The sequence below is a fragment of the Sceloporus occidentalis genome, unplaced genomic scaffold, assembly GCF_023333645.1.
Source record: "Sceloporus occidentalis isolate IW3139 unplaced genomic scaffold, rSceOcc1.0.p SCAF_20, whole genome shotgun sequence".
In the NCBI taxonomy this organism is placed as follows: domain Eukaryota; kingdom Metazoa; phylum Chordata; class Lepidosauria; order Squamata; family Phrynosomatidae; genus Sceloporus; species Sceloporus occidentalis.
In genome coordinates, this window is record NW_028317000.1 from 10804007 (window position 1) to 10919520 (window position 115514).

Consider the following 115514-nt stretch of genomic DNA (forward strand, 5'->3'; position numbering starts at 1 on the left):
CCCTGAAGGCAGAGCAATGGCACTCTTTCAATGCCAAGCACGTTTCCAAAGAGAAGGATGGCAGGGGAGAATCCCAGCTAATTAGTTTTCAAAACACTGATGGAATCTGTTCCAGGATTCCAAAGGCTTCCAGCCTCATTAGCATCCAACATGTTCCAATGAATATATCTGAAACCAAAAAATGGGATGAAAACAATGCCAAGGAGTAAACTCTTCTTAATTATGGGCACACATAATTGGTTTAACACAAAAGAAGGTACCCATCAAGGAAAGCCTCTTTTTGATCATCAAAGTGACAGGCTTTTAAAGGAACCTTCAAAAGCTGCAAGGATGATCAGGGGATCATCTGTTTTGATAGACTGTATTGCGGTGGGAAGAAAGAAACAGGTTAGATCAGATTTCTCCTCCCCCTGCCTTCCTATTTTTAGCATCACAAACTGATGCGGTATTTCGGCTGGCGAATTCTACATGTATATGCTCAGCTCTTCCTTTTACTCCACTTCAGTGTGAAATGTTACAGACTGGGCCTCTGTCAGCACAATGCAACACTATTAACACTGGAGAATTCAGCAGGGAGAGGAAAGGAACATAAAATGGCTGACCTAGACCCCCAGCCACTGAAAGTGAAGCATGGCTAAAAAGTGTACCAGTTCAATGCTGGGGAAGAAGAGAGCTGTAGTCTGACACAAATGGACAGCAACAGGTTGGGAAAGTTTGCTGTACACTAGTAGAAAATTCATTCTATACATTTAATGTAGCTGAAATCATGACACATACGTATAAGGGAAGTAGCAGCAGATTTTGCTGGACAGGCACCCTAAGGGTTGCAGAAACACAGAGGCACAAAAGAAATGGGGGCAAAAGAAAGACAAAAGTGAGGAGAGAGGGAGCAACATAGTCCAGTGAATAAGGAAAATGTTCCCAGATCACAGAATACTGTTCTGGAAAGGAAAGATAGAAAATCTGGTGGTGGAGAATGGAGTCTCCTGCAAGCAGCTATGATTCGTTGACTGGTCCCCAGAATGGAGCAGTTTCCATTGCAACATTGCTTTTGCAGGTCACTATGTTCTATAAATGAGATATTGTCCTTTACTTATATAAATAAATATTCCAGTCTTTATAATTTTGTTATCAAAAAATAATTTCCCCTAGCTCTTGCTACAGATGCCAAAGCTAGACTTTATGCACAGAGAACATGTTCTTTACTACTGAGCCACAGTAGTGGATGAGTGGTGCATTTGGCCTTAAAGTATGCCAACATTTTAAAGGCTGGGCAAGTCTGCATCAAGAACCAAGTAAGGGACCTGTGGCAACTGGTTTTCTACAGCATACCATCCCTTCCTAACCAGAAACATGTAAAATAACTTTGAACCAGTACTGTTATTTGACCAACAAAAGGCTGAGGCTTATTTATTAACAGAAAGGGCAAGTCCTTTATAAAACCAAAGCAACAGTTGTGACAATTGAGAGGGAAGATGCTTCGACCCTAAGAAAGAAGGCCATTCAACTTCAGCACACAACAGATCATATTTACAGAGGGGATGCTGTCCATAGACTTGGCTGATGATAGCTCTTGAAAAAGAGGAAGACAAGCCAATTCTTAAATATTTGAATTAAACAGGTCCAGTTCTCTGCAAAAGAGGCAATGTCCTAACATCCTAACACACGAATATGTCATTTCCTTTCTATGTCTGGTGTGTCTTGCATGGGGCTAAAGTAACACAACATTTAAGCAGGTTATCATAAACTTTTCAATAGAGAGAGCCTTAGGCTGCAGTCCCTAAAACAACCTCATGTCAGTATTCCAGAGATAAAGGGACAAGAATAGGACAGCAGCTGGAGGTGGCCAAAGCTGAATGTGCTGGTCTTGCCACAGTTCAGCCATCAATGGGGATTGTTGTCCATTTAAAAATATACCCACATGTTCGCTCACACACTGCACTGCTGGAGCTCCCTTCTCCCTCAGCTGTGTACAAAGGCTGGTATTGTCTCTAGCCTTTGGAAACGGAGGGTGAGGAAAAAGAAAAGACAGCATACAGCTGAGAAAAGCAAAGGCTTGTGGTAGATTGTATGAGAACTTCTTAGACAGTCAGTACTCTGCTCTTCTCGGCCTTCTAGAATCGTGTACATCCAAGTCTTCGGCTTCGGCCGGAGAAGATCCCTTAAGTCCTTAAGAATGTTGGACATCACAAACACACAGCAATATATAGGAATTTCTATGGTAATTTCGGCCAATCTGAGAGACAGCAAAATAACTGCCTCTTTTCAATTTACAATTAATCATGTACTGATCTGTGAACTGTTCACTCACTCTGCATCGCCAACCTGACTGTATCTAGACCAAGAATTGGCAGGCACACTCCCAAAGCTTTGATTTAGTAAATCATGTATGAAATGGAGTAGAGCCATAATGGTGGGAGGAGAGCTGCTCCTAGCTCAGGTTCACATGGCTGCAATCCCAACAGAGGACAAAACTGTCAAGATGAGGACAAGGACTCCAGACTGGTAGACTTGAGGTATCTTGAATCCTTTGCCCATGTCCCATGCCTGTAAAATAAAAATGATAAAAAAAAGAGAGAAAGAAGATCAAGATATTTCAGGAAACCAGAAAGCAACCAGCAGGAACCATTCCCTGCACCAAGCATTTCCCAGGACAGTTTTTGAGAGGGGAGACGCAAGAAAGACAACTGAATAATGAAATTAGAGATAGAGGAGATGCCACGTGTTCAATCCATTTACACCAAATCACACTCTACTACAAAGAGTGACATATAGTAAGTTAAATTATATCAATAGAAAGATACAATACGATTTGTGGGTATATCAACGACTACTGAAAATTCTATGTTAAGAGGCAGTATAGCTGTAATGGAGACAAACAATAAAGAAACATTATCATCTCTATGCCCTGCTTCTGGGCCTTCTTAGAGCACTGAGATGTCCACTGGTGGGGAAAAAACAATGTTGGACCAGGGGAGGAGATGGAAGATGGGAGCTGCAGTTCAACAACGTCTGTAGGGCCACAGGTTGCCCACCGATAGTCCCTAGAGGGACTCAATTCATGTGTTTAAGCAAGGCAGCTCTTCTTTTTAGAAAGTTAACATACTTCAGTCCAGTGCAACACACTAGAAAGAGACCCAAATGACCTTTACAGACTGCATGGAAAAGTTAACCATCAAATACACACAAACACAGGGGCAGATTTGCCCTGTTGCATTTACAATGGGGGAGCCGGTGTGGTGTACTGGTTTGAACATTGGCCTATGACTCTGGAGAGCAGGGTTCAAATGCTGACTTGGCTCCAGAGAACAGGACCTGGAACAAGGGATGCAAGCTACAGGAAAAGAGATTCCACCTCAACATTAGAAGGAACTTCCTGACAGTAAGGGCTGTTCAACAGTGGAAGACGCTTCCTGGGAGAGTGGTGGAGTCTCCTTCCTTGAAGGTCTTTAAACAGAGCTGGATGGCCATTTGTTAGGATGCTTTGATTTTTGAGTTCCTGCATGGCAGGATGGCCCTTGTGGTCTCTTCCAACTCTACAATTCTATGATTCTAGTCATGGCCCCTTCAAATAGCTGTATGTATGTAGTGACAGTAGCGTCTACACCTCCCCAATAATGTAAAATGGCACAGAAAGTTAATCTCTATTTCAAGTCCAGCAAGCATAAACATGCCTTTCCCTGAGCAAAAGCCCATTTCGTTTCCTTCTAATCCAGAATACCCTCCAGATTTTATTTTCTGAATTCTCTCCCCCCGCAAGCCCCCAAAAAAGTGAAGGCTGGGAGGGAGGAATCCATAATCACTGTTTGGAGGAGGGTCATTTGGAGTGGCATAAGATGCCCACAAGCCTGGCGGTGGAGTCAGTCCTTGGCCTTTATAGTCTTCTTTCTAAAATGGAAATCACACATGCAGGGCTCACACTTCTTCAGGGGGAGAATGTCTGCACCAAAGTCTCAGCCCTGGGCAAGTACTGACCTCAGTTGCTTTCAAGGGAATGCTGCAGAGCTCCAGAAGTGAGCATTCAGAACCATTAAAAAATAGAATAAAAAGGGGAAAACATAAAAGGCTGACAGATCTAATCGTTTTCAAAAGTGTCAGCCAGCTCACAACATAGAGAATGACAACAAAGGATACTGATACAAGATGCAACTTCTGGTTGCTTCAAGCAAGCTTAACCCTTCCCTTTGCTTTCAAAATCCTATGGTTTAAGACATGCTTTTAAACTAACTGGACACAGAATGATCAATATAATCTGATGTTGCTCCTGTTTCAAAAATTTCTTTCCTTAGGGCAGCCTTCCACAATATAGAATATGGTGGATGCTCTTCAAGATGAATCCTATCATCTCCACCATCCCAGGCCAACATAGCCATATTGTGCAGGTCAGGGGATGACAGCAGTCATAGTATTATGCATCTGGAGGGGCCAGGTTGAGGAATTTAATTTAGGGGTTATTCAGAGGGTGAAAATAATCCTGGTAGAATGTGGGATGAATCTTTGTTGTTCACATGCATTTTGAATGCACCGGAGCACATTTTGTGGGGGCTGCCAATAAACTCACTTAACCCATGATAATCTATTTGTCCCCCCCCCCCCCCCCAAATTTCCTAAAAGATTCGCATTGTCAGGTGTGTGAGTAACAGATGTGAATAGATCTGGGATAACCCAGGATAAAACTCTGCATGCCATGAATGTGTTTTGAATACATCCGCATCATCAACTCCATCTTTATTCACAGTGATGATCTGTGTGAATAAGAGACATTGCAGAGATGAGGTTCCAATATATAAATAGTGTGAACAACTAAACCGTAATAAGTGAGTGAGGTTATTCACACTGACACACTAACAAAAACATCTGAATAAACCCTCTGTTGTTTCTCCTGCTATGCTCATATGCTACCCTGAGATGTAAGCATGGCTGGCTCAAGCGAGAGAATGAGATGAGGCTTAAAACATGATCCTCTGGTTTCCTATCCCACACTCTTAACCATCATGGTAGAATTCAAAGATATAGCTGTGTTAGTCTGCAGAATCAGTATGTAGGGAGATCTTGTAGCACCTTTGAAAGAAAGAAGTTGGCAGCATGAGCTTTCATAGACTTAAGGAAGATGAATCTGAGGAAGTAGGTTTAAGTCTACGAAAGCTCATGCTGCCAAACTCTTTCTTTAGTTCATTCCAAAGGTGCTACAAGATCTTCCTACATCTTAACCAGGATGCCACACTGGCTACTTTGAAGGAAAGTAGTAGTAAACACACTGAAGCAAAAAACACAAAACAACCAGAGCCTTAAAGTACTCTTTTCCTTTTCATCCTGTCTAGTTGGAAACTTTTTAGCTACACTAGAATTGGGAGGATAGAATTAGCAGAGTTTCTCCATCTTCTGCTATGTAGTCACGTAGAAACCATGACCCTGTGCTTGCAAGACCTGAGCAGGGCTATTGTTGACCAGATGTCAAATTGTCACTTGCTATTTGATGTTCTTTTGTTGCCTGTTTTATTGAATCGTGTCCTGTATTGCTATGTATTTTACATGTATTATCCTACTAGTAAGGCAGGCTAGCTCCAACAGGCCTCCCTGGAAGATGATTAACCATCCATTAAGAAGCCAAGCCCTCCCTCCAGTCCATCTGCCTTGATCCAGGCCTCGGAGGTAGAGAAGAACTGCTGGCCCTCATCCTCTTCCCCTCCACCACTCCCTTCTCCTTTTGTGTCGTGTCTTTTTAGATTGTAAGCCTGAGGGCAGGGAACCATCCAATTAAAAAGATTGTATGTACAGTGCTGTGTAAATTTACTGCGCTTTATAAATAAAGGTTAATAATAATAATAATAATAATAATAATAGATGACTTGGAGATCTCTCATTCATAAGGTCACCATAAAATGAAGTCAGTTTGATGGAGGCTAACAACAAAGACAAATATTGTTTTTATATTTTGACATCTTCTGGCTGAAGCAATGTTTAACTACAGGTTAAGCATTCTTTATCCAGAAATCCAAAAAAACCTCCAAAAAGTGAAACTGTTTGAGTAGAGTGCCGGCATAATGCTTTGAAGCTTCCATTTTCCAAGTGAAGTTGACCAAAGAGTTTCCCTGGAGGACCCTGATATGCCTAGAGAGACCCCCCCCCCCCGCCAAGCTGAGGGTAAGTGAAATCATGGTTGCCAATCTTGTGGGTTCAGACTGTAATGTATTTCATTATCTGAGTGATAGGACCAAAAGTGATTTTTTTGGGTGGAAAAACTATTATTATTTTCAGTCTTCACAAAAGATAATGAAAGCTGAAAAAGATTTATGTATTAATAAATTGTTGTGTGCTTTCAAGTCATTTCTGACTTGTGGCGACCCTAACACGAACCTACAGTGTGGTTTCCTTGGCAAGTTTCTTCAGACGGGGTTTGCCATTGCCATCCTCTGAGTTAAGAGAGTGTGAATTGCCCAAAGTCACCCGGTGAGCTTACATGTCCCAGCCGGGGTTTGAATTCTGGCCCCTAAAATCATAGTCCAACATTCAACACACTACACCAATGGAGGCAGGTGTCACACATACCTTTAACCTGGCCTTTTAACTTGTCTTCTCAGTAGAATCATTTTTCACCATTTTATTATACCTGTTTTTAAAGTGTTTTTGTTTATGTTTCTAATGTTTCACTGTGGTTTTTTTTTATTTGTTGTAAAAGTAAAACAGCTGTGATAGAAATGCAGCATAAAACATTTCTTTTTGGAAGCATCCAATTGGCCACTTTGTGAAAAAGGATGCTGGAGGGAAATAGAAATTTGGTAGAACAGGATCCGACAGAGCTCCATCAGCTGCAAAAACAAAGAAAGACTGAACCCCAATTCAACCTTCCCAAAGTTACACAAAAAGGTTACTTACCAAATGTCTGATTCCATTCCAAGTGTGGAAGGTCAAGGGGAAAGCCAAGGCAAACTTTGCTGAGTAGATGAGAGCAGGGCCCAGACTGAGGGACCTGATGAGCTCCAGATAGTCAGCAAAATGCCCTGGAAGTACCAGAGCACTTAAGCCAAAGAGCGACACTCCTGGAAAAACACATTTAAGGAAGAATAGGAATGCTGAAGAGCTATATAAATCAAACAAAATTAATTATAATTAATTGCCAGCTCCCCAAATGCTATCACGCTGCTTATATCAAACGAGAAACAACAACTGGGGGGTACACAGCAACTAGAAGCATTCAAAAAGATAAGCCCCTGCCTCTGCAAAAGCTTCTGGAAAATTCACATCCCAGGCAATGACATGTCACCAAGCCTTCACTTGCAAATGGGCAAGAGAAAAGCCCTAAAGCCAAAGTCTAGAAACAAGTCTAGAAACAGCCAAACTGATAGGTAGCGGAGAAGAGAAGAGGAGAGAAAGCTGGCAAGGATCAAGACAACTTGGCCAGAGTGCACATGCCATCTGGGCATTGGAAGATGGGAGCAGGGTTTCTCTCTGCCACCCCTGGGCTTTCACTCTTTTCCTCCTGTTTTCCCTGACCTCTTCCAGGTGGCACTACCAAGAAGGTTGGTAGGGAAGGGCAAGCAAATGAAGTAAGAGTGGCGCCTAACTGTTGTTAGCTATTCTCCCATCCAACCAACCACTAACATTTGGCCAGGTGCTTACAAATGGTATGTCTGGCACCTTTGTTCTCTCTCTCTCTCTCTCCCCGGCCATCCAAATGTTTCTGGTAAATTTAATCAGGGCATGAAAGCAACATGCATAATGCTGTTTACCCTCTATGTCTGATATTTATAAGTATAGAAAATGTACTCTATTGTCCTCTGACAATAGAGGTTCCACTTATTTATCCCCATTTACATAGGAGCAAATAGCATTGAACTTAGGGGCTTAAACTTCAAATATACAGTTAGAAACAGGCTTTGAAGACTCCAATTGTGTGCATGCTTACAGTTGACCTTCTGCATCCATAGATTCAAACTTGAATCTATGGATCCGTGTCTTGAAAATATATATTTTTTTAAATCCAAAAAGCAAACATTAATTTTGCCATTTTACATAAGGGAGACAATTTTATTACCCCTGTTTTATATAATGGGACTTCAGCATCCACAGATTTTGGTATCTAGGGGAAAGCGAGTCCTGGAACCAAGCCCCAGTGGATACCAAGGAACCACTGTATTTTGAAGCCTGAGATGACAGAAAGAACTATACCACTTGAACATGCAGGTGGAAGGTCTTACTTCCTGATGTTGTTCTGTGTTATTATGATAGAACAACATGCCCTTCAAGAAAAAGCTAGCAGATATTGAGGAAAGGGCTTTGAGAAGGTTCTACTTGTAGGGATTTTTTCCAGAGGGGCCACACACACCCATACTTACAGACCAACACTTGCAGTTTGACAGAGGCTGGATGGCCATCTGTCGGGGATGCTTTGATTTAAATTTCCTGCATGGCAGGGGTTGGACTGGATGGCCCTAGAGGTCTCTTCCAACTCTACGATTCTATGATTCTAAGTGGTACATTCTGTTCTATCATTGATGATAACATCACTGGTGAACAAACAGAGAAAAAGGTAAAGTACCTAAACTCATTGCAACTCCTGTACCACGGTGGGAAATGGACATCATCATGGGGAGAGACCATCTGAAAGAGAAAAGACATAGTGATGGACTTGAGAATTGACATAAAGAGAAGACAGGGCTAGTCACGATGGTTATATATGCTCTCATTAGTATCAACAGGCACAAAGCTTCTCAGTATCAGCTGCTAGGACAATAGGTGCCCCAGCAAGCTATAATAGTCACAAAAAGACTAAATCCATGGCTAAATGAAGTCCCATGCCTGAATTATTTTACCAGCCTCAGAAGTCTCACACTAGACACATTGTAGAAGTTTAGCAGCGGAGTACTGTTAATGTTATGCCAATGTTCATGGATGATGACACTTCTGTCTACAGATGTCTTCATAACAAATATGGATTTTCTGGAATAATGTTTTATCATCTGCAACACAGATTTGTTTGCTGAACTCCCCGGGGGAAAGGCCAGTTCTTGACACCATGAAGCGAAATGACAACCAACATAGGCACCAACAATACAATGGATGCAATTGTAACGTTAATGAACTGGCCAGTCCAACAGGGGGCTGGGAGGAAAGGGGCATGTATGGTGGGGCCTTCATGACTGGGCAATGCCAATGTGTCACTGGGTGCATTAATACACAGTACAGGTGGTCAATCATTTATGTGATTGAATGGCCAGTCGCACGGTTGGTTGCACAAGGCATCAAAAAGACTGGCAGGTGGATGAGACAAGGGTGATGACTAGTGACCACTGGCAGTGCATCTGTGAGCTTATACACGTGGGTTTGCAGTGGAACAGCAAAAATGTGACCTATAGCAATAACAATAGCATTAACATTTCTATACCACTTATCTGTGCACTTAAGCACTCCCTAAGCAGTTTACAAAGTGTAAGCTAATTGCCCCCAACAATCTGGGTACTCATTTTAGCAACCGCAGAAGGATGAAGGCTTGAGCCCTTTCATTAGGATTGAACTCGCAACCTTATGGTTTTGAGTGAGTGGCTGCAGTACAGACATTTAACCACTGCACCACCTGGGCTCCTTGCACAGCTTGTACCTGAAAATGCCCCACTTTGGCAGGTCTGTCCTTCCAGATGAAGCAGGGTGGGGTGGACTGCCCATGTGTGTTCAGTCCATTGTGAAAGGTGTCTGTTTGGTTAGCGGGTTTTCCCTGAGAATCAGGAAACCCTGGAGGTAAGCCAGCTTTTCCATTCTGTCCAATCCCCTAGATCCCAATTCAGGGAAAGGCAGGTTATAAGTAATATATATATATATATATATATAGCCGGACTGCAAGTGATATTCCCAGAATCTCATGACAAGAGGTAACTTTAAGCTCCATGTGCATGTATATGACTTCAAGTCATCTGTCGACTTATGGCACCCTCATGAATTTCATAATTTCCCTAGGCTATACATGGCTTTAAATGAGTGATGCAAATTATTCTGGGTTTGTCCTCACAAAGTCAATGGGAGGATACAAAAAGGCTGGGGTGTGCACTGCCCTCTGATATCAAGGCTTTGTTGCTGCTGTTAAGTCTTGGAGAGGTTCACCACATTCAGGGAGGGTTTTTACACCTTTATGCAAAATGTACAATTTATTTTATTGTGTGCTTCAATTTTATTTTGAGTCAAAATGGCAAAATCTATTAATGAGGAGGAACACACATGCTAGGATAAGACGGTGCTGTTGAAATTATATCCTGCTTCTGATCAACTTTCTGGCTGGCTGCTGAACTCTCCTTAGAAGCCAAGGAAACTTGGCCCCTGAGCAGATGGGCCAAGCCAATGCTATCCTTGTGATGGGAGGATGTTTACATGGCCGCCCTCCACCGTGCTATGGAACTACTACTGCTGTGCATCCTGAATCTGCCACCGACATTGCATCTGGGAAGAAGACCCACCACGGACTGTAAGGGGCAGAAGTGGGGCACTTGGCAACACAAATTGGGTCATGTGCTCCCTTCTAATGCCACAGGCCATAATGGGGGTTTTCTCAGCAGACACGACGGCGGAGGCAAGTATGGGGTGTATTGGGCTGTCTAGTCAGCTGGCTGTTGATGCAGAATTTCCTAGCAACTTTGTGGCAAAGCCCCTATTTTTAGACTGGGTTAAGGCCCCTTTGGGCCGGGATCTGGCTGGATCCATTGGATTTCCATCCAGTCTGTCTGATCTCGGCTTGAGGCTAATGGCTCGCATTGTCTGGACAGGACAACACAAAGCCTGTTGGCCCATGCTTATAGGCCTTAAATTGAGATTGTCATACTTTGGAGATAACATGAGTGACACATTTAAAAAGACAACACTGCTTGGCAAGGTAGTTGTTGGTGTTCCTTTCTTTTTCTTGCCATTTAAATCTGCGAATTTAATTCACAATGTAAGGAAGGTAGGAAGAAAACTAGCACTCCGTAATGAACTATAGGAACTGCAAAATGGCTTAGGAGGAGCAAACCATTACAGCTAGCTCCATGTCTGCACTCAGAATTATGCAAAGAATCTAGCTAGAGGGAAAAAAAGGATGGAGGAATCTGTGGAGGTGGCTGAGAAATGACATTACTCCAATGGTAGGAATCTTGGGAGGGCAGTGGAAGAAAGAAAGAGCAAAGGGGTATAAAGGAACACATAAATGTAAAATTCAAGGCTGTCACAGTTGAAACTGGGCTGCAGATTCTACAAAGAAACCCCAAAGCTAGTGCTCAGAATGCAATGTGTAAATCAAGGTTGCAATTTTGTCCCCAAAGAGCCAGTGTGGTGCCATGTTAGAGTAAAATACTTGGGCCAGAGAGAACTCAATTTAAATCCCATCTCAACCATATAGCTTCTTGGGAGACCTTGGGCAAGTTACAACCACATAGTCTAATCTAATCATCATTCTGCTTTGTTCACTGAATTTTATAGCAGTTGCTTATGTCATTAGCCGCCACTTGGGCCTAAGAGCAAATCATGCCTGAATTCTCCCTAGAAGCCAAGACGACTAAATTGAGACTGTCATACTTTGTACATATATGAGTGACTCATTAAAAAAGACAATGATGATTGGAAAGGCAGAAGGCAGCAGGAAAAGAAGACAACTGTATTACAGGTAAGCAGACTCAAGCAAGCTACAGCCCTGCGTCTGGAAGACCCGAGCAGAGCAATTGATAACAGAGTCACCTGGAGCCTCTCATTTATAGGGTTGTCATAAATTAACACAATGGCAGTTAATAACGATAAATCTTGTGAGTTTCCAGAAAGAGGGCTTCTCACACTAGGGACTAGAAGACATGGTTTATCTCTTCTGTCTTCCCCTCTTTACCTGATAAATGCAACAACATTTTCTAGTTAAGAACATAGAGTTCTGACTCCTGGTCAATTAGTCTTAATAGTGCAAATCTGTTTTTGACATGGCCTTTAAATTCTGCAGGGACCTCATAGGGACAGAGTGACAAGTATGAAGACTGACCTCCACTAGATACGACTCTGTGCTTCTTGGGCAGAAAGGAAGGAAATAAATGCACCTCACCACTTTCCTAAGAAAGTGTAACACTCGATTAAATCACCCCAACCAACACTTCTCTGCCTCTTATCTAAGATAGCTCTTACTGGTAGATGGTGATATGAGGGGATAAAGGGCGGCTGGACTGAGTGTTCTTGTCCCAAAATTGGGCCATTTCTTCTTTTGCAGTTGTTGCCATGGAGACCAGACTGGAATAAAAAACAGTGTAGATGTTATTTATGGCATTTATTAAGTGTACTTTCATCCAAAAATGGGTCTCAAATATACACAGGAGTTTGAAACATCTATTTCAAACAGAAAACAACATACAACATTAAAGAGTAATACGTTAAAATAGAGAGGAATGATTATGACTAGTTCATGAGCGAAAAAACACCTGACGTTTAGTATGGATAAACAAAGAGAAAGGTTTTAACTAGGTGCTGAAATGCAAAGGCTGGCTGATATGGGAAGAGATTCTCCAGATGCTTTGCGTGCATTTTTGTTCCTCTGGAAGAACATCAAGAGAGCCCCACTAGATCCACTGTAGCTCAATATCTTATTTTCCATAGCAGATAGCCCAATTTTTGATGGGTTGCTGACATGTGATTTTGCCCCCCTTCACTCCCTGTTTGTCTTGAGAGCTGCATACTCAAAGGTACACTGCTCCTGGGTTACTCCAGATTTTGTTTTACTAGAATTTGGGCTAGCTGTTTCATTAGCCAACACATGATCTAAATTACAATTTTGTGTGCCAAATGACAACTTTACTCTCACATATTTCAAGTTGTTTCCAATTTATGATGACCCTTAGGTGACCCCCTCACAGGGTTTTCTTGGCAAGAGTTGTTCAGGGAAGTTTGCCTTTGTCTTTGAGTCCAAGAGAGTGTGACATGTCCAAGGTTCCCATGGCCAAGCAGGGATTTGAACCCTGTTCTCCAGAGTCCAATGTTCTCCAGTTCTCCAATCTTCAAACCACTACACCATGTTGGCCCTCACTCTCATATGCATTCATACACATAAATAATAGCATAATATCCAAAGCCAACCCCTAACTGCCAAAATGTTGTTAGCTGAGTGATCCCTGCTTGGTCACGGAGGTCTTCCATATATATCATGGCTAGAAGTCACTGACACAGCTCACAATTATGGATCCAACCCTTTCATTCTGGCATTTCATTTATTCATTGCACCTTTAAACTGCTCATTAACCAGAGTTGGCCAGGCAGTGTACATTCTGTTAAAATATAAAATACAATGAAAGATTGACAAAGAAGCAAGATGAAGGTTAAAATCTAGCAAGGCAAATAAAGTATTTCACCATGCAAAAGAAGCAACAGATTAAAAATATACAGATTTGAAAGCCTCAGTACAAATCCCTTTCACAGGAGGCTAGGGGTGGCTCCTGAATTATCCTTTAGCTGGCTATCAAACTAACGCTGCAGTTAAGAGTTCTTCTGTTCTGTCGAATTCAGAGGTCTTCTGTTTTATGAACTTTTCTATTTTATGTGCCTCGTTTTAGCCAAACCATTAGGTAACACAGCTTAATAGTGTCTACATCCTCTGGAGATGCCAACCACAGATCCTGGCGAAATGTTAGGAATAAACTCTTGCAGAACAATGCCACATAGCCTGAAAAACTATGCATGTTGGCTGTGAAAGCCTTTGACGTCACACTGTCTATCTACATTGTCTGGCAGCATTTAACATTTTCAGACATGACTCTCTTCCCTAGTCAGAGATGCTAAGGACTGACATATGCAAAACACATGTTCAACCACTAGGTTCATCCATGTGGTTTGGGCAAATTATTTTAATGAAATTCAATACCACAAGATATGGTGATGGCCATCAACATAAGTCTGCTTTAAAAAGAGATTTGACAAGTGCATGGAGAATAAGGCTATCAAGGGCAGACTAGTCACAAAGACTTTATGTCACATCCAGGACCAGAAGTAGCATGATTCTCAACATCAGTTGCTACATTAAAATAGCAGGAAAGGCCCTCGGGTCAGTCAGCCAGTGAACACTGTTGGATGCATCATACTGCAATTTCTTAAATGACCCGCAGGTTATCGAAGGCACCAATTGTAGGATTAACACCCTGCCAGTATTTTTAATAGCAAGTGAACTGTGGAATATATGGAGATGAGATTTGACAAGAAGAGGGAATCTTGTGAAGATCCTGAGAAGATCCTAACAGGAGAAGGAGGAGGGGAATTAACAAAGCTCTTTTACTGTTAAAAACATACGGTTGTCTGGAGAGTCCTGGACCAAGACGAACGCAGAGGCAGCGCCGGCCAGCTAATCTGAAAGGAAAGACAAATTTTGTGTTATGTTTACAAATGGAAGCTCATTCTTCCTGGTAGCCAAGAATGCAATATGTAACCTTATGTATGTATGTATGTATGTATGTATGTATGTATGTATGTATGTATATCCTGCCCTTCAGCCCTAATGGCTCTCAGGGCGGCTTACAATATTATTTTTAATCAGACAGTTCCCTGCCCTCAGGCTTACAATCTAAAAGACACGAAACAAAAGGAGAAGGGAATGACGGGAGGGAAAGGGGATGAGGTCCAGTGGTTCTTCTCTTCCTTTAAGGCCTGGATCAAGGCAGATGGATTGGAGGAAGGGCTCTTCCTTATGCAGGCATCTCTCAGCCTCAGCCTAAAGTGATTTTGAAACAAACGGCTTCAAGAAATGGGAAGGATACCAAGGAAACACTGTGATATCCTGCTCCCAGTTTCCCAGCCCAGCGCAGAACCTGGCATTCATATACCCACCCACTGCATGCCACACATCTGCCACATACCCCTTGCCTGTCGCTGTCATCGTATCCTCTCTGAATGCCCCTGCTGCAACTCACAAGGGCAGAAATGGGACTCCTGGCTACACCCACAGGGCCAGGTGCCCCTTTCCAACATCTCTAGCTGAGTCGGAGGCCTTCAGGGAGGAAGTGACAGCGGCAACAGGTAAGGGGCACATGAGTACATACAGTCTGCTGGCTCTCACGGGAGAGTTCCTCAGAAACTCTGCTGCAAACAGAAGAGAGTGATCAAAATGGAGAAAGGTCTGGAAAGCATGCCCTATGAGGAGAGACCTAGAGAGCTGGGTATGTTTAGCCTGGAGGAGAGAAGGTTAAGATGTGACATGATAGCCCTGTTTAAATATTTGAAGGGGGTGTCTTACTGAGGATGCAGCAAGCTTGTTTTCTGCTGTTCCAGAGAATAGGACCCAGAACAATGGATGCAAGTTACAACTTCCTGGCAGCAAGAGCTGTTTGATAGTGGCACACACTCCCTTGGAGTATGGTGGAGTCTCCTTCTTTGGAGGTTTTTAAACAGATGCAGGTTGGCTATCTGTCCAGGGTGCTTTGATTGTGAGTTTCTGCATGGCAGGGGGGTTGGACTGGATGGCCCCTGGGGTGTTTTTACACAAGATATAGGACCTTTGGGGTTGGGACTGGGCCAGATCCACAGGATCCGCATCTAGTCTGCCCAATCCTAGCCTAGGGCCAGCCTTCGTCATCTAGAAAGGATAACATCAGGCCAGGGGAACATAGATCTTTTGGTCCACATGGATGGGGACAAAGAGTCCCATTTTAAAAACTATAGCATTCAAAACATATAAAGGCAACAAACTTGTACTCATATTCTCTCACGCACTCTCTCAATATCTAGCCTTTGCCTCAGAGCTAGAACTCAAGATGACTCGTAATATATTTTAAAACAGATGCAACCAAATACACCTTACGTTTCACTATTAAAACACTTTTAAAGCAATTTGTTGTTGTGTGCCTTGAAGTTGTTTCCAATGTATGGCGATCCTAAGGCCTATCATGGAGTTTTCTTAGCACGTTCCTTTGGAGGAGATTTCCCATGGTCATTCTGTGAGGCTGAGAGAGTGTGACTTGCCCAAGGTCATCCAGTGGGTTTCCATGGCTGAGCCAGGAGTCCTGGAGACCTGCTCTAATCAATATTCAATTAAAACTGGATCTTTTCCTCTTGGGATTGAGGGATGCAGAGTTGGAACAGAATCAAGGAAGATTATTTTGATATATGGCCATGGCAGCAAGATTGTTCTATGCTCAAAGATGGAAGAACCCAACACTACCTACTAAGAAGGAATGGGTGTTGAAACTGACAGAGGTGGTAAAAATGGATAAACTGTCTGGTTTGATTGGAGGAAGACCATTAGGGACATTTCTTAAAAATGGGGAACTCCTTCGGAAATTGACTTGATAACTTTTGGTTTTGGTGATAGAAGAGCCTATGTTCTAAATCTGGAGAGAGATGTATGAATACTATATATATGCATAACTGGCAAAAGGAAGATCAGAAGTCACCTTTTTCTTTTCTTTTTTAAAATACTTTTTAATGATACTATATTTTAGTTTTTTACCTTTTTTAATCTTAATGTATTTCAGATATTTTTTAAAAAAATTGACAAGGACCTTAGTTACTACTACTTAGTTACTACTCTGAGTCCGATGGATTGTTGGAAAGATTCAACTGAACTCTAAAACACATGCTTAAGATGTTGGTAGAAGAAGGTCCAGGGGATGGCATAAATTATCACCATCCTCCTTGTTTGCAATTAAGGAGGTCTCCCAAGTATCAACCCTGTTTTCTCCTTTCAAGCTTGCATTTGGGCAACAGCCCTGGGGAATATCAGATCTTTTTAGGGAAGACTGGCAAGAGACTCGTCCTGGCTATTCAATCTAGGCATCAGTATGTATTGGACATGAAGTAACCTCTTAAACTGGTCTCCCATATCGCCCAGGAATATTTAGGAGAAGCACAGTCAGTGCAGAAATCATACTATGAAAGGAAGGCACACATCCATGTCTTCAGACAGTCCAATGAGTCTTCCTTTTGTTGACCTCCTTAGGGGCTAAACTTTTTGCGCCAAGGAAAGGACCCTTTGAGGTGGTATGCCAAGAAGGACCTGTACGTTATGAGACCAGATTGGGGAACAGAAGATGCATTACTCAAATCCTCCGTCTATTACAAGACTGGAAAGAATGGGAAGCCATGTTTACTGATCTGAAGGAAAGGAACTTTGGGCCTGAGGTAAGAGACCTAAAGAAAACATCCCTACTTACTTCATAGGAGCATTTGACTCAGACGGCCCAAATAAGAGCCTTGGAAAAGGCCTACCCTGATGTTTTTCCCACCTCTCCAGGCAGGACACGCTTCGCACACCATTGCATTACTACCATCTCAGGAATAGTATAGGAAGCCCCCTGTTGCTATCAATAGTGGGACCCAAGGAGGCTTGCAAAAGTTAAAACAAAGATAATTAAAAGCAGTTACAGAAAGAGAGATTAAAAATGTAAGAGAAGTAGTTATAAGATATAATTAAAAGCATACCTAGAATTAAAACCTTTAATTTAAACAGATCCCCTTGTTTAAAAAATGAGCAGGACCCTGTTTATCCTGTCCTTCCTCCAAGGAGACCAGGGCAGCTTACATGTCCTTGCCTCCAGCAAAGCTTTCTGAGGATAAATCAGGGTTAAAGATAGGTATTGGCCTGAGGTTACCCAGAGAGCTTTGTGGCTAACTGGGGACTTAAGCCTGAGCCTCCTTAGTACTAGCCTCATCTACTAATATCTACTATGTTATCTACTGCTCCAGAAAGGTTGCATTAGACTACAACCATCATTATGCAACATTGTGCAGGACATCTAATCTGGGAAGACTGCTCTGGAGTTGTGGACAAAACTGCCCTGAGTATTGCCCCCTATCTAAGCATTGTCCCCCTGAAGCAGGTCTGTTCAGATGGAATAAGATGGCCTTTGAAAGTAAGCTGAGATTGTGTCCCAGGTGGTAGTTTGGTGGCAGATTCACTGAGAATATCAATGCTGATGGTACAGTTCATCTTTCTTTGCCCACTAAACATAAACTGTTGAAAGCAGGTGATAAAATAGGTCCTGCAAACAGAACCATCCAAGGACTGAAGAACTAAGCATTGCTGGCTTGTTTCCATTGTGTCATTCGACAAGCAGAGGAATCTGTGACATGGTAGGTCACTATCATGGCTCAGTGAGCATCACATTTCTATTTCAAACTGACACGTTGGGCAAGAGGCAAATTAAAGGTTTAAGGGTTTTTATTGCAAAGACACACCAGGGCCCAGGGGCCACAGAAGCTATTTCGGACAGATCCAGTCAAACTGTTGTCCGGCTGTCACTGAAAGGTGACCCAACAGTAAGATATGGATAGGGGAGAGGAGAGAGGCTCACAATCCATCTGTCATAGCTCAAAGATTTTGGAAATGTGGGCTGAAATCTACTTCATCCGAAGAATAGGTTACAAAGAAAGCACACCACGTTTTTAACTGCCCCCTCCTCACTTGCTTGTCTTGCCAGATCTCCCTCCTTCCAAGTCAGGAGAAAGTTTTAGGAAACAGGGACAGCTGAGTATGAAAGACAGTAGGGGAGCAAATTTATGGTCAATAGCCAGAATTAGGACCAAATGCCCCCGGCAGCCTGAGTCTAAGAAGTGTGAACTGGAAGACAGCTGCCATGTGTGATGGGAAAATGGCTATTCCTGTGTCTTTCGGTGGGAGAGACCATGTTTTTCATAAAACAGATGAATAATATAATAAAGACCGTCATTTCTGTCCTTGCTTTTGTCCAGCATGTTACTCAAAGTACTAGGTCTGCAAGGTCCTTTGGGGAGCAGTAACTGACTTTTTTTCTTAAGAAGTGTGTAAACACAGACATATATATGGGAACATGCACACGCCACGACATCCTCATGGGATATGAACTAGGATTACAGTAATGATCATCATGATCATATTTGTGCATTTCTCTTCAGTCCACCCAGGCTTCCAAAAACCAACAACCTCCAGCTCTACTACACTAAAGGACTGGCCTGAGAGATAAGAGGTGAACCAGTTTAGGACTGATTCTCCAGAACTCTGGCCTGCTCCATAGGATTATTTATTTGTTACCTAAAACAGGGGCAAAGTGCTGTAAGGCACAATTTAGACCAAAATAAAGCGACGGAGTCTTCAGAGTAGCTGCAAAATCAAGACTAGAGTTACAAAACGTTGTATGGCACCCCAAAGACTTCTATTGGCATAAATGTCCAAGGATTAAATCAACTCCAGCAGATGCATGGAGTGGTGCCTCATCCTAGTATTAGATTTGTACTTGTGGATGGGTCAAGGAATTGAAATATAAAAAGCACCACTGCAATGACCATTAACAAACAGCAGTTGCTTTATCAAAGCAAAAAAAAGCCTGTATTGTCACTCAACTACTGTTTGTTAATAGCCATAGTTTAAGGCCATGCTTGCATCAGGATACAAACTACAGCACTGCTTCATACTTCTGCATTTCAGTTACTTTTAATTTCACTATTATAATCACACATCTATTCATTCATCCCTCTTCACACACTGCAGCTGACAAAATGGACATTAGCCCACAAAAGACTGTGCAAAATAAAGTAATTTGGTCGTTAAAGGGCCAAAGGCGGTATGCTGTATGTGCTGCAAGATTAACATGGGTACCTTACCTTAAAAGACTTAATTTATGACAACAAGAAATCACATTAAGCCTGTAATCCTAAATACTTTAAGTGAGGTTGTAAATCCCACTGAAGTCAGTACAACATCTATATGGAGGAGGATGGTCCAGGGGACAACTACGAATCCACTAAGGACCCACTAGAGACCACTTCCCTGCAAATGTGCATTTTGAATTCACCCTCTGAGAAAATAAGACTCATAGAAGCCTAGAGTTGGAAGAGACCGCAAGGAGGGCCATTCAGTCCAACCCCATTCTGCCATGCAGGAACTCTCATTCAAAGCACCCACAACAGATGGCCATCCAGCCTCTGCTTAAAGACCTCCAAAGGAGGAGACGCCTTCCTCCACTGTCTCCAAGGGAGTGTGCTCCACTGTCAAACAGTTCTTGCTGTCAGGAAGTTCCTCCTAATGGTTTAGTGGACTCTCTTTTCTTGTAGCTTGCATCCATTGTTCTGCATTCTAGTCTCTGGAGCATCAGAAAACAAGCTTGCTCCATCCTCAATGTGACACCCCTTCAGATACTTAAACAGGGCTGTCATATCACCTCTTCACCGTCTCTTCTCCAGGCCAAACATCCCCAGCTCATAGGGAATGGTTTCCAAATGACGGAGTTAAGCCAGTCGCACATGGAGAAATGCCGCAAACTGACATCCATCTCCACATTTAAGCTTATGTTGTTATTGATGTTTGCCTTGAAGTTGTTTCTGACTTATGGCGACTCTCACGGGGCTTTCCTGACAGAATTTGTTCAGAGTAATGGTCCCCAAACGTTTTCAGGCTCCCATCCCCTTTTCTCTTGTGCGAAACCCTAGTCCCTTCCCTCAGCATGTCTTTCTTGATAGGAGGTCTAGTATTTGACTGTCCCCAAATGGCGCTGCTCCAAGCCACCAAAGAGATGCCCTGTGTCCAGGCTTTGTGAGTTTCCCAATCGACTTCTGGCAAAAGATGTGGCTAAAGAAAAGAGCGGGAAACACTGCCACACGAAGCTGTCAGCGAGGCTTCATGGTGGTTTTAAGGGACCCTGAAAAGAAGTTTCATGCAGCCCTCATCCCCACCATGGTCCTATAGCAGGGTTCTCCACCTTCCTAATGCTGCAGTCTTTTAATACAGTTCCTCATGTTGTAGTGACCCCTATCCATAACATTATTTTCGTCTCGGTTCCTAAGACCATTGGAAACATGTGTTATCCGATGATCTTAGGCGACACCTGTGAAAGGGTCATTTGACCCCCAAAGTTGTCATGACCCACAGATTGAGAACCGCTGTCCTAAAGGCGAATGGTTCCTCTTGTTGTTTCTGCACATCAATACTTTGAGGGAATATATTACGCATGCCTTTCAGCCTATGCACATTTGGACACTTTGGTAGCATGCGCTCAGGCATATACAGCATCTGTGGCTTTGATGAATATGTCCTCTCTAGGAATGGCTAGGTCCTCCAGAGAGGTTCTGCTGGAAAGTGACCATAGAGGAGGTGCGCTGGAGGATCCAGACGCTGCTAGAGAAGACACTTCCCTGGGCATCTGGAGGCCCTCCAGTGTGATTCTATGGCCCACTTTGGGCAGATGTTGGCCATCGATCAGGGTTTTGCCTAGAGCTTTTTAGTGAAGTGGCCTCTCATGTCAAAAAGCAGCTTTGTCTTTGTGTTTCCCCACTTTCACAGGGGTCTTGTGCCCCTAAACCCAGCGAATGCGGAGGGTCCAGCGTCCATACAATGCTCACTTGCCCTATACCTTCATATAGGCGGGTTATAGACCGCTGCTTTGAGGTGGTCTGCCGCCGCCGCCGCCGCCTGCTCCGTAAGGGAGCCGCCGCAGCCACACCGCGCGGCTCCCTTGCGGAGCAAAAAAGAAGCTCCAAAATGGAGCTTCTTTAAGCGGCGCCTCTATGACGTCGCGAGGTGCCAGGGGCGGACTTGTGACATCATAGACGCCGCGACATATGCGGACGCACAGTGTCCGATACGTAAACATGGCGGCCCCCATGTGGAAGGGGCACCGCCATGTTGTACGTATGGAATACATACTAGGGTTAGGGGGGTGCGGAAGCACCACCCCTTCCTAACCCTAATACGCATTCCATACGTATTTTTGGCGGTCTGTAACCCGCGATAAGGCCTATACTTGTGCAGACTGAGTCCTGCCTTTGCGATGTCGCACTTCTAAACATGTTGCCTTCTTTCTAATTTTATTAGGGGTGCATCTGAGCCAATATGCCATGTTTCCACAAGGCCCAGTGGCTTCAGTGTTGGAGGCTATGGCTCTGGAGACCCGGGTTCGAGCCCCACCTCGGACTTGGTAAACCCTCTGGGTGACCTTGGGCGAGTCCCACTCTCTCAGCCTCAGAGGAAGGCCATGGCAAACCCCTCTGAAGAAACGTGCCACGAAAACCCTGATAGGGTCCCATGAGGCACACAAGACACACGTCACACAACACAGGAAAGGTCAGGCAGCTGTAAAGAAACCCCATGAGTTTATATTTACACGCCCGCCTCTCTCCCCTCAGAAGGCCTCCCTTCCGCCCCAAAGCCTTCCCCAGGAGGCTCCACAGGGCCTCCCCGCGCTGCCCGCCTCCTTCCCGGCCTCCCAAGGGCCTCCATCCGCCCTCAGACCTCCTCCTCCTCCTTCCCTTCACCTCAACAGAGACGCCGCCATCTTGACTCAAAACCGCTCTTTCCGCCCACCGGAAGTACCCGCGGAGCTCCCTCGCGACGTCATTGCCCTACTTCCGGCGCCAGAGGCGGAGAAGGGCGGAAGTGAAGCCCCGCTGAAACAATCCCGTCTGAGGAGGCTGCTTAAGCTGCCCTGGCTCAAGGCGAGGGGATGATGGGAAGTGTAGTTTTGGCAGACATTCCGCCTTCTCTCTGTCAAAGAGCTCTGGCGCCACAACGAACTACAATTCCCACTGAGCTCAATTTTACATTATCATTATTTACAACAGATATAGATATAATTGTAATTAATTGTTACAATAAACTACAATTCCCACTGAACTGAATTGTACAGAATTTTATATTAATTATAATTACAATGAACTACAATCCCCACTGAGCTGAGTTATACATTGTTATTATAATTATTTACAATAGAGATAGAGAGATATAATTGTAATTAATTATTACAATAAACTACAATACCCACTAACTGAATTGTACATAATTATATATATATATATATGTAATTAATTATAATTATAATAAACTACAATCCCCACTAAGATGAGTTATACATTATTGTGATTATTTTTAATCACACACACACATAATTGTAATTAATTGTAATTACAATAAACCACAATTCCCAGTCAGGGAAGTTAAAGGGATCTCAAACTGGATTATTTCTGCAGTGTGTTCTGGACCGCTGTGGGCTTTTTCCCCTCGGTTGGTTGTAAAGCGTCACTGCAGAAATAATCCGGTTTGGCGCTGCTTGAGCTGGAAATCTCAAGATGGAAGACTGGCGGAGAAGGATCCGATGATGGACAAACTCTCACACGACATTCAGTCCTGTATTATAAGAAAAAAACACCACCTTCTAAGAGAATTGGACTGTCTTTATGGACTATATAAGCACTAATATACATCAGCTGAAACCTCCAGTTTCTCATGCTGACTGTTGGAAAGATGGGTCAAATCTTGACCATCTGATCTCCTTGGTTTCAAGTCCAGAGACACTCACCTGTTTATAAGGTTTTTTACATGTAACTGTCATAATACAAATATAATGGTCCATTCTCTTTTCTGGGGTAAACTTCTGCACCCACAAGCTTTGCATTATTTGGCCCCAGTGCTATTCAACATCTTTATCGATGATTTGGATGAAAGAATAGCGGGCATACTTATTAAATGTGCAGATGACACCAAATTAGGAGGAGTAGTTAACACCCCAGAGGACAGGGTCAGAATTCAAGATGGCCTTAATAGAATAGAAAGCTGGGCCAAAACTAACAAAATAAACTTCAACACAATGTAAGGTACCACACCTGGGGTGGAAAAATGACATGCACAGATATAGGATGGAGGACACCTGGCTGAACAAAACTACATGTGAAAGGGATCTGGGAGTCCAAGTAGACCACGAACATGAGTCAACAGTGTGATGCGGCAGCTAAAAAGGCCAATGCAATTTTAGGCTGTGTCAATAGAAGCATAGTGTCTAGATCAAGGGAAGTAATAGCTCTGGTCAGGCCCCACCTGGAATCCTGTGTCCAGTTCTGGGCACCACAATTCAAAAAGGATTTTGAAAAACTGGAGCATGTCCAGAGGAGGGCGACTAAAATGGTGAAGGTAAAACATGTCCTATGAGGAGAGACTTAGGGAGCTGGGTATGTTTAGCTGCCCTGGAGAAGAGACGGTTAAGGGGTGATATGATAGCCCTGTTTAAATATTTGAAAGGATGTCATATTCAGGAGGGAGCAAGCTTGTTTTCCGCTGCTCCAGAGAACAGGACTGGGAACAATGGAAAAGATATTCCACCTAAACATTAGGAGGACCTTCCTGACAGTAAGGGCTGTTCAACAGTGGACAAACTCCCTCGGAGTGTGGTGGAGTCTCCTTCTTTGGAGGTCTTTAAACAGAGGCTGGATGGCCATCTGTCGGGGTGCTTTGCTTGAGAGTTCCTGCATGGCAGAATGGCGTTGGACTGGATGGCCCTTGCGGTCTCTTCCAGTCTTACAATTCTATGATTCCACATTTGTACTGGGTTTTTTGTTGTTGTTATGGGTTTTGTTTTGTTTTTCAATAAAATAATTTTTAAAAAAGGCATCCCAGCACCCAGAAGCATACGGTCATTCTCCCTTCTTCCAAATCCCTTGATGTTTTCCCCCTGGGCCACATTTCCTCCTCTATCCATGTCCCAGGCTGCCTTCTCTCTGTGGACGCAGGATTCCACAAAGCTTGGCTTGAGAAAAGTTAGCATTGGGGCTGATAAAAGAGACCTTTTGTTTTCTAACTGAGTCGAACAGTCAAAGGTGGGTGGCTTAGAGAGGCTAGACTACTGCTGAGTTCAGCATAGAAATTGTAAAAAGGCAAGGGCAGGCAGAGGGAATGAAATAGCTTCCATCCCAACCTTCAGGGACTTCTGATGAACCCTCAATATTTGGCTTCCATAAAATCGATATATTGGTTTGTGACAGCAGGCGTGTGACAGGTCCAAAGCACACTGCAGAAATAATCCAGTTTGAAGCCACTTTAATTGCCCTGGGAATTCTGGGAACTGTAGTTTTGTGAGACATTTTGCACTTTCTGTCAGAGAGCTCTGGTGCTACAAGAGACAGTTAAGAGGTGATATGATAGTCCTGTTTAAATATTGAGGAAGGAGCAAGCTTGTTTTCTGCTGCTCCAGAGAATAGGAAATGGAGCAATGGATGCAAGCTCCAGGAAAAGAGATTCCAGTTCAACATTAGGAGGAACTTCCTGACAGTAAGGGCAAGGTATAAAGTAGATCAGAAAAGAGGAGAGAAAAGGGAGAAAGATTTGAACGTCAAGTAGTGCCGTCTGTATATTGTCATGTGTATTGAAAAGGAAAGGCCACAGACTCTCAAAGCGCTTATCGGGTGGTGTGATTGTGTTATGTTTAATTGAGATGAGCTACTATGTTTTCTGGGGTCTTGTTTAAAACTACAGGGTCACTAGTCCCAGCTTCTGCCAACCTAGGAATTCGAAAGCATGTAAAAGTGCAAGCAGATAAATAGGTACCGCTTTGGTGGGAAGGTAACAGCGTTCCATGTATTCATGATGGCCATATGATCACAGAGGTGTCTTTGACAAGGCTGGCCCCCTCGGCTTAGCAATGGAAATGATCACCGCACCCTACAATCAGACACGACTAGACAGTCTTGTCAATGCGAAACCCCTATCTATCTATCTATCTATCTATCTATCTATCTATCTATCTATCTATCATCTATCTATCCCCAGATAGGTGTGGATGTCATTGATTAATTGAGGAAAAACTCAAAAACGTAAAACACTCCAGTTAGTAGGCTGCAGTCCTATTAAGATTCACTCAAGTGGAGGACAAAGGAGTTTATCACACTAGCAAGATCCTACGGGAAAACAGGAGTTAAAAGTGATATAACGTGAAGATAACCTGGAAATGCCCAAAGTTTATTACACAGCGTCGCATTTAACGTGAAATAATGCCAAATTAATCCGCAGTTAAAGTAGAGGAGAGCAGCAGCTTTTTAGACTTGGAGCAAACCGAATTTTAAAAGCTGCTGGTTTCCTCCACTTTAACTGCGGATTAACTTTGTGTTATTTTGTTTTAGCAGCAATTAGTGTGATAAACTTCCCAAATTTGCAAGTTGTGTTTAAATTCAAATTTAACTTAACTTTCGTTTAACTCTTGTTTTCTCGCAGGATCTCGCTAGTGTGATAAAGCTCAAAGAGACAGAGGCTTTTGACCAAGTCCCCCTTGCATCTTTTGAGAGCATCCTCCATGGATCGGTTTGCATTCCTTCTGGGGGTTGTGGCATCGCCTACACAACATCCAAGAATGTGGCTGGACAATGAGTGCTGTTTGCCCAGCTATGTCGCCAGAGTGTGTTTACCAACACTTAGAAAGCCGCAAAAATAAATGCCCCCTTTTCACTTTTGTTTGACTGGGTGGCTTTCTCCCCCTGCTTGGTCCTGAAGGCCCCCACAAAGCTGGATGCCAAGCGCTCATTGGCTCTGGGTTTCTGCAGAGATGGCATCCTTGCAAGGCCAGCCAGGTTCTTAAATGAAGACTGCCATCCTTTGTGGCATTCTTCAGAAAGGAACTGCCGTGTCTGCGGCCCGATCTTCCCCTCCATGCAGCTAGGAATTGTACAGTAACCACAACAACAACCACAAAAGATGAGGTCCCCAGGCAACTTGGGGAGGGAGAGAGTCCTTCTACTCACAGTGCTGCTTTCAACAATGGGTAAGTTGGCTTCTCAAATTGTGGTTTTGGAGTGCTGAAAGACCCCTTAGAGGTGATCTAGTCCAACCACTTGATCAATGCAACCATCTACAGAGAAATGAAGACCCCAGCAACTCCCAAGGCAGTCTCTCATTCTACTGAACCGCTTCTTTTTAGGAAGTTTCCATTAATGTCCCAGGCGCATTGTAGTCGGTCATTCGCTGACTGTGGAAATTTCACCTTTAACTATCATTTCTGACGTCCTATTATTTTATAAACCCATTAGGCTCTTTACACAGATTCAGTCAAGTTGTTTGGATTTGAGAGAGAGAGAGAATGTGGTGTGGCCAGTTCCTTCCTCTGAAGCACTTGGTATTTGTTGGTAGTCTTTACAAACTTTGCAAACTTTACAGCTCTCTATATATCAATGTTAGTAAATAATAATAGCCTCCCGTCGAGTACTGATAAGGGCTAACCCTGCTTGGCATCCATGATCAGACACGACCTGGTATTAATCCTCTTTATTTTACTCCATATTAAATACTACTAATAATAAAATTTATTTATATTTTCCCGCCTCTCCCAGGTGGATCGAGGCGGGATTACAACCCAACAATAACAATAAGATACAAGAATAAAACATATAATTTTCAAGCATTACAACAGTTAAAAAAAGTAGTCAAACAATTATAAGTTATAATATTCTGATCCTGAATAGAAGAGTGAATTATGTCTTTACAGAAGATTGGGTAGATCTTTACAGGAAGCAGCAAAAAGCGGTGGCAATTTTGTCCGTTGGATGTTAAGATCCCACATGCACCAATGCGCACTGCTCATTGAGGTGGATTGTGCACTGACATTAACATGCATTGATGTGCATATTACACACCTTAGCAAATTCAGTAAAGGGGTTTCTTAGTGCCTCTGATTCATAGCTAGGTGTCTGCTCCAATGCTCAGTGAAACTTCACTAGTAATGATCAGATGTGTGGACAAATTTTTTCAGTCTTCTAATCCATGGGATGTATTGAAGGCATGGAGGATTGGTCGGTTGGTCGGTTGATTAATTTATACCCTGCCCTTCTCCTAAAATGGATTACTTTTGAAAAGGACCGTAATCCGTGTAATTTGCAGTACTGTTTGAAAAGTTATTTGTTATTTATTGTTGTTGTGTGCCTTCAAGTCATTCCCAACATGGTGAGTCTAAGGTGACAATATCATGCGGTTCTGTAGGTTTGATGTCCAGTGGTTTTCCAAGGCTGAGCAGGGAATCAAACCCTTATCTTGCCACACTGACTAATTTGTTACTACTCGTTGCAATAACATTTGCTATTTATTTCTTAATTGTTATTTTGGCCAATTATTTTTAAAAAACCCTTCAGGATTCATAAGCAAATGGCATGCAGTTTGAAATATTCCACCCAATACAAAACATATACAAGTAAATTGGAAAATATTGCCCCTTACACCAATAACGTGACTTTCTTCTCATCTGCTGCCTTGCGTTTGAAATATAACTTCATTACACTCTTGTTTAACACCAGCGTTTAAGCTCTGTGAATATTTCATCTGGGCATCATGTTATTGACTTAACGGATTAATATCCCGTTCCTTCAGGCATTAGTGTCCTAGGGAGAAAACAAGACAAATAATGCAACAGCCAAACTACAAATACAAAATACAAACAACAATTCATTACTCTGTCCTACTGGCTGCTGCAGGCTATATTTCAGAGGAAAGCAATGGCAAACTGCCCCAGAGTTTTCCTTGCCTAAGAAAACCCCATGAAATCCATGGGGATGCTGCATGTTGACAGGTGACTTGAAAGTGTCCGTACACACATACGCTCATAGAGTGTGCAAATCATATACTTATGCACTAAAAATGGATATTGCTGTGGCATGCCCAATAGTGACAGATAATAATAATAATACATGCCAGAATAAAGCTGCTTCAGGTCACTTTGGAGGTATGCTGTTTAAATGATGCCTGCATCCTAAGAGGCCAGAAGTTGTGCCAAAGCTGTGCTCCAGCCCTTAGGACTGGAGCATGGCTTCTGGCTTCTTAGGACGCATGCATCCTTTAAACAGCATACCTCCAAAGTGACCCCAAGCAGCATTATTTTGGCCTATCTGTATGTGCCCAATAATAATAATAATAATAATAATAATAATAATAATAATAATAATAATAATTTTATTTCTTATCCGCCTCTCCTCATGGCTTGAGTTGGGTTATAACATAGTTAATGAATTATTCATAGAGCTTAAACGTTGTGTTAAACAAGAGCATAATGAAGTTATATACAATCGTTACATAAAATCCACATATTAAGTGGCATTTCTACGCAATATTTATATTACAATGCACAAGGCAATAATTAAATATAATTAAGTGACTGATCTTGAGGGAAAGCCTTAAGGGTTGTAGAAGGACAATAACTTTGCAAGGTGAGAAGAATTGGAAGGAAAATTGACTCCAAAAGAACCCACTGAGGAAGTTCATCCTTTGTGGGCATGAAATGATAATTGACGATACGGAAAACCAAGATGAAAAAAATTGAATGGAGACTTGGAACGGGAATAGCTGTCTGTCTGGATGGACCTTGAGTAGAACCATGTTGTTATTGTTGTTGTGTGCCTTCAAGTCATTTCCGGCTTAAGTCAGTTCCCTAAGGCAAGCCTATTCTGGGGTTTTCTTGGCAAGATTTGTTTAGAGGAGGTTTGCCATTGCCTTCCCCCGAGGCTGAGAGAGTGTGACATGCCCAAGATCACCCAGTTTCATGGCCAAGCTGGGAATTGTACCCAGATTTCCCAGTGTCTGACGCTGAAACCATTATGCCACACTGGCTCATGCTACACTGCAGTATTTTATTACAGTTCCAATTCATGAAAACAAGAGAATATGAGCAGCAGCTGATAAATCTGAACAGCATCTGTATCTCCCATCCAACTGCCCAAACAGTGAAAATAATAAAAATAGGAAAACAAATGGAATTGTTTAAAAAATATTCTTATGGTGCACAAAAGACATCAGACTTGGGCATCAAGTATTCCTTGAAAAGGTGGCGCAGAAGCATTGATTTTTCAGAATACATTCTGTCATGGGACAGCAAGCTGTGGTCCCTGCCAAAACTTGTGAGACTCAATTTCTATCAGTTCTGGCCAATTTACTTGATGGGAAAAGGATGGTAGGAGCTGCAGTCCATCTGGAGAGGAACAAATATCTGGAGAGTAACCTTTCATTCCAATATCTGGTATTTCAGACATTATAATGCTGTGGAATGTGCCCATCAGTTCCCACTCTGCAAATCTACATTATTTTCTCCATATATCCAAAATCAGAGTTTGAATTGTATTTCATTGTACTTGGTTTTTATGGTGAAATTTATTGTACATATTAAAACAATCATATTGGTAAGAATAAATGATGATCCAAACACTCTGGCACCAAAATTCTAGTAGCTGACATTAGCTGAATATATATTTTAATATGACTTTAAATCAGTATTTTGAATATACAGTTTTATTTTAGGACATCAAGAACATATCTCAGGAAGCAATAGATTTGTGACAGAATAAACTGTAATTATTCTGACACTACAAAACCATTGACTTGGTACCATATTAGCTGCCATGGAAGCATCCTATTCAATTTATAGTTTCCCGAAGTACTTAATATTCTCTGGCTGAGAGCTCATGTGCCACATAAAACTTTGCTATGTGCATGCCAACTCCAGTTTATGGCAACCTCTTATCTTAGGGTTTTCTTGGCAAGATTTAGTCCAAAGTTTGCATCACTTTCCTCTCGTAAATGTGACTTGTCCAAGATTTCAATGGCTGAGCGGGGATTTGAACCCAGATCTCCTGGAGCCAGCGTGATGTAATGGTTTGAGCACTGGATTATGATGTCTGGAGACCAAGGTTTGATTTCTGCTCAACCATGTTTTATTTATTTATTTGTTTGTTTGTTTGTTTGTTTATTATGGTATTTATACCCCACTCTTCAGCCCTAAAGGCTGTCAGAGCGGCCTACAGTCACACACTCTCAGCCTCAAGGGAAGGCAATGGCAAGCTTTATCTGAACAAATCTTGCCAAGAAAAACCTATGACAGGGTCGCCATAAGTCGGAAACAACTTGAAGGCGCACAACACCAGCAGCAGCTCCTAGAGTCCTGGTCCAGCACTGAAAGCACCAACCTGATTTATCACATCCCCAAATCACACAAGATGTTGCCATGGCAGGTATTGAAATGCGACAATGGTGTAGTATGAAAAGGGCCTGTTTCTGCATACTATTAAGTGAAATCAATGCAGCGCTCATTACAGAAAGAAGTAAGGCCTAGGAGTTTATCACACTAGCGGATTCCGCAGGAAAACGGGAGTTAAACTAGATTTCAACCAAAGAAAACCCGGAAATGCCCAATGTTTATCGCACGACGTCGTAGTTAATGTGAAATAACGCAAAGTTAATCCGAATGCAAAGCTGGGAAAACCGTCAGCTTTTTGCTTTCGGAACAATCCGAAAGTAAAAAAAGCTGCCGGTTTTCTCTGCTTTGCGTTTGGATTAACTTCACCTTATTTCACTTGAGCAGTCTCTAGTGTGGTAAGTTAGCCGAGTTTACAAGTTTGGTTTAAATTCGAATGTACTTGAAATTGCGTTTAACTCCTGTTTTCCCATGGGATTTTCCCTAGTGTGATAAAGCTCTAGGTGTGATGAAACGAAAAAACAAGACAAAATGAGAGAAAAGGGCATTTCTGCCCTTGGAAATGAATGGGAGAACTAATGCTCAAGAGTGATGGGTTTGGTGGCTCCGTCAGGAATGGGACACATAACATTGGAGGTAACCCATCAAGGTGCAAACCAGCAGTGGATGGAGCCAAACCCAAGAGGAAAGTGGAGTTTTGAAAGAAGACCAAGGGCTGCATGGGGCACTAGAGCTTCACATTGTGCAATAAGGACTTATTGATCAATAAGTCACAATTGTGCAATTGCGACTTATTGAATCAGCAAGGAACTGCTAAGCAACTTTACTAGACTAATGCAAACCCAAGATGATAGAGGACTTTTGGAAGAAGAGCAAGGATTTCATGGGGCACTAGAGCTTCACATTGTAAAATTGTGACTTATTGATCAATAAGGACTTATCCAATAAGGACTTATCCAACTTATCCTCTATCCTCTTGGGTTTGCATTAGTCTAGTAAAGTTGCTTAGTAGTTCCTTGCTGATTCAATAAAGTAAAGTATCCAATACTCAAAGAAAAAAATGGTATGGATAGAAACGGGGACTTAAAATTTCAAGGAGAAATCTGTACTGAGGTTGGCTTTTGTTGAATACTGGACTAAACGGCCCTTTTGTTCTGATTTAGAAGGTTTATCCCAATGCTCCCATTTAAGTATGCAAAATGAATGTGAAAGAATGAGCAGTTTCCCCTCTGGAATGTCTTTTCCTCGCCTATTATAAAATATTTCCTATTCTAAAATAATAAAAAATAACATATTTATTGTTGCCTTATACCAGGTTGATGGACTTTGGAGTGTCTTCTCCAGGTCTGCCACCTTTCTTCAACTCAGCAGCCTCAAGGACTGCGTCCGCACTGCAGAAATAATCCAGTCTGACACCACTTTAACCATCAGGACTCAATGTTATGGAATTCGGGGAACTGCAGTTTTGTGAGACGTTTCACCTTCTCTTTCCGATAGCTCTGGTGCCACACTAAACCACATTTCCCAGAATCCCATAGCATTGAGTCCTACCAGTTAAAGTGTCAAACTGGATTATTTCTGCAGTGCGGATGCAGCCCAGGTGTGCACTTCCCTGTATTTCATCCCCCTGCTTTGAGTCACAGATAACAATTATGTGATAACAGTTGTCCATGTAACCAAAAGCCAAGCAGACAATAATGAAAGAATAGTCTTTTTTGAGATGGGAGTCCCCTCTCCACTTAAAATGATTTCAGTCTCAAAATGGTGGTGCGGAATTGCAGGATAGCTTTAGAAGCACTACAAGCTTGTTAATCCCACTTTACCAAAAACAGCTCATTCTATGGAAACTTTGGATTTTTAGTTGGAACACTGAGCAGTATTTTAGTGCTTGACGCAGAGGAGGTCACTAGAGCTTTTTAGGAGACCATTCAAAGTCATTCCCTAAATTACATTTCCCAGAATTAAAACTGCTGCAACTGTGTATAGACACACTTGTTCTCTAGATGCTATAATTATATATATATATATATATATATATATATATATATATATATATTATCCATACCATCCTAACATAGTCCTAACATTCTTTTCTATGTATGAAGAATCTTATCAGCTGCGATGTCTGTTTTGAATTTAATTAATGCTTCTTAGGACTAGCTAAATCCTCCTTGTTCTTCTGTCTGCACTGCAGAATTAATCCAGTTTGACACCACTTTAACTGCTGTGGCTCAATGCTATGGAATTCTGAGAACTCTAGTTTTCTGAGACATTTAGACTTCTCTGGGCCCATCCACACTGCCAAAACAATCCGGTTTGACACCATTTGAATGGCTGTTCCATGCTATGGGATTCTGGGAATAGTCGTTTCTTCTGGCGGAGCTCTGATGCCACAACAAACTACCATTCCTAGAATTCCACAGCATAGAGCCATGGCTGTTCAAGTGGTGTCAAACTGGATTATTTCAGCAGTGCAGATGCAGCTAATGTCCGTGCCGCAATTATTGTTGTTGTTGTTGTTGTTGTTTACTTGTATAGTGCCATAAATTTACATAACCTGTCAGAGGCACACAATCTAAGGAATATACAATAAATTACAAATCCCACAATTCCATAACATGGCTCAACGTTTTGGGATTTGTAGCTTGTGGTGGCAACCAGAGCTCTCTGGCAGAGAAGGCGAAATGTCTTGAAAAACTACAAATCCCAGGATTCCATAGCATTGAGCCATGGCAGTTAAAGCAGTGTCAAAACTGGATTATATCTGCAGCGTGGATGCATCCAATAACCATCCATCCATCCATCCCTTTTTTCCAAGTTGGGATTCTATTTAATGCTTTTTTGGCGTTACTTGAGCGTAAATACTGCGTAATTGCACAGCTGTGTGGAAAAATAGATTGTCATATTGTTTTGTTCATTACCAATAATGGTATAAAAGTGGAATTTTGGTGGAATTGACCCTCTGGTGTGATCGTCTCCTAAATCAGCTTAGAAAAGAGTGAAAATGGCCATAAAAATTTCTGTCCTTTAGTCTAGCTTCCCTCTGCAAACAGATACTGGGTTTCTCATGCAACACATACATGCGCATAAAATTATTTGAAGGCACATTTTGCAAAACACAAGTCTTCTGGCTGCACTATCTGGGATGGAGTGGGGGCGGCGGTGCAGGCGCTTGTTCCAGGACATGCTGCTACGGCGGCCTACATTTTCTCGAATGTACGAAAGATGTTGCGCGGGTCTCTTTGAAGGCTGTGTCTGTCCGACGCTGGACCCAAAAAGCGCAGGAGTCGAATCTCCTCAGCCATGGAAAATTGTCCACTTGGTTGGAATTTGCCCTCATGGGCGGAACAAAAGGGCTGAATTGTGTGGAAAACAATGGTCCTCTTTGAGGCAAATGTCACCTCGAAGGCTTCTGGGTAGCCCAAATGTCCTATCGCCAGGTCAGCAGTGTTGGTGAAACACAGCGTTTTTGCAGAAGGGAGCTTCCTACGTTTCGGATGGATGGATGCGGGGGTGGCAGTGATGAAGACTGAGGTCTCTTGTATATTCTTTTTCTGAATAAAGGAGCTTTCTATACCTCCACCTCTTGTTGCAGAGCGCTGGTATAAAACAGGGCACCACATTTCTTCATTGTCTCCTCCTTTGGAACAGACGTCTTTGAACGCAAAGGAATACTGGAAAGAGAAACTGCAGAATTTGACCGCATCTACAAAGTCAGGTCCAACAATGGTTCAACAGAGACAGACAGGCCAAAATAAAGCTGCTTTGGGTCACTTTGGAAATATGCTGTTTAAATGACACATGCATCTTAAGACGCCAGAAGTTGCGCCAAAGCTGTACTCCAATCCTTAGTACTGGATCGTGGCTTTGGCATGGCTTCTGGCCTCTTAGGACGCATGCATCATTGAAACAGCATACCTCCAAAGTGACCCAAAGCAGCTTTATTTTGGCCTGTCTGTTCGGGCCCACCTACTACACATCTCTTATATCGCTAGACTCATGAGACCCCCAAAGGTCTTGTCTGGTTCATCACATCTCCTTTCTGGTTCCTGGCCTGCATTCCAACAACACCAGCAACATTCACATTCATTCAAAGATATAGCTGTGTTAGTCTCTAGAATCAGTATGAAGAGAGATCTTGTAGCACCTTTGTGAATGACTGAAACAAACCAGTTGGCAACTTCTTTATTTCAGTTGGAAATTTATCTCACTGGGGCTAATTGTGGCATTAATGAAAGATTAAAGCACTTTTAAAGCATCCCACAAATGAAGCAGAAATGTCGAGTAACTGCAAATGCAAAACTAAGGAGTATGATATACATATAAATAATAATAAAATAAATAAAACTTTAATTTTTATCCTGCTTTTCTGTGATAAAACAATCAGTATTGATTCACATTCACCTTGGCTTTAGGCAACATCCTTCCTCCTATCTTTGTCACTCCAAAATAACCACTAATTTTGCATTTCTGCTCACATAGGTTTGTCTGTTCTTGGTCACTTTACTTCATGCATTTCAGGAAGCAAACTGAAGTCTACCAAAGCTTTACTTGTGGCTTGTTGTGTTGTATTTTCATTGTTCTTTTGTTTGTTGTGACTCGCCTCGATCCAATACAGGGAGAGGCAAGATACAAATAATAATAATAATAATAATAATAATAATAATGCTACCAACTGCCTTCTTTCTCTCATTTGTTCTCAAAGCCTTTGCATTCCCAGTATACGAAGTTGTGCATACAAATAACTCTATTGCAAAGAACTATAAAACTAATAGCACACAATTTTTCATTACTTACAGTGACACATGAGCACATGTAAAATGCCATTGGCCAGACACTGAACTATCTGTTTGCCCCTAACCTGGATGAAGATAAATCCTAATCAATTATGCCGTGAGTTGTTGTTGTTGTGTGCCTTCAAGTCATTTCTGACTTATGGCGATCCTAAGGTGAACCTATCACAGCGTTTTCTTGGCAAGAGTTGTTCAAAGGAGGTTTGCCATTGCCTTCCCATGAGGCCGAGAGAGTGTGACTTGACCAAGGTCTCCCAATTGGGTTTCATGGACGAACTGGGAATCAAACCCTGGTCTCCAGAGTCACAATCTGACATTTGTAACAATCTACTTCCTCAGTATGAGATGCCGGGGCGACATTATAGTTTATTAATTCCATGCTTTACTTGGCAGTTCATTGGAGACGATGGATGCGGTCTTGGTGGCTTGGTCACCTCCCTTGTGAATTGTTGTAATGTGTTTTGTATGACAGTACCTCTGGAGAGTGTTTGGGAACCACAGCTGTTGCAAAATGCAATATAAACAGATTGCTTTCCAGTGCAGGCTTTCCAGATTTACATAGGTCTGACACCATTTGAACCGACTGACGATCTGTTTCCAGGCCCATGTTATAAAGTCCTAAACACCTTAGGGCCCACTGCTGGAGTGCTAGATTCAAGGACCATCACCATGACCATCTTTTGTTTTCCGTTACAGTGCTAAATCCAACATTGGCCATTCATGTTTACACGGATCGAGAGGTGCATGGCACAGTGGGTTCCAACGCTAAGCTTTCTTGCTCTTTTTGGTCGAATGAGTGGATCTCCGATGATATTTCAGTCACTTGGCACTTTCAACCAGAAAGCAGCAGAGACAGCGTATCGGTAAGGTATTTTCTGATTATTGAATGCTAGGCTATTGTTCTTCATGGCCATCTCAAGGCAGAGGTTAGCATTTGCTGTTTTCTTTGCTGGCTAGACGAGCCTTAAAGAGATGTAACCCTGTATATCCAGACTGTTTGTCCCCTGGTTTAGGGCAAGGGTTGTCAGAGCTTAGGGTTTGGCTCATCTTCTCTGGTTCTCAGGGGAAGAGGAAAAATCTTAGGAATGAAGGGCTGTTTTGCAAAGTATGTGTGTCTTGGCTTGTGTGCATACATTAAATTTCCTAATTTGTTACACTTGGTGTTTTTTTTATTTGAAAGACACCAAGCATTAACCACAGCTGTATGGAGTATCATCATGCTTACAGGGGCTGCCTCTTGTAACATCACCAGGGACAGCCCTAAGGTACTGCACTTAGGGCAGAAAAATGAAATGCACAGATATAGGATGGGGGACACCTGGCTGAACGTCACTTTTACGTGTGAAAGGGATCTAGGAGTCCTAGTAGACCACAAGTTGAACATGAGTCAACGGTGCGATGTGGCAGCTAACAAGGCCAATACAATTCTAGGCTGCATCAATAGAAGTATAGTGTCTAGATCAAGAGAAGTAATAGTTCCACTCTATTCTGCTCTGGTCAGGCCCCACCTGGAATATTGTGTCCAGTTCTGGGCACCACAATTTAAAAAGGATGTGGAGAAACTGGAGCATTTCCAAAGGAGGATGACTAAAATAGTGAAGGGTCTGGAAACCATGCCCTATGAGGAACGCCTTAGGGAGCTGGGGATGTTTACCCTGGAGAAAAGAAGGTTAGGAGGTGATGTGATATCCCTGTTTAAATATTTGAAGGGATGTCATATTGAAGAGGGAGCATGCTTGTTTTCTGCTGCTCCAGAGAATAGGACCTGGAAGAATGGATGTAAGCTCCAGGAAAAGAGATTCCACCTCAACATTAGGAGGACCTTCCTGACAGTAAGGGCTGTTTGACAGTGGAACACTCTTCCTTGGAGAGTGGTGGAGTCTCCTTCCTTAGAGGTCTTTAAACAGAGGCTGGATGGCCATCTGTTGGGGATGCTTTGATTGAGAGTTCCTGCATGGCAAAGGGTTGGACTGGATGGCCCTTTGGGTCTCTTCTGACTCTAGGATTCTATGATTCTATAACATCACAAGATGTTGGCCCTAGTTCTCTGGATTTGGACCTCATGGCCTAGGATAGTCCTAAACGGATAATCCTACATGGGGAAGCATTCTCACAGCCATTGTGATATAACATGTAAGGAATTTTTTTGTGTTTGTTTTTGTGACGTGACATCCATGGTGGGCAGTTATGGTGGTAGGAAAAGGGAGGAAGACATCAAACCTTTGGGGGATTTGGCAAAAGGGCCCACCTATTCATTCCAAGAACTCAGAAATGTTTAGTTTCCCTGCCAGTCTGTATAAAGATTCAGACTTTTAGCAGTAGACGCCAATCACAAATGTCCAAACAATTTCCAAGCAGATGTTTTATCTTGGCAACTTGGGAGATAAACCATCTAATGGAGGAGAGCTTGAGGAGGATCGCTGGTGGCACTGGTGTTCAACTGACACAAAGGTCTGCCTCTACCACATTGCCCACTACATTGCCTAGCAGCCTTTTGCAGATCTTCTTTTCTGCTGGTGATCCCACAAATGAAAAACAGAGGGCATGGTGGCCAGTCGGGCCTTTAACTAATCATCCAAGACTTCTGCTACTTCTGCTACCTTATTGTGATGTTGTGCATTGTGAGGTACTTTAGCACATGCTCAAGGACAACAATGTTGCACTGGGAACTTGTATGCAGGGGAATACAATATCATCTGACCGAAGAACCCCTGACAGACCACTGTATTGCCCTCCATTCCCTTGGGTTAAATTAGCTGTGAAGTGGGATCCATATGAAAATGGTTTCTTCCATAATGGGATTGCATCTTCAGATATCAGACTTGTAAATTAAGCACAGGTAATGTGGAGTCGAAGGCTTTCATGGCTGGCATCCATAGGGTTTTTGTTGGTTTTTCAGGCTATGTGGCCATGTTCTAGAAGAGTTTCTTCTTGATGTTTCACCAGCATCTGTGGCTGACATATTCAGAGATTGCTGGCATGGAAGAGAGTGGAGTATACACGGATGAACATGGAAATCACTCCTCCTAACCCAGAGTCACGCAGTATATGTGTGTGTGTCACTTCTCCTGCTTCCAATCCTTAGGATGGTATTGATCTTTGCTATTAGAACACAGGAAATTGTAATTGGTCCATAGAGACCTGATTCCCACTACCTTTTAAACCAGATCACAAATCGGTTTGAACCAGTTCAAATGACTTTGGTTCCCATTTGAATCAATTTGCTGAAGCGATTTGGAGAGGGGGGGACACACGCTAGACCCATTTAACTCACGTCTTTTTGACGCTGATGTTTTCTGCGTCTTTTTGGATAAATCGATTCTGCACAAGTGTGAGCCAGATGCGGATCAGAAATGATTTAAATTTGTCCTTTAATGGGCTGGAGTGGGTCCATTTTGAACTGATTCATTCATGAATGTGAACCATAAGTGGATTATTTTACAGGGGAAAAAATGCGATCAGGTCAAATGTAGTGGGAACCATGCTCAGCTGTCTAATCGATCCATCGATTCGGATCCCGCTTTTTTTGTAAGTGGGAATGAAGCCCTAGTTAATTATTTTCTGCCTTGACTGACCCTGGGTTACAGAGATGATCCATCCCTAGCCCTACCTGGAGATACTGAGGATTGAACATGGAAACTTTCCTTATGCAAACCTTATGCTCTGCTTCATTGATATATCTTTATACTTGTGTCGTCGGATCACAGATATTCCACTTTGCCAAAGGCCAGGCGTACATAGACAACGTTGGGATGTTCAAGGAGCGCATTGAATGGACTGGGAACCCACGCTGGAAAGACGGTTCCATTGTCATTCATGACCTGGAGTACACTGACAATGGCACCTTTACATGTGATGTCAAGAACCCACCCGACATCGTGGGGAAGACATCTCAGGTCACACTCTACGTCTTTGAAAATGGTAAGGTTTCCTTTTCCAGCTAAAATGTCTTAAGGGTGCTATGAGTACCAATGGTATTTTTGCTTCTGCTGGAGTAACTACATATGCAGTGGTGCAGACATACCCATGCTAAACAGCAGATTTGAAAATATTCTTAACAGATTGTGTGAGAGAGAGATCGAAAGAGACTGTATGCATAAGCACATGCAATGTAGTTATGGTTCACAAAACCACATACAAGATGGTTATGGTTCACAAAATAAACCATCCAGATGATAAAACTCTCAAATGTGCAATGTTTGCATGTAGGAGGGGTAGAAATATCTGTGAAAGTACATTCTCCTCCAATTCTATCAAGAAGCAATGATATTGACAGAGATAGTAGGCCCAAGGAAAGTCAACTGTTGACTGGGTCCCACTGGACAACAAACATTGGGATCCAGACCTTTAGTTTCTAGTACCCAGATGGAGATGGTTGTGAGTTGTGAGAAACTGTTTGATGGTCCAAATAGTCCAGGGACAAGTTATAAGGGAGCAAAAAAGAATCAGAGAGGTCAGAAAAAGTGGCTCTCAACCTTAGCAGTGGGAGAAAGCTGCCTTGATGGCAAGTTTGGGACCCAAAGCTGGGAAACACTGACGTTTCCTATGTATAATATAAGGATTTTTTTTGTCTTGTTGTATAGTATCTCTGTCCTTGTTACATACCCTCCAACTGTCCCAGTTTGGAATAAATGGAAACACCATCAGATGCGTGCATAATTGGTTGCAAAGCCACGCTTAAAGAGTTGTCACCAGTGACTGCGCTTCGAACTGGAAGGTTATCTCGAACGGAGTGCCGCAGGGCTGATGATGATCTTCAGTGTGTGTATCAATGATGTAGATCAGTGGTTCCCAAACTTTGGTCCTCCAGATGTTTTGGACCACAGCTTCCAGAAGGCCTGATTGTTGGCCCAGCTGGCTGGGACTTCTGGAAATTAAAACTCAAAACATCTGGAGGACCAAAGTTTGGGGACCACTGATTTCAATTATGGGGAGCTTCCCATTGAGCCATTTGGTTGGCCAATGAGGGAAGAAGATGCTTGATGAACTAGATCTTTGACCTGATCCAGTAGAGCTTTTCTTATGTTTTCAACTGTTACCTAGATAGCAACCTAGAAGCAAGTATAGGAAATAAGGTAACTCTGCTGTGAGACGTAGTTCAAATTCATATTTATCTTAATGTAAACCAAGTATTTTTCTTGTTTTAGTACCTACCAGGTATGGTGTGGTGTTGGGAGCTGTTATTGGAGGTGTTCTGGCTGTGGTCTTAGTTGTTTTGGTGATAGCCTATCTTATCAGATATTGCTGGCTGAGGAGACAAGCAACTCTCCAACGAAGACTCAGGTAAAATCCTAGATTGGTGTGGATGAAGTGTGCTTCATCAAATAAAGCTGTTTCGGGTCACTTTGGGGATATGCTGTTTAAATTATGCATGTGTCCTAAGAGGCCAGAAGCTGTGCCAAAGCTGTGCTACAGTTCTTAGGACTGGAGCATGGCATTGGCATGGCTTCTGGTCTCTTAGGATGCATGTATCATTTAAACAGCATACCCCCAAAGTGACCCAAAACAGCTTTATTTTGTCCTGTCTGTATGGGCCCTCTAATAGCTTCTTTTGCTACAAGCTGCTAAAATAATTATAAAATACATTCTAAACATTACTTGCGTTGCAAAACACATTAAGTGGCAAGGTCACATCTCTTGTATGCATGCACATACTGGTAAGTAACATAACAAAAGCATGATAAAGGGAATGCATCACAAAAGGAATAACGTTGTCACTTGTCGCAACATTGATGTAACTCAAGGTGCAACTGTGCCAGAGAAATAATAAACTTCTTTAATTGCCATGGCTCAGTGTTATGAAATCCTGGGATTTGTAGTTTGTTGTGGCCCCAGAGCTTTGGTCATCAAAATATGTCTGTCTACACCACGTTGCCCCTTAGTCAGCATGTTGCCCCCAGACATTACTGTAAATGTACAAGGGATGCGGAAATGCGGAGATGACACTTTAGAATGGACATAGTAAAGCTGGCATCCCTAAAATACTGCCATTGCTTCACTGCTAATTGTACAAAGGATGTTAGCATATTTTATTTCATGTAATCATGAAATTTACAAAATCATAGGAGAGTGTTTTCATATTGTTTTTATTTTATTCTATTCTATTTTATTGTGTGTCACTTGAAATTTATTGTTGAACTTATGTATTATGCTTTGTACTTTTTAAATCTTGCTGGTCATTGACTGAATGTAAGAAAGGACATTTACTAGAACTTTCAAAAGTTCAATGAAACAAGGGTAGTGACTCGCTTTTGCTTTTTCATTCCCTTTAGTGCAATGGAGAGGGGGAGATTGAGGCTGGGCAAGGACTCGTCAAAAAGAGGACGCCAGGTAAGTGCAACAGGAAAGGAACAAGCTTGAGAAAATAACAGGAGATAATAAGGCCAAAATAAAGCTGCTTCGGCTCACTTTGGAGGTATGCTGTTTAAATGACACATGCATCTTAAGAGGCCAGAAGTTGCGCAAAAGCTGCGCTCTAGTCCTTAGGACTGGAGTGTGGCTTTGGTGCGGCTTCCAGCCTCTTAGGACACATGCGTCATTTAAACAGCATACCTCCAAAGTGACCCGAAGCAGCTTTATTTTGGCCTGTCTTTTTTGGGCCCAATATACTATAGACTGTTTAAGGTTGAGATGCCCATATTGGCAAGCGGACTCTTTTGGCAATGGGGCAGAATGTAGATGTCTGAAGAGCAAGGCATTATCTTATTTGGGCTGATCTTTCAAAAGGATGTGGGCTGCAGCTCTAGGGTGGAAAGGATGAGTAAAGGACATTATTCCTAGGAAAATCTAAGGTATGAGTATCATCCGTCCCATTACAGGGTGACCAGACATCCTCCTTTTCCAAGATATGCCCTCCATTAAATCTTCCGTCCAGGAGGAATTCCAAAAGTCCCACATTTTGAGCATGACTAAGAAGCATGAGTTTATATTTCTATGAGTGTTTTTAGCTTTTATTTTGTAATATCCTACATTTTTTTCTTGAATTGCCTCCATTTTGCGGTGCCTTGTCTTCCTTTCCCGTTAGGACATCTGGTCACCCACGATGGCCTTCAGTCTGTAGTGGACTTCAGAGGTGGATGGGCAGAGTGTCACCTTTGGCTAGCAACAAGTCATGTTTTCTATGTACACAAGGTGGATGTGGGCTGACCAGAAAATGGACAAAGATAACATTAGTGGGAGGACCCATAATGGATGTAGAGGCCTTCACATGTATTTATGTTAGGACTCCTCTTAACATTGTCCCTGCATTATTTTTGCGACATAAAACAAATAATCAATTTCAACACTATCTCTGGGAAACTACGGTATGCCTAGAGAGCTGGATATGTTTAGCCTGGAGAAGAGATGCTTAAGAGGTGATATGACAGCCCTGTTTAAGTATTTGAAGGGGTCTCATATTGAGGAGGGAGCAAGCTTGTTTCCTGCTGCTCCAGAGAACAGGACATGGAGCAATGGATGGAAGCTACAGGAAAAGGGATTCCACCTCAACATTAGGAGGAACTTCCTGACAGTAAGGAGATTATCACACAGCTTTTTTAGCCAACCTGGGCATGGGCTGAGACTGTGTAAAAATGATTTTTTCATGCCCAGATCGGAGGCATCCCGTACCCGATTGGGACTTCTCCCATACTGAACAATGAATGCAAAGAACTGTTCTTTGCTCAGTATGGGAGAAGTCCTAATCAGGTACTGGATGCCTCTGATCCAGGCATGAAGCAGTGCAATATCATCTGTTCTTACACTGTCTTAGATCAGGAGAAAACAGCCGGTGTGATAATCTCTTAAGAGTTGTTTGACATGGAAGACACTCCCTCAGAGAGTGGTGGAATCTACTTCTTTGGAGGTTTTTAAACAGAAGCTGGATGACCATCTGTCGGGGATGCTTTGATTGAGAGTTCCCTCATGGCAGAATGGGGTTAGACTGGATGGCCCTTGGGGTCTTTTCCAACCCTAGGATTCGATGATTTGATGATTCTGTGACTTCCGCTTTCTGTTTTTCACGCTTCTTTCTGCCTTGCCAGCCTCCTGTTCTGTACGCGATGCTGGACCACAGCCGCCTCACCAAATCCGCGAGTGAGAAGAAATCCAAGGGAGGCCTGGGTGACTCTCGTAAAGATAAGAAATAGCGGTTAGCAGGCAGAGAAGGCACCCAAAAAAAGGCGGGCGATAAAAAGGTCGTCATGACCATCGAGATGGAACTGAAGAGGGACCAACTTGAGGCTGAAGGCCTGAAACCCGCCGTCAAATCCCCCAGCAAGAACAGTCTAAAAAACGCCCTCATGAACATGATCAAAAGCGATTCGGAAAAGTGATTTAAAGGGCGAGGGTGGGATGTTCCTAGCTCTCCTTGCTTCTGGAGAAGAGAGTCTTGGGATGTTTTTGCCTTCTTCCAACTGTTGTGGCTTTGTGTCCTGTACTGCTTGCGTATTATCTGTAGTACTTAATTAATTTTGCTAGTCAAGGCTGATGAGATTTTCAAATATTCCTTGTCCTTAGTGTTGAGAGATCTTGGCATCATATCTGTGTGGTGAAGTAACTATACAGAATATTTACACACATAGTTCCTAGGCATCTGTGAGCAAGAATGAGGCAAAGTGACACAGGAACTATCCAACTCATATTCTTCCCCATATTAGGATCATTTTCTTCTCTTAAATCCAAAAAGAGACAAATCTTGTCATACCATGATATCCATGCTTTGGTCACCATGGCCTTGCCCTACTGCAATCCACTTTTTGGGATGGCTCAGTATAGGGATTCACACGATAACCTTGTTCAGTCACAATAAAACAAAGATATTGATGTGACAAGTATATAAACAGCTTTTGTTCTGAATACTAAGCCTCATAGTAACAGAGTATTTCATTTTAAACCTTCCATTTTAAGGTGAACTTGCACCTTGAACCAAAGGGGCCCAAACTCCCCTCGGTCCAGATATGATGCCATGAGGACTTGGTGCCAGCCGTTCTAGCCCTGTTGACATTAGCCCTATAAAAACCTAGACCTAAAAAAAATCCCTTAAAAATCCCAGCTCTTAAATATGGACCCCCCCCCCAAAAAGATACACAAACCCTTATGACTGGTGCCTTCTACTGCTGAAACGGTTGTGACAACCCTCTTCCGCTTGGTAACTTGACCACAGGTGTAATATTTCATGATCTTTTTAATCCATAGATTAAATATATGTATGCATGTCCCAGACGCTGAGAAGCCTGGTTTAATGTCTTTACACCACTCCTGCCATATCCTCTTTGGCTGTTTCTTCCCCACCAAGACTCCGTAACTATCTACCATTCTGTGAAAAGTAATACCTTCTGATATGTATGTATACACATACATACACACACTCATCCCTCCATATTTACGGCTTTGATTATTCACGGATTTGATTAATATGTTCTCTCTAGGAATCTCTAGGTCCTCCAGTGCAACTCTGTGGTCAACTTTAAAAGTTGCACTGGAAGACCTAGAGATTCCTAGAGAGAATAGTCCATTAGGCATTTGTAGCTCCTCCAGCGCAACTCTATGGCCAATGTCTGTCGGACATTGACCACAGAGTTTCACTGGAGGACCTATGGATTCCTAGAGAGGTGTCCTCTCAGGTGAAAACATGGTTTTTTGTTGTTTGTGGTTTTCCCATATTCACAGGGGTCTTGTGCCCCTAACCCTACAAAATATGGAGAGAAGAGTATATACACACACACATATATACACACACATATATAGCTGGTACTCCATTCCTGCCTGATGAACATTAGGATAAAAATCCCTTTGAGCCGCTTCCTCTTAGCACACCATAATTGAACCCCAGAATTTTAACTTTAAACAAATTTGGAGGTTCCTACTTGAGTGAAAAACTGTAGGATTTTAAAAGGGAACAGAGACCTCTGGGATTTCTCAGGGAGGGGTTTCGCTCGTCCCGAAGTCGCCAACAGGTTCTGGAAGTGAGGTTTGGGCAAACTGTGAAGGTTTCTATTTCTGCAGAAAATTAAGAGTTTGTAATAATTCAGGCAAGAGTAACTTAAAAAATCCCTGTGTGAAGATTACACCAAATTATAACAGATTCGTATTACTTCTTGCCGTATCATTTTTTTGTTCTCGTTGGTTTTCTGTCTTTGCTAATATCCTTGAGGGGAATTAAGCTATCCTTAGACAAGCTTGATTGGCAGTGGTTGAGCATAAAAGTATGATTTTCAATCCACAAGAGCACTGTGACTAGTATTAGTATTAACCATTGACGTATTTGTTACTATTAGTCGTCCGCCACCCTACACCTTTCCTTGTGACTGAACGCCACATGATGTCACATGGCTACCCTCCTCTTTTATTGATGTCTCAGTTGTTCACCTTCTTTTTTATGCATATCTTCTTCTTTCTTTATGCATATCTTCTTAAGTCTTGTTATCAGTAACAACATAAACTCTGGAGGGCAATCGTTCTGTTAGGTCAGCAAAATGCCATACACTTGAGAAATAATATGAATTTGGATGTTCATCACTTTATCACTTTATCACATATGTGGTTTCTGTGGTTTCAGAATCCCCTTTTCCAAACGTGCGCAACAAGTCTGCGCGCATCATCAATGTGCGATGGGGCCTAGCACAAAATTCATCTCCAGAGCAATGTATATATAGAGGATCACCCCTTTTCTTTTTCTGAGTCGCGTATAATGTCTTCATCGAACCGTTCTAGGAGACTAAAACTATATTTTTTAAAAATTGTTATGTACGACGGTTTTTTTTTCTCTGTCGGTTGGGACTTTCTCAGATTTATGTACATTCTCTCAAAAGCAACAGCAACAACCAAAAACAACACAATTGAAAAATAATAATAAAAAGACTGACATTTCTATTCAAAGCTGGTCTTCTTTATTTTCTAAATGTCACTGGGAAAAAACAACAAAAAAAAATTAGATGTCGAAGGGGGTGATATGAACTAAAAAGTTACCTGCTGCTTGTTATCCAGCATCCAAAGCATTTATTTATTGGTTTATATGTTATATGGTTGCTCATTTTATGATGAAAAAAATAAAAAATAACCAAGAGTTTATATACAGAGCTATTATTAATATTAGCCTATATGACAGACAATAGACAACAAGATTTCAGGTTCACAGCAGAATAGTAAAATACTCCAGAGGACAGGACCAAAATTCAAAATGACCTGAACAGACTAGAAAGCTGGTCCAAAGCTAACAAAATGAACTTCAACAGGGAGAAATGTAAGGTACTGCACTTAGGGCAGAAAAATGAAATAGGATGGGACACCTGGCTGAATGAGAGACTTATATGTGTGAAAGGGATCTGGGAGTCCAAGTAGACCACTAGTTGAACATGAGTCAACAGTGCGATGCGGCAGCTAAAAAGGCCAATGCAATTCTAGGCTGCATCAATAGAAGTATAGTGTCTAGATCAAGAGAAGTAATAGTGCCACTATATTCTGCTTTGGTCAGGCCCCACCTAGAATATTGTGTCCAGTTCTGGGCACCAGAATTCAAAAAGGACATTGAGAAACTGGAGCGTGTCCAAAGAAGAGTGACTAAAACGGTGAAGGGTCTGGAAACCATGTCCTATGAAGAACGACTTAGGGAGCTGGGTATGTTTAGCCTGGAGAAGAGAAGGTTAAGGGGTGATATGATAGCCCTGTTTAAATATTTGAAGGGATGTCATGTTGTGGAGGGAGCAAGCTTCTTTTCTGCCTCTCCAGAGAATAGGACCCAGAACAACGGATGGAAGCTAGAGGAAAAGATATTCCACCTCAACATTAGGAGGAACATCCTGACAGTAAGGGCTGTTCGACAGTGGAACAGACTCCTTCTTCGGAGTCTGGTGGAGTCCCCTTCTTTGGAGGTCTTTAAGCAGAGGCTGGATGGCCATCTGTCAGGGATGTGTTGATTGAGAGTTCCTGCATGGCAGAAGGGGGTGGACTGGATGGCCCTCCTTGGGATCCCTTCCATCTCTACGATTCTATGATTCTATGATTCTACAGTATTACCAGCCTTCAGTTAAGCGATTCTCAGTACAATTCATGCAGTGTTGCTCATAAAATGTGAAAAGCAGGTTACGTATAAAGAAAGCCAGTATTATTCTTATTTTACAAACTATGAGGAGGGACTGAGGCTAAGACTTATCCAAGGGTAACTGGCTATAGCAAAGTATGGTATCATCCCAAATCCACGAAACAGTGGACAACCAAAAATGCACATTATGCATATTGTAAGCTTTCGAAGCTCATCAGGTAAAGGTGTTAAAAATCATACAGGTTAAAGAAAGAAAGAAAGAAAGAAAGAAAGAAAGAAAGAAAGAAAAAATTGAGGTTGTTAGTCATAGCCCTGTATTTGGTCAAGATGTTGTAGTTGTTGTCCTCATATCCGATGGTATGGAAGGCTATTCATGTGACCCTCGTCCTTCTGGCCATATGGGTGCTGGGAGAATTAGTCCAAACTTTGATTAAACTTTATATTCTATTAGCAAGAGATAAACTTTAAATTCCATTAGCAAGAGAAAAAGCTTTGGATCTGAACTCAAAGGCAGTAGCTTTTCAAACAGTGCAAAGTTTACCAAATCATATCAACAAGATCTCAGGGGTTAACACCACCAATATAACCTTAATCCAAACTTATAGAGGTAAATTTGGAATTTAACGGCATTTAAAGTTTATTTCCTGGACTTTATCTTGCACGGCCAGAAAGAGGAGGTCAAGACTGTACAGCTAACTAAGGCTTTCTAGAAAAAGCATCTCATTTTTTGAAAGGGGAATCCTTGAAGAGCAAAAGCAGGAGATTTCTTTGAGCCCAGTTTGGACACATTATTGCTGGCATCTGAGGAAATGTTAGTTAGCTCTGACTGTATATGTGCTCATTTTCTTCTCCTGCAGCTAGAACGGAGCGGTCCACATGAATTAGCAGAGCCATTAAGAAATCTGTAAAAGAGAAAAAAGGAGCGCTCCTAAGGGAGCGCTTAAGCGTATTTGTTTGCACAGGGTCCGTGAAATCGCAAATTTCCCCGATACTTTTAGCTCTGCGGTGCTAAAAATGTATGGAGAAGAATTTTAGGGGGCAGAGAAATGAGACATTTTGGGAATGCACGTTTCCAAAAGTTAGAAAGCCCAAAGGCACAGTGCAGCATGAGTTGTCATGATGATTCGGTAGGATCTTAGTAAAAGGCTGATTTATTATAAGGGAAACGAAAGAAGTCGCTGCCCATCTAGCGGGGTAGTCCAGTCGAGGGATACTAAAAATGCACATCTGTCTTGAGGGGAGATGAAAGTATAATGCACAAATGCTGTATTTTTGTCTGGTTCATGTGCTTTGACCAATACAAAGTTGATCAAGAGGGGTGGCTTGGATGATATTCTGCCTTCAGCTCCTTGGATGACTGATGAGGAGATGCATTTTGGCCTGTAGTGCCTGAATGTTACTGGAGGACACATTAAATAAATCGTTGAATGGTGAGTCAATACTTAAAGAAATCTCATTGCTCCAGTAGGTCTGCCCTTGGTGGGTCTGTGAGTAGGATTTGGGTCATTGTGTTCCCTTGTCTTGTCAAGTTTGAATTCGCTTGGGGACACTTCCCGCAGCCATCAAGAGGATGAATCATTGCAAAACACAGACCAATCTTTGTTTCCCAAAGTATTTTTTTCCTGTCTCAACGTCCGCCCACGTACGGGAGGTGATGTGGATCAAATTCAGCTAAAGAGACATTGCATGCCTTTAGAAATCTTACCATTTTGTCATTATAAAATCCCATTTATATCCCGCCTTTTCTATAGCGTGCTCAAGGCAATGTATGTGGCTCTTCGGCCCAAGGTTGGAGAGTTCATTTTATGGCTTGGAAGGAGGGGAGCACTAGCACCTCAACCTGTCAAGTTGTGGTCCAGCACTAACCAATACAGAACCCCTAACATGAATCCTAGAATCATACAGTCGTAGAATTGGAAGAGACCCCAAGGGCCATCCAGTCCAACCCCATTCTGCCATGCCATAGGTAACCATGTCCTATGAAGAATGACTTAGGGAGCTGGGGATGTTTAGCCTGGAGAAGAGAAGGTTAAGAGGTGATATGATAGCCCTGTTTAAATACTTGAAGGGATGTCATATTGAGGAGGGAGCAAGCTTGTTTTCTGCTGCTCCAGAGAACAGGACCCAGAACAGTGGATGCAAGCTACAAGAAAAGAGATTTCAGCTAAACATTAGGAGAAACTTCTTGACAGTAAGGGTTGTTTGACAGTGGAACTGACTCCCTTGGAGTGTAATGGAGTCTCCTTCCTTGGATGTTTTTAAACAGAGCTGGATGGCCATCTGTTGGGGATGCTTTGATTGAGAGTTCCTGCATGGCAGGGGTTGGACTGGATGGCCCTTGCGGTCTCTTCCAACTCTATGATTCTATGATTCTGTGAAATCATATATTAATATTAAATAATTCTCAGACTGCTAGTTCAATGTACGGTAAAAATATTGCCATCCTTGCAGAACTAAAAGCAGGCATGGAGGTGGGTATCAAACCCTAGTCTCCATAGTCAAGGTCCAGCAATATACCACACTGGCCCTCCTGGATACTCTAGTTAGTTTTCCTTTTTTGCGATGATTTTATATGGTTCAGTGTATCATTTTAAAAACTGTGACCTTTTAAATATGTTTAACACAGTTGACCCTCCACATTTGCGGCTTTGACTTTTGCAGATTTTATTATAGGCAGATTTGATTAATATGTCCTGTCTAGGAATATCTAGGTCCTCCATCACAACTTTGCCAGAAGTTGACCATAGAGTTGTGCTGCAGAACCTAGAGAAAACACTCCTCTAGACATTTGTAGGTCCTCCAGCATGATTCTGTGATCAACCTCTGGCAGATGTTGGTCATAGAGTTGCACTGGAACACATGGAGAGAAGTGTCCTCTTAGGTAAAAAGAATAGTGTTTCTTTATTTGCGTTTTTTCCACATTCACGGGAGTCCTTCACCTCTAACCTCAGAACTGTATTATTACCATGAGCCCATCTGCACTGCAGAAATAATCCAGTTTGACACTACTTTAACTGCCATGGCTCAGTGCTATGGAATTATGGGAACTATAGCTTGTTGTGGCACCAGAGTACAGCTCATGAATAAATGTATAAAACAGTTAGTCTTAAAGGTACTGCCACTTTTCCTCTCCCTCCTCCTTTTTACACATGCAAGATTATGTGTCTATACTATATTGTCTCTACTGAATATCAGTGGTTCTACTTTCAGTGGTCTTTCCTAGTCCTTATGTTGAGATGCCAAAAACTGAAAATGCCCTAATAAAAATAATACTTTATATAATGTGCATTGGGAAGGGGGGGACACTTGCTTGTTCCTCTCTAATGTTTAGTACCCAACAATAGTGTCTGGATAGGTTTTGAGATGGTTTTAATTGTCATATTAAGCAGGACACAGTTGTCCTCTGCCAAAGCGCATCATTGGACCACCTGGCCCAATACTGGCTACAGCTCATTGGCTTCAGGTTGCAATTTTTCCTGTCATATGTGGCGACAACAGGAATTAGATGTGGTCCTTTCTGTGTTCAGAGAAGACACCACACCACACAGTCATTTGCCATTTCTCAGTGGAACTACACTGCTCTTGAAGGTGAGGAAGACAATACAGGTTTAGATCTATTTGTTGGTTACCTTCAGCAAAGGATCTGGTGCACAATTGTCTCACAGCAGGCTGGGCTTAGAGCAGAATGCATGTGGATACCATTAAAAATATGTATTTTTCTACAGGAAGTGGACAGATTTTGGAGATTATCACATGAACTTCCCTTCCAAAGCTGTTGCGGCTTTTTAAAACACCCGAAAACAGCAACGATTCTTATTGCATGACCATGCAAACGCGAATTGATAACAGGTTGGCTATGGATCTATCACACTACCATTCCATTTACTCAGTAGCTATCTGAGATCTATCAAGATCAATCGTCCCAGATCGGGTGGTGGGGAGAAGGAGAACATGGAAGTAGTTTGTCAGAAAGTAATCCAGCAACCTCTTCCCAGTTTTAGGCACACAGAGTGAGCTCTGCTCTCTTTCAGAAGCTTTATCTTCACCTCCATCCTTTTCTCCCCAGCCAGGCTAAGCTCTGGAGATTATCACATGGGGAAAAGGACAGGAGTGAAGTGGATTGCTCCCGTCCTTATCGTGTGACCGCGTGAAGGTTTTCAGAGGACCTTGCGCTTTTTCTGTCATTATTCCATCCTTATGCCATCCTTATCATACAATCATGCAAAATTATCAGACGACATCACGATTATCCCATCATTATCCTGTCAATGAAGTGGAACTGACCTGTTATTTTTCAATAACGGAAGTTTCCGTTAATGAAAAATGACAGGAGGGCGACTAAAATGGCGAAGGGCCTGGAAACCATGCCCTGTGAGGAACGACTTGGGGAGCTGGGTATGTTTGGCCTGGGAAAGAGACGGTTAAGAGGTGATATGATAGCCCTGTTTAAATATCTGAAGAGATGTCATATTGAGGAGGGAGCAAGCTTGTTTTCTGCTGCTCCAGAGAACAGGGCCCAGAACAATGGATTCAAACTGCAAGAAAAGAGATTCCATCTCAACATTAGGTGAAATATCCTTACAGTAAGGGCTGTTCGACAGTGGAACATATATCCTTGGAGAGTGATGGAATCTACTTCCTTGGAAGTCTTTAAACAGAGGCTGGATGGCCATCTGTCAATGGGGATGCTTTGATTGAGAGTTCCTGCATGGCAGAATTGGGTTGGACTGGATGGCCCTTGGGATCTCTTCCAACTCTGCGATTCTATGATTCTACTTCATTGACAGGCTAATGACTGGCTAAGCGGGATGTATGTGATCATCTTTCATGTGATCGCGCAATAAGGACGGCATAAGGATGGGAGTGATCCGGTTCGCTCCCATCCTTATCCTCTGTGTGATAATCTCCGCTGTGTGCCTGAAACCCTCTCCACCACCCGATCTGGAATGATTGCTCTCTATAGTTCTTCATGGAGCCTGAGCAGCTGGAGAATGGAAGCTCTGCACCCTTTCAGAAGTTTTATTTCCTTCCCACCCTATATTCTCCCCTGCCAGGCAGGCTAGCTTCTGTGTCCCTGAAACTGGAAAGGGTTGCTGGAATGCTTTCTCACAAACAGCTTAATAGCGGGAATGTCAGCTAGTAATGGGATTTCTCCATTCTTTGAAAGCTGCAGAAGAAGCATGGATTGGCTGTAGGATGCCTACTGCCCAGGTCTGAGGCAGTGTGGTAGGACCCTGCCATTACAGAGGGCATCCCGCTTCTATCCCAGTATTGAAAGTCCGTGCAACAATCTCCAGAGACAAGGTATAGGGTGCTTGTCACATTCTAATGCGTCTGAGGAAGTAGAATGAAGTCTACGAAAGCTCCTGCTGCTGATTTCTTTCAGTTAGCCTCAAAAGTGCTGCAAGATCTCACTACGTACCCATTCCACAGACTAACACGGCTATAGCTTTGAATTCTACCAGCTCGGTAGCATGTTTTACTAAATTAAATAAATGCCGGTCCTGCAGCCACAAGGTTGTGAGTTCAATCCCAGAGGGCTCCAAGGTTGACAAAGCCTTCCGTCCTTTTGTAGGTTGGTAAAATGAGGACCCAGCTTGTCGGGGGCAATTGGTTTGCAGATTGTAAAACACTTAAGAGCAGTGGTTCTCAACCTTCCTAATGCCACAACACTTTAATACAGTTCCTCATGTTGTGGTGAACCCCAACCACAAAATTGCGGTGTTTCAGTTCCCAAGACCATCGGAAATATGTGTTTTCCAATGGTCTTAGGCAACCCCTGTGAAAGGGTTGCTAGGCCCCCAAAGAGAACCTCTGGCTTAGAGAGTGCTGAGGCCACTGTCCAGTAGTATAGAAATGTACATGCTACTGATATTGCTATCTTGAAATTTAAAATTAGCAATGGTTTAAGGATCTCTGCATATCTCTTTCAGGATCTTAGCAGCCAGATTAACCTGTGACCTATCCAAACAAATCCATTCATCATCGGATCAGATCACTTTTCTCTTTCGGCCACGTTGGGACCTCAGTAACTGGCTCCCTTGTCAACATATTTTCAAAGCAATTTTCCTAAGCAACCATCATGAAAAGAAAAGAGCTGAACTTGCATGTTCATTAAAGGTTTAATCAGAAAAGTAAGATGCACTTTGCAGGAGGTCAGGTAAGAATAACGGTTTGCATCTTCAAGAAACCAAGTGGCACAAAGCCTAGCGAAACTAACCAGTAACAATCGAATATTGTCCTGGCAACTCCTAACTTTCATTGCCTTGCGACTGACCTCTTGTGAAACATTATCTACTTCACAAAAAATAAGCTTCAGGGCAAGATAGGATTGTCCATTAAGAATTTAATGCATGATATGGCCAGTTCATTTGTACTAGGAGGATATGGAAGTGTAGTGCAAATCATTTTTATCTTTGAACACGCTTGCACTCAATGGAGGTGCCGACAGTTAATTTTTACAAAACCCTTATTCTTTGCACAGATGTTCCAGATGTTCCAGATTGAGTAGGGACTCTATACATGAGCTGATGATTGTGAATATGGAATCAGTGGACTTGTTCAAATCTATGAAAGCTCCTGTCCCAACAGATACTATTCTTTCGGGTACCACCAGGATATTTGTTCCATTAACAGCAAATATGTGTGAACGTGACAAATATCACAGACATACTGTGCTCAATTTAGGTTCAAAACACATTGCAGAAATAATCCAGTTTGAGACTGCTTTAACTGCTTTGGCTCAATGCTAGGGAATTCTGGGAGCTGTAGTTTTGTGAGACATTTAACTTTATCTGTGTCAGAGAGCTCTGGTGCCACAATTAATTACAATTCCAAGGATTCCCTTGCACTGAGCCAGGGCAGTTAAAGCAGTCTCAAACCAGATTATTTCTGCAGTGCGTTTTGGACCATTGCAATAAAAATCCTAGTTACTTAGGACTTTGGTAGGCATGGAAAAGTTTGTGGGTCTTGTCCCGCAGATGGCACATATGCTGAAAACTCTTTTATTTTCTTGGTACATTTTCTTTTCTTGCAGGTAATGCTTTCTGCCATGACTTCCACAAACATTCAGCTAGATCTAACAGGAATTGTTTCTCAGATGCCCCAATGTACCTGATGGCGGTGAGCGTCTAAGGATGTATATTTCAGTTCATACGCACAGAAGAAAGGATACGTAGAAGGATGCACTGACCTTAGGCGAGAGGCCAGTTTTCAAAGTGCAGAGGTTTTTTAAAATTAATTTTAAAAGTAGGGAAATTAGCAGCGGTTATCCTTGGCCTCCTGCCCCAAGAGCTGTGCATCTGCCTTACCCACCCTGAAACCATGCTTTCCCAAGCATCAATGGCTTTCTTTGGAGGACAATGCTGCAGTGCTTTATCATGGCTATTGGAAAGAGGGGACACCCTCGTGTGCGGGTGTGCAAGGCGGGTGTGCATAAGCTCTAGGAAGACCCCTCGTTCTCCCCCTCTCTCGTTCTGGAATGGATCCAGCCCTTGCCCACCCCAAAAACCCACCCCATCCCTGCTTTGATTAAGATACAGTACGTGCAAAAAAAGGAAAGGGGGAAAAAAGACGACTAGTCCCAGTTTAACAGGGGTTCATAAGAAGGTATTGAGCCAAGCTGTGCTTAGGAGTGTCTCGGGTGTGGAGGGACGGGTTGACAGGAAAACAGGCGCAGGGGGTCACTGGGGTGAAGAGTGAGGAGGCAGGCTTGGCAACCATGGCTGCTCAAGAGCTGGGGTCCTTTTTCCGTTTCTGGAAGCGTCGGAATTTGCCCTGGATGGCAAGGGCGGCCTTCTCCGTCTCCGGCGCGTTCAGATCAATGTCTATTTCCTCCTCTTCTGCTTCCACCTTCTTGGTTGTTCCAGGTTTCTCTGTGGGGAGAAACAGCTTGGGTTGTCATTAAATACAGAAATGGGACTTGAACAGATTCCCACCCACCCTTCGTCCAGATTTGCACTAACATGTGCGATTCAAGGCCAAAAAGTTATTTTTATGAGTTATCTTAAATGCCACTACTGCAGCCACAACGTTGGAGATTATCACACGGGGGAAAGGATATCCTTTTCCTGTCCTTTCCCCATCCTTTCATCCGACTGCACAAAAGACTACCAGATGACGTTGCGGTAATGTGGTTATTATCCCATCAGTGAAGTGGAATTGTCTGCCATCACGCGAAAGGCTATTATACAACATCGCGCCTCTCCTGTCATTTTCCCAACTGCTGGAAATGCAGGAAAAATGTTGGATCTTGGTTCCATGCGTGGTGACGATGTTCCAGGATATAAATACTTATTGGAAGGAAATTCACGATGCAATGCAGCAAGTTTTCAAAATTAAATTTGAATTTAAACCAAATTTTTAAAATTACATTTGAATTTAAACAAGACATTTATTTATTAAATATGACAAGCAGAATCGACCCGGTGGGGGAGAGAAAATATTGGAGAGTTATGTTATACATGATCACAGCGGCTAGACTTTTAAAAGCCAGGAAATGGAAAGACCCCAAATACCGACAATAGAGGATTGGCTTCTTAAATTGTTAGAAATGAAAGAAATGGACAGATTGACGGCCTTTTCAAACCAGAAAGATTTGGAGCTTGTTAATAGAGAATGGTCACCCATAATAAATTATTGCAATAAAAAGTCCACAAGATTTAAGTTCAGTGCTACTCATTTTCTTTAGAAAGGGAGCGAGGATTCATACTGAAGATTAATTCGAATAAAACATGAATATTACTGTGGAATTTTAGATGTTTTATCTTTAAGGATACTTTGGAAGTGACAAGAGTTGATATCACAAAAGAGATTACTAAGAATGCATTGTTGTTTTATGTTTTATGTAAATGTATTATATACATAAGATTATTTAAAAAGAGAGACGAGAGTATCTAAAAGGTTTGCATTGAGTAGGTCAATTTTATTGCATTTATGGAATGCCGAATTGTATCCTTTCTGATATCGTACAATTTTTCGCTATGGCTTGTTTGTACTGATGAGTCCATGGACTGTAATAATCAATACTGTACTTTTACTTGAGATTTCCTAATGCTGACTCTCATATGTGGGTGTAAGAGCCATCCGGAGACTGAGAAGCCTCCTGTATGCTTCCTTCCCAAACAAAAGGGTTATAAAACACCCTGTTAATTTGTTTTAATTAGAAAATATGTTAGGCATCTTTCAACAAAAAAAAGCAAATCAATATAAAACACAAAGTTTCCCACAGGCAATATGTCAAACTACATACATGTAAACTATATATAAATATAATAAGCAGATGGTAAATGCATATTGTGCAAGACAACGGCCACGATTTCTTTGCAAACTCACACAGAAACCGTCCCCTCGAAATTCCTTCCAAAATGTTACTTTGCGTTTTTTTAATTGTAATTTTTAATTGTTTGATGTTTTATTTATACTGTTGGAATCCGCTTTGATTCCTTTGTGAAAATGCGGAATACAAATAAATATCATTATTATTGTTGTTATTATTGTTATTATTATGTATTCCAACCACATCTGCCTTGGAAATTCTCCTCTGCACACCTCAAGTTAGCAACGTTAACATCCGAATGTGGCCATTTTTTCTGCGCAACAACAACCTTGCAGGCATCCTTCAATGTCTGCGCCAAAATACAATATTCAGTGTAAGGAAACCACTGGGTTTCCCCGAGTAGATGCTGTGAAGATCTTGCTTATATAAAAATATGTATATGTTTATATAAATATGTGGGTATGTTTGCACCAGGACACAAAATGCAACATTAGAAAACCACTGGGTTTCCCCAAGTAGATGCTGTGAAGATCCTGCTTACATAAAATATATATATAAATATCTGGGTATATATGTGTGGCTATTTATTTATATATGTGTACATATACGAGAGCCTGCATGGTGTAGTGGTCTGAGCATTGGACTATGACTCTGGAGACCTGGGATCAAATCCTGGCTCGGTCATGAAAAGTTATGGGTGAAGGTTATAGTATTTAGTGAGGGCCTAGGTCTCCTTAAACATCTCTCACAAGATAATTATATTAATTCCTGGTTCAAGTGCCCAGCAAAGAAAGCTGCATCTATTAGCTTCTCCTCATCTCTTCTTTCACATCTCGGCGCAGATATTGTGTCTAAACTGCGTTCATGTTTTTATGTCTCTTGCTTCCCCCAGTATGATGCACATACATTATGAGGGCCCTTTCCACATTGAACCTGTCTCTAGGCAAGTATTGCCATTTTTTCCTCTAAGGGAAGGCGCAATGTATATTCCAGAGAGCTACTTCATGGCAGATCTGCTGATGTTCCTTACGCCGAAAGAAGATACCCATGTAATAATTTGGAAGTAGAGTCTCTGATGCATATTTTATTGCACTGCAGTCTTTACAATCAGTTTCGACAAGCCAAAATCTAATCCTTATTAAGGGAGACAAATGGAAGATCAGACCTTTTTAATGTAAAATTCTTGCTGGAGGATATAATGCCCAAATATCAGTCTTGTAGTTGCCAAATTTCTCTCTGAGGCAGCTAGGATTAGGACCTGTATAAAGGGACAGTTAAGAGTGGAGCAACTTCCACGATTCTTGTATTCGTCTGTGGGATTTTATTTTGGCAAATTTGATGACATGTGTATTTTGACTGAATGCTTAAATTTTGGGTCTATGGGCCATAATACATTATGGCTGACTGTCATGTAAACCCACTGGGTGACCTTGGGCAAGCTGCACTCTCTCAGCCTCAGAGGGTTGCAATGACAAACCCCCGCTGAAGAAACGTGCCCAAAAAAACCCATGATAGGTTCACCTTTGGGTTGCCATAAGTCGCAACTGACGTGAAGGCACACAACAACAACAACAGCAGCAGCAAGGACATCACAGACGATGTGTAACCTAGCAACCAGAAGCAGAGAGAGAGATGCCTGTAATGATGCTGCCATTACAGAAAGCATCACAACCTCTGGGTTGCCTAGCAACTATTAACAGATGGTATCAGAGCATTCGGTCCATATATATTTCCCTTTGCTAGCCTTCTCTTCCCAGAATCCAAAAACCATCTCAAAAAGAGAGAGTCTTATAGATTATTGGAAGAAATGCAGAATATAAAATAGTAAAATCTTACAAATTATTAGAAGAGAGGTGCAGAATCAAAAATAGCAAAATCTTCCAGATCATTAAAAGAGAGATGTGGAATCTAAAATAGTGTAATCTTCTAGATTATTGGAAGTGATGCAGAAACTAAAATAGTGTATCCGTCCCGATTACTGGAATCTAAAATAGTGTCATCTTCCAATATCTTCGCAATATCTGAGCCGAGATGTGAAAGAATTGATGAGGAAAAGCCAATAGATGCAGCTTTCTTTGCTGGGCATTTGGGCCAGGAATTAATATAATTATCTTGTGCCAGATGTTTAAGGAGAACTAGGCCCTCACCAAACACTATAACCTTCACTCTCATGCTCTGTGGACCCTATCCTAGAGAAGCAACAGAGAGCGTTTCCAAATAGATGACACATTCCATTACCACTAAAAAAAGATTGCACCTGTAATTCACCTTCCCCTCCATTCTAATTTATTCTTATGGAAAGTTTTTTTTAAAAAACCTGGATGGTTTGCAAACACACAAAACTCCCGATGCTAGGAACATTTACTATGTGTGGCAAGGTAAAATGGGAACACCTAGAATATATGGAGACGCCCTGCACTTCTGTAGGGATCGGCACTAAATGCCCAGTTAGACTAATTAGGTTCTCTCTAGACATAAAATGCAGAGGGCCCTTGGTATCCACTGGGTTTTGATTCGGGGACCCCCCATGGATACCAGTTGCTCAAGTCCCGTTAAATACAATGGCACAGTAAAATGGTGCCTCTTCTGGGCACCACAACTCAAAAAGGATTTTGAGAAGCTGGGGCGTGTCCAGAGGTGAGCAACCAAAATGGTGAAGGGTCTAGAAACCATGACTTATGAGTAGAGACTTAGGGAGCTGGGGATATTTAGCCTGGAGAAGAGAAGGTTAAGAGGGGATATGATGGCTCTGTTTAAATATTTGAAGGGTTGTCACTGAGGATGGAGTAAGCTTTTCTGCTGCTCCAAAGAACAGGACATGGAGCAATGGATTCAAACTAGATTCCACCTCAACATTAAGGAGGAACTTCCCAACAGTAAGGGCTTTTCAATAGAGGAACACACTTCCTTGGAGTGTGGTGGAGTCTTCTTCTTTGGAGGTTTTTAAACAGAGGTGGATGGCTATCTGCTTTGATTGTGTTTTCTTGCATGGCAGGGAGCTGGATTGGATGGCCCTTGGGGTCTCTTCCAACTCTGTGATTCTATGATTCTATGATATAAAATGGCAAAATCAATGTTTGCCTTTTTTGGAATGTATATATTTTAAAAATATTTTAAAACTGTGGCTGCTTCAATCCGTGGATGAAAAAATCCACGGATACGGAGGGCTGATTCTAGTAACAATGGAGAGGTAGAGGATTACTTCCTTTCCTTCAGCTGAGCATCTGACATGCCCATTCTGGAGGAAGGAGCAGGCATGCCCACCAAAGAGCATCTTTTGGCAGCTGCACAATACCTTCTCCAAATCATTCTGCCAATCATGCCCTGCTCCCTCTGTCTGCTTTCTCATTACTGCACATTGCCCAAGTGGCATTGAGTGCCCCAAGTTGGACCTTGTCAACTTGTGTTTCTATCATGAATGCCATGGCAAGCTCCCCATTAAAGATGGGGTGTCAGAATCCAAGCAACTCACCCATCAGCTGGCAGGATTCAGCGAGGCACAGCCCAACATGCCATGTCTGAGAGATGGTACAAAACCATGGACATCATGTGCTGTGAAACTCACCCCACAGGTCTCTGGCAAGCAATAGGTCAGGTTGGTCCTGCAGCAGAGCTCAGAGTCCCATGCCTTGTGCGCCAAATCCTCCTCTCCAGATATATTGGGAATACAACCCAAGCTTGGCAGGTTTCCCAGAAGCCCCAGAGGGCAGAGGCAACAACTTTTCCATGCCCTGATTGCAACCTCCAGCCAAGATGACCAATGGGGGATGATGGCACACATAGTCCAAATACATCTGGAGGGCAACATTTTGGCTGAAGGCTGCCATTTAAAGGCAGAAATTAATTGGCTTATGTGGATATTTTGTTTTCTCTCCGGTGCCACTTGAGTTGGCAGAGAAGTTGACAGCCCCAAGAGGGAGCATGCCAGCTGTCTTGCACTCACCTTTCTCCTCTTGGCCAGAGATCTCACGGGGTGATGTTGTTTCGTTTGAACTGAGCTGCAGAGAGGAAGGTTGGAGAAGGGAAGGAGAGAAAAAAGGGACTCATTAAAAACATGCAAACTTGTTGGACTCACAATTTCATTTGACTCCAGGCTCCCGTCAGTCAGATGTTCCCGCATGCCGTGTCTGCGCATCAATGTCACACAGGGGAGAAGCTTTCAAAACAGCTGCCAGGGGAGGAAAGGATTTCTATATAGGGTGGGTGTTCCATGTACAGTGTTGGGAAAGCACCAGTCTCTTTACGTCGACTTTGATCTTTATAAAAACCTAACTTCTTTACCCCATGTAACTCTATCCATGGTGCTGCTTTCAGAAAAACAACCAAAAAGGACAACTAAAGCTCTTAAAGCTCCACCAAATGTATCTGAGGAAGTAGACTAAAGTCTACAAAAGCTCACACTGCCAATTTCTTTCTTTCAGTGAATCTCAAAGGTGATACAAGATCTCTCTGTGTACTGATTTACAGACTAACAGGGCTATATCTTTGCATTTAAAGCTCTTAAGGTTTTGAAATAAATTCACTGTGGACCGGTACATACACCCCCGTTCAGGCCAGGCTGGTGGCTTCCGGTTTGCCTGTGAAGGGACACCGCAGTAGCCAAACTGCGTGGCCTCCCTCCGTCCCAAAAAGAACCTAGAAAAACTGGGTTCTTCTTGAGATGCCGCACGCACGTTACGAGTGTGCCATTGGCGCACTTGTGACATAAGTGATGCGCAGCAACGTCTATACACTGCATGTTGCTTATGTCAAGATGACAGCCCTCATGTGGACGGAAGGCCGGCATGATGGCGGTGGTTGCATGTTCTAGGATTCCGGAGCATGTGGTTGCTCCAGAACCCTAGAACTGGTGCAAGCATGCTGCTTCTTGTCCATCTGTCTCGGACCTGTGAGCACAAAAAACAAAGTATTTATAACTTAAAGGAAAACATGAGACAGTCAGGATGATAGTGGCAGAATTATTAATACAATGGATCCTTCACATTCGCTGGGGTTAGGGGCAGAGGACCCCCCCCCCCCCCGTGAATGTGGAAAAACTACAAATAAAAGACCCCACAATGTTGTTAACCAGTGAGAACACCTTTTGCAAAGTCCTCCAGTGCTACTCTATGGTCAACATCTGCCAGAAGTTGACCATATACTCATGCTAAAGGAACTACAAAGGCCTAGAGAAATGTTTTCTCTGGCAATCTCTAAGTCTATGGTCAGCTTTTGGCAGAGTTGCGCTGGAGGACCTAGAGCAGGGGTAGGCAACCTGCGGCCCGCGGGCCGGATGCGGCCCGGCGAGGCCTTGGGACCGGCCCCAGCCCAGTCCTGCCGCCAATTGCCGCCGGGGCCTTTGGAGGGCAATTATCTATAGAAGCCTCAGAAACATGCATTTATATTAACATTTTTAAAAAAATCAGCAAATTTTTTCGCGTGTCCTCCATTTTTTTTAAAAAAAGTGTCTTCCATTTGAAAATTTTGTCCTAAATTATCCTAGTTTATTTATATATTTCATTTTTTAAAAAATTATTTAATTATTTATTTTTTGGCTTCGGCCCCCCAGTTGTCTGAAGGACAGCAACCCGGCCCCCGGCTCAAAAAGATTGCCTACCCCTGACCTAGAGGTTCTTTAAGAGACTATATTAATCAAATCCACAAATATTCAAATCTGCAAAAGTCAAAACTGGAAATATGGAGGTCTGACAGTAGTGGGAAACATGCAACATTTTCCATGCTCTCTCAGACCCAACCTGTGCATTACATCCAGATTTATATAATAGAATCATAGCATTGGATGGGATCTCTGGCCATTTAACCCATCCTTCTGTTGATATAAGAAATGGTTATTATGAGGCCATACAGACAGGCCAAAATAAAGCTGCTTCAGGTTACTTTGGAGGTATCCTGTATAAATGACACATGCATCTTAAGAGGCTAGAAGCCGCGCCAAAGCCATGCTCTAGTCCTTAGGACTGGAGCATGGCTTTGGGACGGCTTCTGGATTCTTAGGACGTATGCGTCATTTAAACAGCATACCTCCAAAGTGATCCAAAGCAGCTTTAGTTGCCTGTCTGTACGGGGCCTATATCATCCTTGACTGATGGGCTTTCAGGTTCTCCTTAAATTAGGCATCAAAGTGTCACAAGTCGCTCTGATGCTTTTTCTCTTCAAGAAAGGGATCTTGTCCACTGTCCTTGCATCTGTGCACAGAAACAGGCCAGATAGAATTAGGCTAGAATTAATCTCACAATTAATATATATACTCATGTTTAAATATAGAGATTTTAGTCCAAAATTGACCCCAAAAGCCTGAGCTGACCTATCCACTGCTCAGGGTAAGTACTCTACTTTAACTCTTATTTAAAAGGAACCATATCCCAGTGAAAAGCATGAGTATAATCTGCCCTGGAAGCACTGACTCCCCTCTGTTCTCTCATCCATTCAGCCATTAGTGTGAGCATGAACAGTTATGCCTTCTGGGATGTTGTAAATTCTTTGGCATTGTTTTCCTTTTTGCTTCATCTTTTAGATCTTTTGTTACATGCATCTATGTTTTAACCTCAACTTACTCATGGACCATATGAAAATCTAATCATTTTGGCCCCAAAACCTGTCCTCGGCTTCTATGTGTGGTCAACTTATAGTCAAGTACATATGCTATATCCAATATTTTAAAAACAGACATAGCCAGAACTGCTCAAAAGGCATTTGGATGCATTGACTGGGGTCTCGGATTTGACTTCAAAACAGTCCAAAGGGCTTTATTTTGGGAGGGTTTGGGATACAACGATGATAAGTTATTATATTTCACTGATGCTTTCATTGTTAGCTGCTTCGATCTGTTAGGAGAAGCTGGGTAAAAATTAATAATAATAATGATGATGATGATGATGATGATGATGATAATTAATTTATTTGCAAGCCAGGATATGTTTAAAATTTGTTATAACAAGCCATATCTTTGTACCGGGACTGAACAATGCTGAAGACGTGAAACCTGATTTAAGCAATGGTTTCAAGTAGATCAACATTCAGTTATTTTGACTGACTTGGTATCAGTCAATGTACTCTGATGGGAACGCATTTAAATCTGTTTCTGTGGGAATGACGGCAGAAAGAAAGTTGGGGTGCAATTGGAAACCAGTGACAGGAATAGCGGGGAGTTGTGCTCCTTTTCTCTGACCTCTTTCTCTTGTTCCCCTCACCCCCAGCATCAGACGTGAATCTTAAGATCCATCAGACGTTTGCCTAAAAGTGTAATTCGGCAGCCAGTCTCTCGTTCAGGCTTTGCAACACCAACATCCATCTCATTAAAAAAAATCAGGCAATGAAGTGAACTCATGCAAAAAAAGAAAAAGAAAAAGAGAGAGAGTATTTCTTAATGCAATGTGTAATTATGTAACATATGGAATTCACTGACAGATGCACTTATATAGCTTTTAAAAAAAGAGAGAGGCAGGTGAGCAACAGAATGTTCTGCACTCCTAGATCCTTTCCCACTCAGCCCCAGAAAACCTTATGATAAAGTTGCCTTAGGATCATCATCATCATCATCATCATCATCATCATCAGGGCTGTATAAACAGCCTGTAAGGGGCAGCTCTATGCCGCCCCTCAAAGCGGCAACCGCACACCATGCTTCCAACCCGGTACAAAAAGGAGCTGTGAAACATGGCTCCTATCTGCACCGCTATAGGGGTGCCATAAGTGCCGCAGCTTGGCCTTATGATGTCCCTTGGGCGCTGCACATGAACGAATGACATCATCATGGCATGCGCTGTCTGGTCCAGTGCACGCCAAGATGGCACCTGGGTGCTGGCACAAGGACTTAGAGCGTGTAAACACTCAGCCCTCGCTGAACCCTAGTTCGGGTCCAGGCCAACATAAAGTGCCGGTGTGTACACCCCTCATTATGTTTGTTTATATCTCACCTTCCTCCCAGTACAGGGACTCAAGGCAGCTTACAAAGCCCGGGATTCCACCCCATGTAGCCATGACCATTAAAACGGTGTCAAACTGCTTTACTCCAGCAGTGTGGATACATCCTAAGCCTGAGGACAAGGAACTGTCAAAATTGTAAACTGCACTAAAAGACACTTTCTGTTTGACCTTTTGCAGAATCACACAGCTGGCTAGGGACCGTTGTCCAAGAAGTAATCTTCCCAAACTATGGATTAGTCTTTCTCTCTAAATGGAACATCCATATTTAGAAACAACACATCTCGAAATGCAGCAGATGCTGGAGATCTCTTGCCATGGCAGCCCTCTTTCCTAGAGATGTCCTCACCGCAAAGGAGGGCCAGGCACTGCAAAATGCAGGACGTGCGAGAAAAATGGAGGGTGTGACCAAATAAAAGCTAAACGCATTCATCTAAGTACAAATGTATGCGACGCAGTCATGCTCAAAATGGAGGACATTCTGAAATTCCTCCTGGACACAGGTTTGAAATGTAGGACCTATACTGGGAAAGCAGGACAATCTGGTCACCATGCATCTTTCTTTTTTCTTGTGAGCTTGGGGCTTTATTATTATTATTATTATCAACATTTATTTATAGAGCACTGTAAAATTTGCACAGCACTTTATATAGTAGGAATCAAAATAGAATAAAAATACAGTCGCCTCTCTGTTCTTGTGAACTCGAGATCCATGGTCTTGAATATTCTGTTAATGTGAGGCTGCAATGCCTGAGAGCTCTGCTCATCACTAGGTGCCTCCCTTTGACCTGCAAGTAGATGTTGCATACAAACCAAAATGCACTGGATAAATTTATTGATTCTTAATTTTTTTATGATATAAATTGTCTTGAATATTCACAGAGGGGCAACCTCCATTAATTTCAATGGGTTGTGCTCCGTGGGCACGTTCCCCATTCACGCCTATGGGGCTTGAATATTGGCACGTTTCTGCTTTGCTGGAGGGGAGGGGCCCCCGGAATGGATCCCCTGAGAAAATGGAGGGCCAACTGTAACAACAATAGAATCATAGAGTTGGAAGAGACCGCAAGGGCCATCCAGTCCAACTGCCTGCCATGCAGCAACTCTCAATCTGACATCTCTGATAGATGGCCATCCAGCCTCCGTTTAAAGGCCTCCAAGGAAAGAGACCCCATCACATGTGGAGGGAGTGTGTTCCGTTGTTGAACAGCCCTTACTGTCAGGAAGTTCCTCCTAATGTTGAGTGAAATCTCTTTTCCTGTAGCTTGCATCCATTGCTCCAGGTCCTAGACTCTTGAGCAGCAGAAAACAAACTTGCTCCCTCCTCAATATGACATCCCTTCACATATTTAAACAGGGCTATCATGTCACCTCTTAACCATCTCTTCCCTGGGCTAAACATACCCAGCTCCCTAAGGCGTTCCTCATAAGGCATGGTGTCCAGACCCTTCACCATTTTGGTCTCCCTCCTTTGGACACGCTCCAGTTTGTCAACATCCTTTTGGTGTCCAGAACTGGACAGATAATGAAAAATAGATAATGAAAAACCTGCCACACGGGTTTAGCATACATTCTAAAACATCACTCTCTAAAATAATACATCACAGTGATGTTTACAGTGAACACATAAGCTTTACAGATGAGGATGGCTATTGGTTTAGAAAGGGAGGCAGAAAGGCCTCCATCTATCCATTATTGGAAGCAAAATGTTATGTCTGGTTATCAAGTGAAGTAATTCTCACATCGCTAGTGGTTTTTCCCCATACGTAAGTAGGCCAAACCCCAGTCTACTTGACAGCATCTTACCAAGAGCCTTATGCAATGAAAAAAATACTGAAATACAAAAGATGGAGCATGATCTCTTCTCTAGATCAGGGAAGTGGGAGTCCCAAAGGAAAATGACAATAAAACCAGGGAGCAGGAGGTTGCGTTGTAGGAGAGAAAGGAGAGGAAAACCACTTTTGACACATATTGGCAAATAGCTTGCTTGACTGGGACAGACCATTACAAGGAGAAGGGTCATATTGATGCTGTTTCTAAGAAAGTGATGCTATTTCTAATGAGCTCATCTGCAATAACTTGATTTTTTCTCTCTCTCAAAGGGAGGCCTCTATATTCCATCAGCAAATAAAGTGTTCAGTGCCAAAACTGTGGCCCAATTATTATATGCTTCCAGTATCTAGATAGTGGGGTTTATTGCCTGAACTGGATAAACAACAAGCAAAGTTCTTGAGGTCATTGTTTCAATTTCCCAATTGCTTTCCAAATTGTGCATTATCGCTCAAAATAGGGGAACGTCCCTTATCTAGTGGAGCTTGGCGGCTTGACCTCAAGTTATGGATGAAGCTTATAGTAACTGGTGAGGGCTCAGGTCTCCTAAAACATCTGGCACAAGATATTTTCGTTAGTTGCGGATCCAAGTGCAAAGCAAAGAATGCTGCGTCTATTGGCCTCTCCTCATCTCTTCTTTCACATCTGGGCTCAGATATCACGCCAAAGTCTGTTAAATTAAGGCTACTGGAGATAGCTTTCTGTGAACTGTGTTCGTGTTCTTATATTTCTTGTTCTTTGCAGATCTGCCATGATGTAGTTCTATGGAATATACATAGTACCTTGCCTTAGCGAAAAAATGGCAATACTAGAGAAAGGGTCACCAAATAACTGTCCGTATAGAAAAGGCTATCATAATGGCTGCGCATTGTACTGGGGGGGGGGGGGTACGATGCGCAACCATTATGAGAGCCTTTTCCATATGGCCAGTTATTTGGTGAGCCTGTCTCTAGGCAAGTATTGCTGTTTTTTTTGCTAATGCAAAATGTATATAATGTATATTCCATAGAACTACTTCGTGGTGGATTTGCCAATGTTCCTTAAGATGCCCATGTAATAACTTGGAAGCAGAGTCTATGCAACGTATTTTACTGCACTATAGTCTTTACAACCAGATCCAACAAGAATCTATCCATTATTAAGTAAGATGAATGGAAGATCAGATATCTTTAATGTAAAATTCTTGTTGGAAGAGAAATGCCCAAATGTCAATCTTGTAGTTGCCAAATTTCTCTCTGAGGCAGCTAGGACCAGACCCCACAATGTATAAAGGGACAGTTAGTGTTAGAATTAGAGTTTGAATTTTAGGGCCCAAACAGACAGGCCAAAACAAAGCTGCTTCGGGTCACTTTGGAGGCCTGCTGTTTAAATGACACACACATCTGAAGAGGCCAGAAGCTGCGCCAAAACTGCACTCTAGTTCTTAGGAATGGAGCATGGCTTTGGCACAGCTTCCAGACTCTTAGGACGCATGCATCATTTAAACAGCATACCTCCAAAGTGACCCGAAGCAGCTTTATTTTGGCCTGTCTGTTCAGGCCCATAGTTATATTTAGCAACTTCTTTCTTCTTGTCTTATTGTGGGGAATTTTATTGTGGAGAATTTTGGGAACTTTTACATCTTGACTAAATGCCTAATCTATGGGTCTATGGACTGTAATGAAATTATGACTCACTAAGAGAGAAGGGCGCTAGAAGATAAGAGGTATACTCTGGTGTTCTTGTGGAAAGTAAATAATGTGTATGAAGCAGTGTTATTATAAGAAAGGCATAAGGAATGCAATATTTATCAACATGTATCAATATTTATCCTACATATAGAATGAGAAGGTGCACATGCATTAAATTTCATGTGACAGAAAACAGTGGTCCCTCCATATTTGCTGGAGTTGGGGTGAAGGACCCATGAATGTGGAAAAACCTGCAAATAAAAACAACTTCAGCGGACCTTTTGTATACATGGGAAATTATAAAAAAGGTGCAGGGAAGCCGGTCAGTGGCTAAAGAAGCTGGTAAGCAGGCTGGACCGGGGATTTTGGGGCCAGGAAAGGCCAGTGACAGGATGGGACAGGCTGCCAGTGAAAACCAGGGCGGATTCGAATCCGATTCAAATTTGCCTGGTTCCCACTTGGGCTGAATCGAGTTATTTGAAAATAAATTGATTCAGCCCAAAAAACACTGCAAAAACCCACAGGTTAAATGGGCAAAAAAGGGCAGAAAGCATGCCCCCCTCCTTTCTGAGTCGATTTCTAAGATTGGATTTAGTGGGAATCATGCCCCTTTAACCCGGATCCCGATACCGATTTGAACGTAGTGAGAACAAGGCCTTATCCCACGGTGTTTTCCCCCCTCCAATGCTCCCGAATAGGAGAAGGGACTGGGGACGGGGAGAAAGTAAAGAAGAGCCAGCAAACAGTATAGCTAGATAGATAGATTTCTGTGCATGGGCTGTCTGTTGCAGTTGTGAGTGCGCGCTTGTGCGGAGGCGGGGAAGGGACATTGCAGCATTGCAGCATCTGTTTCTTTATTATATCCTAGTGGGTGATTAAACTCTAAAGCAGCAATTAAGCTCCTGCGATGCAAACCTCAGCAGTCCTGAGCCCAGTGGGAGGCAAGGGGAGCCTGCAGAGAGGGGAACAGTTAGCAAATGGGAGGCCAAGAACTGGCAAGAACCTGACATTTTGCAGGGCCCTGTGCAGCAACATCGGATGCTGAGGACACCTGAAATATATCCCACTGCACAGGTGAGCCTTGCAAATAGCATTCACCCAAGTTACTCCTCTTTCCTGCTCCTCAGCACAGTCAGTCCTCCAGATCCACAGACTCTTTATCCACGGATTAAAGCTTAGAAAATATTTTTAAAAGACTGTATATACTCATGTATGAATCTAAAAAATTAGATTAAAAAATTGACCCCCAAAAACCTGAGTCCACTTATCCATGGGTCAATGTACTGTATATACTCATGTATAAGTCTAGAAATTTAGGTTAAAAATTGACCCAAAAAACCTGAGTCAACTTATCCATGGGCCAATGTAAGTACTGTATTTTAAATAAAAGAAGGACCCATCCCCTGATGAAAAGCAAGAGTATAATCTGTCTTGGAAGCACTGGTCCTCTCTACTCTCTCATCCAGCCAACCTGAAGTGTAAGCACAAAGAGCTATGTCTGCTGCAATTCTGTAAGTTCTTGACAATGTTTTGCTTTGCTTCATCCTTTAGATCCTTTGCTATATGTCCCTAAGTTTTACACTCAACTTTTCCATGGATCATATCAAAATCCATGATTTCAGCCCCAAAATTTGCCCTCAATTTATACATGAGATCGACTTATAGTTGAGTATATATGGTAAGTACTGTATTTTAATGCATATATATATATATATATATATATATAGTGAAAGACAAGAGTTTAATCTGCCTTGAAAGCACTGACCCCCTTTTCTCTCATCCATCCAGACTTTAGTATGTGCACAAATAGTTATGTCCGCTGGAATCTTGTAAGTTGTTTGGCATTGTTTTCCTTTGCTCCGTCCTTTACATCCTTCATTACATACTCCTAGGTTTTACCGACTTATCCACGGGACATATCAAAAATCATAATCTTGGCCCAAAATGTGATAGATAAATTTCAAAAGACAAACCCTGATTTTGTCATTTTCCATAAGGGACACTCTTTTACTTTGCCACTATATACTATGGGACTTGAGCATCCATGGATTTCAGTATCCACAGGTGTCCCAGAACCAAACCCCAGCAAATATCAAGGTCCCATTGTATTTATGATGCTTGCCAAAGTATGAGAAGGCATGTGTGCATGCCAGCAAGGGGCTTACAATCCAAAGGGAATTAGAGGCTACAGGGAAAGAGGTCAAGAGTGAACAGTTATTTCAGTCAGCTGGGGATTTTTCACAACTGCTGCGATTACACACTGTATATACTCATGTAGAGGTCTAGAAATTTTAATTTAAAAAAATAGACTTCAAAATCCTGGATTGACTTATCCATGGGGCAGTGTACGTATTGTACCTAGAATCATAGAATCATAGAGTTGGAAGAGGCCACAAGGTTCAGTGTAAGTACTGTACTTAGAATCATAGAGTTGGAAGAGATCCCAAAGGTCATCCAGTCCAGCCCCATGCTGCCATGCAGGAATATGCAATTAAAGCACCCCCGACAGATGGCCATCCAGCCTCTGTTTAAAGACCTCCAAAGAAGGAGACTCCTCCACTCTTCAAGGGAATGTGTTCCACTGTCAAACAGCTCTTACTGTCAGGAAGTTCTTCCTAAAGTTTAGGTGGAATTTCCTTTCCTGCAGCTTGCATCCATTGCTCCAGGTCCTGTTCTCTGGAGCATCAGAAAACAAGCTTGCTCCATCCTCAATGTGACACCCCTTCAAGTATTTAAACAGGGCTATCATATCACCTCTTAACCATATCTTCCTCAGACTAAACGTATCCAGCTCCCTAAGTCTCTCCTCATAGGACATGGTTTCCAGACCCTTCACCATTTTGATCTCTTTCTTCTGGACACACTCCAGCTTGTCTACATCCTTTTTGAACAGTGGTTCCCAGAACCAGGCACAGTATTCCAGGTGAGGCCTGACCAAAGCAGAATATAGTGACACTGGTGGGATATAGACTGCCTTAAAGGGCGGTCTGCCGCCGTCTCCATTTCTGCCGGCGGGAAGCCTCAGCTGCCAAACATCAAGGCTTCCCAGCAGCGGAAAAAGAACCCACAAAAACGGGTTCTTTTTGCGTCGTACTTGCGATGCCCTCGTGACGTCTCAAGCGCAACGGGACGTGCAGGCGTGTGTACAGGGCGCCGCCATTTTGACGCCCCGTCACATGCTAGGGGTGAGGCCAATATGGACGGTGCGTCCTCGGCCAACCCCCAGCACGTGACAGGGGCGCCGTATCTGCCGGTCTGTAGAGCGCCACTATTCCTTCTCTTGATCTAGACACTATATTTCTATTGATGCAGCCTAGAATTGCATTGGCCTTTTTAGAAGCAGCATCACAATGTTGACTCATGTTCAACTTGTGGTCTACTTGGACTCCCAGATCCCTTTCGCAGGGGTTTCATTAAACCCAGTGTCTCCCATCCTATTTAAACATTTCATTTTTTCTGCCTAAGTGCAGTACCTTACATTTCTCCTTGTTAAAATTCATTTTATTAGTTTTGGGGCAGCTTTCTACTCTGTTAAGGTCATTTTGAATTTTGATCCTCTCCTCTGGGGTATTAGCTACTTTAACTCACCAAAAAAAGGAACAAACCCTTTCTCTGAGCAGTGGCATCCGTAATATTGGTGTCAAGCAGTACGGGTGTCTGGCACTGCTGAGGGGGGCTGCCAGCTTCCTAAATGCCCACTCAGGGATGCCAGGGGGTAACTAGGCAAGTGAGGCACTGGGGAAGGTGGGGGAGTGCACCCTCAACCTTCCTTCCCTGCTGTGTTGGCTCGCTCTGCCAAGAGTGCCAGAGCAGCAGGGAAGGAATGAGGGACATGCACTAGTTCCTCTTTTTCTGCCACCTTAGCTCCCTGTAGAGCCACAGCAACAGAGAAATGGCACCCCACACACACACACACAAACACACACACAGCATGACAAGGTACCAACTGGGTGTCACCCATCCTCTGTGGTGTCACCCAGTATGGTTCGTACCCCCCGCACATCCCCAATGACAATAATAATAATAATAATAATAGGTTTTATTTATATACCGCCCAATCACTGGGAATCCGAGCGGTTTACAATAGAGGGGATAACAGACAGTTCCCTGCCCACAGGCTTACAATCTAAAAGACACGACACAAAAGGAGAAGGGAATGGTGAGGGAGGGAGGGAATCAGGTCCAGCATTCTTTTCTCCCTCTGAGGCCTGGACCAAGGCAGATGGACCGGAGGGAGGGCTCTTCTTCTTCAGGCTAGCCCCTGATGGTACTGGGCCAGCCTTCTCTCTCCCTCAGAGGCCGAAGGATGACAGTTGGGGAGGGAGGAGCCTCTTTCTTCAGGCTAGCCCCTGATGGTACTGATGCCATTGTCTCTAAGTATAATGGCAAAAGGTGACAGCTTAGTGCAGCATCTGAAAGAGGCATGGATGCTCCTTTACTCTTTCTACTGCAGCACCGCTGCCAGCCTTTTTGGATGTCAGGGTGGGGAAATGGCAGCGGTGGCAGCTCTTTAGTGCTTCCCTTGAAAGGAACTCTAAGAAGGATCAGGCTTTGAAAGATCTGAATGAGACACTTGTATGTTTGTCAGCTTTTCTGGGTTGAAATCTGGCAAAGTCAAAGGCTCTAATCACTGCTAACGTAATCACCATTTTCTTTGCTTTTCCTTTTCATCCTTTTCGACATGTGCACAACCCACTTGCACCTGGTTGTCTCCCCCGCCCTGCACACCGCACACCCACTATTTACTATTGTTCCCTCCTCTTCCATCCAGCTGTTAGGGAGAGCGCAAGCAGTTATGCCTGTGGGAATTTTGTAAGTCCTTTGGCATTATTTTCCTTTGCTTCATCCTTTACATTTGCCTAAGTTTTACCCTCGACTGATCCACGAGTTGTATCAAAATCCATAATTCTGGCCCCAAAACCTGCCCTCAATTTATACATGAGGTCGTCTTATACTTGAGTACATACAGTTTACTCCCAGAGTCATTTTTTCTTATAGTTTGAGTCACTTGATAAACCAAACATATAGATGCTCAGTGGTGCAGACAGCCTAGAAAAGTTTTTTTGGACACTTATGTCCTAGAATTATCAAGGCAGCATGGTTACTATTGGGGATGTGGGCTGGTCTGAGAATTGTGGGCAAAACAAAAGCAAAAAATTGCCTTAGTTCTAGCAGATACACAATTGTAGACCCCAGGCTCAAACACAGGTTTGATGTTGAACCTTTTGGTCTCTTTGGTCTTGCAGCTATTTTGGCCTACACTCCAAGGAACTTTGGGACTGGTATTCCAAAACAGCTGGAAGACCGAAGTCTTATAGGGATGGAGCATGTGCTCTACGTCCTTCTAAATGTGCTAAGCTAGTCTTCCAGATACTGCAGAAATGGGGGGGCTCCTGCTAGACTTTTGTCCACAAACATCCTCCTAATGCAGGGTGACCAGATGTCCTAACTGTAAAGGAAGACAAGGCTTCGTAAAATGTTGGACACTGCAAAATAAAAGCTAAAAACAGTCATATGCATATAAATGTATGCTTCTTGGGACTTGTACAGACAGGTCAAAATACAGCTACTTCAGGTCACTTTAGAGGTATGCTGTTGAAATAACACATTAATCTTAAGAGGCCAGAAGCTGCACCAAAGCTGCGCTCCAGTCCTTAGGACTGGAGAATGACTTTCTGGCCTCTTCGGCACATGCATCATTTAAACAGCCTACTTCCAAAATGACCCGGAGCAGCTTTATTTTGGCCTGTCTGTATGGGCTCTTAGTCATGCTCAAAACGGAGGACATTTTGGAATTCATCCTGGACAGAAGGTGGAAATGTAGGGCATGTCCTGGAAAAGGAGGACACCTGGTTACCCTGCCCTAATGGCTCCTGAGAAGCAAAAGTGTATCTAGACCCTTTTCCATAGTGGCCCTGCTACCTGCGCTTCTTTTTTTAACTGGAGATATCAGGGACAGAACACAGAAGTGTTAATGGTGGGGTTGTAAAACGAAAGCAGCCCTAAGAATCCGATCTTTCTAAATAATGGGAATGGGACAGTACCCCAGAGGATGCTGGACTGTAACGTCTCATATTTCTAGCCATTAGCTATAGTGGCAACATTTGGAAGGCAGCACTGTTCTCACTCCTGGTCTATTTAGTCCAGCATCATATGTCACTGTCTTGCTCCTGGTGCGTGCAAATCTGATCAAGATGGCTTTAAACTAAATCCTTGGAGGGGAGGATTGGAGATGATAGCTCAAATGTCAGTCCAAAGGCAAGCTCTAAACAAAATGATATGAATTCTAGAGGAGAACCTGTGGAAAAAGTGGTATCCACAGTAAAAATGCTCAATAAATTAATCAGAACATGCAAGGTTTTGGGTTTCTATACAGCAGTGCATAGAGTTTGGGAAGCAAACAAAATGAGCTTGAAATCTTTTTGTGTAGGAAGGTAAATATGATTTTACAGGTGTTACAGGGATGAATTCCATGATAGGAATATAACAACTGAAGGATCTTCAGTTCTATTCAGAAAGAATTGATGTAACAAAAAAGGATGGGGAGTAGCATTGCATCAAAGACAAATTCACTTGTACAGAAATCCATAAGAGTGATCAAAGTGGACCAGCAGTGAGTGTTTGCTTAAAAAGAAATGGAAAAAGAAATGAAAGCAACATGGCAGTAAGAGTCTACTACAGACCACCAGACCAAGAAGAGGGGATGGACTATGCTTTTCTGAAACACATGTCATTAATTTCAAATACAAGAATTGGTAATTACAAGGGACTTCAATTATCTTGATATCTTCTGGGGGAGTAACTGTGATAAGTGCATCCGTGATATGCTTTGCAGATAATTTCCTATTTCAAAAGGTAGAGGAAAGCAGAAGGGAATCGGCAATCCTGGACTTGATCTTTTTTAAAAAATAATAAACTTTTATTGGTAATTTATTGTTATAGAAACATAAGAAGCTTTTTTTGTATATCAAAGGTGAAATTAGGAGATTAATTAAAATAGTAATATTAAAAAAGGTATTGATGTTGATCAAAGTGATGTTGATCCAAGAATAAGAATTATTTTTAGATCATCGAGAAGGAACAATCCCTTATTTCACCTTGATCTGGGAAAAGCCCCTTTAGCTAAGATTTTGGTCTTAATTTCCAAACAAGAAAAAATTGTTTTATGTGTAGGTGTGTTTGAATGCTAAGCTGTGAGCAAGCGTGGTTAATGCACAACACATAATGCACAATACTTAATGCACAACACTTGATGATAGCACTGGGGTTGTCCCCAGATCTCATTTTGTGGCCTGGAAACCTCATGGCCTGGGATGATCCTGAGCTAGCAACCCTGAGATGGGCAGCTGCTGGGGGTTACAGGATTGCATTGGTTCCCCACAAAAGTGGTCTCCCGTGAAAAATCCTATCCCTTTGGAAATGCCCTCTAGAAAGCATGAAATAATTTATTACAACAGTACATTACACTTTTGGGTGGCTTCCTGTGTTTTGTTTTGAAGTCCTCCCTGGGCCTAAAATAGCCCAGAAAATAATAGGAAAAATGGGGGGGGGGGGAGGGGGAATTAATTTTTTTTTTAACAAGATGGACTGTCAGGACACAAAAGTGGCCTCAGAAGCTGCACATGGCCCACAGGCTGCACTTTGCCTGGGTTTATATCCACAACATGAGTCCACCCAGCAGCCGTCTCCAACATGGAGCCCTCCAGATGTTTTGGGTATATAGCTCACTTCAGCTACCAGCAAGGCATCCCTGCAATAAATGCATAGTGTAGGAGTGGGCAACTTTGGACCCTCCAGCTTTTGGACTGCAACTTCCATGATCTCTCACTGTGGCTATGCTTTGTTGTGGTTAACCACCCTCAAATCGATCTCAACCCATGGCACCACATCTCCAATGAATTGATTTTATTCCTATCTGTTTTCTTAACTGTCCAGATCCCACATCCATAATAGAGAATGGCTATGCTGGCTGTGATTAAGCACAGAGAGGACTACAAATGGCTCAAACTTGCTTATTACTAAGCCATTCCATGGAGCGATGTCATGGAGTGACATGGTGCCTTGTCAAAGAAGTTTCCTCAATCCAAATGTTCAACAGGGCTGGACTTTTACATGCCTTCAAACTGCTAACTTGGGAGAAGCTGGGACTAGTGACGGGAGTTCACTCCATCACGCGGCGTTGGGTCTCAAACTGCCGACCTTGCGATCATCAGAGTCAGCGTCTTAATCATTGAGCCACCATGTCCCTAACCCACCCCTATATGCGACTGCGATTTAGTTCATAAACGGGTCTTCCAATCCTCCTTAGCAAAATATGTGCACATTCTGCTTTCCCGAGATACACTGACTGTGCAAGCGCTCCATTACGACTAGGCAGCTCAATGGGTCTCTAATCTGCTTAGAATGTCTCGCTATCCCTCAGTCAAGCCTTCCAAATCTTGTTATCTCCCCAGGATCCCATCTCTTGTTTTCCAGCTGGCACCAAAAGGATATGCCTGGTCCAGCTACCTCAAAGAACCCCATGAGCAGCGTCAGGGAAGACTGATGCTTGCCGCTGCCAATGCACCAGCAGAACTGAAGAGGCCCGGCCAGAATTTTATTTTCTCCTCTTCTGGATGCCACATATGGCAAATCTAATGCCAGCCAATGAACCCAACCATCCTTACTGCAATGGACACCAATGGAAGTGGCCATGAAACGGAGGGAGGGCTCCTCTATGAAGTGCTCCCCACTCTCACCCTACAAGGGTGCATTCCCTCTAACATTTCACAGCTGAACAGCTATTAAATATGCAGTAATGAATGTACAACAGCCTATTCAAAAACTAAGCAGATCCTATTGGGGAAAAATAGATGTGGCAGAAAAACTGGGGATAACATAATATGTCAAAGAAAAAATGAGTTGTACAGAAAGCCATGGGAGCGACTAGTGTGCACCAGTTGAGAGCATTTGGGTAAATATCATAGAATCACAGAATCGTAGAGTTGGAAGAGACCCCAAGGGCCATCCAACCCAACCCCATTCTGCCATGCAGGAACTCTCCATCAAAGCATCCCTGACAGATGGCCATCCAGCCTCTGTTTAAAGATAAATTGAGAAAGAAAGAAAAGCTACATTGTGGTAGGAATTTAATACATGCTACCAAACCAAGAAGAGGTGAAAAATGATGTTTTTTTGGGAAACAACTCTCAAAGATGCAAGATCTTTTAACTATGTGTATGTGTGTGCATGTGCCTTCAAGTCACTATGGTAACCCCATCAATACTCAGGAATACCCAGGAATACTCAGAAATGGTTTTTCCAGTCCCTTCCTCTGAAATATAGCTTACAGCACTTGGTATTCGTTGGCGGTCTCACATCCAAGTACTAGCCAGGGCTGACCCTGCTTAGCTCTCAAAGTCAGATCAATGTGTTTAGAGTAGCTATGGGAGACTTCAGTTAGTCTGGTATCTGCTGGGGAATGAAGCACTCTAAGCATAGGCTCTCTAGCACATTCCTGGTATGCCTTGCAGATGTTTTGTTATTTCAAAAGGTAGAAGAAGAAAGAAGGGGTATAGCAATTTGGGACTTTATCATAATAGGGAGGAGCTGGTCACTGGAATCAAAGTAGATGATACTTTAGGCGGAAGTGACCATCTAAATGCTAGAATTCACGGTTGTGGGACAGGCCAAAGAGAGACCCATTGTAACGGGTCTGGGACAACGTTTTGCCTCGAGATCCTCTGCAGAACACACAGACTGCCGAGAAAAAGGCAGAAATGGTGGGATGCCCACTTCTGGTTTTGAAAAGCTAGTAATGTTGATGCAACTGATTGGATTCTCCTGGTGGCAATTCATAGAATTTCATAGAATCACAGGGGTTACTCAGACAATGAAAACGATCCAGGATGAATCCGGGTTGATTCTCTGTTGTTCACATGTATCCCAAATGCACTTGATTAACTCACTTAGCCCTGGATAACTGATATTGAGGTATGGATGACAGATACAACCTGTTAAGCAGTTAAGGACAGATGAAAAGCAAAAGAAGTGAGGGAAACAAGGCACAACTCTAAATTCAACTGTTCAGTGATTTTTGCGAGGAGACAGGAGAAAGTACTTAAATAATAAATGTGGGAAACTGAAGATAAAGAAAGGTAAGATTCAAAGATATAGCCGTGTCAGTCTGTAGAATTAGTACGTGGAGAGATCTTGTTGCACCTTTGAGACTCACTGAAAGAAAGAAGTTGGCAGCATGAGCATTCGTGGATTAAAGTCTACTTCCATTTGAGGAAGTAGACTTTAGTCTATGGAGTTTATCACACTCGGGCTAATTTGGGGATTAAAGAGAGATTAAAGCACATTTAAAGCATCCCACTAATAAAGTGAAAATGGGAAGTAATTGCACGAATGATTATAATAATATAATAATATTTTTATTTGTATACCGCTCTTCCTTCAGATCAAAGCTGTTCACAACATACAAGCTACATTACTACACACAACGGTGCAAATAAAGTGATATCGGAAATGCATTGTCGCTGAAATCCCAAAAGTAAAAAGATGTACGTCAGCGCTTCTTTGTGACTACTTACATGGCGGGTTTTGTGCAACGTTGTGTGAAATCGTTTCGGGTAATTACGTAATTTCCCCGGGATATTCACGGGATAAACTCCCGATCTCCTTTGTGTGATAAACTCATATGAAAGCTCATGCTGCCAACTTCTTTCTTTCAGTGAGTCTCAAAGGTGCTACAAGATCTCTCTTTACCCAGAAAGGTGGAACGAGAGACCTCTTTGACAAGATCTGAGAAACCAAAGGGAAATTTGACCAGTAGGGTCAGCACATGAACAAGTAAAAATAAAAAGACAATGGAAACAATACACAGAAGAACTATATAAAAGAAATGAAACGATTTGAGGAATAACCATTGATGAAACCAGAAGGGGTTTATTGAAAAAAAAATAGCACATTAACACATCCTTTGCCAGATCTGCGCTAACCCATTGTTTCGCTTCTATACCCTTCTTCAGATTTACCAACCCTCCTTTCATATTCCATACTCATGAAAAGCCAGACACCACATAACCTTGTTTCCCATGCAGCAACCACTTGCAACTACTTGCCCACCCGCTTGATTTCAGTATAGCCCCAGCATACCTAACCTACATTTAACATAGCAAAGGGAACCCTGAAGCGTAACTCCAACTATCCCATAAGATAGCTTCCCCTCCACACACACAAAAAGGCAAACTCTAGCAGCAACGGGGAAACAAACAGGGGGAGAAAACAGCATCAACCAAACGTTAAAATCATCTGGTTCACAGAATAGATCAGTCATGCTCAGGCTTCTCATAGTACATCTTATGGAAACTCTTAATCAATTAAGATCTTATGGAAGCTCTTAATTAATCTTATGGAAACGCTTAATCAGTTAAGACTCGGGCATAAATATCCTCCACCGGCTCTGAATGTCCCTAGGGAAAATCTTTCCACTGCACAAAATGGTGAAGATGGCCCTTGTGCCACCAAAAGTCCAAAATTTGCTTGACTTCAAAGGCGCTATTAGACATCACTCATCAGTGGGACTCTCCTGGTGCCACACGTTCGATGTTCAAAAAGCTAGAATGAAATACAGGTTGCACATGACAACAGAGATTATCACACGGGGTAAAGAGGGATCGTTCCCGTCCTTATCGCATCTGCATTTATCCCATCCTTCTCCTGTCAGTGGCACCTGTCATTGTATTAATTGGGAGTAACCGTTAATACAAAATGATGGGGCCATGCCACTTGAGTGACAGGAGAAGGATGGAATAAGTGCAACACGGTTTGATATTCTTATCATGATCGCACAATAAGAACGACTGAAGGACGGGATAAGGACAGATGTCATCTGATAATCTTTGCGCAATCGCGCTAAAAGGACAAGGTAATGACAGGAGCATTATGTCCTTTACCTTGTGTGATAATCTCCATTGTGTTTTTTGTTGTGTGTCTTCAAGTCATTTCTGAGCTATGGAGACCCTAAGGCCATATCATGGGATTTTTTTGGCAAGTTTCTTCTGAGGAGGTTTGTCCTTGTCTTCCTCTGAGGCTGAGAGAATGTGACTTGCCCAAGGTCACCTAGTGGGTTTCCATGGCTGAGCCAGGATTCAAACCCTGCTCTACAGAGTCCAATGCTCAAACCATTGACTTATAATGGTATACATCCAATCTAGGCCATTGCAATTCCCTTTTTTAGTCATTGCATGTGTAGGAATTCTCTTCTGACCACACAATAGCCAAAAGCACCCTCCATGCCCAGTGAGTTTTGTGACCAAACTGGGAACTGAACCCTGGTCTCTAGAGTCGTAGTCCAACATTCAAACCACTGTGCCATGCTGGCTCTGCTATGATATTGAACAAATAAAATAGGGACATGCTTATAACAATCTTGTTCTCATGCCAAGTACTGCTGCTTGGTATCCTTCCCTTTTTCTCTCTTTTTGTGCACACAAACACCACAGACACATAACTGGCAGCTCTGTTCCATCTGTTGTGTGCTATATTCATTTAATGTTTATCTTTCTTTTCATTGTGAAGCCAAGCAGGTGCTTTGTTCCTCCAACATAAAGATGTAGTAGAACGAGGGCACATAATGATCCTACAGTCTGTTACATACCCAAGCAACACCTGCAGGGTATAATAATGGTAAGCCATGTGCAGGGCATGGTGCCATGGTGTTTATGCACATATATGGATGCACATTATTATTATTATTATTATTATTATTATTATTATTTGTATTTATTTTTATTTAAAGCATCAATCTATTGCCTCTCAACCCCACCAAGGCTCCTTGGATGATATACAACATGTAAAAAGTGTAGAGACAAGATGAAGCCATCTTCCAATGGCAAGAAGGAGCTGAATCCTAAAAGGACAAAATTAGGAACATTTTCTTGAAGGAAGGAAGGAAGGAAGGAAGGAAGGAAGGAAGGAAGGAAGGAAGACTAATTTTAGATAGGGATCTAATCCTAATCCAAGACCAGAATTTCGTATTAATTTTGCAAGACAGAACAAGACTGCATTTGGGCATTGGAGGGGGAGGTCTTCTCAAAATTAAGTCTTTAAAATAATTATTTGATGAAGATAATTAATGGTATAACACGACATTTTAAAGTTGTGGATTTTCCTTCTTTCTAGAAGAATGCAGTTATGATAAAATATGGAGATAGTCATCTTTTGGTATATGATTATGAAAGCATAATTGAACATAATCTCAGACTATCTGAATAAAACCACTGGCGAACTCTCCTTTCTGCCATCCTGATTTGCGAGGATACATCCTAAATGAGTGATTTTTTAAAACTGCTTGTCAAATTTGGACCCAAAAGACAGTAAAAGTATATGATATATAACAAAATGGTAGCCTTCCTGGTTACAACATCAATATGAGCTATGATTAACAACCAGAATTCAGAAGTCGAAGTGAACACATCCCATTTTACAGGGTGAAATTGTCAGGTTGTTTCTTAGGAAAAATAAACCGGCCCTGGTAAAAAGCCAAGAAAATACACAAAGAGCAATATGTTTGCTAACCTTTGTAAGGAGTTTATCACATGGAGGAAAACGGGAAGTTTAAATGGGGTTTATCCCGTGAAAATCGCGCAATGACTACCATATCGCAATAAAGATTTTCACACACAGCGGTCATTATCCTGGGAATAACCAGGCAATAAACAGCAACAAAATATTCATGGGATTTTCCTGTGAATGATTTGTTGCTGTTTATTGCCTGGTTATTCATGGGTTAAGGGCACTTGAATCGCTTTTCATTGTGACGTCGTGTGAAAACCTTTATCGCAATTGTGCGATATACAGAAGATAATGGCTGTTTAATCGCAACGTTGTGTTACAGCTACAAATGCCAACTGCATCTTTCTTCAACACTATAGATAGGACATTGTCCTCCATTGCATCTGAGGGCATCAGTCCAGATTAGAGGCTGCAAGGCAGGTTACTATGATACAGCTGTCTCCTCCAAGACCTTGCTTCCACTTCCCAACCCTCTGTCACCCAAGGTGATTTGAATTACCATATATACTCGACTATAAGTTGACCTCACATATAAGTCGAGAGCAGATTTTGGGGGCAAAATGATGGATTTTGATATGATCCGTGGATAAGTCGAGGGTAAAACTTAGAGGCATGTAACCAAGGATGTAGAGAACGAAGCAAAGGAAAATAATGCCAAAGAACAAAATTCCAGCCGGCGTAACTGTTTGTTATGATGGATGAGAGAGTAGAGCAGGGTCAGTGCTTCCAGGACAGATTAGAATCATAGAATCGTAGAGTTGGAAGAGACTGCAAGGGCCATGCAATCCAACCCTGTTCTGCCGTGCAGGAACTCTCAATCAAAGCATCCCCAACAGATGACCATCCAGCCTCTGCTTAAAGATCTCCAAAGGAAACTCCACTACATTCCGAGGGAGTGTGTTCCACTGTCACACAGCCCTTACTGTCAGGAAGTTCCTCCTAATGTTGAGGTGGAATCTCTTTTCCTGGAGCTTGCATCCATTGCTCCATTACACTCTTGCCTTTCCCCAGGGGATAAGTCAACTCAGGTTTTTTGGGTCCATTTTTTAACCTAAATTTCTAGGCTTATACATGAGTATATACAGTACTCTGTCTAAAGAAAGGCCTAACTCTAGGCTTAAACTGCATTAACAAAACCACATTGTCCAGATCAAAAGAGGAAATGGATTTGCGCTATTCTGCATTGGTTTGGCCACATCCAGAATATCGTGTCCATTTCTGCATGGCACACTTTAACAATGATGATGCCCATTAGCCTGTGTCTAGAGAAGGCTGATTAGGATGGTGAAGGGTCTTGAAGTTGTCATACAAGTAGAGCTGGGTATATTCACCCTGAAGAAAAGAGGGTTAAAGAAAGAAACAATAGCCATTTTCAGATACTTGAAAGGTGCAATGGTAGTTTGTGCCCCCATCCCAGCTTATATGACCCCTCTTTGTCCTCCAGACAACCCTTCTTGTCCAGTCAAAACACTGGGACAAGAGGCTTGGAATATGGGAGAGCAGATTTGCAGAAACGCATCTGAGGAAGTGGACTGAAGTCTATGAAAGCTCATGCTGCCAATTTGTTTCTTTTGGTTAGTCTCAAAGGTGCTACCAGATCCCTCCACTTGCAGAAATACAATACATCTCGATGTCAAAAAAGACTAACGGGCAGAAGGATCGTTCCATAAGAGCCCACCGAGGGCTGAGGGAGCGGAAATTAAAACCAGAGTAGTGGAAAGCAGAAGCGGAATGGAATTTCACAGAGTAAGGCACGGCTGGCTTGCAGCCTAAATATACTGCAAGGTTTTGTTGCAGATCTCAATTGTTCTTGGCCAAAATCAAATCCATTTTCTAGTGGAACTGCAAATGCAGCATTTAAAGGCTCTGGGCCACCTTCCCAAATGTTTGGCAGACAAGATCCAATCCCTTTTTCTCCAAGCACCTGGGTGCTGGTAAGTTCCACAGAGTTTGTTTCCCTCTCCCTTAGTAGTTTACCTGTCACTGAAAACTGGGGGCATCTTCAGGAAAGGTTATTTTAAAACTGGCAGATCTCAGGCAGGCCCCTAAAACCTCTTTCCTGCATTAACTAGTTGGGCAATGCTAAATCCCTTAGTTTGTTTTCCTCCCCTACAGATCCTATCACTGAGAACTGGGGCCAGTCATTAATAGGACCACATAGGAATTGCAGGGATATTTTAAGGAGATGTCTGCATGCTTGAGAGCCACAAGGGCATTGCAGGAGTATTTTCAGGAAGCACTTTTGCACTTTGATAGTGTTAGAGCAGTTGAACTCAGTAGGGAGAATAATAGAATCATAGAATCCTAGAGTTGGAAGAGACCTCTAGTGCCATCCAGTCCAACCCCATTCTGCCATGCAGGAACTCTCAGTCAAAGCTTCCCCAACAGATGACTATCCAGCCTCTGTTTAAAGACCTCCAAGGAGGGAGACTCCACTGCACTCTGAGGAAGGAATGTGTTCCACTGTCAAACAGCCCTTACTCTCAAGACGTTCCTCCTAAAGTTGAGGTGGAATCTCTTTTCCTGTAGCTTGCATCCACTGCTCCTGGTCCAATTCACTGGAGCAGCAGAAAACAAGCTTGCTCCACCCTCGATGTGACACCTCTTCAGATACTTAAACAGGGCCACTGTATCACCTCTTAACCATCTCTTAACCAGGCTAAACCATTTGCACCCATTGCTACATGTCCTAATCTCTGGAGCATCAGAAAACAAGCTTGCCCATGGAGGTATAGAGAGATGTTTGCAAATGAGAAGCAAATAGACAAAATGGGTTGCCAGCTTATCAGTAATGGAAGGAACCATGGGAGAGGGGGTCTTTTAACACTCCAGACCTACATAGCACATTTTGTATGCAGTGCAAGGAAATATTGATTTTCAGTCCCTCTTCAGATATGATGGCAGCTTAGGGGTTCTGTGTGGCCCTAAGCTGCCACCGTCGAGGAATTCCATAGAAATCAATAGTATGGCCAAAAATTCCTGTTTCTGCTTGCTGATAAATTAACGTTCCTATTAGCAGTGGAGGTGGACCACTCTAAATTTGAAGAAGCCTCCCTGCAGGGATAGGAACTACAAATTAGGTTATCAGAATGGGAAGAGGAGCATGCACAAGTGCAACATGTTGCCCAGTACCTGGCTAGCCAGACAAAATTGCAGCACATGCCAGCCAGTCATTGTAATAAAAAGTGGGGTGAATTAGACCAGCAGCTGTGGACAAAGGAGGTGACCATCTCCATGGTCTGTCCTGAGATAATTCATGAAATCCCCCCCCCCCCCCACTCCCAGTAATGGTCCCATCAACCCAACTTTTTAATAGATTATGCAATCTGGATCCCATTTGACAAAAAGTCTCAAGTCCCTCTCTCTTCATTGCCCAGAATCAGCGTTGATGGTGTTCCGGCGTAAGGCCAAACCTTTGTCTCATCATCTCCTTAAATAGCTCGTAATCTTGGGCTTTATATGCCCTCATTTCTGCATATATTTCTGTGAGACCCCCACAAATCTGTGGTCTCAAATAGCTCATTCTTTCTTCATCTGTCACTTTCCATTCTACACAAGTTCTTTCAAAGAAAGAACTTGACTTGCTGACTTGCTGGGTCAGGCATCAAATCACCAAGCTAGCTACTGCTAGTGAGCTGCTCCAGTCTAGAGAGGCAAGATCACAGCCGCAGGAGTTTACTGCATACCATGCAGCTGCAGACAAGTCTACATAGGGACCACCAAACGCAGTGTTCAAACACGAATCAAGGAACACGAGAGACACTGCAGACTGGGTCAGCCAGAAAAACCAGCAGGAGCAGAACACATTATAAACCATCCTGGGCATAAAATGCTGTTTGGAAACACTGAAATTCTTGACCATGCCAACAGCTATCAGGTCACAACGCACAGGGAAGCCACTGAAATCCACAAAGACCTGGACAACCTCAGTAGGCCCCTTTGAGGCAGCCTGCACCCACCCCTTTCCCTGACAGATCGGGGCCTGAGCTGCCACAGCAGCAGCCCCGTTTGTGGGCCTTGGGGCGCCAATGAAGAGCCCTTAGTGGAAGTGGAACCGGTTCTTCCACTGTCAAAAAATTCCACTAATGGCTGTTCTGTCCTGGGAGCCTGGAAACGTTTTCCAACCCCCAGGCCCTAACCATAGCTGTGATGGCAGGGCTGCTCTTGGCCAAATGCTACCTATATTTGGGCATTGGGGTGGGTGGACTGGCTATTCCACCATCCCATAAATCCAAGGGATTGTTTCTGACTTTGGGATACTGGCTCTTCCTCTTGCCAATTCCATCTTGTTCTTCCATATCTTTTTCACATTCATTTTTGCTGAGCGTCTGTGTGCCTCCATAGTCCCCAAGCTGGCATGCCACTTTTTCTAATCCACCTTCCCTTTTCCAGAAAAAAACCCTCTCCCTCCTATTGGAAATTTCCCCCCATTTTGAGAGCATTGGCTAATTTACGTAGGGCAGCCTGGTCAGCTGCCAGACTCAGCGGCACTTAAGACTACAGCTCCAATTTCTTGCTCAGTGTTGGAGCTCCAGTATGGATTTTGCCTGCAACCGCAGAGGCTAAGGCTCCATGTGAATTCTCCCAGTTCATCTCTGAAATGCAGCAGGTCCCCAGGAGATTCGGTTCCACGGATTTATGATTTCCTTCCGGCCGACCCTGGATCCAAAGCCCAGATGGAAGCTCCCAAGACACAACAAGCCTCCACATTGTTCTAGCTGTCATTTCACCAAATCCAGTCGTTTTTCCAGACTTTGGGGGGGGAGTGCCTTTACCCCAGCCTCAAAGTCATCATGTATTGCTTTCCTATGTATTAGCTAGCATCAAGCCACAAGACCTCTTTCATGTGCTATGCAACCTTTCCTGTTATGTGTTTTGCTTTACTCTAATTGCTGGATAATGTTCTTTTATTTGCTGCATTTTCAGTGAATGGTTATTCTGATTACTGAAAATTAGCTTGAATACTGTGCCATCTAATGCCTTTGTCTCTCCTTCCCTCTATCTTTCACCTCCCTTATAACCCATAACCCCCTTTGACAAATGAGTATAAATATGTGATGTTTTGTCCAGAGAGTATCATGGAAAGCACAGCTTTTTATATCTTTTCTATTTGGTTATTTTTAACTGGACATCTTTTTAAATGGATATAACCCAACAATTAATTCCTCTCGCCCAGTGTGTTTTCTGTTTACCCTGTCGTGTTTTTGGCCTTGCAAGTGTATGGCAGGTATGCAGTCCTGCCAAAGTTCAAAAATGAAATTATGTGATCACATGAACATCATTTGGAGCGGAGGGATATTAAGCACCCCTGCATGCCCAGCACTGTATTTTTGGGGTCCTCATATTTTCATATTTCATATCTGGAGATATCTTTGAGAACACAGTGACGTTTCAGGAACACACCAGGCCAGGTTTCCAGGAAAAAAAGAACACTTCCCCGAAGTATGTGAATATCCAGGCAAACAAAACCATCAGATCTTAAAGTGCTTCTTTGTTCCTCCAAGTAATCTGCATTTGCTCTTGAAGCCTGAGACAAAAGCTCTCTTTGCATCTAAAACTGTAAACCTATTTCTCCCTGATCACCTCTGTTGTGTTTCCAGCTAAACCTCTTTGTCCATCCATTTCAGGAATATCCTGATTCAGTCACTATTTTTGTTACAAATTAAGGCCAGAATCCTATAGCCGATTCCAGATACAAGTCCTTGTTACCTGAACGGATAGTACCTTGCTTGAGAGTAGTTTTAAGGTATAAATATAGTTTCAAAACCTAACTTCAGTGCACACAGCTGGAATATACTCCAGCTTTCCACTTTTCTCATAGGACAGGTAATTCTAATCCCACCACAACACCTAAAAAGTCTGCTATCCCATTCCATATTTCCATTTTGGTTAGCTCTGTATGCTGTGTCTGTTTAAGTGCCATCTTTAATTGCTATTTTTCTAAATAAAACCTTCTTGATTCACCCAAAACCTGGAGTTTTTCCCAGTTAGTACTGGTGTACATTGGTGCAAATGGTCAAAATGTTACCCAAGCCTCTTGCAAAAGCTAATTTCCCCAACATTTGAAATATTGTGGGGACTCCCAGTCCCACCAACCTGTTCTTTTGGTAAAAGGCTGGAAGAACACTTGTACAATATAGGTCTCTCTTCATCTCTTTCCCCTTGAAAATCCATTATTGTAATGATTAAATCATTTATTTAAAATGGTTAACGAACTAGGATCTCTCTCACCAACTTAAATCCCTGTTTTTAAAGCCATTTGAGCTTGGTGCTCTTTGAGCTTGGAGCACCTGGTTGATTATACACCTTACAAACACAATTAACTTTGTACAATGGTACAATGCATACAAAGGAGACTGTAGGCAGGTTACACACCGCCACTAACGATGCACTCCGTGCGTGTTAGGGTTAGGAAGGGGTGTCCTAGGGTTAGGAAGAGTTGCCCCTTCCTATCCTGCCCTGCCCCCAACACGCGCGGAGTGCATCGCAAATGACGGCACCCATCCACAGGGGCGCCGCCATCTTGACGTCTTGGACGCTGTGCATCCAGACGTGTCGTGGCGGAAGTGACGCCGCGAGGGCGCGCTCCGCCCCTCGCGGCACCACTTCCGCGTTTTGAAAAGGAGCACCATTTCGGCACTCCTTTTTCGCTACAGAGGGAAGCTTTGCGGTCTGGCCGCTGGGGCTTCCCTACGCAGCAAATGGCGGCGGCGGGAAAACGGCCCCTTGAGGGCCGTTTGTAACCCGCCGGAGCTTCCTATAATGCATTCTGGGTCCAACATTTATCACCAATCATACAGACCAATCCCATTCTGCCATGCAGGAACTCTCCATCAAAGCATCCCTGACAGATGGCCATCCAGCCTCTGCTTAAAGACCTCAAAAGAAAGAAATTCCACCGCTCTCTGAGGAAGTGTGTTCCACTGTCAAATAGCTCTTGCTGTCAGGACATTCCTCCTAATGTTTAGGTGGAGTCCCTTTTCCTGTAGCTTGCATCCATTGTTCCGGGTCCTATTCTCTGGAGCAGCAGAAAACAAGCTTGTTGCTCCCTCCTCAATATGACATCCCTTCAAATATTTAAACAAGGCTTTTATTGTTTTGTTTTCATTTCTCTTACTCCTGAAGAAGGAAAGAGAAATGATGGTGTTTCAGAAAAAATGACTCCTCTCTTCTCTGAATGTTTCTTTGGGCTCCAGCACGCAAGTCCTTTCCATTCTGCATCCCCTGCTGCTGTCTATGTGGTGCCTCTCCGAAAGTACCGCTTGCCTGTCACGCAATGCATCATTAATTTTTTAGCAAGAAGGAACACTCCAGTTGTACACAGAGAAGATGTACAAAGATGCACTGAAACCACGGCTGGGGAGTAGGAATCAGGACTAAGGAGTAAAGGAGTAAGAGGTTTTTACAGCAGTAGGAGTAGGAATAAGGAGTGACAAAATATATTTGCTACTCCTTATTCCTGTTATTATATTGTACATGCAATCACCCAAAAAACCATTTTATTATATTGCACTGGGGAAAGGACTGGGAGACAATCAGAGGCACTTGCACACAAACACACCAGCCTTGCAAAGCAACCAGGGCTTTCCCCCAGAGTCAGGGAGTAGGAGTAAGGGGTTTTTACAAGAGTAGGAGTAACGTTAAGAAAAAAATATCTTACTCTGGAGTAGGACAAGGAGTAATCCCAAAATCACCACTATTCCCCAGCCCTGACTGGAACATTGCAATCCTCTGTTACTTGCTTGGGATTTTCAATTTCAGTCTCCTCATTTAATGAGGTGAATGGCAGCCGCCAACAAGTTGATGGAAACCTTGCCTGCATCCTATCTACTTCCTTTGGAATGAATCCCATGGGACTTACTTCTAGCTGTATTCTAAGGAGTTTATTACACTGGGGCTAATTTCAGCATTAAAGAGAGATTAAAGCGCATTAAAAGGATCCCGCAAATAAAGCGGAAATGGTGAGCAATTGTACAAATGATTATCACACGCAATTGTGCAAATAAAGTTACCAGCATATCGGAAAAGTGTTGGCGCTGAAATCCTGAAAGTAAAAAGATGTGTGTTAATGCTTCTTTGTGACCACTTTAATGGCGGCTTTTGTGCGACATCATGTGAAATCGTTTCACGTAATTATGTGATTTTCCCAGGATAAACTCCCAATCTCCTTTGTGTGATAAACTCCAAGGAGTTAAATCAGCCCATCTTTGCATAGGCAGTGGTTCTCCAGAGTTTTAGTATGACATTTTCACAGCCGCAGTTCAGGGTGTTCAGGTAACATCGGAATCCATGTCCATTTCTTCTGATACCCAGACCTTCCTAGATCTCCTTCTGTGCACATTTTTTTCAAAACCAAATAAGAATTGTAGCACTGTGGTTTGAAATTTGCGTATGGAATTAAAGCAGGAGTAGGGAAGTTGTATCCCGCTCCAGATGTTGGTTTACAATCCCAGCAACAAAAATTGTCGTTTAAAACAAGGCACAGCCACCTCTGCCTCAAACCCATCTCCAATAGGTTTTTACAAAACTAGACACAAAATCCTGTGAATAAAAAGCGGTGTGATTTTGCCACTTTATTCATGGGATAATGGCAACATTGTGTGAAAATCAACCCATTATTGCACGATATTGATGGGCTTTAATGCTGATTTAATGATGCTTGCCTTGCTTCCCGTGTGATAAAGCCCTTAGGGAGCTGGGTATGTTTAGCCTGAAGAAGAAAAGGGTTTTAACCAAAGAAAACACCTCTCTAGGAATATCTAGGACCTGTAACACAACTTTATGGTCAATATCTACCAGAAGTTGACCATAGAATCATGCCAGTGGACCCACAAAATCCCAGAGAACTTTTTTCTCTAGGAATTTCTAGATCCTCCAGCATAACTCTATGGTCAAAGTCTGGCAGAGTCCTGCTGGAGGACCTTCTAGGCTGCATCAATACAAGTATAGTCTCTAGATCAAGGGAAGTAATAGTGTCACTCTATTCTGCCTTGGCCAGGCCTCACCTAGAATACCGTGTCCAGTTTTGGGCACCATAATTTAAAAAGGATGTAGAGAAACTGAAGCATGTCCAAAGGAGAGCGACTAAAATGGTGAAGGGTCTGGAAGCCGAGGAATGACTTAGGGAGCTGGCGATATTTAGCCTGGAGAAGAGACAGTTAAGAGGTAATATGATAGGCCTATTTAAGCATTTGAAAGGATGTGTTACATTGAGGATGGAGCAAGCTTGTTTTCTGCTGCTGCAAAGACTAGGGACCCAGAGCAATGGATGCAAGCTACAGGAAAAGAGATTCCACCTTAACATTAGGAGGAACTCCCTGACAGTAAGAGCTGTTTGGCAGTGATATGCATTCCCTTGGAAAGTGGTGGAGTCTCCTTCTTTGGAGGTCTTTAAACAGAGGCTGGATGGCCATCTTTTGGGGATGCTTTGATTGAGAGTTCCTGCATGGCAGAATGTGGTTGGATGGCAGTTGGGGTCTCTTCCAACTCTATGATTCAATGACCTAGAGATTCCTAGAGAGAACATTTTAATCAAATCAACAAACAATTGAATTTGCAAAAAGTCAAAGCCTCAAATGTGGAGGGCTGACTGCCCTTGTCAATATGTGTGTGTATATCTGGGGGGATTAGAGCAAAATAACAATTGAAATCACTAACAATTCCATGATCTTCATTTGCTGCAACAAGCCTACCATCCCCAGCCAGATTGACATGGATATAATGGCCGGTATTAATGGGGTTTGCCGACCGTCGACTTAAAAACAACTGACAGGTGGAGGATCACCTGCCTGGGGAGATGTGGTTCTTCTGAAGCTTTCTCTTCTGCATTTTCCTGTTGCCAAGGCAACCCCAGGCCATCCCATAATGAACTCAAATTGCACACACACATATAGATACATACACAAGAAGAAGAAAAGAAGCAGCATATGCTCCACTAATCTCCCAAGGAAGAAACAGAGAGGGGAAGCGATTAGGAGGGATGAGAAGCTTTTCTCCATTTTTGTCCACAGGGATGAGATTTGCAGAGTGCAAAATGTAATGCATCAAGAACCAGGCCCACAGGGTAGGGAATGAGGAGAAAGATGGGAGCATATATTTGTGTGTGTGTGTGTGTGTGTGTGTGTGTGTATATATATATATATATATATATATAAATCTTGGGAATAATGATCACCCAGACACTCCAGTTTCTCAGCCGGATCCAGAAATTATACAGGTGTAACAGTTCCAAAAGAAAATCAGTAAGTGCTTTATAGACTATAGTAAAGCCTTTGACTGCATAGATCATGAAAGGCTATGGAACGCCCTTAAAGACATGGGAGTGCCAACACATCTGATAGTCCTACTGTCAGAACAGAAAACGGAGAAACCAAATGGTTCCCAACTGACAATGGGGTCAGACAAGGCTGCATCCTTTCATCCTATCTATTCAACTTGTATGCAGAACATATTATACGAAAAGCAGGCTTGGACACAGAAGAGGGAAGAGGAAGGAGTGAAAATAGGAGGAAGGAATATCAACCATCTAAGATATGCAGATGACACCATAGTACTAGCGGAAAACCTCCCAGACCTGGAACACCCCGTAGTGCAAAGGCAGGCTTAATGTTGAACATAAAGAAAACAAAAATAATGTCTACCTACACAAATTTGAATTATACAACAAAGAAATAGAAATAGATGACTTCTCATACCTGGGATCAAAAATGGATAGAAATGGAGACTGCAGCTGGGAATTAAGAAGAAGAAGATTAAGAATGGGGAGGGTGGCTATGAAAGAACTAGAGAAGATCCTAAAATGCAAAGACGTACAACTCAGCACAAAAGTCAGAATCATACAGGCCATTGTATTTCCTATTACTATGGATGGATGTGAGAGCTGGACAGTGAAGAAAGAAGACAGGAGGAAAATCAACTCATTTGAAATGTGGAGCTGGAGAAGAGTGCTAAGGGTCCTATGGACAGCCAAAAGGACAAACAAACAGGACCTGGAGCAGATCAAGCCAAAATCTCCGTGGAAGAGGCCAAGATATTAAGATTTAGACTGTCATACTTTGGACACATCATGAGAAAGAATGAATAGTTGGAAAAAACAATAATGTTAGGAAAGCTGGAGGGAAGTAGAAAGAGAGGAAGGCGACATGCAAGATGGATGGACTTTATTCAAGAGACCACAAAGATGAGTTTGCAGGAGTTGAGCAGAGAGGAAGAGGACAGGGGGCCCTGGAGATGTCTCATCCATAGGGTCGTCATGGGTCAGGATCGACGTGAAGGCAGCTAACAATAATAACAACAACAACATTTCCCCTACCAGTTCAGAGAAATGGTGCACCTGAGAAATTTCTACCTGTCACTGTTGTTCAAAGAAAAGAAAAACAGGGGGCTCATATTTAGGAGATAGAAAATGGACTGAGACAGCCAGAAAGGCATTTTTTTAGGCTTAGGGAGCGTGTCCAGAGGAAGGTGACCAAAATGGTGAAGGGTCTGGAAACCATGCCTTATGAGGAACGACTTAGGAAGCTGGGCATGTTTAGCTTGGAGAAGAGACAGTTAAGAGCTGATATGATAGCCCTGTTTAAATATACGAAGGGATGTCATATTGAGGATGGAGCAAGCTTGTTTTCTGCTGCTGCAGAGAATAGGACTGGGAGCAATGGATTGAAACTACAGGAAAAGAGATTTCACCTCAATATTAGGAAGAACTTCTGACAGTAAGAGCTGTTTGACAGTGACTCGAGTGGTGGAGTTTCCTTCTTTGGAGGTTTTTAAAGAGAGGCTGGATGGCCATTTGTCAGAGGTGCTTTGGTTGTGAGTTCCTGCAAGACAAAATGGGATTGGACTGGATGACCTTTGGGATCTCTTCCAACTCTATGATTCTGCGGAGTTTATCACACATGAGGAATTTCTCTTAATTTCAAATGAAAAGAAAGTGGGGCCAGAATGCATCCATGTGAATTTGCTAGTTTAGCGAATTTACATGAATGTGAATTGCATTCAAACTGGCTTCCCATTGCCCGAAAATAGCTTGCCATTGCCTGAAATTGCGTGTGGTGGTCTGTCACGCAATAATGTGAAACCCCATGATTGCGTTCGGATTGCCATTGGGTTACACTTCCAATTTCCCTTGTCTGATAAACTCCTATGTCCCACTGAAATCAGGGTATCACACTGTAAAGATTAGGGGGAAACAATTATTAAGAAAATGATTAACAAAAATGAGATATATCTCCATTGCTGCATGATACATGCAAAAGACACAAGTGAAATCAGTGACAATTCCGATGACATTACATCAACGGACATGGTATTTTACAGTGCAATTGCTGTACGAAATTACAGTTGCCTCACCTGGTGATTTTATAAGCTATGCTACAAAAAGGGAGGCATAGAAAAGATAAGCCTGCAGACAAAATGGTGTTGGTGCACTGTACAGTCCCTTGCATTTCCTTTAAATGTATCACATGCTGCTAAAGATCAATGAGCACAAATGCCGCTCAACACGCAAAGGCAGTCTGCATTGTGTGCGTGTGCCTCCAAGTCACCTGTTGACATATGGCCACCCCATGAATTTCTTAGAGTTTTCTTTGGCATGGTGGTTTAGCCTGTTCTGTTCTTGGAAATATAGCCTGCTGCACCTGGTAGTCATTGGCAGTTTCCCATCCAAACACTAACCAGAGCTGACCCTGCTTAGCTTCCAAGGTTAGATGTGAGATTAGATGTTATTTAAACCCAAGTGGTCTACTGCATACCTTAGACTTGAGTTACCCATGAATGCTGATATCAAAATAAGTCCCTAAGTCTGCAAAAGTGCCACAAGGCAGTAGCATTGGAGATTATCTGATGAGGGATGTCCCGTCCCTGTCCCATGATCATGGGAAGGATTTGTGCTTAACACATCCAGGAAGTGCAAATGACGGTGACTGCACGCAAGGCTTTCAGGTGAAGTCGCGCAGATCCTGTCATTATCCCGCCATTAACCTGTCATCAAAGTGACACTAGCTGGCATTTTGCAATAATGGAAGTTGAACGTTAATGCAGTGCCGCTTTAATAACAGTTTAATGGCGGTATCGGGGCTACGATTTCAAAGCCTTTTGTGCCATTGCAGTCATAGATGGGTTAACGACAGGCGAGTGATCCTGTCCCTATCCCATCCCTGTGTGAAAATCTCCATTGCTACTTCAATGTCCAACCTCAACCATCTGAACCTTATGATCCCCCAGTTGACTATTTTTGTGATTGCCTGGTGGTGGTTTATCCAGAATTCAAGCAGGAGAAGGGTGAGCTGAATCCACGTCCTGGTCCTTGTTCTCAGTCCAACGTGACAGGCACCCAGATCCTACCTATATTGGCATTAACAACCTGACATATGCCCATTGCTACTACTCACCCAGAGCTGGAGAAACGTCATAGAATCATATAGTTGGAAGTGACCCCAAGGGCCAACCAGTCCAATCTTTTTCTGACATGGAGGAAGACAGAATCAAAGCACTCCCAAGAGATGGCCATCCAGCCTCTGCTTTAAAATGTCTAAAGAAAGAGACTCTTCACAACCCCCAAGTTAGTATGGCCACTGGCCATGCTGGATGGGGTATTCTAGGAACTGCAATCCTAAAAGATCTCCACCTTTCTAAGGATCTGTACCTATACCAGGCCATTTTAATATGCCTCACAGTTTTACCACATTGTTAGGACTTAAAACGGCAGCTGGGAATTCTTAGGACTTAAAAGATAGATCCTGACGCCTGGAGACTGCAGGGGCCCCAACAAAAGCCACTTTTCTTGTGGCCGCATCTACACTGCAGAATTAATGCGGTGTGTCACTGCTTCAACTGCCCTGGCTCAGTGCTACGGAATTTGGGGATTTGTACTTTTGCGAGACATTGGGCCTTCTCCAGCAGAGACTGCTGACGCCGCAACAAACTACAAATCCCAGGACTCCATAGCACCGAGCCATGGCAATTCAAGTTGTGTCAGACTGCATTAATTATGTAGTGCAGATGGAGGCCAAGACCCACTTAGTGGAGATTTCCTGGCATAGTAGCTAAAGTTCAATAGATCTTACTCTGATAAACGTCTATATTACTGTAGTGTCAGTGGCTTTGCAGTCAAGATGGTTAGAAAGATCGGGACAGAAAAGTAAGAAATGAACGAAGGAATGAATTCTCCGGGCTCTTTTCCTCGCAGACCTCCATCTCTCCCTCCACCTTAGGCCTTTCCATTTGCCTACGTCTCCCTGGCCTTTCCTGACTCTATCTGCCTGCCATGCCCTTCTCTCGCATCACAGCAACCCAGGCAGTCAAAGCCTTGGGCTTTTTTCCATGACAATCCAGCATGCAGAAGCACATGCAAGCTTTCATTTCAAAGCGCTCTTCCATCCTTGCTCCCTCCTTCGTGCCAAAAAAGATACCCAGACAACCTATTCCTCTAAACACCCAAATATTCTAGGATCACACGTCTATTTTTTTGCACTGTGCAAAATGCAATGATTTTTCAGGGCTTCCCCTCCTAATGCAAGCGTGCCTGAGCCCCCAAAATCGATCGTGCATTTTTTTTTTCTCTGAGCCATAGGAAATTCTGCCTCCGTCTTTGACAGTGTCATATTCCTGGTGGATTAGAAAGTACCGCAGGATGTTGATTTTGGCTGCAGCCGTTTGATATTCTCTGCATTAAGAGCTGTATAAATTTGGCTGGTTTGATGTAGGGGATGCACAGAAACAAGCACAGCGCACATAGGGAGAGATTCATACAAACGTCATTCCTATGCAAGTCACTTCTCCTATTCAGCTCCAGAAATTTAACATGGTGTTTTTTAGTCTCTGGCCATAGCAATTGCTTTCCTGACGTTTCGCCTGCATCTGTGGCTGGCATCTTCAGAGAAAGCTGGTATGGAAGTGAGTGGGGTATATATATATATATATATATATATATATATATATATATATACACACACACACACACACACACACACACACACACTGTATGACCCTAGGTTGGGAGTAGTGATTTGCATGTTAATCTGCAATCTCTAGATCCAAACTGAAGCCAGACAAGAATATTTCGGAGACGACAGTAGTATGATGGCATTCATTGAGACCAGCATGTAGTTTGTTGTTTGTTTGTCATTGACATCAGCTTGGTCCAACAGGGTTTAGTAGTACTTCCCAAACCTTGACCAGATATGGTGGCAGAGCAACAGAAATACATAGGAGTTTATCACGCTGGGGCTAATTTCGGCATTAAAGAGAGATTAAAGCGCATTTAAAGCATCCTGCAAATGAAGCGGAAATGGCAAGTAGTTGCGCGAATGATCATCATATGCAATTGCGCAAATAAAATGATATTGGAAATCCATTGTTGCTGAAATCCTAAAAGTAAAAAGAGGTGTGTTAATGCTTCTTTGTGACCACTTAAATGGTGGGTTTTGTGCGCCGACGTGTGAAATCGTTTTGTGTAATTACACTGTTTTTCTGGGATATTCACGGGATACACTCCCAATCTTTTTTGTGTGATAAACTCCATAGATATGGAAATGATCTCAAAGATCATCTACCCCAGGAGATTAAAAAAGTAACAGCTATTACTGCAGTATCAATTTCTATGCCTCTAAGGAACAAGGGTCCACCACTTTCCTCCTTGAAAACATATCTCAGGAGGTCCAACATTCCATCCCCAAGCTAAACAAATGCAACTCTTCCAATTATCCTACCTAAAGTATCATCCCAAACCCACAAAACAGTGATAGATTTATTGAGTACCCAACATATTGGGGGCAATTGGCTTACACATTGTAAACCACTTTAGGAGTGCTAGTTCACTGATAAGCAGTTTAGAAATGTACTTGCTATTGCTATTGCTATAGATTTAATAGGCCAACCAAAATGCACATTATAGATGTTGCATGCTTTCAAAGCTCCACTGCTTCTTCATCAGGCAAAGGGGCTAAAAATCATATAGGAGAAAGAAAGAAAAGATGAGATGCTAGTCATAGGACTGCATTGGGTCAAGGTGTTGTGGTTGTTGTGCTCTGATCAGATGGCATGGAAATGTATTCATGCAGGTGGGACTCTCCTCCTTCTGGCCATGTGGATACTGGGAGATTTAGTCCAGGAAATAAACTTTAAATTCCATTAACAAGACCAAAAGCAACTGCCTTTGAGATCCAGTCTGTCTTGAGTCCTTTGCGGCTACAAGCCCCTTTGTTAGGAAGAGAAGACTGAATTTCTCTGGAAGCCTCCATGCTTCTGCATCAGGAAAACCTTTAGGCGCTGTTAAGGTAAAACAAGCCAATGCAGTCCAAATTTAAAAGAAAAAAATACCTATTTGACTGTCTCTCTATTAAGGTAGCCCTATCTGTCTGCACCTCCACACAAATGATATAGGGCATGAAATTGCTGATCCAGAGCTCTATGGTTCCGGGTGACTCTTCTCCAAGTTCAAATTCCTCCAGGCCTTAATTAAATCTTGCAAAAGGTGGAAGAGAAGGAAGAAGTTTAAAAACGCTGGAAAGAAGGTTTGAATAATGGGATGTCATAAATAGGTCCATTAGTATTCTGCCACTAGCCCTAGGGATACAAACAGAAGAAGAGTATTAAAAACCAAGGTGGTTAAAAAACCACTGGTACACCTCCGGGGCCAGAGAGAGAACATAGCAAATCCCAGCAGTCTCTCGCTAGCTCTGTACTTGTAGGTCAGGCAGCATCAAAGGTGGGAATTGTGTGGCACTCCTGAGGTTTCTAGACTGCAACACAGTGGCTGCATCCGGTTTGGCACCACTTTAACTTGCTGTCTGGCTCAAGGCTATGGAATTCTGGGAGTTGGAGTTTGTTGTGGGCCCCACAACATACTCCAACTCCCAGAATTCCATAACCTTGAGCCAGACAAGTTGAAGCGGTGCCAAACCGGGTTATTTCTCCAGTGTGGATGCAGCCTTTATTGGTGTCACCATTGGCAATGTTGTCTAGGGCCCCATTCACACTACACGATAAACCAGTTTAAATCACTTTAAAGGGCCCTTGTTAACACCGGCGCCGAATTTTGTGGGTCGGCGTTAAACCCAGTTAAACCAGTTCTTCCAAATCCGAGGCATTTACCGCATCTTTTTAAAAGATTCTGTGTGACGCAAATTTCGAACGCATTGTCGATTGGATTCAGTTCCGTGTGACGCGATTATCCCTGTGACACCACGCATTTTAGAATCCATTTTGAATTGATCCAATTGTTAATGTGAATGTGAAGTGGGTTAAACTGAAACTCGATCATGGCAATCAAAGTCTGAACATCAATTCGAAACGCTCCTTCAATTTGAAATGATCCAATGCAAAAATCGGGTTATTGTGTAATATGAATGAGGCCTAGGGCTCCTGGGCGTCCAACATCGAGTAGGAATAGTGTGCCATTATTATTATTATTATTATCATCATCATTATTATTTCTTACCCACCTCTTCCCATGGATTGAGGTGGGGAATAACAACAATGAACTGATAAACAACATCAATTTAAACACAGTTTAAAAGGACAACTAAGATGTGCACAGATTAAAACAATCCACATCTAAAATTCATCCTTTAAAATTCACAATTTAAAAATCATCTGGATAAGCTTTCCGAAGCAATGACAAAACAAGAGAGAACATGTGATGGATCGGAATTTGGGAAACCCAAGTTTGAGCCCTCGCCGAGCCATTATTATTATTATTATTATTAGGGAGTTTATCACCTGAAGGAGATCGGGAGTGTCTCATGAATATCCTGGAAAAATCGCATAATTACACGAAACAATTTCACAGGATGTTGCACAAAACCCGCCATTACAGTGGCCACAAAGAAGCATTAATGCTCATCTTTTTACTTTGGGGATTTCAGCAACAATGCATTCCCGGTATCATTTTATTTGCGCAATTGTGTGTGATAATCATTTGCGCAATTATTTGCCATTTTTGCTTTGTTTGTGGGATGCTTTAAATGTGCTTTAATCTCTCTTTAATGCCGAAATTAACTCCAGTGTGATAAACTCCGAGGTTGAATTTATGTAACTCCTCCATAGCCATTATTTTGTTTTTCTTTATGTTCAGCCTCTGCACTTTCTTCCTTGATCTTCCTAAGTTGTTTTTCCAAGTTTGTGATGTTTTCCGCTAGGAGTATGGTGTCATCCTATCTTCGATTCTTGATATTCTTTCCTCCTATCTTCACTCCTCCCTCTTCTATGTCCAAGCCTGCTCTTCATATGATATGAAAAAATAGGTTGATAGACTATGATTCTATGATTCTAAATCTAGAAAGACTTGCCTGAGCCCTTTGCCAATTGGAAACCATTCTGTTTCTCCATGTTCTGTTCTGACAGTGGTTTCTTTTCCGAAGTATAGATTCCTGATCAGGACTGTCAGATGAAGTGGCACTACCATGTCTTTAAGAGCCTTCCATCACCATACCTTTGTGTAGATTCATTCTATTGTATAGATTCATTGTATATTGTATATTGTATAGGTTCTACTGTACTGTATATAGATTCATTCATTAATATATAGCAAGTCTCACTTGCTACTCTTTTTGGAGATGGAGAGGAATAGCCTTATATTCCGTATCCTCTAAGCCTATTTACTTTATTATCTTATCTCGATCACTCATATTTTGGGGAGGTTTTTAGCTTTCTAGTGTCTGTTTTACAACCGATCAGATTTACCAGAGTCTATACATACAGGGATACTGTGCAAATTAAGGAGACAAATAGTGGTTTGGATGAATAATTTTGGAGTCTAATGGGGACTCCCATTTTAGATGGGAAATGTGCATTGCTTCAATATGTGATAACTCAGCCTTTCTGTCTTTAGAAGACTCTCCTATCCATTCCACTGAGTATAGCCATGATAATTTATCCCAAATTCTTGCCCCATTGGTGACAGCGAAACCAAACAGATGCAAGTGAGGAAATTATGGGCCCATACAGACAGGCCAAAATAAAGCTGCTTCGGGTCACTTTGGAGGTATGCTATTTAAATTATGCATGTAATGTATGCATACCCATTCAAAATGTATCATGGGGCATGAAATGGGAAGCTGTAGTATGAAAAAGCCATGTGCATTCTAACTACTAGAACAGAGTTGACTTGACAAACCCTGTAGATTGATCCTAATGGATAACACTACCAAAGGACACTATGTCAGCTTTCATTTTACACAGAATTCTTCCACAAGTGCAGACGATGTGATCCTCTCACAAACACACATACACACTGTTGTATACGTGCACCCCCTCTTTTGCTCCCTCTATCCTCCGTTATTTAGAGCCCTGCAACAACCCTGCAAGGTGGTAAGATGTGAGAATGATATGCTTCAAAAGCTATATGCGCTTCACAAGTGAATAAGAACCTGGAAACTGCAGCAATGCTTTGTAGCATCCTAGCTAGCACTAATCCAGTCAAAGCTGAATGGTCTTCAAAGAAACAGAAAGGTTGAACAGAGAGTTGGCTAACAGGATTACAAACAATCTGGCCTCAATGCAGGGATCAGGTCTCACGCTAGTAAACACAAGCATAGAACAAAAAGGTACAATGGTAGATGTGAGGCCGATTGGGTAGAAACAACAGACCTTTCTCATATATATGGTCCCCACCCCAAAAGAAAGCTTCATTTCCTCTTTAACTGGAGCCTAATCCGCTCTCTTCACCTTCACATCACAACAAATTGCAAGCCCTGCACAGAAGCACACTTTTCTATGCTACTCCTGGCTGGTTGGAGCAAATATTTCCCAGAGGACCTAAATGTACAGTACTGGATGGATTGTATGGGAGAAGGTGATCCTGTAAGTAACCTGGCCCCAAGCTATATAGGACTTTTACTAACCAACATTTTGCACTTTGCCTAGAAACTAATTTTAAGATTGGTGCAATGTGATCGCTCCTGGATATAGCCATAAGCAGTCTAGCTGCCATATTCTGAACCAGTTGGATTTTCTGGATTTACAAAGGTACCTTTAAAAAAGGTAAAGGTACAACGGTAGCCCAATGAAGAGTGCATTGCAGAAGTCCAGCCTTGAAGTTATCAGATTACCAAAAAACCCTCTCCCTCCTCAATGCAAAGAGATCACAATACACAGACACTGGGCACTCACTCCCAGCATGGACACTGGTCATGCTGGTCTTGGAGCGGTTCCCCAAAAGTAACTTTTCCAATCTCTGCCTTCTGGGCAGAAATCATTTTAAGAAATGAATCCGCCATCCAATGACAATCGGAAAGTAGAAGGAGGGAGTTGTCAGGGCACTTAGCCATTTGAACCAGCTCTGCCCATCTGTAGCAAGGGCTTTGCTGGCAGATTCCATCCCAGAGTCCAAACTACCAGTGATAAGGCCTTTGCTGACCTCTCTAAGCCAATTAACCATGATTAAGAGACTCAGCTCACTCTGCTCACGCCTAAATGGCTCCTGTCAACCCCACTTTATCACCGTCCGCCTCAATGGCTCTTTCCAGGAGTCAGGGTTTTCCCTTGCAACAGCAGTTTGCAGCTGGATTGAACAGCACCTGGCTTCAGCAACACTGCCAGCGGGGTCACCGCCTGCGGTCCAAGTCCTGGGCTGAACTGCTTGGAAGATTTTTGCACAGCAGAGCTTGCAGAAATCAACTGGAGGAAAAACTGTCCTGCTGGAAACGATGAGATTCCTCTTTGTACCACCACTGACAAACCAATACCTTTTGGAGCCCGCACATGGACAGCACAAAAGTGACTGACAGTCCCCTTTGCTTGCTTCCCCCAACTACTGAGGGTTCAGAGAATACTGCGTCCAATTCTGGACACCGCAATTCAAAAAGGATGTTGAGAAGCTGGAGCATGTCCAGAGGAGGGCAAGCAAAATGGTGAAGGAACTGGAAACCATGAAGCCCTGTGAGGAGAGATTTAGGGAGCTGGGTATGTTTAGTCTGGAGAGGAAACAGTTAAGAGGTGATATGATAGCCCTGTTTAAATATTTGAAGGGGTGCCATATTGAGGTTGGAGTGAGCTTATTTTCTGCTGCTCCAGAGAATACAATACAGAACAATGGATGCAAACTACAGGAAAGGAAATTCCACCTTAACATTAGGGGTAACTTCCAGACAGTAAGGTCTGTTCAACAGTGAAACAGATTCCCTTGGAGAGTGGTGGGATCTCCTGTGGAGGTCTTTAAATAGAGGCTGGATGGCCATCTGTCAGGGATGCTTTGATTGAGAGTTCCTGCATGGCAGAATGGGGTTGGACTGAATGGCCCTTGTGGTCTCTTCCAACTCTACGATTCTAAGAAACCTCCTTAGACAAGAGTAATCTATCTGCAGATATCAGTTGTGTGAGACAGAGCAAGCAAAGGGTCATACTTGTGCACCCGGCTTCTGAGGAGGAATATTTGAACAGCTCATGTTGGACCTGGGGCACATTTTGGACCATATGTCCAGCCAAGAAAATAAATGAGCACAAAAGGAATAGATTTCCCCAGCAGTTTGCTTCCACAGTGCATGCACTTGGTATTCCAGGGATCTACCGCTACTGACCACAGAGGTGTCATTTCACCATTGCTATTAACAGCTTCCTGAATTGGCACAGACTGCCCTTGCCCTTTTCCTTGATATAGCCATCACCCTTCTTTGTCCACATTTGTATGGTGATGGCGCATCGCCTCACTTCTTATCATTCCATTTCGTAGAGTGACCCTGAATTCTCACATCGGACAGATATAACCTACACAGCACTTTTATACACACAGCATTTATCATTCTCCCCCTTTCAATTCAGGTGGGGAATTCTTCCTCCCAAATTGAGACAGCACACGTACAACAGGGTTGAATACACAGGTCAGAGTTAATACATTTGAAGATGTACAGAGTACAGAGAGATGTACATGTACAGAGAGGGAGGCAGGGGGGAAGAAAGAAATCTTGGATGGGTTGAACCTTCAGAAGATAGGTGGCTTTTATGGATTAATAGACCCTGAATTCAATTGCATATACCTATGAGCGCTCTCTCACCAATGCACACTAGCACTCCTACAATCTTGATTTTATTTTTTGCTGCAGACAACTGGATATCATGGGACGAGACTATTCTGCACACATCCACACCACACACTCATCTGAACCCAGGTGCAAAAGGTTAACCCTAGCATGGGGATATTGCGGGGGAGGGCCCCAGATTTCCCTACATTAAGGAAAAAAGCAGCATGCTTCTCAGTTGCTAATGAAGGATTTCAGGTCTCCTCTCCCGGATATTCAAATATTTGTCCTAATCGGAGCAGGTGATCCAAAGCATAAGACAAGGAGAGAGAAAAGGGAGCATTAGATGCCCCCTCTTGCAAATAAACAACCTATTTACAATTGGGCTATATTTCACAAAGATGAGCAGCACACGCACACGTTTCTGTGCAAGTCACCGTTTCTGATAGCCTTTTGGCTGAAGAGCAGGTTATAAATACATAAATAGTATTATTATATTATTCCTACACCAGCTTAGGTGACTAAATCTTTTGCTAGTAGACACGGCCACCCCAAAGCCAGCCTAGTTGCTTGGCGTGTGGTGCGGGTCTTTCTCTAGCTCTCTTTCCCCGCACACAATGACATCTCACAGAGACGCACGATAAGAAAAGTGAGGCGCCAGGGTGACTCGGTGTGCGTTTTGCCCAAGGAAGAGGCAGGTGTGGGATGACAGTGACAAGAGCACCTTTTTCTCTCTTTCTCCTCCTCTGACACATTATACAATTAAGCAGCAATCTGTCTGCCTGTCTGTCTGACGCTGGCGCAAAAAACACTTCCCACACCATGAAAGAGATCTGCACAGTCCCAGATCCTTGGGCATCACTGTTGCACTTCACGGCCACATGGAGGTTGTGATACACAGCTGCTTTTTGGAAGGCAAGGGGACACCCCTTGGAGGGGGAAGGCACAGGATTCCCTATAATTCCTCGCACCAAAACTAACCATCGCCTGGATCTTCTCCATCCCTGCATCCATCCCTGCATCCTTCCCCAAATCTCTGCATCCCCCTCACCTTACTCATGATGCCTGCTGAACTGGTACCCAAGGGATGTTCCAGGAAGGATGCTCTGTGGTCCTCGCCTTCTGGCTCTGGCTCTCATACAAAGACACACACACTACTGTTTTTCCTTCTGTCTCTGTCTCTCTCTCTTTCTCTCCTTCTCCAGCCCACTGGCATATATCTCTATACATATAGCATATTGCCGGACTCAAAGATGCCCGGCACTTTGAATGGCAGTTGAAGGCAGCCAATGAGAGAGATGCAAGCCTTCTGCTGCATTTGCAAATTGGGTTAATACAGGAGGTTTGGTGGTAGTAAACAGATGCTTTGAGGTTAGAGAGAGACAGAGAGAGAAAGCTGCCACCTGGTTGATTTTTAGGAATTTCCAGCTGGATTCTTCTCTTCCAGCAACTATTTCTGCCAGAAATTCCCCACAGAGCAATGAACAATGCTGTTTAATTTAAGCAAATATTTTAAAATGGATTAACGCATTGCAAAGTGCATTACAAAACGGCAGCAAGGAAGACAACAAAACAAAGATTAGAGCGAAGAAACAAAAGCAGTATATGAAATGCTGTCTGCAGACATCTGTCTGGATTCTGTTGTGAGTCTAAACTAGAGTAGAACCACTCAAAGGGCTTTGCCTATATGTTGACCCACTAGGCTGCATCTGAACTGTAGAAATAATCCAGTTTGACACCACTTGCCATGGCTCAGTGTTATGGATTACTGCAGTTTGTTGTGGCACAAGAGAGCTCTGGTGCTACAATTCCATAGCATTAAGCCATGGCAGTTAAAGCGGTGTCAACCCGCATTATTTCTGCAGTGCGGAAGCAGCCTACGTCTCTGAAGACCAGGGTTCAATTCTCAGATCGGCCATGAAACCACTGGGTTACCTTTGACAAGTCACATGCTCTCAGCCTCAGAGGAAGGCAATGACAAACCTCCTCTGAACAACTCTTGCCAAGAAAATCCAACGAAAGGGTCGCCTAAAGTTGGAAACTACTTGAAGGTGCACAACAACGACAAACCCTATAGTTTGGTGGATTAGAACAGGATGGACTCACAGGCAGAGAGAAGCATTTGCCTCAGACATCAGTTTTAAAGTATCGCTAAAGGGTAGGAAATACTTAATGATTAATTTGGCTATTTACCTAGATGGAGCAAGTTTGTTTTCTGCAGCTCCAAGAGAATAGGGCCAGGAGCAATGGATGCAAACTACAGGAAAAAAGATTCCACCTAAACGTTAGGAGGATCTTCCTCACAGTGAGAGCTGTTTGACAGAGGAACAAACTCCCTCAAAGAGTAGTGGAGTCTCCTTTTTCTTTAAGCAGAGGCTGGATGGCCATCTTTTGGGGGGTGATTTGATTGTGAGTTCCTGCATGGCAGAATGGGGTTGGACTGGGTGGCCCTTGTGGATGTTATCTTTAGTTTAAAACAGTGGTTTTTAACCTTCCTAATGTCACGACCCTTTAATACAGTTCCTTATGCTGTGGTGACCCACAACTATAAAATTATTTTCATTGCTGCCATCGGAAACATGTGCTTTACGATGGTCTTAGGCGGCCCCTGTGTAAGGGTCATTCGACCCCCAAAGGGGTCGGGACCCACAGGTTGAGAACCTCTGCACTAGACAGACAGCGTGGTCTCTCTGCTGTCGTGTTTGAACCTGAACTGCAATGATGAGTGAGCTTCAGAGGTAGTTTGATAGTATGAAGTTGGTTTAGCCCTATAGAGATATCTGCAGAATGGAGTCTTGTACCTGCTGGAGTTGTTCCGTGAGCAAAAGCAGTTCTTCCTCATCCGCCTTAATGCTAGCCTCCAATATTCTCACCCTTTCCTCCAGCTCTTCTTTCCATTAAAGCATCATCTTCTACTGATTTGGAAGGTCATACTTTCGCTAGGGGCACAGAAGAGACACGTTATTGATCCAGGCCTTTTGCCATCCCATTCCTATCACTGACTTTGGAGAAACTGAGGCTTTTTGACACATGGGACACATGCATTTATTAATATCTAATTATTATTTTCAAAGTCAGGTATCACAGCAAAAGTTAGCAGGGGACATAATGTCTTCCTTAAGCCAGCAAAAACATGAAAACACTTCCGGGATTCAAATGAACAGCTTTGTAGGTCAGGCAGTAGCTTCCCATCGCACCATATCTGACCACGATCCAGAGGGGTGATGACAAGTTGTTCCAGTCATGGAACATGGAACAAGGACCACACGGATCTTGCCTACACTGATAGGAAAACAAGCACCCACCTTGCAGCCGTGGCACATTTTCCTGGTTTGCAAGGATCCCATTAACATCACACTCACAATGGAGAGATCAGAGTAACCCACCACACATTTCTCACAGGCAAACCCATGAGTGCAATAGAGCAGTCCTGAAATGCTCATGTGTGCCATACACCACAGTTTTTTCTCCCACACGGCTGTGTTTACACTACTTTTTTATCCCCAGCAGGCATGAAAATTTTGCATTTAATCCTTAGTCACCTTTCTTGCCCTGCGCAATTGCATTTCCATTGGGTCGCTTGTACAACTGAGAAGGCACTCTGTGATTTAAGTTGTCTGCGCACATTAAGTTGTCTCTGCACATTATCCAACCATCATAGACCTAATGGGTCATTGTCACTGGCTGTCACCGATTACAATGACTGCAGAAACCTCCTTCTTTTGAGGTTTTTAAACAGAGGCTGGATGGCCATCTGTCAGGAATGCTTCAGATTGCACAGCAGGAGGTTGGACTGGATGGCCCTTGTAATCTCTTCCAATGCAATGATTCTGTGATTAGAGGATTGCAGATTGCTGACATGGAGTCCACACTGGAGGTGCTCCTGAGTGTGATTACTTTGCTGAAAACCAGTATTGCAGTGTGTGAGGCTCTGGACATGTTCCATCACAATCACACCGTGAAATGCCAAAGAGCAGCTTCAGAATGTCGAGAGCACCAGCAATGCCATGCTCTGCCTTTGCAGTGTGTTACTGGCTTGGATTTGGCCAGTCCAGCCATGTTGCAGGTTCCTTGTTGGTGGTGGGTTCCTGAAAGAAATAAGGACTGGTGGGACAATTTTGTCACGTCAGTGTGGTCAGACAAACAGTGGCACCACAATTTCCGAATGCCCCGCTGCATGTTTTCCAGTGTAGTGGAGTTGCTTCTTCCGGAGGTTCAGAAAAACAATGCCATCATGAAGAGGGCCATTCCAGTGGAGGAAAGAGATGCAACCACCCTTTGGATGGGCACAACCCAGTATTCGTATCAATCCGCAGCAGAGCAGTTCGGAGTTGGCTGATCTACAGTGGCAGACACTTTTGTCGACATCATACTAGCAATGGATTCTTCTGCCTTTGCATCATTTTCCTGGGAAATGTCTGGGAGGTATGTATTGTAGGTAAAACATTTTAATTACTATATATACTCAATTGTAAGCTGACCTCATGTATAAGTCGAGGGCAAGGTTTGGGTCCAGAATTATGGATTTTGAGATGACCTGTGGATAAGTCAAGGGTAAAACCTAGGGGCATGTAGCAAAGGATCTGAAGGATGAAGCAAAGGAAACCAATGTCAAAGAATGTACAAAATTGCAGTGTGAACACTAAAGGCTGGATGGATGAGAGAGTAGAGGGGGGTTGATGTTCCAGGACAGATTACACTCTTGCCTTTCACCAGGGAATGGTTCCTTTTTAAAATAAGAGTTAAAGTACAATACTTACATTGATTCATGGATAAGTCGGCCCAGGATTTTAGGGTCAATTTTTAAACTAAAATTTCGATACTTATACATGAGTATATACAGTATGTTCCTTTCTATTACTTATATCCTGATATGTGCATTAATTGTCATTCCATGTTGATAGATATTCTGATAGGTTCCTAGAATTGTATGTATGCATACAGGAATATACCTATAATTGCATTAATTGTCACTGCTTCAATGGTGAGACAAGGAGGGCAGTTCATCAATAGAAACCATCCTGTTTCAAGAAACTACTGGCCACACTGGGTGCTTTGTGAATGTGGAGATAAGGTGGAGTGTCCAGAATCACAATTCATAAGGAACTCCGCAATTTATGAGACAATGGAAATAGGGGATTTTGGCTGGGAAATCCAACAATTCCCGTATACACTCGACTATAAGTCGACTTCATGTATAAGTCGAGGGCAGGTTTGGGGGCCAAAATTATGGATTTTGATATAACCTGTGGATAAATTGAGGGTCAAACATAGGGGCATGTAACAAAGGATCCAAAGGATAAAGCAATGGAAAATGGTATCAAAGAACTTAGAAATTTCCAGCAGGTACATTTGTTTGTGTTCACACTAAAGGCTGGATGGATGAAAGAACAGGGGTGGATCAATGCTTTCAGGACACATTACACTCTTGCCTTCTATCAGAAGATACTTTTTAAAAAAAGAGCACTTATATTGACTCATGGATAAGTCAACTCTGATTTTTTTTTGGGGGGGGGGGGTCAAGTTTTAGACTACAATTTCTAGGTTTATACATGCGTATATACAGTACCATGTGGGGCCAGCAGGTTGAACCACTACTACTGTCAGACACTGCCTATCCCCATTAGAAAGGGCATATGGTTGCACACGTTGGTACCTCTGTCAGAGGGCCTTACTGTGGAGAGATCTTATAGCCCCTTTGAGACTAACTGAAAGAAAGAAGTTGGCAGCATGAGCTTTCATAGACTTCAGGCTACTTCCTCAGATGCTTTTGGGCCTTACTGTTCGGGTGGCGTTCCTCCACTGTTTTCATGTGGGGCTTTTTCTAATCTGCTTAGCAATATTCTCAAATACATTGCTGTCTCTGTGCAGCTCCTTCAGCTATTCCCAAACCTTGTCCTCCCTTCAAATCTCCATGAGGTCAAGGGTTTCTTCCCTGGTCCATCAGACTCCTCTGCCTCCTTTCTTCCTATCCCCATTTCTTCCCTCTGCTCACAAGGACTTCGGCCATCCTAGTAACTAGAGGTGCTCTAATACTGAGCTGCCAATATTCAGTTATCCAAAGCAATAGCAATAACAAGTACATTTTACAAAGTGTACGCTTCACACACCTTCCCCCACAAACAGTGACTACAAATCGCTGAAGCTAAAATTCAAATTGTACCCCTTCTTAACAAGGAAGAGCAAGTGATCACCAACCTGTTCCACCCACCAAAAAACTCTTCCATTCCCATTCTGACAACACCTCAGAGCACCAGCTATGGATACGATTACAATTGGCCCTCCATATCTATGGGGTTTCTCTTCCGAACACCTCAGCAGATGCCCAAAATGGTGGGACCTCAAGTCCCGTTGTTTTTAATGGTGGCGTGCCATGCATGCAGCTGCACTGCATTGCTAATCGGGACAATGCGGCAGGGCTATCCGTGGTTGCTCCAATCCATGGATGGCAAGCCCACAGTTATGGGAGGCTGACTGTAGCTGGATTCTCCAGGAAAATGTGCAACAAAAGACAGTTCTTTTTTTCAATCACTTTTTCATTCGAAAGCCCCACATTGACTGTGAATCATCAAGAACATCATATGGCCAGACTGCAGCAGTGAAAAGGTGAGTGCAGACTTTTTGGACAGTGTAGAGAAGCCCATAGTCCCATGGTGCTCCTGTCCTGGGAAGTCATAACAGAAATTCAATCTGATGACAACCAGCAGCTAAAATAAAGTTTGCAGAGCTGCTATTTTAATCACAGGGACAAAGTAGAGCAGACGTTAAGGATTCATGATAGAAATGCCTGCCAGTGTGATGGACAGGTGAGCTGCTATGTTAGCTGTCTGAGCAATGTAGGGTGACTAAATAAGAAAAGGGTGAAAGGGATACATCCGCAGCACACCAGCAGTTAAAGTTGTTTAAAGTTAAAGCAGTTTAAAGTTAGAAAAACTAAGGATGCGGAAGCTGGTAACAATTTATCCCTTTAAATCTTTTCTTATTGCCTGGACATTGCTGTTCACCCCATTCGGCTTCTGTGTACCCAGGTCACAGAGTTTGGAGGTTTCCCCGACATCTTTTGTTTTTGGACAGTCACTTCCAAATTTCCTTCCTGCCACCAGAAAACCACTGCTTTTTCCAAAGTGTAAAGGCAGCTAACATCTAAAGTAGAGGCAGCCAGCATGTTGCCATCTAGTGCTGTTGAATTGCTACTCAGATCATGCCTCATCACTGGTTGTGGTGCTTGAGGCTGATGGGAATTGCAGTCCAACAATCTCTTAGGGTCACAAGTCTTTCCTTGATAGACAGCAGGGGCACAATCACAAATGTCTGTTGTGCAAAACCAATGCATCCAAGGTTTAAGTTCTCAGCCCAGTGTTGCAGATGCCAGATCCTCCTTCTAGACTAGCAAGAAAAGGCCAGCAATCTTCAGGCAACCCAACTTTGACTTTTGGCTTACCTTTTGGTTGGATGGCTCCATGTTGTGTCGGCTGTCTCTATGCTGTTTTATGAAGATTTTTAAAGGAGCCAGCCTTGGAACAAGCTCAAAGATGGTATTGGGCTGGCTCAGTGACCATCATGAGGTTGAGGACGGTGATGTCACGAGACAAGGTACTGTGATGAGATGTGATGTGATGTCAAGTTGCCATTACTAAGGGTGCAGTCTTAAATCCATTGGATGTAGTGGGTTTCCAAATTGGAGTGAGGGGTGTTCCTGTGGCCCTCCGAAGGTTCAGAGTTCCCCAAGCAAACAAACGTTTCATTTCATTGCAGAAACCTGTACCAAAAAGACAACACTAATTAAATAACTGGATATTTCCAAAGAAGTGGCAAATGCTGCCCTTTGTACCCAATGCTTCCCTTGCCTACTAGTGGGGTTCATTTTGCATATTGCCTAGCCATCAATGGGAAGAACCAGAGATGTGGAAGCTCACAAAAGATGGAGAGGGAAAAAAGGTAAAACGGAAGACCCAGAGTTTTTCCAGTAGAAAGAGGGGGGAAACGGAGGAAGCAACTGGAGGAAATTGGGGGAAAGCATATAAACAGAGGCAAAATATCTATTTCAAAACAGTCATTTTAAACAAAGAACGAAAGTTGGGTCCCCCCCCCCAATAGTGTGCAAAACCAATGCATCCAAGGTTTAAGCAAAATACTGTGCAGGCAGAAGGGACTAAAAATTATGTTCAAGAAATGTCTAGTCCATTTAAATAAACAGTCCAGTTTTGTTGTTGTGTGCCTTCAAGTTGTTTCAGACCTATGATAGTCTGATATCATTGGTAGACCTATGATAGTAATATCATAGTCTACCTCTCATAGATAGATCTATGATAGTCTACCTATCATAAGTCATAAGGGAAAACTCTATGATAGGTGAACCTATCATGGGGTTTTCTGGAGCTGAGAATGTGTGCTTCTCCCAAGATCACTCAGTGGGTTTCCATGGTTAAACAGGGAATCGAACCCTGATCTCCAGAATTGTAGTCCAACACTCAAAACAAACCACTACACCACACTGGCTCTCACTTGTATAAAACTGCAAGCCCCAAATTAATCTTGGGACTAGGGTTGCCATTTTATTAACATGACTCTGAAGCTGTGGTTTTAAAAGCAGTCAGCTATAATGGTAGAAATTGCAATGGGAAAGTTTTTTCCTACTTAATATCTGTCCATCTGATTGCTATTAAAGCTGCAGAAGCTGATAGGAGAAGGCAGCCAGCAATGCAACCTTTTTACTGAGAAAGGAAGCATGTTTGTTATGTGTTGGAATAACAACTATGTGGTTCAGCCTTATGCTTGATAACCATTATGACAGCACTAACAGAAGAGGGAATGCGGCGGCAGTTGCTTTAATTAAATGGAATGGCGCTGAATGTTGTTTTATGTTTCACATACTGTTAAAAATACATATTTTGTCAAAATATTGCAGATCACCTATTGGTTATGCATCTTTGGTTTTTCCTACCTTTGTTGTTCCTAGGAATTATCTAATTGCTAATTAGCAATTATCTTATCAATTATTCTGCACATGGCCACAAATGCCACGGAGTGATCTTGGGCAAGTTGCATGCTCTCAGCCTCAGGGGAAGGCAATGGCAAACCTCCTCTGAACAAATCTTGCCAAGAAAACCCCATGATAGGGTTGCCTTGGGGTCGCCATAAGTTGGAAACGACTTAAAGGCACACACGACACACACATAGGCCTTTATACAAAGGCTAGTTCTACTATTATTAGGCAGAGTAAGGGAGCTGCCTCCCAGGCCTGGAACAAGTTACCCATCCCAGGTAACTTGTCCTAGGCCTCCTAGACTAGCCTGCTTCAAGTGTATGGGAAAATGCTATTCCATTGCCCCTACTGAGGTTAAGATTCAGCTATCCATCCAGGGGTTATTCAGTTGTGAAAAGAATCCAGGATGAATCAGGGTTGAATCTCCATTGTTCACAAACACCCGATAAAGTTTGAGGGGAGGGCTGCCAAAACCCCCACTTAAACCAGGATAATCGACATTGAGTATTTCCTCGGTTTTTAAAAAAGATTTGCATCGTCGGCAGTGTGAATAACTGATGCAAATAGGCCCAGACAGACCCAGGGTTAAAACTTTGCATGCCTTGAACATGTTCTGGATGCATTTGCACCATCAACTCCATCTTTATTCAAATGCTTGCACATGTGAGCAACCAAACTTGCAAAGATGCAATCAATGTGTGAATAACAAACCTGGAATGCATGTGTGAGACGATCCGCATTGTCGCACTAAAAAAATGAGTGGGAAGAAAGTGCCCTTTGTCAAAGTCGACTCTGAACATGAAACAAGAAACAGAATGTTCACCTTTATGAAAATGCATATTGAGAGAGAAAGGGTCCAGCCATCAAAACGAAGCATTCTCCTTTTATAATCTTAACAGTGAAGTTTCAAGAGCTCCCTTTTTGATCGGTCACATTTCTCCAGAAAATAATTCTCTGCCCTTTCAGCTTTTAACCAAAATGTCATCTTCTATGTAATCTTTCATTTTAGCCCACTGTATCCCTGACAACTTAACCCCAGATCCTTCATAAGACATTTTGGTGTTCTCTAGAGACTTCTAGCCAGCAAAAGCTAGCTACTGCGAACTGGGGGTTATTCGCACTGTGAAAAGAATCCAGGATGAATCCGTGTTAAATCACCATTGTTCGCATGCATCCCAAATACACCCAGTTAGGTTTCGGGAGGTGGTTGCCAAAAAACCTACTTACTGTATATACTCAACTATAAGTTGACTTCATGTATAAGCCACGGGCAATTTTTTGGGCTGAAATTATGGATTTTGCTATGACCCACGGATAAGTTGAGGGTAAAATTTAGGGGCATATAGCAAAGGATCTAAAGGATGAAGCAAAGCAAAACAGTGTCAAAGAACTTGCCAAATTCCAGCAGACATAACTCTTTGTGCTCACTCTTAAGACTGGATGGAAGAGAGAGTAGAGGGGACTGGTGTTTCTTGCTTTTTACAAGGAGATTATTCCTTCTTCTAAATAAGAGTTAAGATATGGTACTTAAATTGAACCATGGATAAGTCAACTCAGGTTTTTTGGTTCAATTTTTAGACTTATACATGAGTATATACAGTAATCCGAGATAATTGATATTGGAGTTTTCCCTGAGTTTCCAAAAAAGATTTGCATCATCAATAGTGTGAATAACCGGTTCAATCAGAACCAAATAGACCTGGGATAAAATGCTGTCTGCCTTGAACATGTTCTGAATGCATTTGCATTGTTGATTCCATCTTTATTCGAATGCTTGCACATGTGAGCAACCAAATTTGCAGAGATGTGGATCGATGTGTTTCCATGGTGTGAATATCAAACCCAGAATGTGTGAGTAAGCACTGTTGCGCTAAAAAAAATCAACATGTGCATGCTCCCTGGTTACAATCCCTATTTCTAAACTGTTGATTTCTGATCATTGATTCCTGATCATTTCTCATTTCTAATAATCTAAACTGTTGATTTCTGAATTTCAGACCAATTGCAGTATGGATGCAATTTCGAGGGCATTTTTATAAAGAAATTTTACTTTATGATTATTATTGATATTTCAAAAGTTGCCTGCATACATATTTTTTCCAGGCTTGATATATGGTCTACGAGGACCAACAACTTACCTATAGCGACGGGATGCCCCCATATACCACATGAGTTATCTTACAAGGCTGTTATATTAGGTACTTATGACTCATGCTCTTTTAACTATATGGTCTTCGCTATTATGTATATATTGCTGTATGTGACCCATACTTATTTTATTTTTACAGTTTTAATTGACCACTGAGGAAGACGCTCCAGTGGAAACGCGTTTGGTCTCTGTTTTGTATATCTTTTAATTGTAATGGGCACACTGTGTTAACCCTCTTCATTTGGTATCTATTGTGTACTCTCTTACTAAGTGGACATACTATGCCATCTCTTTCTATTCCATTTTGAGAGGCACAAAGGAATTGGTATTTTGTGTACTTTATATCTTTTCATGGGATTTGCAGTTTCCCAGCCCAGTACTGACTGGTCTTTTTAGCCTTGAGTTTGTTAGGGCATGGCTTATGGGCCAGAACAAGCCTTTTTGTATTAAGGATATTATATACCTTTTACTTTGTATACCTTTTTAAAAAAAATTACCTTTATAGCATTTGAGTGCAACACATTTTCTTAATAAATTTGTTGAGTGTTTCATGTTCATCCCCCTAAACTTTTTGTCTATTCATCTGCTTGTTTTAGTTTAGGGCATCACCTCCCAGTTTTTTCCCTTATTCCATCTGCAATAACTATCATCAAGGGAGTCACAGCCTCAACATCTGGTTTCACCAACAACAGAGGGAGAAACAGCTGGAG

General features: G+C 42.7%; 3 protein-coding genes across 3 annotated transcripts; 1 reads left to right on the forward strand and 2 right to left on the reverse strand.

Annotated features, from left to right (window-relative positions):
- Positions 1-1378: 1378 nt before the first annotated feature.
- LOC149301963 (succinate dehydrogenase cytochrome b560 subunit, mitochondrial-like) lies at positions 1379-22282 on the reverse strand. The gene is made up of 6 exons (XM_089483161.1): positions 22195-22282; positions 14269-14325; positions 12124-12225; positions 8540-8601; positions 6877-7040; positions 1379-2547 (listed from the first exon to the last, which is right to left on the reverse strand). The coding sequence occupies exons 1-6, from the start codon at positions 22212-22214 to the stop codon at positions 2443-2445; spliced, it is 510 nt and encodes a 169-aa protein (XP_089339287.1). The 5' UTR covers positions 22215-22282; the 3' UTR covers positions 1379-2442.
- A 3891-nt stretch (positions 22283-26173) lies between these two features.
- Positions 26174-46300, forward strand: MPZ (myelin protein zero). The gene is made up of 6 exons (XM_089483294.1): positions 26174-26459; positions 36134-36300; positions 39145-39358; positions 40585-40720; positions 41710-41767; positions 43459-46300. The coding sequence occupies exons 1-6, from the start codon at positions 26393-26395 to the stop codon at positions 43561-43563; spliced, it is 747 nt and encodes a 248-aa protein (XP_089339420.1). The 5' UTR covers positions 26174-26392; the 3' UTR covers positions 43564-46300.
- A 7482-nt stretch (positions 46301-53782) lies between these two features.
- PCP4L1 (Purkinje cell protein 4 like 1) lies at positions 53783-104935 on the reverse strand. The gene is made up of 3 exons (XM_089483556.1): positions 104721-104935; positions 60677-60731; positions 53783-55330 (listed from the first exon to the last, which is right to left on the reverse strand). Exons 1-3 carry the CDS (start codon positions 104727-104729, stop codon positions 55185-55187), a joined length of 210 nt encoding a protein of 69 aa, XP_089339682.1. The 5' UTR covers positions 104730-104935; the 3' UTR covers positions 53783-55184.
- Between the last annotated feature and the right edge of the window lie 10579 nt (positions 104936-115514).

Excerpts from the sequence above, each read along its gene's own strand:
- LOC149301963 (XM_089483161.1), bottom strand. The coding sequence starts at position 22,214 with ATGGCGGCGTCTCTGTTGAG. Across the intron at positions 14,326-22,194 it reads ATGGCGGCGTCTCTGTTGAG|ATTAGCTGGCCGGCGCTGCC; the intron begins GTGAAGGGAAGG and ends CTTTCCTTTCAG. Across the intron at positions 12,226-14,268 it reads CCAGGACTCTCCAGACAACC|TCTGGTCTCCATGGCAACAA; the intron begins GTATGTTTTTAA and ends TTTTTATTCCAG.
- MPZ (XM_089483294.1), top strand. The coding sequence starts at position 26,393 with ATGAGGTCCCCAGGCAACTTGGGGAGGGAGAGAGTCCTTCTACTCACA. Across the intron at positions 39,359-40,584 it reads ACTCTACGTCTTTGAAAATG|TACCTACCAGGTATGGTGTG; the intron begins GTAAGGTTTCCT and ends TTCTTGTTTTAG. Across the intron at positions 40,721-41,709 it reads ACTCTCCAACGAAGACTCAG|TGCAATGGAGAGGGGGAGAT; the intron begins GTAAAATCCTAG and ends CATTCCCTTTAG.
- PCP4L1 (XM_089483556.1), bottom strand. Across the intron at positions 55,331-60,676 it reads CTCTGGCCAAGAGGAGAAAG|AGAAACCTGGAACAACCAAG; the intron begins GTGAGTGCAAGA and ends TTCTCCCCACAG.